This window comes from Cupressus sempervirens, chromosome 2 (genome assembly GCF_028749045.1).
Source record: "Cupressus sempervirens isolate cs-2001-9-10 chromosome 2, ASM2874904v1, whole genome shotgun sequence".
NCBI lineage: Eukaryota > Viridiplantae > Streptophyta > Pinopsida > Cupressales > Cupressaceae > Cupressus > Cupressus sempervirens.
In genome coordinates, this window is record NC_143119.1 from 133885245 (window position 1) to 134029423 (window position 144179).

Sequence of the window (144179 nt, forward strand, 5' to 3'; positions counted from 1 at the left end):
ACTAAGCACTAGTAAAGACCGAATATCAAAAAAGTCATACTGAGCGAAGACAGTATAAGTCGAGCAAGATGGTTAGTATTGATTGAGTTATCTAGTGATGATCGAGGTCGAGGAACACATTTTTGGCCAAGTGTCAACATTTTATAGTTTGTGGAGGAATTAAGATTCCTAGCCGACATAGTTGAATTTTTAGATTGGTCAAAGTATGTGAAGGATAAGTATTGATGAGCTTGAGCATTTAATGTTTAAGAAACCATGTTTGAGAATTTCTAGACATGGATTAAAAGAGAAGTTTTGAGAAGTATCTAAGAAGGAGAAGGAAGAAATGAATTGATGGAAGGGTTCGATGAATCTGACCTAACCTAAAATCAATGGTGATGTTTAAATGACAAAATATCAAAGCTACCTATTTAAGGAGGCATAAGGATTAACCTAGAGAGGTTGGAGTAGAGGCCAATTCTATTGATTGGAGAACTTAACTAGAAGGCTTGAAGAGCCAAATAGAGGTGGAGTGTGATTTCTTAAAGGGTTTCCAAGTGAATCAATGATGGATATATTAATGAAGGCTAGTTAGTAGATCAACATATGAGTTTCATTATGATCTGCATTTGCAAACTGAGTTGTATTTATTAGATCAACCCGTTGTTACTTTTTAACCATTGTATCAGTTATTTTTTTTGGATCAAGGTTGACCTAATAGTCACTTGTAAATCCCTTAATCAAGGTGACATTCTAATGGGACGTTCTTAAGTCCTCTAACAAGGCCACTCCTAATGGGGTCATTAAATCTTTTAACAAGGTCACACCTAACAGTTTGTATTGTAACCTTTAACAGGGTTGGTTCCTAACATAGCTCATGTCAAAAGAGTAAAAAATTGGTAGCATGTTACTGGCGATTTTTCCCAAATTGGGTTTCTACATTAAATTTGGTGTTATACTTGCGTGAATGCTATTTGATGTGTTTATTCCCTATTGGTTTACATGATGCAAGTTGGTTACTATTGGGACAATGAACTACAAGTTTATGTTACTGACAAGTTGTTATAGAGACCAAGTGGACTAAAGAATAAATCTAAATTGTTGAAAGTGGTTAAAATTTTGTTTGGTACATTTGGACCTGAGGATTACTTATGTAAATGTAGGGTAAATCAAACCTCCACAAAGACATATATGTTGCAATTTTCTAGGCGATTTATGGACTGTTCATGTGGATAGACTTATAATATAATTAGCTAATATTGTGATGTATGAAGACACACTTCTAAAAAATGTTAGGTGAATTGGTCCTAATTGCGAATAGAACTTTTTATGACTTTTGGTTCAAATTATGACTGTTAATTACAACACATTTCTGAAATTGTAGGCAAAACCATTAAATAGATTGCTTGGAAAATGTAGACTTTATTGGCAAAATCTTTATATTGATACAACAAATTAATTCAAAAATTGGGCGAATGGAAATGCATTTGACCAAAAATCTATAAAGTCTGGCCACACTACCATCTTGAATTATTCATCGTTTAAAATGCCACCATGAAATATTTGCCACTAAAGTCATATCTCTCACCATGACTGTGATGCCCTTCAATCCACTAATCCATTGATGTCTTTTTTTGTAAAAAATTGTGATCTTCTCTCTTTTCATCCTATCCAAATCCAATACAAAACTTCTCCATAAGGAATTCATGATCTCCCCATCATCTTGCATCGTGACCATCTCTTTAGTGTTCCCTTCGCTCCTCTTACACTGTAAATATAATATTATTTTAAAATTTATATTATTTTTATTCTTGTATTATATTATCATTAATATATTCATCCTCGTTTTACCCCAAGTTTGCATAGATAAATACTATATTAATAAAAATTCTTACTCTTAATTAATCTTTCTTTTTCACTTTCCGCTCACTTGATGACGCTAAATTCAAATTCAACACTATGTTATGCCATATTACTTAGAGCATTCTTGATTTGTTTCTTGATGGGTCAATGAGTTTGACTCAAAGATCACATAGTTAAACCCTGATAGCAATATCACAATTTGACTTGCTGTGGAAATTATCTCCTACTTATCAATTGATGAGCTTAAGGGGCTTTCTAATGAATGGTTCATAAGGCACAATACTTGGTGAAGGTTTTGCAAATGGGGTTGCAAGCTTTGAGTTTAATCATGGAGGAAACTCCGTAGTTAAGCGCACTCAAGCTGGAGTAGTACTGGGATGGGTGACCTCTTGGGAAGTCTCAGTGCTTCACCCCTGTGAGCATCACCTAGATCCAATGAGTGCTAACTGTTCCATTTATTCTCATGAGAGATGGATTCATGTTGAATCACTATTCATGAAATATGGGTCAATGAGTTTGACTCAAAAATCACACAGTTAAATCTTGATAGCAATATCACAATTTGACGCTGTGGAAATTATCTCCTACTTATCAATTGATGAGCTTAAGGGGCTTTCTAATGAATGGTTCATAAGGCACAATACTTGGTGAAGGTTTTGCAAATCGGGTTGCAAGCTTTGGGTTTAACCATGGAGGAAACTCCGTAGTTAAGCGCACTCATTGGAGTAGTACTGGGTTGAATCACTACTCATGAAATACTAGTCAATGAGTTTGACTCAAAAATCACACCGTTAAATCGTGATAGCAATATCACAACTATAATGAACTAATTTTGCATGTAGTTCTCTTCCCTATATTGAAGTCTAATTGTGACATCATCCCATTGCTTCAAATTTAATTTTAACCTCTTGCACGTAATCTTCCCAATTACGACTATTATATCCTTTGATTAATGCAACAAAAGAATTTTAACACGTTAATGGTTGGTAATTAAAGATATCACATGAATTTACTCTAATTTCAAGAAAGAAAAATATGTATGAATATCACAACATATGCCGTGCTCTAATTTAAATTAGAAATCTTTCTCATTTATTAAACCTATTCTCTGAATTTTAACCAGGGGTGCAGGCACAGATATGCATGGCCATGAAGAAAAGAATCGAGTTTAAAAATCCAAAAGCAAAGGAGACAAGCCAGCATGACCCCATCTAATCTATTCCACATATGCTAACACGTGAATTCCCACATTTTGCATTTGGAACTTGAGGATTTGTTGCAGATTCCCTTTTAAGTTGAATTTCGGTAGTTAATCGGAAATCTTTCCAGAGACCCGTGCTTATATAATCCCTGTATGCATAGAATAATTAGTTTTGAACAACATAATGGGCCCTGTATGGAATATAAAATACACTATTTCCTTGTCCAGAAAGGCCAAAAAGAAGACGCTACAGGAGATATAGGGTGCTTGATAGGGACATTATGTCAAACACTTTTACTTGCACATGATCCATCATCATAGTTTGGGCCAGTCTATGAAGGAAAAGAGATGGCAAGCTTGTGATTACATGATGTCGAGTAGGAGACACTCTCTCCAACTGGTTAGGGACTCCATTCAATATTCCACCTGTCTTCTCACAAGACAACCCAAACTAATGTACCCAGCTACCTCCCGCAGAATACCATCCACACAGATCCAAGAATTTTGGATGTTGATGCAAATGGAGATTCGCCGGCCACATATTTGTTCCAAATTTAGTTATGTCTTTTCATTTCCTTTCCCTCCACATTCCGTGGATTCTGAGGCAGTACATAAGGTGATGAAACTTTGAGGTTTTCTATGTGATCATGTTTATGCGTGTCCTTTGACAATTAGATTGGGTGCATTTTCACACATCTTTAATGGAACTGCATTGTGATCCGGCGATGAGTGGAATTCCTATTGAGCTTCAAGTATGATATTATGTGAGTCCCATCTTCCTTATAAACAAAATGCAATGTACTTGTTTGAATCTTAGTTCAGTTAACATATCTTATTAGACATCCATCTGAAAATTAATTCGGGGTCGATCTAGTGCACCTTTAGTGTTGTTGTAAATTATCACTGGCAAAGTTGGCGTTTCTGCTACCATTTCCATCGGTACATTGTCTACTCTTCGAACATAATGGGAACTATTTTTCTGTATTTTTACCTTTCGAGAATGGATGGTGGGAATTTAGCTTGTTTCGAGAGAAGAATGTTGTATGCTGTTTTTGTTTTGTTTTGTTTTGGGTCATAGTGTGTAGCTTAGGAAGTCCATGATCTACTTTGGTCCTAAGATAAATCCTATTGAGTTTGCATAAGGTGAATCGCCAAGGGCATTTGATTGCACTAATGAAAAGCGGATCTCGATCAAGTTTATATATTTCTGGCTTTTTAGTTCGGCACTCGGGAAGTGCTGCCACTATAGGCGATTCGAGCGACTAAAATCTGTGCCACTGATTGTAAGTTCCCTAGGACTTTCTGTTGGATATATTACTGGTTTACTCAACTTGAGAATGGAATGATTTACTATATCCTACTCTGCTCTGTAGTGCTAAGAACTCCCTCCATGCATTGTTTTTCAATGCACATTACATTTTGTTTAGCGAGTGGTCAGCTGTCTACCTTCACCCTGTGCTCTGAAGTATTCATCACAGTGAAGAATATCTCTTAAGCCGAGACGCCAACTATGTCGCCATGTACACTTCAGATCAGGGTTCATCGAAAGCCAACTCATCTTCTGATCTGTATTCTTTGCAAATTCATTTTGGGGGAGACCAAATGTTAGTAAACTGAACAGTCAGCGTGAACATTAAACAGCTACTCACAAAAGAAAATGATAGGGAGAAGGAATGTAATTTTGAACATCTTGATTATAACGTATGCTGCCCGTGAGTGCTTTGATAAAATTCTGCATATAGGTTTGAGTAGCTGACAAAAGGGTAAAATGCGAAGTTTTTTTTGAGACTTGCAGAGTGATTCATGAGTTTGTACCTTAGAATGGGTACGAGCATATCTGTTCATAGAATTGTGAATAGGATGAATGCATACCTATTCCTATCATGAAATATGGATTGCAGTCAGTTTGAAGTGTCCGCAAAAGCAGAATATGAACCCCGATTATTGCATATTCATCAGAATAAGCTTTCTTCACAATCGATTTTCTTGCAATCAAATAGATCTTCAGCAGCCAACTGTTTAAGGAGATGAAACAAGGACAAATTGCATCCATATTGTGTAGAACAGGGCACCGTCTGTGGGAATGCATTCCCTCAATCTAACTACTCTGGAAGAGAACACTCTCTGCTTGTCCTAACTCGATATCCTTAGCATTATTAATTATAACTATAAATTTGTTGTAGTTGCAATTGAGTTTCCAGCAGATAAGTTTGAGCGCGACTAATATCTTACACTTCTTAATCAACAGACTTCTGACACATAGTACTTGTATATTTTTAAAAGCAGTAATATTCTTATTGTTAAGTAGTACCCAGATCCAATTGAAAACTGAGAAATATCTTCTGTCTTTAAGTAGCCCACAAGCTTTAACAAGTAAATGAATGCTACTTTCTGTTTTCAGGGTGTAATAATTTCACAACTGAATGCTGATGAATCTTATTGCTGATTTCGAGGATTAGAGAAAAAATTAAAAGAATCTAGCAACATGGGGGAGGGGCCTTCCGAAGACTTAAAAAATTCTCTGAGACAAGCAAGTGCTTATGTGGACAATTGTCAGTATGAAGATGCTTTCATACTTCTTGAGAAGCTTGAGCAGCAGTTTCCTGACATTAAAGATGTTTCCGAGCTTGTATCTGTGGCTGAAATTTGCTTTGCTGCAGCTAAGACATCTTGTTCCTGCCTAAAGCCACAGAAGACAAAGACCCTTGATTGGTATGTCATTATGAAGGTTAGTGACTCTGATCTTGGTTTTATAATATTTGTGTACTTGAAATATTGCCTCTTATGATTTGCACTCTGTATATCACCATAGTTTCCCTGACTAAAATAGTACTGACTGGATTCCAAATGAGTTTTTATACAGTTCAAATACTGTCTTGTATAAATATTTTACTTTACCTACAAACCTTTTCTCATGGTGTTTTTGTTTTGCCTATATTAATCTTGTCGAATATCTATCATCAATTTCTCATACATGATGTTTGGTGTTTCTTTTTTTTTTATATTGAAAAAGTATAAACAACATCACAGAGAACTTTCAGTAAGCCCATAGACCAACCCTCATTAAGATACAAAAAAGGAGGGAGGTGTCTTAACCTTCTAGGGACTAACCATCTAGGGACTTAGCCCCATAGGAACTGCATAATTTGTTTTTTTTACATGAGCATACAAAACACTACTGGATTCAAAAAGATCAACATATACAAAACAGAAGTATATTCTAAGAATTCTGATAATCATGATCTGGCTGAATAGTAATATCAACAAGTGCTGTTACAGAGACAACAGATGTGTTTGCCCCTCTATCACTTATGCTCTCATCGCAATGATGTCTGTATTTAGTATTGTTTCCATCAAGATCTAGATGACAGTTCTCCAGAAGACTACTAAGCTCATCAATCTCTGCTTGTGTAAGAAAACTTTGATATTTCTCAATATACTGTGCTGCCTTGACTTCATCTTTGTAAACTTGCAGCACTCCATCATGCATCAGCTTCATGAATCTGGACTTTGGAACCTCCAGATAGAAGGACACTTGTGACATAATGTAAAAATGTAATAGTTTAAAATTAAACTCAGTAGGGCACCTTCTGACATATTAAAATATTTCCTTGTTGCTTTCCTTCCAAAGAAACCACAGTACTTCACCAGTAAGAGAAAACCAAAATCTGTTAAAAGATAAGTCAAAAGATCTCACATAACCAGCCAAAATTTCACACCAAGAGAAACCAGTACTATTCTTCCAATCAATAGGAGACCCAAAAAAGATGGCCCAGACTTTATTTGCATAAATGCACTAAAAGAGAACATGCTCAAAACTCTTAGGCTTATTACACAACTTGCAAGTCACAGACTCAACATTAATGGAAGACAGCACTTACCCAACAGCAAGCTTATTAATCAATAACAGCCATCTAAAATCAATAACTTTGGGCTCATAGGGACCCTTCCAAAAATAATCAAAGAAAAAATGCCAGTTTGAGAAAGGACAGTTGAGACCCCAACATTTAACTGTACGCAGCAACACAAAGTGATCATCTTTAAACATTCCATAAATTTTTTTAGTAGAAGTGTTATCAATAATAGTACCATCCTTCCATTTTATATTTTTGATAAAAGTATCACCATTCATGATTTTCCCAACTTTCTCCTTGCTTTTCACTTTGGACAAAAGAGTGTATGTCTTTTTTTGAGATTTGGGGATACCGAGCTTACTGGATATCTCATCCCATGACCCAAGCCTATTGTTCACCATTAAATCACTAATCAAAGAAATGCCTTTATCATTCTACTTTTTTGCAGAACAACTCTGTCTAAGAGCAAGAGGTTTATTATTCAAATATAGTCCCCACTAGATTGATCTGTCAACAACAACATAATTAGGAGTTCCCCCAGTGGCATTTCTACAGGAGATGAATTCCCTCACTTGTGCCCATGTAGACTATAGGGAGTTAAACACTTTGGACCCAAAAATATTCATCTTAAAATCTACCATAATAATATCCCAAAAAGGAATGTTAGCCCAGTGTTTACCTTTCTTAATTACTGACTGTTCAACATTGTTTCTCACAAGAATCTTCCAAGGTTCATTCCCCCAGAAAGCTTTATATATCCATTTTGCTGCAAGAGAAAGCCCCTGAATTCTAATTCTTTAATCCCTAGGCCCCCCAAGTACTTAGGAAGGCAACACCACTCCCATTTAACACAATGTCCTTTTTTGGATCCCAAACCATCCGACCACAAGAAATCTCTGAGAATTTTTTCAAGTATATCAAACTGAGATTTAGTAAACATCCAAGCCGAAGCAAAATAAATATGATGAGAAGAAAGGACTTTTTGCACAACCTGAACACTCCTAGCCAACGAAAGGGAATGAGTTTTCCATCTGATATGCTTTCTATTGGTCTTGCTGAACATCAACTCCCACATATAAGAAAAAGAAGGTTCCAAAGAAAAAGGGATACCCAAATATCTAGTAATGGTTTTAGGCCCAGTCCATTTCCAACCCATCTTTAGAATCCAACTAGGAGGTATCTCCATACAACCTAGAACAACTGACTTGTGAGGGGCCACTTTGGCTCCAGAAACAATGCAAAAAAAAATTAAGTCTACTGAGAGTCAAAGAGAAGTTATCTTTAGACACTTCCAAATAGAGAGTAGTGTCATCCGCAAACTGAGCATTAATCAATTCGTCTGAATCAGGGAGAGTAATGCCCTTAATAGGAGGCCCCAAAGAGGAGTCCCTTAGAATGTAGAAGAGAGCATCAACAACAATCACAAATAAGGAGGGTGCAATAAGACAACCTTGTCTGATAGATCTCTGAAAAACAATAGGGTCTGATAATTGCCCATTCACATCAATAACAATAGAAGAATCCTGAAACAAAATTTCAATCCATTTGTAGAAATAAGGAGGAAATCCAAAAGTTCTCAACATTCCAATGACAAAGGGCCACTCAACTTTGTAAGCCTTCTCAAAATCAAGAAGAATCATAGCCACATCCTCCCCACTGGCCTTTGCCCTATTTATAGCTTCCCAACTAGTGATAAGGTTCTCCAAAATATATCTTCCCTTTATGAAACTAGTTTCTGTGACTGAGACAATAATCTTAGTAATTTCTGCAATTCTTCTAGCCAACACTTTAGCAATAATTTTATAAGATAAATTAAACAAGGTGATAGGCCTCCAATTCTTAACTAATGATCTATCGCCAGCTTTAGCAAGCAATTTAATGACCCCTCTATTCACTGAGCTGCCCAGAGAACCATACTCAAAGGCATCATTGTAAAACAGAAGCAACTCTTCCCCAATCCAATCTCTATTATCTTTGTAAAATTCAACAGGTAGCCCATCTAGTCTTGGGGACTTGTCATTAGCCATAGTTATGATGGCTTCTTGAATCTCCTCTAATGAGATGCTTCTATTGAGCTTATTACGTTCAATATCAAAAACTTTCTTAGGGATCATCTTCAAGCAATCTTTCAACTTATCAAACTCTGAAGAAAACAATTCAGAATAGAAACAAAAAAAGGGCTCCCTAATAATTTCTGGATCATTAGTTCTGCCACCCTCCACCTGAATATCTTCTATCATTTCTGCCTTTTGTTTAGCCCTAATAATGTTAAAAAAAATCTAGATCCTCTATCTCCCTCACTTAACCAATTCATTTTAGCTCGAATTCTTTGTCCTTGGATCTTGTATCTTTGTAGAAAACCTAATTGATGCTTGATGTAGACCAGCTCATGAAGAAGCAACAGGTCATCCGGTTTATTCTGGAATGCAAATTCTACTTCATTTGACTTGGTTTGAAGATCATTCTCTTCCTCATTTCTATATTTAGCCACTTTCTTTCCAATGATCTGATACATTTTCCTCCAAGTATCCACTAATTGGCACCATTGTTTAACTGGTCTTTGAGCTTGATTACACAATTTTTGACAAGAATGTCACCATTCTAATAGCCTCTTTATTGTCAGGATCCTTGAGCAATGAAGTATTTAACTTAAATACTTTGCATTTATTATTCTTACTGCTTACATTTTCATCCTTGTTTATCAAGATCCTCACAGAAATAGTAGAGTGATCCGAAATTGCAGTAGGCGAAACAATTATTGGAAAGTGAACCTTCTCAGATTGAAAGGAGAAATAAGAAGATTCATAGTAAACCCTGTTCTAATCTGCAGAAGACTCTGTTATGACCTTCTTAATTATTGCACCAAGTGAACCAAATATCTTTGAAGTTCTCCCTCTTATTTTCTAGAGGATTGATCAAATTAAAGCATCTTTTGAATTTTAACCAAAAATATTGTTCATTACCTTTCCATGAGTGTTTCAATCCACCTTGTTTATCACACCTGCATTACACCATATTAAAGTCTCCTATAAAAATCTAGTATGCTTTAGGCAACTCTGTTGAGCACCAATCCCAAAGCTTAGCTCTCTCTGTAATCATTTGGAGCATATATATTACATACCCTAGTTAATCCCTCATCATGCTTGAAAGTCACCCAAAGAGTTTTTTGACAAGGAGAGCAGCCATGCTGAAAGATGGAGTCAGCCCATTTGGGGCCAATCAAAGTGGTCACTCCCCTTTACCTTTTTCATTCTCAAAATGAAACCCTATGGCTTTGTCCCATAGAAATTTTATCATACAAGAAGCTTGAAAACCGACAACTTTGATTTCTTGCAGACATATAATATCCTTATCCGGAAACTTATTACACCATTTTCTAACAATATAGTTCCTGTCTGTCATTTCAAGTCCTCTAACATTCCAACTGTGTATATTGATCATCATGAGGGGGATTATTTAGGAGGCGGCTTTGGAGCCTTATAAAGCCTATTAAAACAATTCAGGATAGCATTCTTGCTACTATCACTACTAGAGATAGATCTCTTTTCATATGTCTTTATTTGTTTTTTTTAACGACTTTAGTGAATTGTCCCCTCGGGTTTGCATCTAAAGTCTTCTAAATCACAAATAAGGGAATACTGACCTCCTTAGGTTTAACCATATTACTTTTAATAACCCTAGCCTTCTCATTAATGGATCTGATGGCAAGTTGTTGAGCATTCAATCTAGTAGGGTTCTCACCAAGGGTAGTCTTAGCAAAAAAACAACAGGAGAAGCCACAGCGAGGCTCATGGGATGAACTTCACTAGAATGATGTCCGGCCTGTGTAGCCAGGATCATCTCAAACTCTCTATCATATAGAGGATTATCTAAAGAGACAAACCCACCACACTCCATTGAATCAACCTCAGAAGAAATATTCGAGGGCAAAGATTGATTAGAATTACAACTATCCAAATTATCATTCAGGGTAGGTGGTAAACCATCCTTAACTGTGGCCTCATCATTGTTAATTGTTGTGAGGTTTTCACACCATCGCCCCAAAATATTTGAGGACCCTTTTTTTAGGCAAGCCTTGGCAATTTTCGCAAATTCTTTGGAATTTTTCGGTTGCCTTAGCAAAATTTGGAGTGGTCCAGAGGTTTTCTTTGAATTAACAATTTTACACCTTGGACGTCTTCGAGCTAGGATTTTTTTTGATTTGTTTTCACCCAGTGGGAAACTTGATTTTCTAGAACATGTGATTTTGTCCTTAGGCCAAACAGGTTTGAACAACATTTTTCGATGGTTAAAATGATATCTAGCAGGATAAAATTGCAAAATTTGGACTTAGATGGTTTTTGAAAATTTGGTATAATCGTACGAGCTTGAGCATTTTCAAAATGAATTTGTTAGATTTAGTTGTTTTGAAAATCTTGGAATTTTTTGGTGAAAAAATGTTGATAGTGAAATTGGATTTAGAGTTCGAATTTTGATTGCTAGGAAAATGATTTATTTTGTTAAAAAATTGAAAGTGTATTGCAAAATTGAAATTGGATTAAATTGCAAAATCTCATTAATTTGGTTGAAATTTTGCCTAGAAGATTTTAGAAATGTTAAAGGAAATTGGTAATTTGGAATTGAAAATTGATTTTGGCTTGCTAGATTCGATTTTAATGATATTTTAATTGCCAAAATGTTGTTAAATGCAAATTTTGACATCTCCTAGGCTTACCTTGTTTCTATTTTGCAATTCTGGATCAAACTGACAATTAAATGGGCCAATTTCACTATGGGGCTTGGTTATTTTCACGTTTTATTTAAAACTGGGCCATCTTTGGAGGTTTAACTTAAATTTTGTTTCCCTCTAGGTAGGTCTGCCCACTTTGGAGATCGACTGGAGGATATAAGAAGGGGCTTCCCCCCTTTATTTCCTCATTCATTTCATCTCCCCTTGCTTGGTTGTGCGATTTTTTCCTCCAGCTGGGTGAATTCCTCCTTGGCAGCGATTTTTTGAGGATCTGATTTTGCATTTTGGTAGCGATTTCTTCTTTCAAGTTGGGTGATTTCTGCCCTAAGGCGATTTGGAGGAGTAGATTTGATTTTTGCAAGGTTGGGCGATTTTTTGGGGTCAGATTTTTCTGCACTAGGGCAGCGATTTTCTTCAAATTGGGCGATTTTGGCAAGGAGGTCAAAATTCAGTGGAAAGGGCAGATTTTCTTTGCAAGCAATTCATTTGCTAGGGCATCATTATTTACAAGGGGGATTGAAATTTTTGAGATCTAATCTGAATTTGAAGAGGCCTGATTGTTGGTAGAAGGCAGATTCAAGGTAAGATTTTTGTTCATTTTTAGAGGTGAAGATTGGTTTTAAAGGCAGATTTCATTCCTTGTTCTTGCTTGGTTCGTTTCCCTTATCTTCTTCTTGCACTTTTCATCCACCACTTCATCATTTCCATTGATAGGCTGAAGTTGGGAGATATAAGTGTAGATTTCACGATAGGACACTTGGAGAGGCAAAAATAAGCTAGACCACCCTAAGATTGAAGTCGGGAGATACAAGTGTAGTCCATCCTAAGGTAATGAAGAGGCAAAAATAAGTGGTAGTCCCACCCCCTAGGCTGAAGTTTGGAGATTGATAAGTTTAGAGATAGGATTTGGAGAGACATAAATAAGCTAGATTCCATCAATAGAAAGAAGGTTGGAGATTGATAAGTGTAGTTCATATCATTTAGAACGAAGGGGCAGAAATAAGTGTTTAGGATGGTGGATGTTAATGCAAACAAGAACCCAAAAGGAATGAATACCAAAAAAGACAAGACATGATGCCTAAGACCACCTTCTTCTCGAAAGTGAAGCGAATAAGTGATACCAATATCGGCACAATGAACATGGTACAGTTGAAGGATAGATTGAAGGAAGGACAATCCCCCATGGTGAAGAAGATTACAAGAGTGGAATTGTACACACGGCGAGTTTCCCTCCTATCTTGCCTTGTCTGGAATTAGTAATGAAGTGTGCATCCCGGTTTGATATTGTGACCAAGTCCATCATTTTTGATGAAGGGAAGAGAGTGTTGGCTAACATTAGCGGACAAGTGGTCGAAGAAGTATTCAATATTCCCCAGCATAAAGGCATGACAGTGGTAATGATGGATCAAACAACCAAGTTCTTTTAGGATAATCAGGAGGCCTACTTCATTCATCTAAAGCAGAATTGGTTACATGAAGGCAAGAAGAGAGTTACCAAGTCGTCAAAGCTCACCAAGTCAGATTTTAAGTCAAAGTATGGCGACCTTATTGTGCTTCTCAGTCGAATCATGGGCATGGCTCAAGGTATGCAATTCAAGAACTGGATGTACTCCTTTATTGATGAAATTGAAAATGGAAAGAGAAAATTTGATTGGGCTAGAATTATAAGTGAAAATTTAGAGTTGCAACTAAGGACAATACAAATTCAAAAGCAATTCTACATGGAATCCTATCTGTTCTATCTGATTGCGAGACTATATGAAAATCTTGGACTTAAGGCCTTAGGAGTGATTGGCAATGGGCTGAGGCAATGTTTGGTGCATGAGTGCTATCCACAGCTTCATTTGCACAACACCAAAGATTATAAGATGTTTTATGATGCCTTTGCCATGAAGACGGTAAGAATATTACAAGGGACACCTGCTAGGAGGCTCTCATTGGAAGTGGAAGCAAAAATTAAGAAGTATGGGAGTTGGTTCATCCAATTTCCGCAATTCACATATATTAGAGTAGGAGGAAGTGTAGTTTGTCCCAAGAGACTTCCAAGGTACCCACCCGACAAGATACTTTTGATGGAGTCGGTTAGGCAACTTGAGCATTATGGCAAGATGATGAAACTAAAAGGTGAGACAGGGATTACCTTCTCCTTTAGAATAGGCAATGATACTTGCCCCAATCTTGTCGCCTTTGCAGCTGTGGAGGAGGAGTTAGAATGGTATCATCTAGGATGGTATAGAGCAAGACAAGGATTTGATTCTAATCATCTTATCAAGGCATCTCATGAAAACACATTCAAACATATTCCTACTATAGAAGATTTTTGGGCCAATGCACAAGATGACTTTCACATGAGGAAGCTAGCTTTCTCAAGATTGTCAATGGGCATGATGAGGGCAATCAGATGGAGAGGCCTTGATATTCCCGATGAACTGGAAGATGATGAAAATGTGCTAAGAGAAGATAATGATACAGTGGATGGAACAAAATTGGGTCTAGTGGATTGGGATGATCATCGGGATCCTTCTTTAGAGGCAGTTACAAGGATAGTTCATCTACACACTGAGTCATGGTACAATGAGAAGTTAAGACAATTACAAAGTCGGAAGGTACGCCTTATGAGAAGATGAAACCAGAGGAAGGTCCAGCGGAGTCAGTCAGACAGAGAGGTGGAGGCAATAGCTAACAACAAAGAGTAGTTAAGAGCAAGAAGAGAAATTTGGAGGTTGAGAAAAGTAAAGAACATTAGGAGCCTCTAGCAAAGAGACATAATGCAACACCATCAAGGGGGAGCATAATTGAGGCTAGGAGCCAAAAAGTTAATACAAGTGGACAAAGGGTCATGGTAGAGGTGAGCGTTGATTTGGAATCAAGTGGTTATAGTGATAGTAACGAGTACTCTCCTCTCTCAGAGAACCAACATGGAGATTATGTGACAGTCACTAGTGAAGAAGAGGATAGGCCAATTGATATTGAGGAAATAAGCTAGGTGCTTAAGGCCATTGGTGATACTTTGCTAGTCAAATCAAATCCAGATTCGGGGAGATGCACTGTACCACTATGGTTAAGAAAAATGCTTATGCCAAGAGGCGAGGTGGTGACTGTTCGAACAGTTGAAGATATTCAAGGGTTAGTGGAAAAGGAAGATAGTGAAAAATAGAAACAAATTGCAAAAATAGTGGCAAACGTAATCAGGAGTGATGATGAGGGTCACTGAAAAGTTCAGATTGCTATACCAAAGGTTAGCAAGGTAGTGGATGAGATTGTAGCCCAGGAGTATGAGATAGTAGAGCATAACTTGGGAAAATCATAGATGACATGGAGTGTGAGAAGATCCAGGAAGGCATGGTTTCAATTAGAGAAAGCTTGAGGAAGGCAAACGAGAGGATTGTAAAGTTGGAGGCCAAAAACAAGTATCGGAGAGATTGCCAACCTATCCAATAGTTGCATTAGACAACCCTTCTGCAAGACAATGGGAGCAATATAGAAGAGATATCGGCTTAGCTGTGCAAAATCAAAGATTGGATCAATGATATAATTCAAGATTGGCGAAATTTCTTGCCTTCCTTTATCTCGGCATTCAAGTCATTAGTGGCAATTAGAGACAAATTCAGAATATTTGAAGGGGAGTGGAAGGATTTCCTTCTAGTCAAGGATTTAGCCATTCCCAGGCTACGGGCATTTATTAGGCTACCAGAGAGATATTTGGAAAGAACCAAGTTGGTGGATGGAGGAATACTAGAGCATAACTTGGGAAAATCATAGATGACATGGAGTGTGAGAAGATCCAGGAAGGCATGGTTTCAATTAGAGAAAGCTTGAGGAAGGCAAACGAGAGGATTGTAAAGTTGGAGGCCAAAAACAAGTATCGGAGAGATTGCCAACCTATCCAATAGTTGCATTAGGCAACCCTTCTGCAAGACAATGGGAGCAATATAGAAGAGATATCGGCTTAGCTGTGCAAAATCAAAGATTGGATCAATGATATAATTCAAGATTGGCGAAATTTCTTGCCTTCCTTTATCTCGGCATTCAAGTCATTAGTGGCAATTAGAGACAAATTCAGAATATTTGAAGGGGAGTGGAAGGATTTCCTTCTAGTCAAGGATTTAGCCATTCCCAGGCTACGGGCATTTATTAGGCTACCAGAGAGATATTTGGAAAGAACCAAGTTGGTGGATGAAGGAGGAATGAGTACGGTGGAGTCTTGGTATGTTGCCTTGACCATTAGATTAAAGATACTTGAAGAGATACGGAATGAGATTTCATAGCACAACCCAGGGGGGTTGACACTTCCATTTCAACCATGATGAGTGATGTTGGGGCTACACTTGATTTTGAAGATATCAAAGAGGAGAACGTCAATGAGACAGAGTTTGGATTGAGATTGGATGAGTTGGGAAAGGTTGCCATCAAGAAGAAGCATTTGGGCGCCCTTGCCTCCCTCAGTGCCTTTATCGGATATGCAAAAGAATATGAGAAGGATTATGAGAAGACACTGCAAGCAGCGAGCAACATGATGAAATCAGCTGAGCTCAAGATGAAGCACACGCCTTGCCCTCTTATAAAGGAAGTCAACGACAGGCTAGCCAAGTTCATTGCCTTGGCTAAAAAGATAAAAGAAAAAGGTAGAATTATATTATAGGATCATTTGATGTAAGCCCAAGTGGCAAATTCTCCTTCTTGGGTAGGACAGGTGTCTAATTTTGATTGGCTACCATTTTGGTTCCTTCTCATTGGTTGCCACTTTTTCTTTATTTTCATTGGTCGATTGATGAGGTAGCATCTTCTCATTGACTAATGGGGTGGCAACCCTAATTAGCGTTTCTGGGTTTTGATTTGGATCGTTGATTTTGCCTCTTAATCTCTATCGTTGGTTGTAATTTTGGCCCCTATATAAGGGCATTTGCTCTCATTTGTAAAGGGTTGAAGAAAATTGTTGCTTAAGATAATACCAAAATTGCTTCTCTTATCATTGTTGTGACTTGCATGGTGATAAGAACACTTGGTGTTATTGCATGGTTTCTACTTCCAATAGTTAGCCTTAAATTCCATTGAAGTTGTTAAAGTAGATTTCATTTCAAGAAAGTTGTTAAGCAAGAGTAAGAATAGATGGATAGTTGTATGGTGATATTAGTGGATGTTTGATAGGATCCATAAACTAGGCCACTAGCATCCTAGTGGCTTGTTAGGAAGCCTTGCGTGGTAATCTAGTCTTTTTTCCCTTGAATCATTGCATCTATGGAGGTAGAGCCGCTAGTAAGCTTTCATCAGATTTGATCCCCATTCATCTGCTAATCTTTCCATTCATAGGAGTAGAAGTAAAGCAACGAGTAGTGTAGTAGATGGAATTCATTCTTGGAACAACTTTGAAAATTAGAGCGTTATTGGTGGACATTCCCTCCATCAGCACCATCAACATCATTTGGCGCTAGTATACATTGCAAAGCTAGATTCATCACCATCACAACAAAAGTCCAAGGTATTTTTGTATGAATAATGTAAGCCTGCCTACGTGATTAACCAACAAATCACATTAATATAACTGAGTTAGTATCCACAGGTGTAAGGAACCTATAGATTTTTTCTCATGTTCTTCATGAGTATTTACTTTTCAAGAAAGGGTTGAGTGTTTGATATTCTATATCAAGTATTCAATTGCTATATGTTATGTAGTGGTACAAAATTGACATCAACATTAACCATCTCTGAAACTGGTTCTTTACCATTATTAACATTCACTTTAGCTTTATCAAAATGCACTTTAAGAGCTGGGCAATTTTTTTTTATATGTCCATTAAGCTTACAATGAAAACAAGCATGTAAATTGCCTAACAGAGAGACTTTCCATGAGAAGTTTTCTCCTTCCAAGTCTAGAGAAATAATATCAGGAAAAACCACATCAAGATCAAGGGCCACAAGGATACGAGCATTCAAATAGGGAAGAGTAACTCTAGATTCTTCAATCTGTAAAACAGAACCTAAAGGTTTCAAGATATGCGAAATAAATGGCCAAAATTCAGCTTGAAGATTTTTAATTTTTACCCAATTTGGCATGGATCTTTTAATAACTTTTTCAAATTCCCATTTGTTGACCATGCATATGCTCTAAAAAGAGAATGACCAACATTCCAAAACCCCTTTTTTGGGATTCTTATCAATCAAGAAATTTATGTGAAGGTAAAGCATTAACATCTAAGCAAACAAAGAAAATTGCAATATTTTTTAACCGACTCTGCTCTGCGCTAATTACTTTAACCATATCCTCATTGAGAGACAAGGTTAGGGTTTTCAAAATGTCAGAAACATTCCTACCATCTCTATCTCCAAGAGCGGCTTCACCATCATCTCTAACATCTCATCTATCTCCATGGGCTGTGGTTCTTCCCACTCCATTAGAACACTCTGCAACTGCTTTCTTTTCAAACATACTCTCAAAACAAGCCGACTCAAGACAAACTGGAACTGAAACATCAGTAAGAACCGCCTTATAAGAAGGCTTCTCATTCTTTTTCTCAGGGCCTATATTTCCAATGATACCCTCATCAAGGGCATTCTTTCCATCATTACCAGATTCCTCTAGTTTATCATTGCCTAAAATGTTTGCCTCCAACTCTTTATCATTATTAACACACATCGTATCCTTGCCCAACGGCTCACTTGCCACAGCATCATCATTTTTGTCCATCTGCTTTGAGTCACATGCGCAAGCCATCGAAGGAGCTGAGCACCCAAACCAAACTGGCGCAGAAAAGAAACAAGACAAGATCTAATGGCAAGGGCAAGCAGCATGAAACAAAAACAAAATAATAAACAAGCCCATAGAAAGACACGAAATCAATAACAAAAAGCAGAATGAAATACGACAGTGATACGCAAGGCCACCAAGGCCAGCCAGCAATTCTGCACTAACTCTGATGAGTTGGGTTCGTACGGAGTTGCAGACCGCCTCCAGTGAAAATCTCTCAATTATGTTTGGTGTTTCTTAATTATGAGCAAACCAATAATTATTGTTTGAAATATATCTGGATATAACTGCTTTTTATTAACTTTAATTTACTGATGGCTCTATTTTCTAGACCCATCATCAGGAATAATTTGGACATAAAAAATGATATTTTTGAGAGATAATCTGTAAAATGTGCAAGTATGTGCCCCAGTTTCAGAATTCCAATATAACTCTTATTATAAATGTTCAATCCTCACCCAAACAGTTGAAACATTCAATCACCCAGATTGAGAACATTTTTGTAATGGGAAATATGATGTTGATTTACTGCTTCAAAAAAAGGCAAACAATATTTTGCAGGAACAACTGATTTAGAGATGAGGGCATTTTTAGGTTGAGCAAATACCCGATGAGTTGCACAGTAACATGGTCTCTTCCATACAAATTTGACCTATGCCCTACATGCACCAAAGAAAAAACAAGTCCGCAGTTGAAATTGGGGGGGAGTGTCATGCCCTGCCTAAGGCTAATGAAAAATCACAGCCTTCATAAAAAAAATCACAATGCTAATAAAATTAAAGCATCACAACCTCCCTTAAATAGAAAAACTAGGTGATTAGATTCAATAGGACACCAAAGCAGGCCTACTAGAATATAAATGATAAAACAGTGATTTATCCAGAAGGGTAAACTAAGTAAAAAATGTTTTAATTATTAGAACCGACCAGCATCCAAATAAAAGGGCAGTGATCAGTATTAATACCTATACCAGCGATCTTGATAAGTGCATTAACATAATCGCAGAAATAAGAGGACTAATAATTGGTTTGAAAATAAAATAGAGACTATTATTTAGAAAACTGTGCTTATGAAAGGTTGTGATTCACGAAGAGGTGTGTCCACTTCTGAAGGGGCAGCAACCCCCAAAGGACAGCCACCTTTATGAAGCAATCAAGATATATATAGGGAGGACCACGGTGGAGAAGGCGGCAAGTCAAAACTCAATAAAACATCAGTAATCCCACAGCAGTGTATTTAAAACAACAGGCAGTGACATTCTTGATTGTTGTGGTATGCACGAATATATGTATAAATGATCCTGCCTGATGTAGGCAGCAATATAGTTCATAGTTCTTATATATATATATAGGATAATATTTATTTGGGGTTAGAATTTGAAAATACAAATAACCCAGAATAACCCAAAATAACCAGTGCAATAAAATAGAAATAAAACTGTGAATGCAAATGATACAAGATCAAAATAACAACACAGAGTTAGCCTCCAAGAGAGAACTGCAAATGCTAAAGAAGCAAAATAGCATTAGGCTAATCCACGAGAAAAATCTGTAGAATCCAATTACTATGCAAAAGAAAGAAACTAGACTATCTAGGAGTGATGATATATAGGAAATGAGAGGGGAGAGAGGCGGCAAATACAACCAATGGTAAGAGACCAGCGCAATAGCTTAAAGAGGAAAATGCAACTCCCATTTAAGATGTTGACACCTTGCACTCACTCACACTAATTACTTACTTTATTAGTCCCAAGCAAGCTCAATTAGAAGTGTATGAAAAGCCTATGAGTAGAGGAAATGGAAACCTACACTAACACCCTCCCTTAAGCATATTCTAGGTGGGTGGAAAGATCATGGGTCTTGGCAAATGAGGCCATAATAGGTAGCAATGTACAAGAAGTCCCCCCCAAAGAGAAGAACCCCCACAAATAGAGAGAGAGCAACCCCTAAAAGAGAAAGAGAGTAAAGAGAACTAATAAGTTCCCTCCAAAGTGGACACCTAGTGCACCCCCATTAGAGGTCACAAATGAACCTGCTTTTAGTGAAGGGTTTGGTGAATATGTTTGCAATCTGATTAGATGTCGAACAATATTTGAGATCAATGGTCTTCTCATGAATCAACTCCTAAATGTAGTGCATGTGGATCTCAATGTCTTTGGTTCTCTAATGATGGATCGAATTTTGAGATCGAACCTTGCACTCTAAGTAAAAACACGTGTTGGCTTTAAAATAGATAGGGCTTTTTAAGGTATAACCAAGAGGGTTAACCACTAGCTTTAGTAGATATGAACCCAACTCCTTCATGTAAAGAGTGCGAGACTAAGTATAGGTGGGGGGAGGGGAGGGGGAGGGGGAGAGTAAGACTGAGAGATTTATAGAGCACATTGGTTGTCACAAAATATGATTGTAGGCTTTCAAAAGCAATACCAAACTTAGTGAGAATGTTTTGAAGCCAAATTGCCTCATCAATAACAATTGCTCCTCAACACTTAGCATCTATAGATGAAAGAGGAACTGCAGAATGCTTCTTGCTCGACCAACAAACTGGACCGAAATCAAGAGAGAAACAATTTTTTGAAGTAAACTTGTGATCGTGAGAATCACTTGCCGAATCTGAATGTGTGTATCCCACCAAGTCAAAATCCATGATCATTGCATAGTGAATCCCATAATTGTGACTAAGAACATAATGAAGAATCCTCTTGGTTATTTTCCAATGCATCATGGGGCTCTTGCGTAAATTGAGAGACCATGCCTACAACATATGAAATATCAGATCTTTTGTGGGTCACATATATGAGACTACCAACAAGTCATCGATAGGAAGTGCCATCCACTAAAGGTTAAGAGCACTTAGCCTCAACTTTGCCCCGAATAGAAATAAAGTTAGTAAAAGTTAACTATGTGAAATCTAAGGAGAATATCGAGAGCATACTTAGGCTATGCAAGAAATATCTCAGAAGACTAGTTGATCTCAATTCCCAAGTAGTGATAATGACCTAATTTTGACATCAAAGGAAATCATGAAGGGTAGTTTTCACTGCTTGAATGGTGGACAAGGGGCTCCTTGTGATTAACAAATCATCGACATGGAGACCCAAAAAGGTGAGAATATCATCTTGCTGCAAAATGTAGACATTTGGATGATAATGGCAATTAGTGAACCCAACTTTCAGGAGTCCATATTGGAATGCCAAGACTGAGGGGGCTATTTGAGGCCATAGAGAGACTTCCAAAGACAATAGACATGTGAAGGATCAAGAATGAGCTCCTCTGGTTGATCCTTGTATATTTACTCCTAAAGGTCACCGTGAAGAAATGCACTCTTCACATCCATTTGATGAACTTCCCATCTATGAGTTGCAACAATCACAAGGACAAGTTGGATAGAAATCATTTTTGCGACTAGTACAAAAGTCTTAAGAGTAGTCAATCCCAATAAATTGGGAGAATACTTTTGAATCAAGCAAGATTTATGTTTATCAATTGACTTATCTGATGAGAATTGTCTAATAGATCCACTTGTTGGAACAAAATTTCTTCCCTTAGGAAGAGGGACTAGATCCCAAGTGTGGTTACTCTCTAATGAGTTTAACTCTTCTTGCATAGTTGCATCCTGTGTCACAGAGTTCGCCGAATTTCAGGCATGAAATTCGGATTTGGGCGAATTTTAGATATTTCCATAAAATTCGTTGAAATTTGACCTGTGCTCATACGGAAAAGGATGGGATTTTTCATCAAGAAAAAAATTATAAAACAGTGTTTAGGGGTTTGAAATATCATTTTAAAGGGTATTTTTTTAATCAAGTGCAATGCAGCCCGACTTCACTCGAAAGGAGTTGAGCTGCAAGACAGGAGCAAAGACGAGGAAATGCCATTGTTAACATCTGACATGGAAATACCATTGTTAATCGTTTGTTTGAATTACCTTTGTTGATCGTCTGATGTGGAAAAATTCACGGAAGTTGATCGTTTGACGGAGGCAAGATGGGGGCTGAGTCGCATGTCTATCATGTCGCGAGAACACTTTGTTCCTTTCTACCATGTCGGATGATTATAATTTATTTTATGTTTAATATTATTATTATTATATAGTTTTGGGTTTGTGATATTTAGGTTTTTTTTACCATATCATTTATATGCATTATAATATTTTTGGTTTTTATAATTTTTAAAGAATATTAAATTGTTATAAATTTTATGTTGCATATTAAAATATATTAATAAAAAATTAATCATATAACTTAAATAAAATTTATATTTTATAAATGCGTCAATGTTTTAATAATGATTTTAAAACCATTTAACAATGTTAATATATATATTCACGGCGAATTTAACGTCGAACTTTTTTCAAATTTTTACACTTGTCGAATTTCATCCGAATTTTATGGTTACCGAACTCGAATTTGAATTCGAACCTTGTGACTTAGGCTGCATCCCACTGAAGGATACTTGAAGCTTCTTAAAATGATTGTGAATCAGAAGATGAAGCAATGGAGAGACGTATAGCCTACTGAAATTGTGACCTTGTCCTTCTAGCATTTGAAGGATCACCCACCCTATCATCTTTTGGCTGCAGTGTTTGATAAGCCCAAAGAGGTTGTGAGAGTAGAAAATTTGGAGGAGAATCATCATCCTCTGAATGATGACTATGAGAGTAATGGGAATCTTCATCGTCACTATCATCATTTAAAATGGAGAAAAGATGAATCCTCATCTAAAGAAGGAAAATTAAGATCCATAGAAGAACTATCATCAAGATGTAGTGGCTCCAATGTAATAGTGGATGAAGAAGTGCTAGAAGAAGAGCTAACATGACTCTCTTGAAAATGAACACTTCTCTAAATAAACAACCCGGGAGCTGTAGGATCTAGAAGCCTATAGCCTTTTACATCATTTGATTATCCAACAAATATGCAAGGCTTGATTTGCGGATCTATGGCCTCATATTTTTTTTTTCGGCCCATTCAAGAGAAGTGCTTAATTGAGGGTGTCTTAATAGTCCAAGTTTCTAAGGGAGTAACAGCATTCACAACTTTGTGAGGGACTTCATTCTATGTATAATGCGCAGTTAATGGCTTCTGCCCAAGATGTTGATGTCAAAGATTTAGAGAGTATCATACAACTAGCCATTTCTGTCAAGGATCAGTTCTTCCATTCTACAACTTTGTTTTGTTGAGGACTATATGCTGCTACTCAATGCCCTTTGAAGAACAAAATTGCTCAAACATGTTGTTGACATATTCCACCCCATTATCTATACACAAAACATTGATGGATTTCCTAGAGTGTTTCGCTACAAATGCTTTGAAGTCCCAAAATGAATCAAAGGGTTTAGACTTTTATTTTTGAGAAAATATACAAAAGTGTATCTAGGAAAATCATCAATAAAGGCCAAAATATATTGTGCTGTATGCAAAGATGGATGTGGAAATGGTCCAACCAAATCACTATGTACTAACTCCAAAAGTTGTGAAGCTCTCCAAGCTTTGTCTTCGTCAAATTTCTCTCCGAGATGCTTTATGAGAATGCAGCCCTAACAAACACCATTAGAAAAGCGAACTAGAGGCAATCTTATAACCATGTCATGCTAACTGAATTGTTGCTAGTAGCAGTATTCTAAACTACTAATGCCACAAGTTACTTCATTAGAGCGAGTGAGAAAAATAGACAAAGGATTGAGAACAAAATGAGAAAATAGATCAATTGTAATTAATGATTAGCTTTCCCAACTACAACTGTAGAATCATTGTGTAACTCACAAATCACCATTGAATTAGGAGAGAACTCAACTCACTTGCTTGATCCTGTGTGAGTTATTTTATATACTGATAGGGGATTAGTTTATATTGAGGGTACACAAAGGACATCATGGAATGTTCCATCCCCACGTCAATAGATTCTCTCCCACACACCTCAACAAGAGTGTCATTATCCAACAAAATAGAAGGCATAGAGCATGGTTCAAAGGTTGCAAGTTCATTTTTTGATGAAGCCATGTGGTACGAGGGACCCAAATCAAGAGCCGAAGTTGATGGTGGTGAGGAAAATGCTACAAGGCCTTGCCTTTTCCTTTACCCTTGCTGTTTTCTTTAGACTTGATAGACCCCTGATTTGTTTTATTGATTTGAGAACATTGATATTATTCTTTTCAAGAATACATGTGAAATGATTAATTTGTTTCTTCAAATGTTTATCCTCATTAGGATCGGGTCTTTTACAATAGCCACATCTGACCTTGTCTTTCTTAGGATTGCCACCAGTAGAAGATTGGGTCTCATTAGCTTCTTTTGGAGTAGATTCTTTTTTATCCTTCTTCTCATTGTTATTCTTTTGTTGCTTATCCTTCTTATTAGTACTTTGTCCTTTTTGTTCTTTTGTTCAATGGTTGGAAGCTAGGGCATGTGACTTAAAGGATATTAGAGTGCCCATCTAGATTAGCTGTGTGAGAGAAATAGTTTAAAGGAGAAAATTGTATGTACTTTCTCCACTATTACATTGGGGATCAAGAGGAGTCCTAGCCCACAAATTAGATCTGGCAAGAGCCACTAAAGAGGAAGGGAAAAAGCATAGGACCTCAACCTCGGAAATTAGAAGACCACTTTGTATTGATCCCAAGTGCCTAAAAAGTATGATGGGGTGTGTGTGAATCTGATTTAGAAAGGAAAATGCAAGACAAATAGGAATGTGTATACCATAGAGATTAAAAGGGGAAGAAATCCAAATGACTGATTTACTGCTAATTGGAAGCCTGTATTTGACCTGATTTCTGTTTTGAGCCACAGGAAACTGTGACATATAGACTGGATTGAAATCTATTTTTGCACCAGACAGGGACAACCTAGGAGGTTAAGAATGACCTCAACCTTGACCCAGGGTCAGGGATTACCTCGACCTTTACTTGGACCAAAAACGGATCACAAAATCCCTTGATTTGCACTCTGGACTATTAGATCTGCAACTACTGGATCAGTATGATAATAACTTTACCAATTTAAAATTTTTATCCAAACACTAACTTCAAATAGTGAAATAACCAATTATGCACATGAACACAATGACACAATGTTTTATGTGGAAACCAAATGCAGGAGAAAACCACGGCAAAATATTTTCTTTTATTAACTTGTTCTTTTACAAATATTTGTAGGCTCCAACCTACTAGAGGCTCCAACCCCTATCTTTACGAGCATTGACTCACTAAAAGCTCCAACTCCCACACTTCACAGGCTCCAACCTACTGAAAGCTCCTACTCCCACACTTTGTAGGATCCAACCTACTGGAAGGTCCTACTCCTATTGTTGATGAAACTTATCTTCCACCCTTGTTTTTGTTGCCCTTACAACTGATGATGGATATATTAATTGCACAAATTTCTCTACTTCAATCCAGTATTTATTTCTGTATGAATTCAACTTCAGCATACATATACCCTTCTCTCTTTAATTTTACTTCTTCTTCGCTTTACATACTCCACTTTACTGATTCACATATTCTTCTCATTTACAGTCACATTTCTTCTATATGAACATATATATCAGATAAAAAATCTGATTATATATTTCTTCTATGATCTTATTATTACTTCTCAATATTCGTACAGTACACTTCTTTGAACTTCAGCTTTACCCTTAGTTTTTTATTCTCATTTTTTTCCTATAATTCTGAGATATATTCTTTTTATACTTATTTCTCTTCTCTCACTTGTATGCAAATGACTTATTTTTATTTATTTTATATCTTCCACACACAAAAGATGTAGCTTTTCATTTCCAATCAATGTGCCCTTCCTTCAATTCATTTCATTATTCACTTAATCAAGAGTTTATAATAACCCTTCATGCAAATCACACACCTTCTCTATTGTATTACCAATAAACAACATAATGAATATTGATTTGATAGTTTAATAATTCATGCTTGCCATAGATAAACTGACTCATCCTGACTTATTACTGGAAACTCATAATGATGCGGCGGTCACCATATGCACAAAACAATTTGCAAGCATTTCTAAAAAGTGACACCCTTGCTTCAGCGCTATACGCAGCATTTGATATTTACATCTCGCTGCCAAATCCTTATTTATGTCTGATTTTCCTTATGCTCTGTCTATGCAAAACAACATCTGTAGATGTTCGATATCTTTAGCAGTCTATTGCTTTTCATCAATCATTCCATAAATGGCGTGTTTATGATTCATCTGTGTGTGGACTAGTCTCATTAAATAAACATATCTACCAAGGATTTTGTCATTCAAAACTTCATCGATTAAACACATCTACCGAGGATTTTGTCATTCTAAACTTCATCGATTGTTATCTCAAACGATGACATCTCTGCCGCGTTATCTACAGACTTTGTATCTCCTCTTAATCTAATCTGTTTTTGTCTTGACGAGTTATGATTGCTTTATCATTTTCAATCAATGATGTCACCGCTGTAGATGACGTTAGTATTCTTCTGTATCATACTTGTCGCTGCTTTATTGATATTTCATTTCTATTACAAAACTCTAGAGCTTCGATTGACCCTCTATAATTAATATTTGTTTCTGCATGTGATTGTCGCTGAGTGAGAAAGGGCTCACGATATATCAATCTCTTCAACGTCACTTAATATATTATTTAACTCCATTTCCGCTGGGATTTTGAATATTTAAAACATGCCATTCTTATTATGTATTTCATATGACTCAATAACTTGCTTTCGATACCTTGTATTTCAATTCCATTCCCAATGTCATTGTTTGCTATAGTCACTGCTATCAATTCATATTTTAATCTCATCTTTGCAGTTATCCTTCATTAACCTCTTATCACTGCTGAAGACATCAATTGATGGCTCTTACAATATGTTGACTGGATTTTTGTCCTGTTCTACATTACATTTAAAATTGAACATCCTTGCAAACTTCCACTGCTGTTTGTCTTTCATCAGTGTCAAACATGTTCTGAGTTTAGTTCTCTAATCAAACAACATCATAGGTATGAACTTTGGGCTATCGTTGTGTTTCAATGTTTTATGGCTCCTGTTCGTTCACTTTTATATGAGACCATTGTTGATAGCTTTCACCATTTCTTTGACTCGCTGCTTTCAAATACATCTCGAATTTATTTATTTCTTTGACAGCTTCCATCTGCTGTGTGAATGACCACTATAGCTTTATCTTCTATATGTAATCTCTCTTTTATTATTTTGATATACAATATTTGAAATCAACCACAATTCAATCTCCTTAATGACTTTGACATCAATGACAATATTCTATCGGTCTCCCCCTTTGCCATTGATGGCTATACCGAATATTTTGTATGTCGTCCTTTCAATCTCTCGCCCCCTTTGACATCAATGACAAAAGCTTCCATCTGTAAACTAGTCATCAAATGCTCCCTTGTGAAAGTTATTTGGTACTCCCCCTGAGAAGGATTATTCAATGTTCCTGCATGTTCTATTTCTACCATTACTATATTTTCCTCTTTCAAGATTTCTCGTTGACATCAATGTAATCATCTTTCCATCTTCAAGACATCAACAATCTCACTCTTTTCTCCAAGGGTTTAATGGATATGTCATATGCATCTTCCCCTGAATTCATGCTTCTCCTGATAACTAGGTGGTATGTGAACTGCAAGTTATACTTGCACTGGTTTCTCCTTCTCTTTGAGTTATTTTTCTTCTCCAAACTTTTATAGTTTTTCTTTTTTGATTATCTTTTGCATTCCGTCTCTTCTCATCTATATGAGTCTCTCCATCATCAAGTCTGCAATGTTTTGCTATATGCCCATAATTATTGCACTTATAACATACAATGTTATAGTTTAAGTATGGACTATAATTTTTGCTTCTTTGTTCATGAGGACTTCTCATTGGTATTCTGCATTCTCTCGCTTTGTGACCAAAATAGTTGTATGAACAGCAATATCCATTAAAGCCAGGTTCATATCCTTGCTTCCTGTAATTCTTTTCAAGTTCAAATCCTTTAAATTTTGTGAATGAATTTGACATACTTCCTTCCTTGGCAAAGTCTTTGAATGTATGATCTTGATTGTTTACTTCTCCTTCATAACCTACTTTTGTCTTGCTCGTGGATGGTCTTTGACTATCAATAATGTCAGTCAGAATTTCAGAGCTCTTTTCAAACTTGAGACTGTTATTCAGTTTGGTGTTACTCTTCTCTAGGTCCTTTCTCAAATTTTCAATATCTTGTCTCAATTTGATACACTCCTCTTCATCATCCTCAATTTGTTTTGTTTTTTTAGTTGAGTCTTTAATTCTTTGATCCTTTAATTTGCATCTTGTACTTAGTGACTTTGTCTTTCAAATTTGTATTCTGTTTGTATACATAATGTAACTCTTCCATGATGAATTTTTGGATCTACTGCAAGTGTATTAGCACTGCCATAATAGTTGGTATCTGTGTTCCAAATGCAACATCCTCTTAGATTTATATATAGAGAATAGGCCATGAATAGACATGTCCCTTCATAAGGCATGTTTATTCATTAATCAGATAATTAATATTGTAACAAGTTTAACCATATATATATATAGATTACATTGTATTAATTTTTCTCATATAACAACTTTATATCTCAAATATAAAGAACACATATATAATAGGTTTATCTGACTGAAACTATCAAACATCAACACTTCCTCTTAACTTAGAAGAATAACCACATAAGAATAAATATTACTTCAACGTAATATTACAAATAACAACTTTAAGGATATCTCATTTGATATCTTAGAAGATTTCCACCATTTGATATCACATTCGATATCATGAGTATTGGTCTTCTGGAATATCAACACATGATATTCACCAAGTACTTAAAAAGTTTTGATATAACATCTGATATCAAAAGTATTGGTCTCCTAGAATATCAATCAATTTCACCAAGTACTCAGAATAAGGTTTGATATCACATTTGATATCAAGAGTATTGGCCTCACAGAATATCAATAATATTCACCAAATACTCAAATAAGGTTTGATATCACATCTAGTATCAAGAGTATTGGCCTTCCAGAATATCAATGATATTCGCCAAATACTCTTTGAGTAATCACCTTCCAAAATGTTGAGATGCCAGACATTCACTATATACTCAATTTGTTTGATTTCATAATACAAGTTATTGCAAGATTGTCACCTTAGAATAACTTCTGCAAATACAAGTGACATCATTTGAAAGTCGAAACTTCCTCATGATGTACAAAGTTGGTAGGTCCATTAAAATCACATAGTCACGAGGTATATTCATGAATGCCCTCTTGATTACTACAATTTATTGATTACTAGAGAATCCATCTCACATGGTTTACTCCCTCTGAATGAATATGACCGAGATTACTGAAGGTTGAGTGAATCACATCCTCTCTTTCAAGATTGCCTCTAATGAAATGTCAGGCTCTCTATTTTTCAAGGCTGCCTCTAATAAAATGTCAAGCTCCTTCTAAATCCAATATGATTAAAGATCTTCAAAGATCAACTGAAACATATCCTCTATCGGCTCCGATGTGTCAGACTCCCTCTTTTACTAACAACATAAATGATTATAACAAAACTCTTTATTTTGTTTTTTCAATAACAAAATACTTAGTGTTGTATAGAAGGTAGAGTATAATTATACATCATCTTTACCTTTTATACTCTCATAATGAATCTCTTTATGTTTAAATGAATGTATATATATAAAAACACACATACGCACACACATATATATCACTATCATATTTCTATACATCAATTAATCTTTTCTATTTAACAATGTCAAATTGTTTGATCTCATTAATGAATTGAAATATTATCCTTAAATATTTGCATTTATACATGTTTTTATATCAATTATATACTTACCATATATCTATAACATATTAATAATATAAGGTACTTTAATCAATCTATTTCATAATAATAATGAAAAGAAAACTTAAATAATAAACCATAAATACTTACCTTGCCCAACAATGTGGGCCCTTCAATCCTTATCAGCTGGATACATACATTTCAAGAGTTATTCTTCGATGGTCATTGACCTTCCTTCAAGTTTTTTCCAGCTTTCACTACAATCTGACATGGACTTGTAGGTCATAGTGAAGATGATTGTGGTGTTGTGATTTTATTTTTGTTTTTTTAAATTTTTTTATCATAGTGGCTGTACAATCTCTGTCAACCAATTTTTTGGAGGTCATGAGCTTGATGTGTGCCCTGCTCAGTTAAGTCTTTACTTCTTTTCTCTTTCAAATATCATCCCATGAACGATAAATGCTGAATATTAAATGGGTTCTTCCCCCATTCCTCACATTTTCTGAGATCATTGGACAACATGAGACCATATTTCTTTTGGGTGATCACTCCATTGAACATTCACACTGCCAATGATTTCACACTCACAGGAGAATCTATTTGATAGAGGAATTATTTCAAATGCTTGTCACACACTCTTCTATCAATGTGCATAATTATGCAAGGTTGCATCACTCACTTAAATACATGATCCACACTCATAGATGATTCATAGGTATCAATGAAAACATGGATCATATGATCAATGTCGGCATGAAGAATGGTAGCAAGGGTTGTTGAATTAAATTTTACACATGTGCCCAGTACCTTACGAAGTCTATTCAAATCCAAATTTATCATGACGTTTAGAATCTATTCTGGTGCTCCCATTTGACTTCGTATTTTGCATGTATATTCTACAAGCATCAAATACTAGTACATGGCTTTGACTCAAATACTCATAAGCCTCTGAAATCCTTTTAAATTTGACCTCATCTTCCTTTTATTATTTGGATTCTTGTCACGATGCCATTTCATTGCCAATTTTCTATATGCCTTCTTTAGATCATTGTTTGCAGCACTTTTCCCTACCTAAAAGGTTTGTAATAATCCACTACATTTGTCGTATTATTATTTGGTTTCAGAATCTATAATCCAATACTAAAGCAAATTTACATTGCCACATTAGAGAAAGACAAGTCGAGTTTATTCCATGTCCTTGTCCTTCCGATAGAGACGATATGGCCTTGTCCTTTTTTTCTTTTCCGGTTTTCAGCCTCTTCCTCTTTAACACTCTACTCTTGCAAACATATGATCTTGCAATGCTGACTGTCTATGAAGTCAGAAAAATTAATCTTAGTGGAGGTGCCGTAATGGACCTTAGCAGCTTGGACATATGCGTGGGTGACTTCCTCGATTGTAGAGAAAGTGTCGAGCCAGAGTTGGTCCTTACAATCCGGCCCCCTTATCTCTGTAACTTATTTCCTCGAGGTCCTATGTCTCACCTCTCTAAAATTCCACAAAGAATTTTCAGGCCCCAAAATATTATTTTTATTGAAAACTCTACGATTCAGCAGGGATTCTTCGAATTCTTACATTTGTAGATGGCTCTGATACCATGTTGAATTTTCTGATCCACTGCAAATGTATCAACACTGCCATAATATTTGGTATGTCTATTCCAAATGCAACATCCTCTTAGATTTATATATAGAGAATAGGCCATGAATAGACATGTCATTCATAGGACATGTCTATTCATTAATTAGATAATTAATATAATAACAAGTTTAATCATATATATATATACATATTATATTATATTATAGTAATTTTTCTCATATAACAATAACCTTTTATCTCAAATATAAAGAACACATATAATAAGTTTATCTGACTGAAGCTATCAAACATCAATGTTCTGTGACATTAACATTTTCTTCCTCACTAGATGACTCATCAATCTCCTCATCTTCACTACTTATCTCATCAACACTTTCATCCTCACTGCAAATCTCATCAACATCTTCTTTATCTTCTCGCTCACTGGTCATGGCCAAAAAAAGTATATCATCTTCTACATCATTACTCTTATCTGATGAGCTGCTTTCTTTCTTCGAGTAAAACCTCTTTTTGTGCTTGTGAAACTTCTTTTCCTTATGATGGTTCTTAGCATGCTTCTTATCCTTTATCTTTTTTTATTTTTTCTCTTCATCATCGCTAGAGTCATTGCTGTTTAGTGGGCATTTTGATGCATAATGTCCTGGTCTTTCGCAATTGAAACATTTGAATTTTCCTATGTTCTTTCCATTACTCTTTTTCAGTTTTCTTTTGAAGTAATCATTTGATTCATCTGATTCACTATTTGATCTTTCACTTGAAATCTTCTTTTTACTTTTACCCTTTTTAGATGCCCTAAATGCTATTTCCTTCTTTGATTCATTTCCTCCAACTCGCATTTCATAAGCAGTAAGGATCCCATGTAATTCATCTTTTGTCAATGTGTCTAAATTTGTCGTTTCTTCGATTGTAGATACCTTAGAATTAAATTTCATAGGTAACGATCTTAAATTTTTTTCTACTACAAGTTCTTCTTTCACTTCTTCACTAAGGGCTTTCATTGAATTGATGACAGCATCTATACGATCAAGAATAGCTGCAACATTTTCATCATCCTTCATTTTAAGGCTTTCAAATACACTTTGATGGGTTTGTAGTTTTTCTTTCTTTATGTTATGCTCCTTCATAAACATTTTTCAACTTGTCCTAAATGTCCTTGGTAGATTTATAGTGCATAATGTAACATGCTAAAAATTTGGAAACTAATTACTTCTTAAGTAAAGAAATCAGATCCTATTCTTAACCGAATGAAAAGAGATACAGTTAAATCAGTTACTCAACTACTTCACTTGAAAGGGAAATACAAGCTAACTATGTTCTAGATTTTCAAATAATTAGAAATTAGCAACTCACATGACATTCAGTTTTTAACTATCCTTTCAATTGCAATTCAAAACTAAAATATTCTAAGGAAACAACATATTTAACTAAGAAGTACAATTGGAAGATAGTAAGGGTTACCAGAATAAAAGCAGTTGATGACATTGAGTTGTACAAGCCTTGGCATTTGGAAGAGAGGAACAACATTGCCATGAGCTTAACCTCCCAATTGCGGGCCCTTAGTATTTCCTCACATTCTCCAACTTATATGCATTGGAATACATAAAGCATGACCTGATCCAAATCGGGTGGTCTGATGTATATGGAAATTACAGGAATGTCGACACTGAGAACTTAAGGTGTCCAATGTGTAATATAGACTTGATCCACGAGCTTCAACTCATCAACTATACCACTCTCCACACTCTTGTATGAACTTGATCACGGAATATGGTGATGTGATATTGAGTGAAGTTTGGAATGCAAGAATAATGAGTAGAGAAAGAAAAAGTTTGTCCCCTGCAGCAAGAATAACGAGCATAAATAAAGAACAAGTATCGGCCAAGATGAGCAATGGTCACTCGCGGTGGCTCGTTTATACCAGGATTTGAGGTGGCAAGAAACGTTGCAAGACTTTTAAATTTAAAATATCAAAAGAAATATGATAGCCCAATGCTTTAAGGTGGTATGTACAAAACAAGTGGTCGCCCCAAGCAAAATAATTAAATGACCAAAGTTCCAAGTCAAGAAAATATTAAAAATAAATAAATGTGGCATCATATGCCTAACCCATGCTTTAGTATAATAATGTCATTCCTATATATTCATGCTTGCCTGAGTAATTATGATTTGTAGGTATATATACATACATACATACATATGTATATGTAAATGATGAAATTCACATACATACATAGATACATACATACATATATATATGTATATGTATGTACATATTTCATACCCACCCAAGTATGAGTATAGACATGATATTACTATACTATGGCATGATAGCTTGCAAGGTAAACAAAAATCATTTTACAATGAAGGTAATATTCTTACTCAAGTTCTTTATAATGTTTTTATTTGTTTATCTAAATAACTCATGGTAATCCTTGTATTTTATTGCTTGCTTAGCTGTTCTAGTCCTTGGTCCCAGTGGTTAGGTTCATACTTGATGGCCTGACGGTGGATTTGGGTGCCCCCTTCCTAACTCTCATTTTGGCAACACTTCCCCTCGTCGTCATGCTCTTGTAAAATGGAAATGGTTCAAGGTAATAATATATTTCCAACAAATTGAAATAGAAGAGATATCACATAATCATTCTAATTTTCTAAGATATTCATTTTCCAAATTCATCTTTAACGACTAACTATCATGCCACATAACACATTAACTAATAACCAAATTTCCTTTTCATTAAAATATCTTAACAACTTATCAATAAATCAATTTCACTTGATCCATAAGTCTCAACAATTTCACTGATTAACTAACTTCACATGAGTTTTTCCAACGGCTAGAATATCATTTAAGATAGCAAAATTTGGGATGTAACATACCCTCCCCCTTATGTTTCATCATCCTTGATGAACTTACAATATAACAAAAATGCCATAACTAAATCATAAATCTAACACAGAATTCAGAGTTCTTTCATAGTTCAAATTCTTGGAAACAAATGAGAAAACTTCTAGAAGATCTCATCATAGTCTTTCCATGTGGCATTTTCCTCAGAGTATTGGTCCCATTGGACCTTGCATTGCGTTATGTCTCGATTTTGCAAGAAAAGCTTATGCCCCTTGAGTATTTTGAGTGGTTCTATTTCCACCACCCCTGGGTTTTGCACCTGCAAGAGATTCCAGTCAATGACATGCACATGATGAGATATATGTTTCTTAAGGTATGATACGTGAAACAAATTATGCATTCTGGCAAGGGCCAGAGGTAGAGCAATGCTAAAGGCTACGAGGTTTACGATTTCCAGGACTTCAAATGGTCCTACATATCTTGGGGCTAATTTTGAATTCTTGCCAAATTTGATAGTGTGCTTTTGCAGTTTGACTTTTAGGAGAACCTTTTCTCCTACTAATAAATCTCTAGGAATCCTCTTCATATCTGCATAATTCTTTTGTTGATCGTTTGCCTACTTCAGCCTTTGATGAATTTGAACCACTTGTTTGTCCATCTCTAGAAGCATCACAAGGCCGACAATGATTCAATCTTTGGTCCTGTTCCAACTCACAGGGGTCCCGCACTTATACTCGTAGAGGGCTTTGAAAGGGTTCCATCCTAATTGTAGATTGGTAAGAATTGTTATATGCAAATTCTACTAATGGAAGATATGTTTCCCACTAATATTGCCGATCCATGCAATATACCCTTAGGAGATCTTCTAGTACTTGATTTACCCTTTTTGTCTAACCATGAGTCTTAGGATGATATGCAAAGTTGATGTTCAATTTGGTTCTCAAGGCCGAGAGTAAAGTCTGCCAAAATTTGGATGTTATCCTGGCATCCTTGGTGGATATAATCTTTTTTGGAATTCCATGAAGCCTAAAAATCTCTATTACAAACTTATGAGCAATCTCTAATGTTCCATCTGCTACATTTCTGAGTATGAAATGAGCCACCTTGGACACCTATCTACTATCACTAGGATGGTATTATGCTTGTTCTGAGTCATGGGTAATCCTTGAACAAAATCCATGGTAATTATTTGCCATTTCCATTTTGGAACTTCATTTGGATGTAGCGACCCTACTGGATATTGATGCTCTGCCTTGACCCTCTAACACTTGAGGCATCCTGCTACATAATCTGCGATTTCTTTCTTCATCCCTTTCCAAAAGTATAAGGATTTTATGTCTTCCAACATTTTGGTAACTTTGGGGTGTCTGGAATAGGGTGTAGTGTGAATTTCTCCTAAGATCATCCTTCTAATTTCTGGTTTTCTGGGTATATACATCCTACCTTTATATCTCAAGAGTCCATCCCCCTCTAAATGGTACCCTTCATAATAGAAATATTAAGGATCCTTCTGAAGTGCCGGATGAACCTTGTTGTATAAGATGTCGTCGAGTAGACACTACAATACTTGCTCCTTGAGCCCAATGTTTATAGCTATAATAGATGATATATGCTTCCATTGGCTTAAAGCGTCTGCTACTTTATTCTCCGTACCCTTGGTATAAGTGATCTCGAAATCATAAGCTACCACAAATTCTAACCATCTTCTTTGTCATGTATTGAGGTTGGGTTGGGTAAATATATATTTTAGTCCATGATGATTTGACCAAAGTTCAAACAGCTTCCCAATTAGATAGTGTCTCCACATTTGCAAGGCTTGCACAATGGCTGCTAGTTCCAAGTCATGCGGTGCATAGTTTTGTTCATAATTCTTCAATTTTCTAGACTCATAAGCAATGACTTGGTCTTCTTGCATCAATATGCTGCCTAATCCTTCTCCCGAGGCATCTGTTATGACCACAAACTGACCTTCTGGGTCAGGCACTCTAAGTATGGGAGCAGTAGTTAGCTTTTCCTTTAGGTAATCAAAAGCTGCTTGCCATTTTTCCGTCCATATAAACTTCTTCCCTTTTCTCTAGAGTGAAGTGATAGAATAAGAAATTCTATAGAAGTCTTTGACAATTTTCCTATAAAATCCGGCTAATCCCATGAAACTTCTGACCTCTGACACATTCTTAGGTACTAGCCATTCCTTGATTGCCTTAATCTTGGAGGGATCTATAGCTATTCCTTGGGCTGATATAATGTGCTCTAGATATTGAATTTTCTTTTGGTAAAAAGAGCACTTGGGAAGTTTTCTATACAACTTATGTTCTTGTAGTCTTTTGAGGACTATCTCTAAGTGCCTTTGGTGTTCTTCATTTTAGGAGTAGATAAGAATATCATCAATAACAACTAACAAAAATTTATCCAAACAATCCTATAAGATACTATTCATAAGGTTCATGAAAGTTGCTGAAGCATAGGTTAGCCCAAAAGGTAATACTGTAAACTCATAATGCCCGTAGCAGGTTTTGAAAGTGGTCGTGTGAATTTCTTCTCCCTTAATTCAAACTTGATGATAACCCGATCTTAAGTCAATCTTGGAAAACATTGTTGCTCCCCTCATCTGATCAAATAGATCATCAATCTTGGGAAGTGGATACCTATTCTTGATAGTAAGCTTATTTAGCATCCTGAAATCTATACACAATCTCATAGTTACATCTTTCATTTTAATGAACAAAACGGGAGCTCCCCATGGTAATATACTCGGTCGAATGAGTTTCTTATCTAATAAGTCTTCTAGCTACACTTGTAATTCCATCAATTCGGTATTGGTCATTCATTAGAGTGCTCTTGATATGGGCTCTGCCCCAGGCACCAAATCTATAGTGAAATCAAATACTCTTGATGGAGGCAAGCTTGGAAGTTCTTATGGAAATACATCTTGAAAGTACTTAAGGTATGGATACTTTTCTTCAAAAGATTCCCTTTGTTTTTCTCTGATTTCCCCATCTTTGAAGAGATAATCATCTTGATAAGTATTTTCTAGGGGTTCACTCCCTTTATTACTGCCATTGCTATTGGGCTTACCTTTAACCTCTTTACCACTGTTCCCTTTGAATTCTGGATTTGAAGTTCTTAAAACTCCTTTTATGAGTTCTTGAATCCGCATTATCAATGTTCCAGTTGATCTTCCTCTTATTGTCTCGGATGGAGTCATCCCTTTTGATTTTATGCTCTTGCTGAATGGCTCTCTCAAGAGCTTCCTCCACGGTTCGTGGAGTGAGAACATCTACAACTCCCCTAATTCTATTGTTTAGACCCATGATAAATTTTCTAACTTTCAAGTTTTTGTCTTGCTGGTATGGGGGCACGTACTTTAACAAACGAGTCAACTTCTCCTAGTACTTATGTATAGTCAATCTCTTTACTTGAGATTTTGGAAGTCTAACAGTTTTTGATCATAGAAGGTTTGGGGAAGCCATTGATTTTTGAAGATAAAGACAAACCTATCCCAAATGATTTCAGTGGTTTTGATATCAAGTTCTATTTTGGTATTTCCCCACTAGGTGGCTGCTTCTCCAGAAAGGTGGTATATTCCCATATTGCTTTAGATGTTTATGAGAAGCTCCTAACTTTGAAATATTGCTCCATCTCAGTTAGCCATGCCTCAACATCTTCTCCAAACTTAGAGCTTGAGAACTTAGGAGGTTTGATCTTCTTAATATTGTTGGACAAATCGTTAACTATCTCCTACTTCTTTTGTTTATCAAGTGGTGTTATTGAAGCTTGTTTTTTCTTTATCACTGTGACCAGAGTTTCCCGGTTCTGTTCTTGGAGGAAGTGAGGAGTAAGTCTCCTCCTGATCTTTCCCATGGGCTGCCAATTCATTCATTCTCTTTTCCATGTTTTCTGGTTTTGTTTGTGTTTCTTGCAAAATTTGGATCATTAGATCTAGTGAGTTTTGTGTATGGGCCCTACTGTTTACTTCGCACTCTTATAGGGTTAAAATTGCTGACCATGTTTGAGATTGATTTGTTCCTATTAAATACAATTGTTTTCTATGTCAATATCATGCTCATATTTGCTTACAACAAATATTTAAATGCTTTAAGAGGCTATGCTCAACAAAAGAGAAGATATGCTAATTGCTTGTTATATATTATTTTGCTGGTTGCAACTGCAACTACATTGATTACAAAATTTTTCCTCTCCTCAGGACACATCAAAAGAATAGACTAACAAATAAACTGGACACCCTAATCCTGGGTATTCTGTCCATTTTCATTTCTGGGCTTGACTTGCCCTTTACATAGGTTATGAAAGATTATAAGAGGATTAGTTTGTTTGGCATTCCATACCTCAATAAGTTCTTAGTTCTAGCTTCCTGGTTGGAGTCCACTTGACACTCTCCTTCTTGATTCGCTAAAGTGCTTGAGCTAAGGTCTCATTATCCTTGGGCATGGAGTAGTAGGAACAGTCATGTTTTGGCATATTCTTTATCAGATAGAAAAATATAGGATGTCAGGGTTTCTTGTGAGGTGTCATACAAGTATACATCTTGTTTACCATTCAAATGTACATTTTTCAGTTTTCCTCATTTTGTCTGTGATGAGCCCAAGGTTTAGAGTTGAACCTAGCACTCTAATACCATATGTAACATGCTAAAAATTTGGAAACTAATTAATTCTTAAGTACATCAATCAGATCCTATTCTTAACCGAATGAATAGAGATACAATTAAATCAGTTACTCAACTACTTCACTTGAAAGGGAAATACAAGCTAACTATGTTCTAGATTTGCAAATAATTAGAAATTAAGTACCATCTAACTACTAGCTCACATGACATTCATTTTTTAACTATCATTTCACTTGCAATTCAAAACTGAAATATTCTAAGGTAAACAACATATTTAACCAAGAAGTACAATTGGAACATAGTATGGGTTACAAGAATAAAAGTAGTTGATGCAATTGACTTGTGCAAGCCTTGGCATCTTGAAGAGAGGATAAGCGTTTGCATGGGCTTAACTTCCCAATTGCAGACCCTTAGTATCCCCTCACAATCTCCAATGAGAAAGGCCCTCCCTACCCTGGGAGTTAGCTTGGGACACCCTTATCCAACTACTAAGCATCCTGGTGGTAGAGTGTTGACTAGTCAATTGTTGAGACTATGAACACATTCCAATTAGTCTATCTTGCAATTGCTAGCACCTTGACCTCTGGTGAGCATGGTGGCAACATGCCATTAACTACCTTGGCCAAGGATTTTGGATGGGCAACTTATGTGTCCGATCACACACCATTCGACTTGACAACCAAAAAATGCAAAAGGATTACCATGAGCTGTCTTTATATTTGTTTTAAATGTGATTGCTCATTATATTCTTTCTTTCATTGTAGGATTTCTTTCCATTATTTCCTCCCTTTAGCTTGACCATAAAGGTCCTCATTACTCAGGGGAATTCATATTAAATTTCTGGATTTCATAAACACTTATTCCTTTGCCATGCATCATGCCGTTTTCCACCTATGACATCATAAGATGTTTACTTTTCTTTTTGTATTGATTTCAATCTTAAAGAGAGCATTCCATCTCAAAGATATATTGAGCATATCCTTGTATGGTACTCCTTTCAACACATTATATGTATATGCAACACAACATTATTTCCAAAGAAAGCATTTCAGTGAAACATTAAAATCACTAAGGAAAATTTATCACATCTGACTCTGTGCTTGCAGAAAGCTAATATAAACAAGAGGCCGAGTTGATAGAAATTGGCTTATATGGGAAAGAAGAGAAAAAATTATATGCATTGGAATACATAAAGAACGACCTGATCCAAATCGGGCGGTTTGATGTATATGGAAATTGTAGTAATACCAACACGAGGAACTGAAGGTGTCCGATGTGTAATACACACTTGATCCACGAGCTTCGGCTCGATCGACTATACCATTGTGCACACTCTTGTATGGGCTCGATCACGAAATATGGTGACGTGATATAGAGTGAAGTTTGGAATACTAGAATAATGAGCAGAGAAAGAAAATGTGTCCCCCGTGGCAAGAACAAAGAGCATAAATAAGGAACAAGTATCGGACAAGATGAACAATGGTAACCCGCGGTGGCTCGGTTATACCAAGATTTGAGGTGGCAAGAAACGTTGCAAGACTTCTAAATTTAAAATATCAAAAGAAATATGATAGCATGATGTCTTAAGGTGGCGGATGCAAAACAAGTGGTCGCTCCAAGCAAAATAAATAAATGACCAAAGTTCCAAGTCAAGAGAATATTTTAAAAAATAAAGGTGGCATCATATGCCTAACCCATGCCTTCGTATAAAAATGTCATTCCTATAAATTCATGCTTGCTTGAAATTACGATATGTAGGTATATATAGATACACATACATATATATATATGTATACGTAAATGATGAAATTCACATACACACACACATATGTGTATACATAACATACATATTTCATACCCACCCAACTATGAGTATAGATGTGATATTACTATACTATGGCATGATAGCTTGCAAGGTACACAAAGATCATTCTGCAATGAAGGTAATATTCTTACTTAAGTTCTTTATAATGTTTTTATTTATTTATCTGAATAGCTCATGATAATCCTTGTACTTTCTTGCTTCCCTAGCCATTCTAGTCCTTGGTCTTGGTGGTTAGGTTCAAATTTGATGGCTTGACGGTGGATTTCGGTGTCCCCTTCCTAACTCTCATTTTGGCAACACTTCCCCTCATAGTCATGCTTCTCCAAAATGAAAATGGTTCTAGGTAATAACAAATTTTCAACAAATTGAAATAAAAGCGATATCACATAATCATTCTAATTTTCTAAGATATCCATTTTCCAAATTCATCTTTAATGGCTAACAAACATGCCACATGACACATTAACTAATAACCAATTTTTATTATCTTTAAAATATGTTAACAACTTATCAATAAATCAATTTCACATGATCCATAACTCTCAACCATTTCACCAATTAACTAACTTCACAAGTTTTTCCTACAGCTAGAATATCATTTAAGGTAGCAAAATTTGGGATGTAACACAACTTTAGCAAATTCTGATTTGGCAAGATTGCATAGAATTGCATGTTTTGCTTTAGTATTATTTTCATATTTTTTCTTTCCGATTGTATCTGTTGTTGGGTTTTGTGGCGGTATGTAACCATCTAGCATTGATTGCTAAACATCGAATCCAATAGCAGTTAGATAAGTTTCCATTTTTATACTCCAGCAAGCGTCGTTCATCCCATCAAACATTGGTGTTTTGTTTTGAAAGATTTCTCCGATTTCTACTCTTTTAGATCTACATTTAAGCAATTAGGCTTTAAAGAAGGAACCGACTCTAATACCAATTGAAGAGCACACAATTATATTGAGAGAGGGGGTGAATTACTATAATAATAATTTTGCCAATTTAAAACTTTTATTCGAACAATAACTTCAAATAGTGAAATAAACAATTATGCACATTAACACAAATGACACAATGTTTTACGTGGAAACCCAATGCGGGAGAAAACCATGGTAAAATATTTTCTTTTATTAACTTGTTCTTTAACAAACATTTGTAGGCCCCAACCTACTAGAGGCTCCAACCCCCATTTTTATGAGCACCGACTCACTAGAAGCTCCAACTCCAACACTTCGCAGGCTCCGACCTACTGGAAGCTCCTGCTCCACACTTCGTAAGTTCCAACCTACTAGAAGCTACTACTCCCACACTTCACAGGCTCCAACCTACTTGAAGCTCCAACCCCTATGTTTATGGGCATTGACTCACTAGAAGCTCTAACTCCAACACTTCACAGGCTCCGATCTACTGGAAGCTCCTACTCCCACACTTTGCAAGCTCCAACCTACTGGAAGCTCCTCCTCCCACACTTTGCAGGCTCCAACCTACTGGAAGCTCCTATTCACACTGCTGATGAAACTTAACTTCCACCTTTGTTTTTGTTGCCTGTACAACTGACGATGGATATATTAATTGCACAAATTTCTCTTCTTCAATCCGGTACTTATTTCTGCATGAATTCAACTTCAGCATACATATACCCTTCTCTCTTTAATTTTACTTCTTCACTTTACACACTCCACTTTATTGAATCACATATTCTTCTCATTTACATTCATATTTCTTCTGTATGAACATATATATCAGATTAAAAATCTGATTATATATTTCTTCTATTATCCTGTCATCACTTTTCAATCTTCTTACAATACACTTCTTTGAACTCCAGCTTTACCCTTTGTTTTTCATTCTCAAATTTTCTTCTAATAATTCTGAGATACATTCTTTTTCTACTTATTTTTCTTCTCTCACTTATATGCAAAAGGCTTATTTTTATTTATTTTATATCTTCCACACAGAAAAGACATAGTAGCTTTTCATTCCAATCAATGTGCCCTTTCTTTAGTTCATTTCATTATTCCTTTAATCAAGAGTTTATAATAACCCTTCATGTAAATCATACACCTTCTCTATTGTATTACCAATAAACAACATAATGAATATTGTTTCAATAGTTTAATAATTCATGGTTGCCGTAGATCTTCGTAACTGACTCATCCTGACTTATTACTGGAAACCCATGATGATGTGGCAGTCACCAAATGCACAAAACAATTTGCAAGCATTTCTAAAAACTAACATCATCTCTTTAGCACAATATGCAGCATTTGATATTTGCATCTCACCACCAAATCCTTATTATGTCTGATTTTCCTTATGCTCTGTCTATACAAAACAACATCTGTAGATGTTCAATATCTTTAGCAGGCTATTGCTCTTAATCAATCATTCCATAAATGGCGTGTTTGTGATTCACTTGTGTGCAGAGTAGTCTCATTAAATAAACGCATGTATCAAGGATTTTTTCATTCAAAACTTCATGGATTGTTATCTCAAACGATCACATCTCTGCCACTTTATCTATAGACTTTGTATCTCCGCTTAATCGAATCTGTTTTTGTCTTGACCAGTTACGATTACTTTATCATTTTCAATAAGTGATGTCACTGCTGTAGATGGCGTTAGTATTCTTCTGTATCATACTTGGCGCTGCTTTATTGATATTTCATTTCTATTGCAAAACTCTAGAGCTTCGGTTGCCACTCTGCATATGATTGTCCCAGCATAAGAAAGGGCTCACGATATATCAATGTCTTCAATGCCACTTAATATATTAGTTAAATCCATTGCTGCTGGAATTTTCAATATTTAAAACATGCCGTTCTTATTATGTATTTGATGACTCAATACCTTGCTTTCGATGCCTTGTATTTCAATTTCACTCCCAATGTCATTGTTTGCAATAGTCACTGTTATCAATTCATATTATAATCTCATCTTTGCAATAATCCTTAGATAACCTCCTATCACTAGTGAAGAAATCAATTGATGGCTCTTACAATATGTTGACTGGATTTTTGTCCTGTTCTACATTACATTTAAATTGAACATCCTTGCAAACTTCCACTGTAGTCTGTCTTTCATCATTGCCAAACATGTTTTGAGCCCAACTCTCTAATCGAACAAAATCATAGGTATGAACTTTGGACTATTGTTGTGTTTCAATGTTTTATGGCTCCTGTCAGTTCACTTTTATCTGAGACCATTGTTAATAGCTTTCACCGTTTCTCTGACTCGCTGCTTTCAAATACATCTCTTATTTATTTATTTCTTTGACACCTTTCATCTGCTGTGTGAATGGCCACTATAGCTTTATCTTCTATATGTAACCTCCCTTTTATTATTTTGACATACAATATTTGACATCAACGACTATTCAATCTCCTTAATGACAATATTCTATCACTTTGCACATCTTGCTAGAGAAAATTACCACTTCTTGACTATTATATTTATCGAGCTCAATGGCTGTAGTTGAGGCTGTGCCATCTTTACACATCTTCTGCATCACTGTATATAGTCCAGTGAACTTCATCATCTGCCTTTAAGTTAGGACGGAAATACAATGCCGGATCAAGGTAATAAGCTGCTGCATTGATGGGCTTGTGAAGCTGGTTTTTCCATCTCTTGTCCATGATCTTCCAAATAGGGCCATTCTTCTCCTCCACTTCTTCATACCTGGATCTAATGGTCTCCTTAGCCCCAACCATGTGGTCATATATGTAGGCCATAGAGGGCTTCTCCCCATTGACAACTCGTAGGAGAACTAAGAGGGGCTCAATGACCTACATATAATGTAAAAAAACAATTAAGTTAGAAATTAAACAAGAACTAAGGAAAATTACAAAGTTGCAAAACAAATAAAAATATGCATATAAATTAAAATTAAAACTAAATTATTAAACAAAGTAAACACTAAATGTTAAATTGTAATAAATTTACCTCCAAAATTTCTTGAGAAGGGGTCAAAAAACCAGGGTCATCAAAAATGCAATTCATCACATCTATCCCTGTAGTGGTCGTAGCAAAGGAAGAGGAAGTCCACTTCACCCTAATAAACTTTTGTCTCAAATCTCCCCTTGATGTCAACAATGATTTCAGAGCAAGGAAATTTGAGGCAAACATCATGATACCGAGACAAGTACTTCTTTTGCCCCCTATATTGCCTAATTATGCAAAGGACCAATGCATGATCGTAAATAAACTTGCAAATATTTTTGGCCCTTTTAATGCTTGATTTGACCCATTCAAGGTTATCAGTATCCTCCAACATGAGATCAAGGCAATGGGCCGCACATGGAGACCAAATTTGTTTGGGGTGACTCTCCATCAAAAGTTTACTTGTCGAAATTTTAATTAATTAGGAGTTTACATTTGTTAAGAAAAGTTCAAATAAATTTATAGAGGTCTCTCCATCAAATTTCAAAACTTGAAAACTTAAAACTTAAACATTTACGTGCAACAACATAACTTGCTGCATTATTTGTCATCACTTGCACCACATTTTCTTCGCCCACCTCTTCTATGACTTCCTCAATAACCTTACATAGGTATGCGACTTTTTTAACATATGAGGAAGCATTAATAGATTTTAGGAACATGTTGGATTCTACAAAATTTAAATAAAGAAAAATAATTAATTATCATAGATGAATCAACAAATCAAAATTTAAATTATTCAATCACAATGCATGTAGGGAAGTAGAATGATCAATCACCTCTATAGAAAACAAGAAAATTTAGGAGTGTTATATTCCTCCTATCCATCCAACCTGTTGACTCCTGATTTAACAGTTTTAGAAATAACCAAAAAACCAAATCAATACACCTAAGGTTAGCAAATTCCTATGATGGATGCACTTGGCTGCAATCTTGGGCCAACTATAAGGATAAATCCGTCTTCTACTTCAGGCTTTGTTAGACCTAGGTGGGTGGACCTCAGACTCTTTATATGGTACCAGTGTAAAGGCATACAACTGAATCTGGAAAACAGATAAAATCCCTTAATTTTCTATGTTTATGCAAGCATCCATGGATGAAATAGCTACTTAACAGAGCGCATGAACCTAATAAACTAAGTGAGGGAAAACTCTTTTAATTTTTAAACACAAAGGAAAGACATTCGATTAAGATTTGTATCTTAGCATAACCCGGGTATGCAACAATAGAGAACATGCATCCTTCAAGCTGACCAGTCCCTTATCCATTGGGCATCAACTAAACCTTAACATGCAGATGGATACCTAAATTATACGCATATATTCAGGCACGTGATCTATCTATTTGACTTGCAAATAGGCATCAGTCTTCATAACAACTTTCGTACTTATTGTAAAATCCTTCTAGTGTAATTTGCAACCCTATGAGTATAAACAAGCATTTACTTGGCTTCTTTGTTCCAACAGCAAATTCATCCTGATATACAACCTTAAGGGGTTGCAACTGAGTTCAAGACCTTAGTTCTTAACCACAGAACATTGCAAGTAACAAAAGTAGGAGATGAGAATCAGAATGAAACTAAGAAGGTTAAACTCTTTGCATTAATTTCATTGAAAATAATACATCATCTATATATCAAAATTTAGAAGAGAACACCAAGAATGACTGTATAATATGGAATGCTTCAAAAGAGATATAATATGCTGTTCATAACAGGAGAATACTGAGACAAATTGGTATCACAACTATGAGAAAACCTAGGAAATTGGAACCAAATTGGTCTCACAATCCACCTAAAATCTTCAAAGAATTGGAACCCTTACAATAAGTAGAAAAGGAAGATATATAGGAGAGAAAATCTTTTTGGGTCTCTAATCTGAATTTGACATGTGTCCCACTAAAAGAGTCTTCAATCTGGAGTTGTTGAAACTGAACTTCCTCATCTACCCGCACTTTGAAAACCATAAATGATGCCAAAATATCTGATATATCCCCACTTAAAAATATGCAAATATCTCATGAAGAAATATCAAGAAATCATCACAATCTGTACTGAGGCTCCAAAAATCTGATTTCAACATGCCACACTTGCTTTGCCATGAAATTCAACATTGTGCAGTTGCCAAAAAAAAACAATTGCTTCAACCACCTCCAAAAACATTCAATTCATCCTTACAATTGCAGGAGAAGTCAAATTAGATGAAAATATATCTAAATTTGATTGCAATTTCATCTGCAACATTAAATTTGCACTTCTTCTCTGTATAATTCCCGCCGCAACTCTCTGGATTGCTGGATAAAATTTTTGTGCCCTGGCTCTGAAACTTCTTTATGCTCTGTTAATTTCTTGCAATTCTATAGTTCAAATAATGGCGAGATCGTAGATTATATTCGAGCATTGAAATCACACGAATGAGCCCTGCGCCATATTTAACTCTCAATAATCGTTACCTCCAAATTGCAATCAGCTTTAAATTTATCCGTAGATTTTCATACATTGGGCGGTTCTAATTCAAAAAGCAACGAACTTTATGGCAAAAAAAATGGTCACGTGCATTACCGCTTACCCACCTTCCTTAAATTTCTTGCATCTTAAAATAGCAGGTAAGCGCCAATCGTTGATCAAGACAAGATCAACGACTACACAAATTTACAGTTGACTAAGGCCCAGTCAGCTGTTTTAACCAATAGGAAGTCTCCATGTGAGTTTGTGCCTTCTGACAACCTCCACGCAAGTGGGTCCCATATCACCTCCTGAGAGAATGAATACTTGACGTCATTTTTTCCACGTGTCAAGCTTGCGCATTTCCGCTTTCCTTATTGAACAAGCATCTCCATATTGAAGGATTGCGCCACCAATAGGAAGTCTCCATGTGAGTTTGTGCCTTCTGACAACCTCCACGCAAGCGGGTCCCATATCACCTCCTGAGTGAATGAATACTTGACGTCATTTTTTCCACATGTCAAGCTTGCGCATTTCCGCTTTCCTTATTGAACAAGCATCTCCATATTGCAGGATTGCGCTAGCCATTGATCTTCGAAAGATCAACGGTGACACTGATTATACCTTTAATCCTTCTGAGTTGGGAATAGTGATGTCACCATGGACACGTGTCCACATGGCGCATACCCACTTTATTTAAACTTCATTCAAGTTCTCAATGCGGGCAAGTGCCCTCCGTTGATCAAAACAAGATCAACGGTGTAAGAAAAAATCTGCACTTTATGGTTGCTTCATCTACTTGGGCCAATGAAATGACTGCTTTCAATTCTCGTGCTTCGACCAATCTGACTACTGCATTAATCTCTGAAACTTTCCGTGCCTGTAACATAAGTACTTCCAGCTAAGCATATGTGGCATACAACATGGCACAACTCAGTTTCCTGTCCTAATCCCGGCCTCACTATGATATGCAGCACAAAGGCGCATTCTCGCATTTCTTATTGAACAAGTAGTTTTTTATTGCGGGCTTGCGCTAGCCCTTGATCTTTGAAGGATCTATGGCTGACCAAACTTCGATCACATCTGGCAAGGAAACCTCTTTAACGACACAACTGGGAGTACATGTCAGCAATCACTTTTCAATTTGGTACACCGTAGCATATACTAAGAACTCTCGACCCCACCTTGCTATGTGTCCAAAAATCGCTTGCCCGCTTTATTTAAAAGCCTTGCATCTCAACATTGCGAAAATGCGATATCCGTTGATCTGAACAAGATCAACGGTCATACAAAATTAATAATACTTTGGGCATTTCTCAATAAAATAATATGGTCAATAAGTTTTTAAACGAGCTTTTAATAAAACCATGCTCATGTAGGCCCAACCTTAGGGTAAAATGATATATTTTCAAAATCATTTTTATGAAAAACTATTTCGAGGGTTTTTCAAAACTAGGGTAAAACAAGACATGGCACTAGGGTTTCTGAGAAATTCTCTAAAGACAAACCTTGAGAATTTAATGGAATTTCAAAGACACAGAGACCAGGCTATGAACTAGGGAAATCTAAAGATTCTCAAAATATGAGGAACAAAACCCTATTTTGCAAGATTTTAAGATTCAAATGATTTTTCACTAAATTTTTCCATAATTTCTGCATTGTGAAAAATCAGACCAACACAACCATCTGTCATAATGGTGCAACCCTTTTGGGTCCATGACTTTCGGTGGTCCTTTAGCTCAAGTTTCACATCCTCAACCATTTCTTCTAAGAGGAGGTCACTTGACATAGCATCAGTAGGGGCTTTCTACCCCACACCTCAAATAGTTACGACATCTATCATGCCTGCCAATAAGGAGACCTGTCACAAATAGATTATGAATAGATGATAAATCATTATGAATCTAGTAGGCCTCAACTTCAGAGTCTCAAATCAAAACCATAAATTGAAAAATTGAACTTTAAACTTAAAGAAAACAAACAAAAAAGTTGTATTTGATTGCAACAAATGGGATGTTGCAAAAATACCAAAATTTGCAAATTTATTTTCTCGCAACATCATGAATCTCCTTGTTCCAAACCATGCTCTCAAGCAAGGGTTGTGCGTAGTGCCTAACCTATAACTACTATCCAATCTCGACTTTTGTATTCTTAAATGAAATATAATAGTGCCACTACTAGGAGCAAAAGTGCTAGCATTGGCACTAGCACTAGGAAGAAAGGGAGGCCTCGTAGAACCCTCTCCAACACAACCTGTGATGCAGATGTGGATGTGGGAGCCAATACCACTTAACTCATTAGGTTGCCTCTTCCTAGTTAACTTTTTTTGTTCATGTGTCTCTAAGAGGACATAACAAAAATGTTTGCCTTGATAGTTTGTTTAGTGCACATAGTAATATCATACCTAGGTATGATAACAACATGGTATTTGAATCTACTGATGCCGCTAGACTTTTATCTTTACAAAAAACCCACATTGTATGATTAATTTTTCTGCTAGGAAAATTTTTGGTATATTTCCAAGCAAGATTGTATGGAAGCATTGTGAAAAATGAAAGTCAAGGCTATTGCAATAAGAAAATCCAAAATTTTACAAAGTTATAAAGTTAAACTAATATAAAAAATCAGAAAACCCTACATTTTTTTGAGAAAATTGTAAATACATGTTTACAAATTTGTTCTAGAAACATTGTAGGGTTTGCACTTTGCACTTTGCTATTAGTCTACTTCTCTTATGCAATTTACTAAAAAACATTCAAGATTTATAAATAAAATTGAAAAATTAACAAACAATGAAAAATCTTAGTTACTGATTCGTGAAACGAATCTGATTTGGGCATGTGAATCAGATCCGTGGATTCTTGATTTTTTTTTTGTCAATTATGATTCATGGAGGATTCATATATATATATACATACTAAAAAATGAGAGCAATATACATAATTCTAAACTAAATCATTTCAAAGTATGAATCTATGAATCTATGATTTTGGTATGAATATATGGATCAAATCCATAATGATTATAAGAAAATAATCGGAAAAAAAACTCAAAAAAAATTTTCAAATTTGTTTTTTCAAAAAAATAAAAATAAAATCTGGACGAATCTAGCCACGGATCCAGATCCAACCTCTAGGGCACGAATCTAGTAACTAAGTGAAAAATACATTATACAAAGTAAAATCAACAAAATCTACAGTTTAACACTTACTTCTTGCAAATGAGTTGAGAAGTGTTGCTATTGACTCCTTAATGCTCCCAATGCTAGCTCATAGCCTCCCCAAATTGGTTTGTGGTCTCCTTAATGCTCTTCTTCCCTGTTGGTTGCAAACTTATGACTTCTCTTTTTTCTTCCTCTCTCATTTTTCCTCTCTTCTTCCCATAACAAGCAATTAGAAGGCCTTTTAGGGTTATAAGAAAAAGAAATGTAAAAAGAAAAAAAAGAAAAAAAAATATTTAAGTTTTTTATGTTTTTTGTTTTACAGAATTCCCAGATGTGCAGCCAAGTCATGGTCCATGTAACTCGGCAAGCTGAGCAGCCGAGTTGGCATTACTCGACAGAGCTAACTCTACTTTCCAACTTACCTAATTTGTGGTGTGTTTGGGATCTCTAATATAAACAATGCTTGATAAGCATAAGCGAGTCTTTGGAGATATTCTCCTAGGTAGACAACTTGATCATGGGTTTGAGCATGTGATTGAGTTGGAGGATGGCGCTAAGCCTGTCATTACCATGCCCTACCACTATTTGAGACATTTCAAGGGGAAATTAAGAAAATGATTAAGGATTTACTAGCTATGGGACCTATTAGAACCAACTCCAGTCCATTTGCTTCTTTAGTAGTTTTTGTGAAAAAGGATGACACTGTATGGATATGCATTGATTACCGTGCTTTTAACAAGAGGACCATTAAGAACAAGTATTCCATTCCTCATATACATAAGCTACTGGATGATTTGTATGGAGCTACTTTGCAAAAATAGATCTTTGATCGGGGTACATGTCTATGAGAACATAATGTGATCTTATTCTTGAGAACATATTCTGCACCATATAGTCTTCAAGTCTGTACTGTACAACCTCCTTTCCCACCACCGTACAGACTTCCATTCTACACTGTAGGATGATACTCTATGGATGTGCATTGATTACCATGCTTTTAACAAGAGGACCATTAAGAACAAGTATTCCATTCCTCATATACATAAGCTACTGGATGATTTGTATGAAGCTACTTTGCAAAAATAGATCTTTGATTGGGATACATGTCTGTGAGAACATAATGTGATCTTATTCTTGAGAACATATTCTGCACCATATAGTCTTCAAGTCTATATCGTACAACCTCCTTTCCCACCACCATACAGACTTCCATTCTACACTGTACGTCCTCCCTGTTTGTACCATACAAACTCCTTTTTCCCACTGTACGGCCTTCTTATATGACCCTTAGCATTGCTACCCATCTACCTCCACCATACATCATACGACCCTACATCATCAACCCCTTTTGCCTCCACTGTACGAACATTTCCATCGTACAACCAATTCCACCTTGCCTACCGTACAATTTGTTTTGAGGTTTGCATAGTGGGCGGAGGTCAGGAACATTACTGTGGTATCAGAGCTATTGATCTTGCCAGCTTGTGGATAGTGAATGAAAGTTTATAGTTGGACAAGAAGAAGATCCCATTCAGTTGATAGAATGATAGATCAAGATTGCCGAAGTCATGACGCTACTAAGGGATCTTTCGAGGAATTAGACTAAGATCAATGATACTCAGCAGCTTATGGAAAAAACTCTCAGGAAACTAGCAGACAATAAGATATTTGTTGAACAAAATGGGCACAACACATACTCGATGTCGGGTAATGCAAACCCTCATCCAACACGCTCTCGACTTTCCATGGGAACCTTCCCTCCATGGACGGAGGTGCCGCAAAGAGAAAGGGAGCCAACTTTTGCAAAAATACAAGAACAACTGAGAGAAGACTGGAGGAATGCCAATATGAAAGGAGACATTTCATATAAAGATTAGCTGGAGCTAAGAATGCATTATTCTGGAAGTGGGAATAGAGGATATTTTAATGATGATCTCAAAAGGAAGTTGAGTAAAGTAAACCTATCGTCATTTGATGGATTGGGATCTATGAGTGCACAAGCCTGGGTAACGAAAGCAAACACTTAGTTCCAATTCAATCTGATGCTAGAGGAAGAAGCAATTAAGTTTGCTGCTCTCCATTTAGAAGGAATAACACATGGATGGTGGCCACACAGTAGAATCACACTCATACATGATCAAGTCAACACGTATGTAGAACTTATTGAAAGATTAATAGAGAGGTTCGATAACCAATATCCAGAACTCAAATTCAAGGAGTTGACACAATTAAGGCAAACAGGATTGGTGGACCAATACATCACTGTATTCTAGAAACTTTTTGTAGTTGTCACTGATATTTTAGAACGACGTCGGGTAGTAACATTCATGGATGAATTAATGGAACCATTAAAGGGATGGGTTAAAGGGTTGAACCTGCACTCTTTTGGAAGCAATCAAAAGGGTTTGAAGCATGGCACTTTCGTCATCTTCTTCCTTCCGAAGCCACTTTCTGTCCAAGCCTCTACTAGAACCAAATGAAAGCTGACCTCCTCCAAGGAAGCCCTCAATGGATGAAGCCATTAGGCAGGACCTACGAAGAAAGAAATTATGTTTTAGTTGCAAAGAACCATGGGAGCCAGGACACAGATGCTGGTGAAAAGGGAAGGTACATTACATTGAGGTCATGCCAGAGCACTCTTCTACCAAAGAAGAGCACCAACAGGAGGTCCTTGAAGATATCGGTCCCAACCATATAGAGAGAGTAGCAGCTTTAGTGAAACGTAGAGGAACCATTGCCTTGGCTGACAACCCAAGATATACAGTTTTTAAGGTACGAGGAACTCTTTAAGGTCAAAGGGTGATTGTAATGCTGGACAATGAAGCTACCTTGAATTTCATAAACTCATCACTCATGAAGTGAAGGGCATTGCCCACAAAAGCTCACACAGGGATCCAAGTCAAAGTGGCTATAGGGTCAATGTTACTATGCACACACCTTGTTTCCTAGTTAAGCATCCCATGGGTAACCACACAATAATGGAAGACTTCTTTGTAGTAGACCTGACAAATATGGAAGTCATTTTAGGCATACAATGGATGGAATCTTTGGATGAGTATACAAAGTTTCAAGTGGATGGATTCCACTTTTGTGGTTGATGGAAAAAAGTGGTCTTGAGAGGGATGGCGAATGAGGGTCCGAAGGAAGTATCTACACAGAAAATGGAAGCTATTTTCCGACATGATGACAATGCATGGGCCGCATAGTGCTTCGTATCTACAGAGCCAATCAAGGGTCAACAAGCATACTATCCAGATAATAAACTTCAAACCATTTTGGATAAGTGCGAGTGAGTTTTTGCTGACATCCCATCAGGTATACCTCCCGACCAAGGTTTTGAGCATACCATTGAACTAGAAACAAGAGTGAAGCCGGTTATCACCACTCCATACCGACATCCAAAGAAATTCAAAGATGAGATCGAAAAGATGATTTAGGAACTGCTTGAGAAAGGATGGATCCATCCCAACTCTAGCCCTTTTTCATCATTAGTAGTATTGGTTAAAAAGGACAGAACGATGCACATGTGTGTGGACTACCGTGCGTTGAATAAAAAACAGATATATTATTCCCAGGATTGATGAATTGCATGGTGTGGTTTATTTTTCTAAAATAGATCTCCGTTCCAGATACCATTAGATCCGCACGAGGGAAGATGTGGAGAAGACGGCTTTTGGTTGTCACTATGGGGATTATGAGTTCCTAGTCATGTTGTTTGGACTAACGAATGCACCAACTACTTTCCAGTCTTGCATGAATCGCATCTTCAACAAACAATTGCATAAGTATTTGCCGGTATTCTTTGATGATATCATTATTTACAACAAAACTTGGGAAGAACACATTGAGGCATCTAGATGAAGTCCTAGGGATCATGAAAGCTCAGTCCTTGTTCACCAAGCAATCCAAATGCGAATTTAGGATGACTGAAATATTGTACCTAGGACACATTGTTAGTAAATTTGGGGTGCAAGTTCATTAGGAGAAGATTCAAGCTATCCTTGATTGGTCCCCACCAAAATCACTCTTTGAGTTGTGAGGTTTTTTTGGACTATGCATTTATTACTGGAGGTTTGTAAAAGGATCCTCTCAGCTTAGTGCACCATTAACAGATCTAACAAAGAAAGGCTCCTTCTAGTGGAATGAAAAAGCACAACACACTTTTGATAAGTTAAAAGAAGCAATGAGCACTTCTCTAGTTCTTACCTTACTTGACTTCACCTATGCAGTTATTATTGAAGGTTTGTAAAAGGATTCTCTTAGCTCAGTGCACCATTAACAGATCTAACAAAGAAAGGCTCCTTCCAGTGGAATGAAAAAGGACAACACACTTTTGATAAGTTAAAAGAAACAACGAGCACTTGCCCAGTTCTCACCTTACTTGACTTCACTCAACCCTTCATTCTAGAATGTGACGCATCCGGAGTAGGCATTAGCACGGTATTAATGGAAGATAGACACCCTATAGCCTATGAGAGTCAGAAGCTTACACAAGTGGAGGGTCTATATTCCATCTATGACAAATAAATGTTGGCCATTGTGCATGCACTTACCAAGTTCCGACAGTATCTGGTGGGTACCAAGTTCGTCGTCTGTACCAATCATAATAGTTTGAGGTATTTACCGGAGCAATGAGATCTGAACAAGAAGCAACAAAAATGGGTAAGCAAGATTCAGGCTTTTGATTTCCACATTGAATATGTGAAGGGAAAGAACAATGTGGTTGTAGATGCCTTGTCAAGAAAACTCGCCATCTGCTTACTGTCTTAGATTTCAGCTGATTGGACATATTCCAAAAGCACATTTGCATGTAAGCTAATGGACGGTGACACTCAGGATGAATGATACAAGGTGGTGGATGACATCATTTACTATAAGAATTGGATGTACTTAGTGCCTGAATCCAAACTAAAGCAGAAAATCTTGAAGGAAGTACATGCTTCACCCTTGGTTGGACAGCTAGGTTTTCTCAAAACCTATAGACAGCTCAGGGAAAGGTTTTCATGGAAGGGACTTAAATAGATGTATTGTAGTACGTATGGGAATGTGCAGTTTGTCAGCAAAACAAATCCGAGCACACTTTACTTGTCAGGTTACTACAACCCTTACCTATACTGGAACAAAAATGGGAAAGTATCTCTATGGACTTCATCACTGGACTCCCTAAGGTAAACGAGAAGGATTGTATCTTTGTGGTGGTTGATAGACTGCCAAAGTATGCACACTTCGCCATTTCTTCAAATTTCCATGCCGCACAGGTAGCCAAATTATTTTTCAAAGAAGTTTTATGTCTGCACGGGTTACCTTGAAACATTGTTAGTGACAGAGATGGTCAGTTTATCAGTATTTTCTGGACATAATTGTTTAGGTTGGCAGGGATAGAATTGATGCCAAGTACTGCTACCACCCTCAGACAGACGAACAAACGAAGATTGTGAAGAAATGGCTAGAAGGCTACCTTCGGAACTACGTCTTAGCACAGCAATGGGCATGGGTCAAATGGATGCATCTAGGGGAACTCTGTTACAATACCACTTATCACATGTCCATTGGGATGACACCCTTCAAAGTACTAAACGGGTATGAATCCTTTACATTTATCAACATTACTGGGTGACAGTTGCGCACCAAGGGAAAAGGACAGGCTTTAGGAAGGGCAAGACATCTTGAGATTCTTGAAGGAGAACTTACAAAGGGCGTAGAATCAACAAAAGATGTATGTCGAAAGATACCATAGTGAGAGAAGTTTCGAAGTGGGAGACTTGGTCTATCTCAAACTCCAACCGTACAGGCAATCCTCATTGAAGGCAAAAGGGGAAGAAAAACTGAAGTCACGTTTTTATGGTCCTTATCATGTAGCTCGGTGCATTGATGAAATTGCCTACGAACTGAAACTTCCAAAAGGGAGCCGCATCCATAATGTCTTCCATGTCTCCTGCTTGAAGAAAGCCGTGGGACATAACATTGCAGTAATTACAGATCTTCCACCACTCAATGAAGTAGGGAAGCTCATATTGGAACCGGCTGAGATCATCGATGTACATGGAAAGACTTTGTGAAACTGTACCCTGAGGAAATACTTGGTACGTTAGAAACACTTGCCATTGGACGACGCGACTTGGGAAGGTGAACACATCCTGCAGCATCCAACATTGCATTTGCTTGAGGACAAGTAAATTTTGGGACGGAAGGACTATAATGTTCCTGTCATAAAATAATTAATTAATTAAACCTTTGTTCATGGGCCGATTGATTTAGTATATCTCAGACCCATTTTTATTTTATTGTTTTGGTAGGTATGGCCGTCGGCTATATTTGTAAACCCTTGGAAAGTTCCTTCGAAGGGTAATTAAGCACAACATGTAGGTAGTTGTTGGTATGCGATTTGGATTATTCTTTTGTACTGCGAGTTCCTGTGGGAGTTCAACATTGTTCACCATTTCGGAAGTGAAAGATCTTCCCTACTTGGCTAATCTGGTTTCGGTGAGATTCAACCCTTACCCTATTCCGTCTCTGTAATAGTTTTCTTAGATTTGGCAAATCGAAGCACCATCATATTTGCAAATTGGAGGAATAACTATGTTTATATTGATCATCTCTCTTTGTGTTTGGGTGATTCCATCTCTGGCAACGATTCTTGTGTATTTTGCATTAAATCTAATTTCAACAATATTGCTGTACTGTCTATACGTCCCCCTCTACTGTTCATTTTCCTAACCGTACACCCCCCAAGCCAAGCACATCACCACTGTACGACCCTCCATTCTGCACCATACAGTCAAGTCTATATCATACAATCTCCCTGTTTGTACCGTATAGACTCCTTTTTCCCATCATACAATCTTCTTGTACGACCCTTAGCATTGCCACCCATCTACCTCTGCCATACACTGTATGGCCCTGCATCATCACCCCATTCTACCTCCACTCTGTTGGTTCCCAAAATCGCAGATTGGAATTCTACGAGTCTTTCCAATTCGATGCTGGGATATCCAACCGATTATGGCCAACTTGACGGAACTGAACATTGAAATTCGAGTTTCCTGCGCTTTTGGCTCTGCAAGGCTAGGGCCAGTGTATTTGATCTTGAATAAATCACTTAAATCCAAGATCCTTATAGAAAATCGATTAGAATGTGAATGCGATGAAAGTTTTCCTAATTACAAGAATCATAGAAAACTTTAAACTTGCAAATTATGAATTAATAACAAAAATAAATGATTGTATAAATGTAAGAATGTTAAATAATAATAATAATTATGGATTATTGCAACAAATAAATATATTAATTCTTCAAAGGAAAGATATGAAATAATTTCTAGCATATGAATAATGAATCATTGAGTAATGTGACGACCAGTGCCGAAATTAAAAGGGCGATAGAGTCAATATTATAATTTTACAATGTACAACTTTATAAAATTCTATGCACATCAATTATAAACGATTTAGTAATCAAGACACGATGGATCAAATATACCAATGCAATTTTAAAATAGTCTAGATGTATTTTAACTCTGTGGTTCGGAGACAAACCAGACATAGATTCGGAAAAAAATAATATTTCTCAATATCTATGATGTTCAATTTTAAAATGCTATAATTGATCCTGTCCACTTATCTATCATATAAATTATTTATAAAAATAAAAATAATAATTATAAAAGGACAAAACTATATAATATTTCAACTCTAAAGCATTATGCATATAAATTAAATAAATATTTCTTATTGATCATGCCGAAAACAAAATTACGCCGGAGAGACTCCTTACTGATGATCCATCCAATGCAGTTTGACTCCAGAATCGCATAAAAATTTATTCAATAATCCACAATCCATGGGCTTAGTTCAAGAATTCGTTTATTTGCCAATGAAAGAATATAATATATCAAATGCTCAATAACTTAGATATGTAAAAATTTGAATATGAATTGTATATGAATCTATTTGTGTGACTTTACATCTTATATTTATAAACGATCAAAGGGTGCTTGATAAAACAACACATCCTTTCATAGCACCTAACTATAACTTAACAATTTATAACTAAAAACTAATCAGCAACTCCTTTTGAATATTTGTTCAAAATGTAAACTCTTAGTCGGGTATGAATTATATTATATAAACAACCAGGGGCATCCTGCAATAAACATCTTCCTGAACTCCCCCTTTTCTAATGGAGGTGTGTCTGTCCATATATATCTTGTAAATCATTCACGATGCTCTTAATATTGGCCATGCCAATACTGTTGCCGGCAATGGTAATGAATCAATTACTCAATCTTAAACGCACTCACTGCTCCTCTCCTCCGCTAGAACAACTTTGTTCTTCTCCGTGGATGTTCCTGAATCTTCTATGAATGCTGAAAAGGCTCAAAATAAAAACGAAACTCCTCCCATAAATATGCAACATCCATTCGCTAAATCTGCACGGGCTCTTCTAACCTTAGTCGGGCACCATTCTGAAGATGTTCCTACTGCATATCTGATGCATTCATGACAAGTATCGGGCCTTAATGAACATTATTTAGTGCTAAGTAACCAGAAAGTGTGGATATTATCAGCATATGTTACTGAATCATCCTCGCATCACAAACAGGGACACTAGTGGTAACTTTCCATCATCTCCACCTTCCCACATATATCTCCAGGCCTGCAACAAATACGACAAGACATTAGATATTAAATATTAATAAAAGTTCCTTAATGGTTGGTGGCAGTCGATACAAAACTCCTTGCTATTCACTCTTGAAATGAATGTAACTCTGCTGTTCCTATACACTCAAGAAAATTCATGAAGCAATTGGTGTGCCATTTTGTTTGTCAAGTTCCCTTATCCACTGAGAAACTCAAACATTTCAAACGATTTTATTCTTCTGTCCATGCTGATTGCTTTTATCTGCATGTCTCTGAATTGGGATTTTTGTAGACTGGATATGCTTCCTTTATGTCTTGCTACCATTATTTCACAGAGGAGTATGTTACTTGCTCAATATTTGTTGCAGAGGACATCATACGATTAGTTGAAACCATTTTAAATATCTTTATCAGTTCTGAAAGGCACAGTTTTAATTGTTTTTGTAATTACTATTGTGCAGCGATACAATATATCAGTATTCTTGTTATTTCATAGACACCATCCAGTTGCACAATACTTTTCTTCTTAGCACTTGACTTCATCACTGCAGAATCATTGCTTTCTAAACTCCTGTCATTTATGTTTGCTTTGTACATGTTTGACAGCATATTCAGTGGGTTTCACTGTATACATATTTGATGTTTTACTTTTAATGTTGTATGTTCTAATATATCACCAACAGGTCTATCATACTCTATGCCACAATTTGATTATTACTACCTTAAAGGCATGCTGCTATCATTTGCTGTGTAGGTCTGAATGTTGGAACCATTCATCATTGTCTTCTAGTAATTCTTCTGATCTTATTGCTGATTTGTCATCAACGTGGACACTTGTGTACCATAGGGAGAAAAGATAAGGGCAGTAAGAACAGTGCATGAATGGAGACCATAAAAATTAGGGCTCCATCACACCGTATGAACATTTGCATCGTACGGTCAACTCTGCCTTGCCTACTGTACAGTCTGTTTTGAGGTCTGACTAGTGTGCGGAGGTCAGGAACATTACATCCGCAACAACCATTTTTCTCCAAGGCAAGATTTTTTGAGTGATCATGGATTTTGTCCATGATGGAAGAATTCTGCAACAACCATTTTTCCTGATGTTTTCATGCCTTTCCACTTTTGGATATTTCAAGGGTGATTCTAGACTCAACCATTTTTTGATTGACTGCCTTTCTTGCTCAGTCTTTAGGATATAGAAATAGATACCCTTTTGTCCCTTTATCAACTAGAACTTTCGAAAAATAGTAAGTTGTCCAAAAGTCAAAATAAGGTCAATCCAGGAGGAGGTGAAATTTACTAGAAATAGGCTTTCTAAAAAATAGTAAGTTGCTCCAAAGTTAAAATAAGGTCAATCCGGGAGAGTTAAATTTACTAAAAATAGACTTTCTAGAAATAGAACTAAAAATAGACTTTCTAGAAATAGAGAAGCTAAAAATAGTAAGTATGTCAAGACATTCAATTCTCTGACATACAAACAGTTTCCATTCTAGGAGCCACATGGACAACACTTTTCAGACTTGGCCAATTTCACTAATTCTCATTCAAAAGAGGGGAACCTCAGAGGACCGAGCCCAAAACTACCAAGAACTAAGCCAAAAGGACAAGACCAAGAGAAAAAGATGGGGTCCCCATTTGCAATGGGGGGATGGTGTGAAAACCCCACAACAGGTGCCACAAATTTCCCTTTCGTGGCTGATTTCCATCACCAAACTTGCTAATGAACAAATAGGGAAGTAAACATCAATAAGGACATTGGCAGTTTCTATTATGAGATCCATGATTTCCCTCATCAATAAATGTGTAGTTAGAAAAGTTTTATTGCAGTATGATTGACTAGATACTTGTAATTATTGTTCATGGTATAATTCTAATACATCTTGCAGCAGCTCTAGAGGAATGATTTATCTTACCTGTTTATATATTCTATTGTCATGTTATAAAGCCATGGTTACTTGATTGCATCTAGGATATGGAATAGTATAAATGTGTAAGATTACAATTCTAGAGGCAAATTATTGCAGCAATTCTCTGTGCCTTGCTTGTTACTTTGGACATAATTCTAATAAGCTTTTTTAAGAATAGGTAGAGGAAAATGCAGAAATTGATGTAATACGAAGAAGATACCGTAAACTTGGTAAGCCCTTAAATTATAATATCCTACATCTTATTGTCATTTGATTTTAGCCATGTTTATTTGGATGCAATTTCTAACTAATGGAATAGTTGGATATATCTGAAACTGATTTTCTCTTTTTGCAGCATTGCTACTTCATCCAGACAAAAACAAACATCCAAAAGCAGAGGCTGCATTTAAACTTGTTTCTGAGGTGAGTGGCACAATACATAGCAATGTTGAAAATTTTACACAGCTTTTCCAGAAGCCTTTTCCATAAAAAAACTACTGTATATACTGTTTGTATAGGGCCTAATTACACATGGCATGAAGCTTCTTAAACTTCACATGAGCAAAATTCAAATAGAAGCAATCACCTTGTGTGTAACCATAATGTAGCATGGATAAATAAGAACACCATTCTAAATAAAGGAAATACGTATCTCTTTCTGTATTTTCTGATCAGAAAAATCATAAAATGATTTCCATTATAGGACTATTTGTCAACTAAGCAGTCTATTCAAAACAACATATTTGTTTCTCTTTGGTTGTAAATTTCATCCGCCACACTGTTTTCTGCAATGGCCTATATTGCAATTTTCTTTCTTGGCCATTATTTGGTTAGAACTCAAATGTCATGATAATTGAGACAGCCAATTTTTTATTGTTGTGAAGAAAGATTTTGAGGCAGGTTTTTGTTTTACTTCCTGTACTGGACTTTCAATACAGGATGTCAATATTGGTGTCCTATTCATCTAGTGCTCACAGTTTTCTATTATTCATTTTTTAAACTAAAATTTAAATATAAATTAATCATTTCTTGAACCAAATCATATGATGCATAAAGCCATGTTGAGTTTGGAACTTGAGTCACACTGCCTTAACTGTAACATCACATTTGGTTCATGTTCTTGTAGGCTTACGCATGTCTATCTGATAAGAAAAAACGGGCACTGTACAATGTAGAAAGGTCCAAACTAATTTGTAAGAGATGCTCACAAAAAGTGCAGAATTCAAAAGGTTACTTTAGATCATCAACTTCTGATAAGGTTGAACATGGGCAGAAATATTCAAGAACATGGAAGCTTTTTGTGGACAAAGATGCAATGGATTCTGACAGAATGTCTGATGAGGAAAAACTCCAAATGTTCCGGGAAAGAGCTAGAGTGAGAGTTGATTCGACAGCTCAGGCATGGCAAGAACGGCGGGCCAGATTTAAGGAGGAGTTCCATATTGTGAACAATGCTTTTCAATCTAATAGAGTGGACAGAAAAGAATTTCCCACATTTGATGCAAAGGAATGCTTGTTTCCCAGCTACCCACACCTAAGAATGCCAATGGAGATGAAAACAAGCACGGATATTCCCATTTTCAAGAATTCAGAAGACAGATTCTTCTCCTATAACCAAGAGAGAACTGAATCTTCATATGAAGTAAGAGGTCGTTACAGAAGAGAGAAGTTAGAAACACCAATCTATGAAGAATCAACAAGCAAGAAGGTCCCTTTCTCTGTATTCAAGAAAAATATCTTTCGTAAAGATGTGAAAGAAATTCTCAAGGAACAAAAGACATTTTGCAGAGATTCTTCCATTAGTCCACGAAACTTAGATGGATTGTTGCGGAAGTTACAAGCAGAGAGTGGGTGTGATGCACGGCATGGATTTTTCCGTGAATCTGACATTTGTAGAAAATACAAAATGGAAGATAATAAAAACAGTACCAGTGCAAAAAATCAGCATCACAAAAGGGGATCAGAGATCTCAGATACAGATGAGGAAAGTGAAGAGTCCTTTGAGTATTGTGATAATTCTAGTAAAAGTAGTGGCCTACATCGTGCTGTTGAGGATCAATTCAATTCGGTAAAGAAGAAGCTGCAAGAAGAGTCTGAGTTCAGTCTACAAAGAAAAGATTTTTATTGCTTTCCGGAAGGATGTGATAGATCATTCAAGGGTGCCGGTAATGTGGTTTGTGAGGACAAAGTAAGGAAGTCAGAAGAATTGTTAAAGACTTTGGAGCATTTGAGGGAGGAGGCAAAAGATGTAGCTGCAACACTTGACGAGCTTAGGAAGAGTGTGGGGTCAGAGGAGGATCATGTTGTTCGCAACATTTTCGGTCAGAAATTTCCAGTTGCAACAGAATCATAGTTATGTTTTTTTCTTTTTTTGTTTCTTTAATCCATTTACTTGGTGGTAAAATATGTTATATACTTGCCTCTATGCTCATTAATATGCTCTTAATTGTAATGTTGATGGGACATTGATCATTTTGTCATTTTGTTCAATATTACCTTGTAGTGAATGCAATCAATATTTTCTGTCATATAGGCAAGTGGATTTCAAGTAAGGATTGATAAAGATTTCAAAATCTGGAAGACCATGTGGGCCTTTTAACTCTAATTTATTTTATTCATTTTTCTTTTTCCATGTTATTTCCCATTCAAGTAAGGTGCATCTATTAAGTTAGGTTGCCACTGTCTTCAACAAGATATCTTTTCAGGTTTGAGATACCACACATCCTACTGCATGGTACATATTTTTCTACTGAATTGGGCTTAGATTAGTGTTTCTATCTATGTATTGGCATAGTGTGGCTTCAGTTCAATACATTCAGAAATTCCCTTCAGTCAAGAAACACATGCAATCCACAATTTATCTTGACTTGTGAAGAGACTTAAAACATTATCAGGATTGACATCATCAAGACTAAAACATCATGTGTGCAATCGACAATTCATCTTTACCTGTGAAGAGGCTTAAAACATTTTCAGGATTGACATCATAAGGTAACTGCAACAGGGTCAAAACTAAGAAACTGGTATGACTTAAGAACTATTGCCATCCGATATTGTGATCAGATATCTCTCTATTATGATTAGATATCTCTCTTATCTTTTCTGAACATTTTACTTGGAGGATTTCCATTTAAATGTTCTGCTAGATACTGTAGTTTCATGCTGGTAATAACATAAGATATTAGGTCACCATAACACTTGTTCAATGAAGCTGTATGTGGTGTGTTAAATCTCAGCTGCAAATGGAGTAGGATATACACTCATATTTGAGGATACAGGTTTTGATTTTCCTAGTTTACATTAAATGCATGTTTTCTGCTTAGTAGGCTCATCACCTTATAAACATATATGTTGGGACTGTTAACCTATATGAAGGTTATGGAGAGGAAGTCTTCACCATCTATTCAAGATGAGAGGTGGCAAAGTTTAAATACTTAGACAGGCTTCCACCTTACATTTTGATAGTGCGACTAATTTGGGTTTGATTGCATGTAGGTGAATGGGCACTATTCAACTATTTTTAATACTTCCATTTGACTTTATGAACTTGGTTTGTGACACGAATCTAATGTCTATCATACATGGGTTCCTTAGTTTGGCAGGTGATATATATTTTATGCTTATCAGAATTGGAATTTGTTAAGTGGATTCACAAGATTTTTTGCTAGACTCAATTGAAGCATAATTTCAAACTTAGCTTCACAATGGAATGTGTTCACCTAAAAGATTATCTAGGATTCGGAAATGGTTTGAAACACTTCTAGAAAAAAACTATGTGAGCTTTATTAGATCAAATCACGAAACCTATAATCCATCATCATGAGGAATATTCATTTTATTTCTAAAGTTGTATTCTCAAAAGTTTGTATAGTATTTTACATAGGATCATCCTTGATAGGTTAACACAATCATGAATGTTTGAGAGGATTCTCATCTTCAACACATAAAGTGTATCCTTATTGGCTCAAAAGGGAAGGATTGTGTGACCTTCTTCCTTCACCTTAATAGATCATAGTTCAAAATACGGAATCCTAACAAAACCATTTTAGGAAGAATAACATTTGCATCACTAAAGAAAAGCATAACTAGGTGTTCTTCCACATATGAAAACTGAAGGTAGGGCAAAGAAAGGACTGTAGGAATCAGTGTTGCTATTACACCAAAAGCTCGAGTTGTCAATGAGTGTCACAATAGCTAGAGACAAGGATCCACAAGAGGTAGTTAAGCACATGTCACAAATCCATCGGTCTATGGTGATTGGTACCTTCACCTAGAGGGGATAGAAGCACCAACCCCTGAACAATCCCCCCCCAGCATGACCCAAGAGATTTGAACCCGTAACCCAACACTCTGATACTACTTGTTGGAATAACTCTTGTTTGTAAACTTTCAATCCCTTAGACCCTTGTTGATCTCTTGTTGGACATTAATAAACTTATCTTATCTTACCTTATCTTATCACCTAGAGGGGACGGAGGCACCGACCTGCCAACAAGGGAAACCATTCCTTTTACCACAACTGAAAGAGATAAAAGCTGGAGAAAACATAGAAGTTGATGCAAATTAGAGAACAAACCCCAAATCAAAGTGTTGATTTTCATAGCCACTATGCAAATTGTTCAACTCAAAGGAATATCATAAAATAGAATGAGCACACAGTGATATTAACTTCTTTAACTTGTAAAAATGTGCACAAAACCTTTGACACTTCTTTTTGAAAAAAAATCAACTTTGCAAATGAAAGTCTCTCTTTTGAAACCTTGTACAATGAAAGCTCCAATATTCATCTATAGGAATATATGCTCACTCTATTCTTTTTACTAGAAATACTAAGCTAAGTCTCAAACCCAAGTTTTCACAAAACTCCATGTCTATATTAAGCTACAAGAAACATTTTATTGACATTAAATCAAATAAAACTCTCCCAATCTTCAAAGCTTTAGGGAACATCACATCTAGACCTTCTTCCCCAAATCAAGCATTGTTTTTGAAAACATATGCAACAACTCAAAAACTATTACAATTCCGAAAATGATGCTCTCACCCATTAACATAAATCTCTTTCCATGCATTATTTTTTACTGTAATTATTTAATCTGGGCATTAGTTTTCTTTGACCTTCAATCTTTTTTTAACAACATTTGATATCCATGACTTCTAGATCTCAATTTTTTGTTGTTGGGTGTTCAACTTCTTCAAATCTGTGTTTTTCCCTTTCTTTCACCTCTTGGACTTTTTTTTCCTATTCTTAATCATTTTTGGCATTTTTTTGATTTGTGTTGGGTGGATATTTTGCAACTGATTGTTTTGGGTAAAATCCAGTTAGAAAATAGGATGACCAGCCATAGTGTATGAGACAAAGTCTCTCCTACCTTAAAGGGAAGGCTCCCCCTTCTCACCATTCCTTGGATCAACTCAAGGTAAGCAAGAAGTTGAGAGATTTGAAAGGGTATTACCAATATTCTTTCCTCTCAGCTTCAGAAAAGAATCCACTTACCTGTGGGTGAGTACTAGGCAAGATGAAACCTTGAACTACACTTCTATTTTAGAGTTGTAAATGATGATACCAATAAACTAACACTAACTCAAAGGCTAGCTGAAAGTGTACCAGTTTGGCTCTAAGTGCGGTCTTAAACTACGCTATAAAAATACATTTTACTATTGGGGCACAAAGACTTTCTGAAGTAAAGAATTCTAACTATTTTGTGAATTAAGAAAGAGATACAAGCTACAATCAAAGCTCTTAATCTATATATCTCCACAATCACTCCCAATCAAAGCTTTGGCTCTGATTGCTTCCAAACTCTTTATACTCAATTATCGAGAATGCAAAAACACATGAATCAAAGATAACAAATGCAAATCACAATCAAAGCTTCCAACTTGTACTAATCACAATCGCACTCAATCAAAGTTCAACTTTAATTGTTTTTTTTTATTCAATTTTTTTTTCTTCAAAATAGCACTACACAATTAAAGCTATGCTTGCGGAATTTCTCCAAAGCTCTCTTGCATACAAAATAAAAATCATTTTTACAATGGGAGAGCACTCCTTTATATCAGCAAATGAGTTGAGAAAAAGGAGGAACAATTGGGAGCAATTCAATCATCTTTGACCCAGTCTAACTAACAAGAGAAATTATTGGATTTCATGTCATAAGGACATGCAAATTGTATTACTTGTAATTACACAACTTTATGTAATACATCCTCTTCAATCTACAAACATGAAAATCAAAGTCAAAGCTTCCAACTTGCACTAATCACAATTGCACTCAATCAAAGTTCAACTTCAATTGTTTCTTTGTATTCACTTTTCTTTCAAAATAACACTATACAATCAAAGTTATGCTTGCACAATTTCTCCAAAGCTCTCTTGCATACAAAATAAAGATGATTTTACAATGAGAGAGCACTCTTTTATATAGGCAAAGGAGTTGAGAAAAATGAGGAAAATGTGGGAGCAACTCAACCAACTTTGACCTGGTCTAACTAACAAGAGAAATTATTGGATTAGATGTCATAAGGACATGCAAATTGTATTACATGTAATTACACAACTTTATGCAATACATCCTCTTCAATCTACAAACATGAAAATCGTAGTCAAAGCTTCCAACTTACACTAATCACAATTGCATTTAATCAAACTTCATCTTCAATTGTTTCTTTGTATTCACTTTTCTTTCAAAATAACACTACACAATCAAAGCTACACTTGCACAATTTCTCAAAAGCTGTTTTGCATACAAAATAAAGATCATTTTTACAATGAGAGAGCACTCCTTTATATAAGCAAAGGAGTAGAGAAAAATAAGGAAAAAGTGGGAGTAACTCAATCAACTTTGACCTGGTCTAACAAACAAGAGAAATTGTTGGATTATATGTCATGAGGACATGCAAATCGTATTACATGTAATTACACAACTTCATGCAATACATACTCTTCAATCTACAAACATGAAAATAAAGAAGACGATGAAAAAGAAAAGAAACAATCCTAAGGATAATTTTTTAAGTGCCTTGAACTTGATGATGACATCACGTGCTATAGGAAGATTAAAGTTTTTCATTGTCTTTGATATAGCTTCTATTCTAACTGTGTCAGCATATGTTGATTTTACAATTTTACAATTTGCCATGAGAGAATCCTCTAGATGTTTTGCTAAGTTTTTGTACAAAGCAAACTTATTCATTGTGTGAACCAAAATCTTCAGAATCTAGATCAACATTAACTCTTACTATATATTCAGAATTCATTTTTTCCTTTGTGACCAATTTATCATGCTCATCAAGAACTTGACATCCCATTTGTTCCAAGTCACTCATAATCCTAGTTTCTATTGCCTACCAATCTTCTAAGGCTACTTGCAACTTTGTTACAAGTTTTCGTAATGTCTCTTCTTTATAGCCCGAGTCTGTGACATCTGTAGAACATTTCGCAAGATGGGACAACATCACATACAACTAGGGAATCTAAATCAGAATCAACGATTTCATCCCAATCACACAAAATTTCCTTGAAGGTGTTAGCTTCATGACTTAGAGATGCAATTAGGTCATGCACCATCTCTTCAATTCCTCTAATACGTTCAATAATTTTGATTGCATCTGTGATGAATTGAAATCCTTTAGAGACAGCTTCTCCTAGCTAAGTTTTTGTTGCTTCCATGATCCACTTCTCTTGAGTTGTCTTAGATGTAGTGACTACATGTTGTTGAATAACCTCATTTAGGCAAGCAACCTCCTGCTTTAGCTGATTCTATTTCTCCCACAACTCATAATTACTCTTTGATACAATAGCAAGTGCATCATGAGCATCTTGTAGATAATTCAACTATGATTTCTTACCAAGTTCAATTTTGGTGAACTTGTAGTCTGAACAGTTAAGTTCTTCAGCCAATTTGTCCCCTAGTGGTTCAACATTCTCCACAAACTTAGTCTTACCAAAATCAACTATGACCCTTGAAACAATCTTATCTTTCAAAGATTTAGACTTGGTTTTCTTAATAGCAAGATTATCTGGGGGTAGCACAACCTTCCTTCTCTTCATAGTAATCTTGCCCAACCAAGAAGGCAAACTAAAATCCTCACCTAATGAATCGGGGGCAGTAGAAATCATCGACATTGATCTTGATTGTATTTCTATATTGACTGAACATCCTTTAGTTTGTATTGTTGTACCAAGAGGTGCCTAATGAGAAGATTATGTCAAGAATGTCTCAAAACCAGTTATGGAAGTATCAAGTTGGGAAATTTGACCTCCTATGAATGTTTGGAAATCTTGAAACATATTCTCGAAGTTCTCACATTGCTAAGCTGTGAGAATAGGAGTTGCTAAAGAGCTAGTAAGTGCCAATGTATTCACCTCTAAGGCATGGATGGTAGATGTGAAAATAGTGGAGAATGAATCCACACCATCATCTATGACACCTAGAAAAGGTGTTTCCTAAATGGATAGACCTTGCTGATTTATTGGTTGTGGAGGAGATATGAACATAACTTATTCGTCTTCCTCTTCAGAAGCAATTTCTTCTTCAACTTTTTCATCATATTCGTGAGCTTGCATAGGTGCTTGTGAGGGTTCTTGAGACGACTTAGATCCCTTTCCACCTTTCAACTTGAACTTGAGAGATTTTGTTGCAACAAAAGAAGATGCACCATCTTTGCTTGAGATTTCTAGTTGAGATTTCCTTCCAGGTGGTCCAAAACTTCTACAATCTACCCTAAGTTTGGGATTAACTCTCTTGAGACCTTTGATCTTCAACCATTTGTTGGTATTTACTAGGATGGATTGAAATCTATAAAAATGGATATACCTTATGTCTGCTACCACTATAGGAAAATGACATTGCTTATCAAAACTAGCATGGTGGTATTTTGGATCAAGAAAATTACCATCATCCTCAATTTGAAAATTAGATGGAATTTCAAGCATGTTAAGGTCAATGATCTATTGTAGGGTGATCCTGTAGTAATCAATTCTCATGATATCTAACTCTATGCGTAGGTGAATCCATATGTCCTCTATGTGATGGACATGGGTAAATGCCCTCTTAATCATTGAGTGCATCCCTTGATAATCAAAATCATACCTAGCCTTGAACCTTTTTAATGTGATAAGCTGAAATTCTGCCTCCATATTCTTTGCCTTGTAAACTAAATTGATCATATATTGACCAATTACTAAGGGTTTGGCTGTAGTGATACCAAAACCTGACCTATGTAGAGAATTTTGATAAGATTGCACTTTCATGAGTTGTTTGACTAATTTCATTAGTATGATCTTATTTGTAGCATATCTTGGCATAGTATATGGCTCTCCTTTGAAATAACCAACTCTCAAATAAGTGAAAGTTGGAAATTGCAAAAAGATAACACCAAATTTATTAACCCTATTCCAAGCTTCATCTGACACTTGCTTGATTGCCAATTGTTTATCAAACAAACACCAAAAATATCCAAAAATGCATCTTTGACTCTCTTGTAGTGATATTTTCTATGCGACAATGTGATTTGATCATAGTAGTCCCAGATAGGAACTTGTAATTGATCCCCTTTGGTGGAGAGATCCAAGAAAGATCTCGTGGATGCAGCTATGTAAACCAAGTAGGAATTCATGTAGAATGGAGTTGAGGTTCCTACATTAAGCAATTGTTCACAAATAGTAGTACTAATAAGTTATCCCCAGAAGATAGGTTCTTCATTATCAAAGATCTGGAGAATTAATTTATACATCAAAGGTTTGAAGTCATTTGAATCTTTGAAACCACATATCCTACTAAGAAGAGTCATCAAGTCTTTGCATTTTGAATTGAAGTTACCCATGAATGGTTTTAGGCCATCTTGAAAATTTGCTTCTTCTGACCTTTAACCTCATATATTTCTGATAATCCAACCTCTTTTCATTCCATAACTCTAAAGACATATCTTTGGACAAGTTTACACACTCTGCATTTTGAGGAACTTGAAATATCTATTCATTAACCTTTGGATCAAGGCTAATGACGACCTTTCCATTTGCATTCTTTATTGTCTTAGTCTTTGGATAGAAATTTCATGCACAAACCAACAAATTATGGTTCGAAGGAAGCCATAGAGAAAGTAGAGACTAAATGAGTATTACTCTTCTTGATGCGCTTCATTTCATGACTTCAAGGAGATTCAACCCTTTGTAAGAAATCAGCTATGTCAATGTGCCTGATCTTTGTGTTAGAAACATTATCAAGAGGTGATGAAACTTGAGATGCAGTCATATGAGCTAACTTTTTGTTGTATTGGTACTTCATCTTTCCTTTAGATTTCAAAGAGAGGGCATATCTTGTGCTGCAACATGAAAATTCCAAAATTTGAATACATCATTAGAGGATATTGATTCCATAAAGACATCAATTTCGGATCAACAAAAAAGGCTTTATGAAGGGCAAAATGCTCAAAGTATTGATCAAATACTCAAAGATCTCGTGTAATGATCATGAAAGACATATGCAAAGGCTAAAAGACGATTCCATGAAATGGAACATGTAGATGAAGGATGAGTACTTATGTAAATGCTTTGAGGAATACATTTTTTTATTAAGAAAAGTAGCAAGAGCGTGCCGACTTGTGGTACAAACAATAGACATTAGGCACTGTTAAAAAACAATAACAACACCTAGTACGAAACATCCATAAACCCAATCATCAAAGAACTGCATCTAGATCTACCTCTGTCAAAGAAAAAGGTTTGAAAGTGACTAACACCTATGTCAATATTGATTAAGGTCAACTTGGGACAAGCCCCTTCAAAAGTTGTAAACTTTAACATAAAATAATACCAAAGGACCCAGGTGAGCCCTTTAAAACTTCCAGCACACACCTGATCATAGGAAGACAAAAACCAGAAAGACACTTTCATCACCATAAGATTTGATAACCAAACTCAAGCAATAAACTGACTGTCCATTCTTCTCTGTTAGAGACAAAGTTCCATAACCATCTAGACCCCTTGTTTAGGTCAACACGCTCAAAGATCTTCCAATCCACCATAGTCTCCTTTCCCACCTCAATAGTAAAAGGGTCCACCTCAATAGAAACAAGGGGGAGAAAGATCAAAATACCAAGGCTGAGGTAGTGATGCCACCATCCCTCAACCTCTCCACAAGCAGTAACCCTGAAAATCTCCCCCTCAATAGGAGTTTCCTCCACTTCCAAAATATCGCACCTTCTCTCCACCTCGATAGGAGATAGCTTCACCTGCATAGAAGCCTTCAAGAGGAAGCAAACACAAATATCCAAGTCCACCACCTATATAACTGCACATCACTCATAACCAGAGAACACTGGAGAGCCCTCCCAACAATGAACCAACCACCCATTAAAGGGGGAAACCAAACTTTAGCAATAGGCATAGAGGCACAAGAATATCCAATACCCAAACACAAAAAAATGTTGGGCAACTTAACATAACTGGACAAAGGCTCCAATGAGATGCCCAAAAAATAAGACCCTCAATCAGAGATCTCCCCCACCGAATGTCCAAGGGCAACAAACAACCCTAAAACCGGGTGCTCGCAAATTACATGGAAACCAAACCACATTTGCTTCCACAACCAAAGGTTGTCCCAAGGACAATAGTCCAATAAAAATATCCAACATAGGGAGAAGGGGAGTGATAACACCCCCCTAACTATTGCTCATAGAAAACCATAAAAAAACCCAAAAAGAAACAAAACTCCCAACAAGAGTAGAGGAAAACATAGGATCCTTCAGATTTGATAAAAAATCCAAGAAAAGATCAGGTGAACTAGGTAGACAAAGAGCCATGGGTTAAGCACATGCAAATGCCAATAATGCCTCCATTGCCCATTTTGCAAGCGAAAACAATGACATCTAGGAGAAACCCATCAACAATATCACCATTAGATTCATTAAAAGAGGAAACAAGACTTCATCAATTGGAACTCCCTCCTCCATTATGTTGTCCACAACCAACATGACACCCACACAAATGGGGAAAACCCCACATCAAGCTACACCTCACTAGACCATGAAAATGCAGCCATAAGACCCATGTATCTAGTTCATAATACATAGAGCAAGGGGATTTGAAGACCGCTTGGTCCAAAAGGGATAAGGGCCCCAAACTCTCCACAAAGAGTCCAAGTACCTCATCTAGAGAAACCTAATCAAAGTCCAAGCAGAATGAGATCAAATTTGGGCAAGAGAGCACCCATACACGAGAAAAAAGACCTCCCCTACAGCCAGCTGCATCCTCATCCTCATCTTCTTCATTATCCTCTTTCTCACCAAGTTGAGGCACCCTTGGAACACCCCTGGCACTACCAAAAACCCTAGATCCTTTCCAGCTCCCTCTCTTGCCCATTTTTTTACCAACAATAGTTGTTATGATAACTTCAAGGAATAAATGTTAGATGCATGGGAATGCATGCAAATATTAATGTTTTTTATTAAGAAAAATAGGATTTCAAGGGTACTTGAAACCCTATACAAAGCTAAAGATATTCAATAAGCACTATCTTAAAAGAAATAATGAACCTAGGGGAAACAGGTCACCAACCTAGTAGAGGGGCAACCCTAGTGACAGAAAAGACAATCACCAACCAACTCAAAACTTAAAAAGGCCTATCACAACAAGGGAACATACAATTTACTCTTTGATTTAGAGCCTTCCTTGTAGGACTTGAGATTCATATCTAGAGGAGGAACAAAGGTCTTATATTTCTTTCTTTTTACAGCGGTCCATCCATCCTCCACCTTTGTGGCTTGTAGTTGCCAAAGCCCCGAAGACACTGAAGAGACAGGAGGAACATAAGCAACCATCATAACTTTCTCATTTGAAGAAACTGAATTAAGTAGGCCCACCACAAGAGCAAAAGGAATAGTAGAGTCAAGGATAGGAGAATGGACATGATCTTGACCGGCAGTGAGGACATGATCCATACCAGCAGTCTAGACATCAACAGTAGCCTCAGGCAACAAAGCAATGGAAAGGACAAAATCTTGACTAGCAGAAAGGACATGATTTTGACCAGAAGATCGAACATCCTCAGTAGCCATAGAAGTGGCTGCCAGAGAAGAGCCCCCCATTGGCACTTGAACCACATCTTGAGACTTATACATCGTGTAGTGCTTGGAAGAGGCCCCTGACCACCAAGAAAGTGATTGCTTCGAAACATTCTTAATAGAACATTGAGTTGCCAAGTGACCTGACATGTGACATTTCCTGCAGCAGAAGGGGATTCCTTCATAATGCAAAATTTGAGTCCAAGAGCCTTATGAAGAAGACAAGAAAATCTTCTCAGGAAGACCCTTTCAGACATCCAACTCCACAAGGAGTTGCGCATAAGTTGAATGGGGAATATTAGAAGTAGCTGAGTCCACAAACAAAAACTATCCAATAGTGTTCCCCATAGATTCCAAAATAGAATCCAGCCAAAGTTTTGGGAAGAGGAATGGCTGTAATCTCTGACCCAGGATCCATTTTCCCCTCTTGACATCCTCCTTCTCCTTATTCTCTTCATCAGTATCCATATCATCCCCTTCCTCATTATACTCCTCATCCCCTTGACTAGCAATTTTAAACCCAATCGCCGTAGGACTTTTCCTACACGGGGCTTTAATTGATGAAGGAAATTTCTTCTCAAAAGCCTTAGCCTTCTTTCCAAATGAAGGGTTAACATCTTCATCCTCTGAACTTATACTCTAAACATCATTTGTGTTAGACAAGAAGTTTGAACTCCCCATCTCCTCAGATGTTGCAATTGCCTGGGTGGGGGTTTTGCTCCTAGATTGAGTCTTGAAATGCTCGTAAATCAAAAGTAGTAAACCCTCATGTAGGGTTGGATTCGAAGTAGGCTTTTTCTTGTGCACAAAAATATTCTTATGCATGGAAGTATGTAAATAAAAAGGAAAAGAGACCTTAATCCCATAACAAAACTAATTGAGTAGAACAAAATGATGTGTTCTAACCCTATCAAATCTCGTGTCTAAAGATTTAGGTGACCGTGGACATCATTGCTCATATAACTAAAATTCTAGATGAGGGATTGAAGTTTTACAGAGATAAGAAGGTTGCCCATAGCGTTCCCCATAGATTCCAAAACAAAATCCAACCAGAGATGTAAATATTAATGTTTGACTTGAAAAGTGACTTTTAGTCAAAAACGAGTTCCTTGGATGCCATTATATATAAACTGATTTACATGTAATCATGACTTGATGCAATCATGCAATGAGGTTCAAAGAATGAGATTACATGCAAATGAGGATGGAGAGTGTGATTACATGTAAATGTGGATGGAGAATAGAATTACATGTAATCTCTCTTGGAATGTAATTGCATATGAAAGGAATGGATGCAATGTGACTTGGGCATGTAATGGTGGATGTCGAGTGAAATGATGCACTTACATAAAAGGGCGAAAATGGAATGAAGCGAAACGTGCTCAAGTTCTTGGGAAAGAACTTGCAATTCCTTCCAAAAGAAGAAAAACAAGAAAGAACACAAAGAAACAATGAAAACAAGCCCAAAACAAACACGTACCTTTGGTTTTAGACTCAAACATATTAAGAGGCAAGTTACTTTAAAGTGCAAATTCGAATTTGGAGTTTGGAAAAAATCCAAAAGTATGAAAATGAAAGTTTTCATCATATTTAAAGGAAAAATGTGCTTTTCATGGCATATATATCAACAAGTGCGATACATCAAGTTAAAATATGCAATAGAATAACAAGATAAGTACAAATTAATGAACAAGATTGAAAATGTCCACTTATTTGGAGACAAATGAGCTAAATATGGAGGAGAAAGAAGTGCCAACTTTGAAAATTTTCAAAACAAACTTTGACCTCTTCAACTTGGCAATGGTCAATTTGAAATGAACAATGAATGACCATTTTACATGGATATGCCCAAAATGTGGTCAATGATCACCAATGCATGAGTCATTTTTGGCAAAATGCACAAGAACTTGTTTTTGACTAAAACATGGATTCAAGAAGGCATTACATGCAACATTTTTTTGCATTAGACAACAAAAACGTGACCTCTAATGCAAAGATAATACCATCAAAGGCCAAAATGACACTTAAAAACCAAATTGTACTTTCAAAACCCCAAATTTGGGTGTTTTTGAGCAAAATGTGGATCCAAATGAGCATGAAATCAATCGATTCTTGCATGGATATGGATGCCAAATGCATGGAAATGTATGAGGATGCAAAAATGCCTCTTGAGAAAGAGATTTCAAGACACTTCATGGAGAGGTCTGGGAAAAATCACCAAAAACGTGGTCTCTTAGAGCAAGAACATAGACATTTTTTGCTCTAAGAAGCAAAAAATTAGATTCAAGAAGGCATTACATGTATTTTTTTTCCCAAACACACTCTTGGAGTGCTATTATGTATTTTAAATAACATCTCTTTTGCCTCTTTCATGCCACACACACTCTTGAGGAGTGTTTACATGTTTTAAAATATGTATTTGGTAAAAAATACACTCTTGGAGTGCAATTACACATTTTAAAAACATGTACATGCAAAACACATTCCCCAAGTGCAATGACATGCTTAAAAATATGTCAAATTCCCTCAAGGTGCAAAACACACTCTTGGAGGAGCATTACATATTTTAAAAATAAGAATTTGATAAGCTTTTTTAGTGCAAAACATACTCTAGAAGGGTGATTGCACATTTTAAAAACTTGGATATACATTGCTCACTCTAGAAGAGTGATTGCATATTTTAAGTTAAAGGCATTTACACGCCTCTATTCAAAAACTCATTCTCTAGGAGCATTTGCATATTAACTTGCCGATGAGTTAAAAGACATGTTTGCACAATTAAGTGATCAATTAAGCATATGTTTAATTGATTTTTGAAGAAATATCACTTAATTGGGCCATAACTAATATTTACACTATATATTTTAACATACAATGTGCAAATATCATTCAAAAAGTAATATTTCCTAAAATGTTTTAAATTAAAAGATAAAGTAACTCAAAAATTAAATCAAGCTATATAGTTAATATAGCCACTTAAGTGAAAAATTAAAAAGCAACTCAACTTAAAAATATAACATAAAGTGCTCTATAGTTAATTTAAGTGAAAAAATTGAAAGATAAAGAAACTTTAAAAAATAACATAAAGTGAATTTAAGTTATATTTTCAAAAAGTGAATGTCAACATTAAAATAAAATATGATATTTTAAATTACGCAGTTCCATCTAGAGAGTATGTTAGAATATATAGTCCACCAATATAATTGAGGGTGGGGGGTGAATCAATTATACAACTATTATCACAGTTATCAACCTTGATCAAACTTGACTATGTGAACAATATAATTAGAAGCCACAACAAGATACTCATGCACAATAACACCAGAGATGTTAACTAGGAAAACCCTTGATCAGAGGGAAAATCCTAGTGGGGTGGTACCCACAAGATGATGTACTATTATAAATATGCCTTGTTAAAGGATAAACTCTGTTAGGAGTCTATAGCAACATTTAGTACATATAAGTCCTTGTTAGGAGACTTTGAATCCCTGTTAGGAGTTGTGCCAACCCTCATAGGAGTTGTGCCAACCCTGATAGGAGTTGTAGAAGGTAGATGGACCCATTGTCCAAAAAACTTTAAGGCAAAGACCAATGAACCCATTGTCCAAATGATCTCTATATTATTCCTTGTAGAATAATAGATTTGAATTGTACTTTCTTCCTCTTTTTCTGACTTGTCAACTAGACCTCTGCTCCTTCTGTTCTTGATACCAGACCATGAACTCTGCATCCAATAATCCCTTAGATCGCTTGCTTGCATTTTCCACAACACTCTACTCTAATTCACACTTCCTTGATTACTTCACATACTTAATTCACATTCCATATCACACAAACAAGGAAAAAATCTTTCCTTTATACCCTATCTTCAAAATAATTCCTTGAGTCGGCCTCGAGGCTTTCCCAATTAATTATAATAAGATAATTAATTATTTCACAATTACAATAGCATTATTTGCTCACAGTCTATACAATACTTCATAGATGCGACTTCAAGACTTGCACACTTGTTGACATCACCATCAAACTATCCTTGATCATTGTCTAATTGCACATCACCAGATTATATCTCTGCTAGAATAGGATCATTAGAAACTACTTTCCATGTAGTCTGTCTATGTACTTCTTTCTGTAAATCACTTATAGATTTCGTACATCTTCAACTTAGACTCTGCAAATTTAACCTCATTATCAGGATATAAGGTATAACATGTCCTTGACTACACATCACCAGACAATCAAAACCTTGTCCGTACAACTATGATCTCTATCTACTACTCTGCCAATCTTTATAGACTTGCTGCTATGTTGACATCAATGACAAACACAGTCATGAATACAACATGTCAATACTCTCCAATGCTTAGGATACTCCCCCAGAGGAATACCATCACCATTCATGCTAACAATCTCCCCCTTTGGCATTGATGACAACATAGATGAAAAACGTCTAAGTTACAAGAATACCAAACAATACTCTACGGTTGCTACTACTGCTCTCATCTTTTCAAATCTTCCACATCAATAAAATTTGAAATCCTTTGGGAACACTACTCTATTCTATATCTTCATGCTGTATATCTCCCCCATACACACTTAGGAGATGTTTTTCATGCACTCTTCTTTCCCAGTGACATCAATGACAAAGACCTCATTATGTCAATTGTTGCTCAAAGACTTTAACCAATTCAAGTGTCCAAAGACACTATTCAATACCAAATACCAAGAGTCCTTAATGACTATGCTCATCACAGATACTCCCCCATATAGGAAGCATCAACATTCAGTTTAGTCAAACAATAATCCTCTGTACCACTGGACTAATGCAATCTCTACATCATCTACTCTGAAGTAGGTAGGGGCATAACCCCGACCATACCTCTCAAGTACTCAAATATATCTTTAGGTAAGGGCTTTGTAAAGATATTTGCAATATGATCTTTGGTACTCATATACTCTAATCTAATGATTTTTTTGCTACTTTCTCTCTCAAAACATGATACTTAATAGATATATGATTAGTCTTAGAATGCAATACAAGATTCATAGACATACTCATTGTACTTGTGTTATCACAATATATGATACCAGATTTTGAAAATTCTATCCTATTGTCTTTTAACATTTTCTTCATCCATATCACTTGATTACAATTATTAGCTGCTACAACATACTCTGCCTTAGTTGTACTCTACAAGATACAATCTTGTTTCTTGCTTAGCCAATAAACCAATCTTCCTCCAAGAAAGAATGCTCTACCACTAGTGCTCTTTTTGTCATCTATACTACCTGCCCAATTCACATCAGTATATTCACATAGAGTGAAATAACTCTATCTATCATATCATATCCCATAATTGGATGTCCCCTTCAAATATCTGAAAATCCTTTTTACTGCTACATAATGATACTCTCTAGGATCATCTTGAAATCTAGCTACAATCCCAACTACATTTTCTATATCTGGTCTGGTATGAGTAAGATATTGTAGACCTCCAATCATGGATCCATACTTCTTCTGCTCAATTGTAGGTGTCTCATCTTTGCTAGATAACTTATGACTAGTTATCATTGGTGTACTAATAGGTTTACAACTTTCCAAGCTAAATCTCTTCAACAAGTCTTTCAAATACTTAGCTTGTAAAATAAAAATGCCATCACTATTTTGAACAATCTGCAAACCTAAGAAAAACTTTATTTCTCCTATCATACTCATCTCAAACTCATTCTTCATTTCTTTAGCAAACTTATCACTTGCTTCATCATTACCTCCAAATATTATTTCATCAACAAATATTACTATTATCAACAAACCATTCTCTATTTCTTTTAAATACAAGTTACTATCTACATACTAGGTTCTAGGTGCTTGCTTAAGACCATATAGAGCTTTCTTCAGTTTTCATACCATATCTTTTTCCTTTGTCAGAGGGAATCCTTTAGGTTGCTCAGTGTATACCTCTTCTTCAAGTTCTCCATTCAGGAAGGCTGATTTTACATCCATCTAACATACTTTGAAATTACTTGTTTGCTGCATAAGCCAAGAACATTCTTACTACTTCCATTATGGTTATAGGGGCATATGTCTTTTCATACTCTATTCCTTGTTGTGCATACCCTTTGCACACAAGTCTAGCCTTGTTCCTTACAACTTCGCCTTGCTCATTCATCTTGTTTTTGAATACACATTTGGTTCCAATAACATTCTTGTCTTTAGGTCGTGGAACTAATTCCCATGTTTCATTTTTCACAATCTTATCTAATTCTTCTTTTATGGCTCGAATCCAATGATAATCTTTATAGGCTTCATCTACACTCTTAGGTTCAACTTGAGAAATCAAAAAATTTTCTTCATTAACTTTATTTCTTGTCAACACTTCTTTGTCCTTACTTCCAATTATCTTCTCTGGAGGGCGATTCTTTGTCAAATTCCTATTAGAAGTAGGAGTTGCTAACTCCACTCTTATCTCATCCCTTGGTTTATATCTTTGTCCTCTTTGCTCAACAATTTGCACATCATTTTGCATATCATTGTTAATCTCAAAGAAAACTTCTACATTCTGTCTAACAATTCTAGTATTATCCTCTTCTTCATCATAATTGTAATCCATTATCTTTTCCTTAATTCCAATTTTTTCATCAACTTTTACATTTGCGCATTCAACTGTAGTCTTAGTTCTATGATTAAAACATCTGTAAGCTTTACTTTTCAACAAATAACCAAGAAACATACCTTCATCACTTCTTGGATCAAACTTATGAATATCATCATCTCTCTTTGTATAACATTTTCTTCTAAAGATTTTGAAATACTTTACTGAGGGCGAATGATCAAACCCTAATTCACAAGGAGTCTTATCCATACCTTTTCTAATCTATACTTTGTTCATAGTGTACACTACTGTATTGATTGCTTCTCTCCAAAATGTCTTGGATACATCATTTTCGAACATCATTTCTCTTGCTTCCTCTGCTACTAATCTATTTCATCTTTCAACAATTCCATTCTGCTGAGGTGTCTTGGGTGAAGATAACTATCTCTTGATTCCATTTTATTCACAAAACATGTTAAACTCTCTAGAGGAAAACTCTCCTCCTCTATCTGATCTCAAACATTTTATCTTAACACTAGATTCGTTTTCAACTCTATTCTTAGATATCTTAAACTTCTCAAATGCTTTGGATTTTTCTTTAAGGAATGCTACCCACATCATTCTAGTGAAATCATCAACAAAAATCATGAAATACCTTTCTCCATAGAATCCTCTTGTTCTTGAGGGACCACTCAAATTTATGTGAAAAATCTCCAGCTTCTCTGTAGTAGTGAACTTCTTGTTAGGAAATGATACTTTCTTCTTTTTAGCTAAGATACATTATTTGCAAACAATTTAGCGAGCTTTATTATCTTAGGCAAATCTCTAACTGCAAATGTGCTATTAACATTCACAATATTATCAAAATTTATATGACAAAAACTCCTATGCCATAGCCAATTGTTATCGACTTTAGCAACCAAACATGTTATTTTAGTAAGATTCAATTCAAATACATTACCTCTAGACCTTGTTCCTGTCTCAATCAACTTACAATCTTTGTCTTTGATATGCAAGTCTTCTCTATGAATTGCAACATATAACCTTTATCTACCAACTGTCCAACACTCAACAGGTTATGCTTTAATCCATCAAAAAAGTAAACATCATCAGTATTAGTCTTTCCATCAAGAGTAATAGATCCTATCCCTATCATGTGACAGGCTGCATTGTTACCAACTCTAACAATACCTCCATCATGATTCCTAAATTTTAAAAACTTATTCATATCACCAGTCATGTGATGTGAACATCCACTATCTATTATCCAATCAAACTTCTTTTCAACTTGGGAAACTAGAGCTTTTTCCTCTCTAATTTCTATTTGAAGACCATCTTCCTTAGTGGCTATGAATCCTAGCTCATCATCACTTTCACTCTAAAATTTTTCATTAGATTCCTCATCATCATTAGCAAATAGACAATTTCTAGGTCTTCTAGGCTTAAACTTTCCCTTATTCTTTTTCTCCCTTTTAGACATTTAGATGCATAATGACCAAATTCATTACAAGTCCAACATTTAAACATATTCTTACCATCTAGTTCTCTTCTTACAAGAAGGGCTATACCTTCTTCAATCTTCTTATCTTCATTAGATTTGGTTCTACCGCTGCTAGCAAATCTCCATGTGTGTTCGTGCTACTAGTTAAACTAGGCCGAACACTTAAGGCATTGAAAGTTGTTTCAACTCTTATCAATTCTCTTGAATGTCTCAGACCTACTTCTATTGATTCCAATCTTCCAAGCAAGGTTCTCTAGTAAATTTCGTAGTACAGGGTATCATAAGTTCAATCATCTGGGCTGCTTGCTTGAATGGTGGTGTCAAGGTTTTCAAGATCTTCCATACAACCTCATCTTCTTTTTTGGATCCACCATATGATTTGATTCCTGCAACAATCTCAAATATTCTACCAACATAGCTTCTTACAGATTCATCTTCCATCATTTTAGCATCTTGAGATGCACATATCCAATTCTGTAATCTTATTCTCTTTGTATGCTTATCACCTTCAAAAGTAGATTCTAATGTTTTCAGAATCTCATAAGATGTTAATAGAGACTTTACCTAATTGTATTAATTCTTTGGAAGAGTTGATAGTAAAGCTTCTCTAACTTGCATATTACACATAAATAGATCTCTTTCTGCTTCACTGCATTTTTCAAGCTTTTCTTCTTTTACAATTTCCTACTTTCCTTTTGTTAAAAGCCAATAACCTGAATCAATACACAATAGATGAGTTTTCATCTTATCCTTCCATCTATCATAGTTGACTCCAAATTTCAGACTATCCTTTCTGAAAAGATTTTCCATTGATCTCCCAAAGCTGCTAAGCTTTCTCTTCAAGAACTTGATGCTTTGATAGTTATATAACTATTAGTATAATTATCAATCTTAATCAAAATTGACCATATAAACAATATAATCAGAAACCACAACAAGATACTCATGCACAATAACAATAGATGTGTTAACTAGGGAAACCCTTGATTAGAGGGAAAACCCTGGTGGGGATGGTACCCACAAGATGATGTGCTAATATAAATATTCTTTGTTAGAGGATGGACCCTATTAGGAGTCTATAACAACATTTAGTTGATATAAGTCCCTGTTAGGAGACTTTGAATCCCTATTAGGAGATTCCAACCATGTTAGGAGTTGTGTCAACCCTGTTAGGAGTTGTAGAAGGTAGATGGACCCACTATCCAAACAACTTTAAAGGAAAGACCAATGAACCCACTGTCCAAATGATCTCTATATTATTCCTTGCAAAATAATAGAATTTAATTGTACTTTATTCCTCTTTCTCAATCCTATCAACCAGACCTCTGCTCCTTCTATTCTTGATACCAGATCATGAACTATGCATCTAATAATCCCTTGGATTGCTTACTTGCATTTGCCACAAGACTCTTCTCTAATTCATACTTCTTTGATTACTTCACATAGTTAATTCACATTCCATATCATACAAATATGGAAAACATATTTCCTTTATACCCTATCTTCAAAATAATTCCTCGAGTTGACCTTGTGGCTTTCCCAATTAATTATAATATGATAATTAATTATTTTTTAATTACAATAGCATTGTTGGCTCATAGTCTATACAAAAATTCACACATGCGACTTAAAGACTTGCACATTTGCTGATGTCATCATCAAGCTATCCTCGATCATTGTCTAATGTCACATCACAAGATTATATCTCTGCTAGAAGATATAATAGGATCATCAGAAACTGCTTTCCATGCACTTTGTCTTTGCATTGCTTTCTATAAATCATGTATAGCTTTTGTAGATCTTTGACATAGACTCTATGCATTTATTCTTATCAATAGGATATAGGGTACAACATGTCCTTGACCGTGCATCACCACACAATCAGAACCTTGTCCATACAACTATGATCTCTATTTTCTACTCTTCCAATCTTCATAGACTTACTGCTATGTTCACATCAATGACAAACATAGTCATGAATGCAACATGTCAATACTTTCCAATGCTTAGGATACTCCCCCAAAGGAATACCATCAACATTCATGCTAATAGAGTCCAACTTTTGGGCACTAAAATGATCATATCTTTTGATTGACAACTCTGATTAAGCCCTAAGATAGATTGAATCAAAGGAAAAATTGAAAGCAATGATTTGAGAAAAACCAAAATACCAAAAGCTAACAAACCCATACTCAAAATGCGAAAAAGACATTGAAGGCTTCAAAAATCAAGTATAGGCTCAACAAATAGAAAAACTAAAATTACTTGACAAAAGCCTTTAGTAAAAGAGTTCATTACACAATCTGGACTTGATTGATTGATCAATACTAACTAGTTAAATAATGAACTAACTTAAAGAAAAAAAAAATTATGTTGAAAAAATTTCGTATCATTTCCTACATTTTGTGGTGAAAAAATGTAGGACAACAATTTGTAATCAAAGAAAACACATACACTTGTACTAAAACTAGGGTAAATCAATATAAAACCAACTTTCACAATTTTTAATTTTAGCAATTTGAAAGCAAAGAAAAAAAGCATCCACACAATTAAGATCTTACAAAAGAAGGAAATATTCACACATGATTTTAAGTGGAATGATCATGGGAGAAAACTGCATCAAAATATTTCTTTTGTATTAGAAACTTCTTATAATCTTTGTAAGCACCAACCCATCGAAGACATCAATCCCCTCCATTACATATTGACTCACCAAGAGACTCCACTCTCTTGAATTAGAGGTTCAAACCTCAAATTCTTGCAAAGTAGAAGGCTCAAATCTTCAAAATGTAGAATGATAATGATGTTGTTTGATTTTATCTATCCCTTTAAAGACTTCAAGAAAATCTGCCTCAATTTTTTCTCTTAAAATCTGCAAAATGCCCCCACTCACATCTGCAAAGATCTTTTCAATAAATGTTCTAGATATGAGATTTATCTCTGAAAAATTCTACCTTAGGTTTTCTCTTTATATGTATGATATGAATATCTTCTCTAAGAAGTCTGATTTCTACTCATAAATCTATTCTTCTTCTACTCTCGAATCACGAAAGATATGCAATGAATGAGTAATTAAATGAACTCCAAGTGATCTCTATTTATATCTCTCTACATGCAACCTTTCACCAAAGGTTATGATCTCTGAATTACATAAGCTAACATTTATTTATTAATTTAAAATAAACTTTTCTAACCAGGTAAGCCAAAAAACAAGTCAGAAAAATGTAGGTCAGCCAAAAAACAAGTCATGAAAATAGGTTGGCCAAAAGGCAACTCATGAAAAATAAGCTAGAAAAAATAGGTTAGCCAAAAAGTACATGAAGATATTGTCCAAAATAAAATATTATTTTTGTGTTAAATAGTTCAATTTGAATGGCATTGATTGGCCCTTTGACATCAATTTCAATATTCTAATTGTAACTCCTTCCATTAATTCATTTGCAACTCCTCCACTTTCCTATCATTGCCATATGCCTGGTATAGAATATCCCAAAATAGGGGCACTAGAATTTAATTTTTAAGCACAAAAAAGAAATAAATTATCAACAACTTGCTTGGATGTAGGGCTTTAATCTAGTCAATTCTAGTGAAGAAAATTTAAGAAACAAGAGACATTAAAATATTGTCTTTAAACCATATAACTTTGAACCTTACAAATTTAACATCACTCTATTGGTTGAGTATGAGGGATGCTTGAAAGCCTTTCTTGCAAGGACAAAATTAACACCACTATAAAAGGAATTAAAGAGAACATTTGCTTTTGGTTATGTAGGATTCCCCATGCGCCTGAATGATCCTACATCAAACACATTAGGTAAGAAGAAATGTTTCATGAGCTAGAGATCTTGAACATTTAAAAATTTGGTGCTTGTTCTAGATCTACCTTCTCTCCTTATTCTCTTGTTCTATCTTCTTCACCTTGTCTTGCATCTTACCATCTCTTCCCCCATATTCTCTCCTTCTTCCTCTCATAAAGTTCACCTTACCATAATATGAATTCCATTATATTTTCTAGCTTATCTACTCTAATACTTAGATGATCTTTAGCATGTAACCTATCATTTTTGAACTTAGATATTCCTCTTTCTTCACTTATTTTTGTAATGTCATTGAAATTTTTTGAAAAACTAAAAAATTCTGTTAATATCTTTTCTTTGTCTATTGTTGCAACATATTTTCATTTTTTTTCATATCTAGCCACGTAATTCCTATGCAACTTAAATTCATTAACAAAATCACAAAATCTAAATTTTATGTCTTCAATCTTTGCTGCAATGTATAGTAAACATATCAATTTCTTCATCTTTTGCTACTATCCCTTCTCTCTTGTCATTTTTAATCTTCCCCGCATGTTCTTTACATTGTTGTCCCAAAATTCCAACTTTTCTTATGTTCTTTATAGAACCAAACTCAACTACAACTTCACTATTATCCATTCCTACAGTTTCTCTACCATCTATTACAATAACATTATTATATTCACAAACCTTTATGCCCACACATGCATTTACTTTATGGAATGCAACTTATTTTCAAGTTCATACTCATGATTCTCAAAAAAATAACTTGTTGATTGGTGTTTTGTGCACAAACCAACAAAGTCAAGATGTGTCAAGTGTGTATGATTTAGAACTCTCAGAAAAGAGAACCAAGGTTCTTATCCCCCTAAGCACTAGGGTGTTGGGTCATGATGATGTTGGATTAAATCAGTTGAATACATAACCATTTATTTAATGGGGTTGCTAGCTATTGAGAAGGTTTCAACAAATTTTGATTCCTAAAAGAGAACATTAGAGAATATTAAAAAAAAAATGACAAAAGATAGGATTAGGTTAGTGAACAATAATAATCTACCTATAATCACTCTCATTTCACTCCATCAACTCCACTCTAAACAATAAAGAGAACCAATAACATATTTGATCATCACTCAATACATGCTAAAGAAGCCAAATCCATTTCATGTTAGAAACATAGTTAACATTAAATACATAGAGCATCCAAGAATTCTAGAGTAAAAGGAAATATAGATAAAAATGATACACATTTTTCCACAACCAAAGTGTGCTTAAAAATAGTGAGATCAAGACTTATTCTTTGTCTTGATTAAAGATAATAAACTCCATCCATCACCATTTCAGGTACACCAGTCCAAGGGAGCATACGATCATACTAAATATAGGGTTCATAAATTAATCTTGCCTATTTCTTATGGTGCCTAAAAATATCAACTTTGCAAACCTGCTTAATTGTCTAAAATGTTACATTTATAGGTGTATAGGGGGAAATGTGAATCAAGAATAACAAAGTCTAAGTTCATCACATAATCCACTATCAAAACTCAAAGAGGGAGTTAATGATATTGATCCTCTCAATCCCAACACTAAAGTAACTAGATCTAGGAAGATTAGTGCCAACTGAGTGATAGAGGAGCACTAACATAAACAAAGATCTAATGGTTATAGGGTTGGAGAAAGGATATAAAGGTCCTTAAAACCCTAATGTAGCAAGAGCTATGAAAATAAGGTAAGTAGATGTGCAATGTAGAGTTAATATATATAAAGCAATGATAAAATGTATTGAAATGAAAGAGGAGAGAATATATAACTTGTAAAAAATATGAAAAATAAACTATCAAATGACCTCCAAAAGGGCTAATTCTTGCAACTTGGACTGAAAATTGTGTTGTAGACAAAACTCATAAATTGTTTGACAAGAAATAAAGGGTGACCTAGTCATATTAGGGGCACATTGTAAGGCTGATTAGCCCATCAGAAGTGAATTCAATCATCAAGGGTACAATGTGCTCCTAATGACAACGTGCGACACTGATTTTGATTTTGTAGTTTGATGAAAGGAAAAATGGGTACTCAGATCTGCAACCTATTTGTCAATCCAAGATTCACAACCTAAAATAAAAAAGGATTTTTGTTGTTGATGGGGTATTTAGCTCACTCAAACCCTAGTTTAGGAATTAACCTTGAATTGAAATAATTGAAATAGCATGTAAAGTAAATGTAAGAATTCATCTTACAATAGTAGGATCTCTTGAATCAAATGTAGTGTGCTTACTTTACCAATTGATTTGGATCAAGAAGATGAAGATGAAGATAAATAGATTTAGAAGATGCAACAGAGGATCTTAAAGAGGATATTTCTAGATGAACTTCTTTAATGGCTTGATGCTTGAATCCTTGATCTTCAATGGAGGAATTTCTTGAATGATGCTTGAAGACTTGAATGCTTGAGTATAAATGCTTGATCTTGTGAATTATTGGATATGATATGATGTGAAAATTAAATGAGAAGGCTCCCTTTTATAGAGATCTCAAAGTGGCTAGTTGCCTCAAAATTTTAAAATGAGGCAAGACCCATTTTAAAGCAGAGCAATAAATGACATTTCTTCTTGAATTAATAAAGGTTTGGCCCAATTTATAAAATAAGATAAGACGCATAATATTAATTTAAATTAATAAATAAACTAGGACACAATATTTAAGAGAAATAAATGTCTAACTCATTTATATTAATTCTAATTAATAAAAGGTCAAATGAGATGAATTTAATTATTTAAATGGAGGAAAAATAGAAGATAAATGAAAATAATGATAGAATAACATTAAATGGGTGGTAAACCTACATTAAATGGGTGGTAAATCTTCATTAAGTTGGAGTGCTTCCAATTTAAGATAGTACAATAGGGATTTAACCTTGTACAACCATATACAATTATTTGCAATTTTTTACACATATTTACAAGTCTTTATAAGTGAGAGATAACAAAAAAGAAGAAAGGGAATTTGAAGGTCTGAGTCCCTAGGAGGTGTACTTTTGGTGCATAAATACCCTCTCATATAATGCATCATGTAATCCTAGTATCTACCTCATGAATGGAAGATTGGTAGTCTTTATAGGAATGACACTTAACCCTTGAGGTAAGAAATGTTTGTAGAACACCCATCCTACTTGGCAAATCCATCTAACAATGGTACTTGTACCTTTTTTGACACACACTATTTGTATTACAGGGGCATGAATATGAGTGACTAATTATTGATGAAGGCAGGCGAGTCATGAAAAAGACCCCTAAATGAACTAAAGAATGAAGAATGCCACAATACTGTACAATGCAAAAATTCAAAATCCCAAAGTCCATTTGGACTCAAAGAATAAAGAGTAAAATAATGGGGTTCATGGGGTCAATCACCTCAGGTAGCCACTTTGAAGTGCTCGAATATTTTGATGCACTCATTCATGAATTCCTTGTCTATCTTTTCAACCAACTCAACTCAAAACTTGGTCTCATTTAAGGTTGCATATTCCTAGTTTGAGTGGATCCTCATCTTTATAAAGGTCTTTATGGGCCTTGTGTTGCTAGAATGAATCTTGTACACTCATCCATGACATATTTCTCAAAATTATTGGACCAACCAAACTTACTCTTCATTCACTCCTCAAAATATGATATCAAAGAATAAAAAATAGTAAAACCATCTATGCTATCTAGGTGGTAACTTGTGGCTTTCTTTATATTTGCAAACTAGGCAACATACTTTTGTATAAATGATTAAAAAATCAATGACTGATCTCCACACTACACCCATAACATCTATTTGGAAATCCAACTTCCAAAGACTAATATGTACAAAACTTACATCCTCATTTATGAGAATGTCATTTGATATCATCTCATCAAGGTGTGTCATCTTTAGGTTCCTTGTTTGTTTCCTGTGCACGGTGATGTTAGTATCACATATACCTACTTTTGTGCAAATTAGTTTCTTAATCTACACTAGCTCAAAATAATAATTAATGGAGTTGAAGAGGAAGCCTTAGACATCGACTTGATCAAAGATCCATTTGTCCTTAATTGCAACTTTTCTCTTTTATTATTTACAAAGAATTCCTTTCTTCCCATAGGATGAATGCTACAGTTGATGTGTAAAAAACCACAAAGAAAATGAAAGATGCCAACTCTCACAAGACTTACTTGAATTGAGCCAATTTGGCCTTCAATATCTTCTTTGATTTGTACTCTTTCTTCATCCTCTCATTTATCGTGCTAGCTGCATCATTGAGGTTATCAACCTATCCCCACTTAGTCGATTTCCAAAGGCTAACCCAAGTAGTTTGGTAATCCATGAGGATAAAATATGATTGGTCTTAATCGAGAGGTGTCATCGCAACCTCAACCACTATTTCTCCTTGTTCATTTCTTTTGATGGAAAAAATAGTCCTTGCTTTCTTGCCTTCTTCTAAGGTGCAAATCTAGCCATTATATCCTAGAGTGGTATTCGAGGGGTTGTTACCTTTTGAATTCAAACTCCAAACATTGAGGTGGGATAAATGTATTGAGCTTTACTACTGTAGTGTCTTGGGAGGTGGACATTATTGTGCCCACAACTCTGGTTTCTTTGGTATAAGAGTTCTGATGAGTCTCTATTACTAGGTTTGGTTGTCAATTTTTGGGGTTAGAGTTGTCCTCATCAGTCCATTTTCTTCTTGTTCACTAGCCTATTTCTTTGTGCTTTATTTTTTCTTGCTACTGTTACATTAAGAGCTCCAATTTTTGTGTAATTTCATCCCACATTCTCTTATCTCTAGCCTTAAAGGCTCTTTAGTGCTCATCCTCTCCTCTTGTCATCTTCTATCTATTTCTTATTTTCAAGGGGCCTTCTTTTTAGATATTCCTTTTTTCTTCTTTGACATGCAAATTCTCAACCTTAGCTCATTTTTTCTATTCATCCTTTTGGGTGGAAATTTTTTCTTTGAGTGGTTGGGCCTCATTCTCCCTAACCCGTTGTTCTTTCTAGGAACACTCTTGTCACATGTTGGTGAGATTGTTTGATGATGTTGGACATAGGGGGAGATTCTTAGATGGTGTTGCTATGGTATGCTGGTATTAATATTTTGTCATTGATATCAACATATTATTTGTTGTTGCAAATACTATATTGTTATAGTATTTTTTGGTGGTTTGTGTATTACAATGAAGATATGAAAATGCTATTATTTTTAGAGTTTCTAAGATGTCTATAGTTGATGCCTATCAACTTACAAAGGTTTAAATGGTTGTTTGGAAAATTTTTGGTCAAGAGTTTGGTTATCGGTGCTATAATGTTCTTGTGTATAAACATTTAGTTTTTTGGTTTGATATGAACTAGTTTTGATGATTCAGAGGTTGCATTGCAAGTATTATCATTGCACCATACCATTATGTCTGTAATTGCTATTATTCATTGATTATGAGTACACCAAGCTATCTTTTCATTTGACTAAGTTTGATAGTTCAATGCTCTTTATGTTCGGTGACAAAGATGAGTTTGGATTTTGTGTTGGAGATGTTGCAATGGTTTTTGATGATATTAATGTTTCTTGTTTGTGCTCTTGGATTGCATAATGATCATACTAGTGGCCCACATTGGTTATGGAGATCAAAATCACTATTTTTCTAGTATGTGGGTGTTTCTTCATTTAAGTCTTGATCACTTTGATGAAGCCACATGTCTTGATGCTTTGTGATGCATTGGTGATGGTGTAGCATATTTAAAATTCAAGCTTTAGGTCCCATTTAAGTTCTAATCATGTTATTTTAGATAGTATAGGTGATTGAGAATAATTGGTATATATTTTGTAATGCTAGGTCACCTATTACACCCAATAGTTGATTATTCTTTGTAACCCATATAAATGTGAGATCAATTTGTAATTATGAGTATGTGAGGAGAGTGTAAGGAGTGTTTTCCCGCATCTTGTAATCACAAAATCAAGGAAACACTATGAAACTTTGATGTTTAAAGTTTTCATTTTCTCTAAGTTAATTCACTATATTATAGGTGAAAGTAGGTCAATTAACATTTCCCAATCCATATTATGAATCCTTTTACTAAAGGTTCTCACGAAGTTACCTTTTTTCTTTAAAGCTTGATTTATCAAAGATTGTTTTTATGACTAGATTTGTCAAATCTAGTAGCATATGCTTGATTTTTGAGGCCTTCAAAGTTCTTTTTTGTATTTAGTGTGTTTTTTTTGGTTCTTTTGTTTCTTTCAATATCTTACTTTTGATCACACACTCGTTTTGAGCTATCATAGGACTTAATAATGATTGCCAACCAAAAGTTATTAATGTCTAAGTGGATGTGTAATCAGACTTTAGAACCTTATTTGTGTATTTTAAACTTTAAATATTTTATTTTTTTGTTAAGTTGCACTTTCTAACGTTTATAACTTAAAATCACTCTTAAATGTGTTAATAAGTTATAAAGTTGCATGTTTTGATCTTTTAAGTTACAACTTAAATCACTTAAGTTATAAAGTGCACTTTTTGAAACTATTTACACATTACACATTCACTTTAAGTTATAACTTAAATCACTTAAGTGAAAAGTGTACTTTTCAAGTCATTTACACATTACACATGAACTTTTATATGTATTATGTAATAGACTCCAAAAGTGTGATTTCACTTAACTAAAATAATTAGACATGTGCAAAATAGAAACCAAGTGAAAATAACAAGTTAAAACAAGCCATTTACATATGCATGCAAGTCAATAAGTAAATTCATATGAAAAGTGTGATTCACTATCATTTAAATATACAAATGAAGTTTAAAAGTGTGATTTGGCTTGAAATGATCTCATTTCAAGTGCCAAATCATACTTCTTGAAACACATTGCATGTTGCATCACAAAACCATGATTTGTCTTGTTTGAATGTAAAACAACTTGGTTTAAAAAAACTACTAGGTTGGGCAATAGACTCCAAAAGTGTGATTTCACTTAACTAAAATAATTAGACATGTGCAAAATAGAAACCAAGTGAAAATAACAAGTTAAAACAAGCCATTTACATATGCATGCAAGTCAATAAGTAAATGCATATGAAAAGTGTGATTCACTATCATTTAAATATACAAATGAAGTTTAAAAGTGTGATTTGGCTTGAAATGATCTCATTTCAAGTGCCAAATCATACTTCTTGAAACACATTGCATGTTGCATCACAAAACCATGATTTGTCTTGTTTGAATGTAAAACAACTTGGTTTAAAAAAACTACTAGGTTGGGCATTATATCATTTTTATAAAAAGCACATGTAATCACACTTCTAAAGTAAATTTTTAAAGCACATAGGTAACTTCATTTTTTATGAAATATGAATTTCACTTTGAAAACCACGATTTGCCTCTTGGATGCTCACTTTGATACAATATGTAATGTGTAGTTCAAGCACAAAAGTGTGATTGGCCTTTTACTTGCACATTTTATGCAAAAGACCATGTGTAAATAGCCTCCAAAGGAGCGATATGCACTTGAGAAACATGATTTAGGTCTAGGAATGAAAGACATTTTAAAGTTTTGATTGCAATATGCAATTGTATTTATAAAACCCAATTTGGAGAAGAGAGTTTCATTCCAACTTCTTCTTTGCTTTAAGTTTTTCTCTTTTCTCTCCAAGTAAGATAAAAAAATTAGTTTTCCTTGTATTTTTTGTTTTTGTTGCATAGTTATTGCATTCTTTTGCTCTTTTCCTTCCATTTGTTCATTGGTAGCCCTATATTTTTTTTTCTTAAGCACAAATATATTCAAATTCTCATTCTGTATAAATGTAAGAAGATTTTTCTTCTCCAAAACTAATTTGCTTGCAAGCTTGAGGTGTTTGCAAGTCTTCATTTTTTGTCAAAGCAAGAGGTATGTTTTTCTTTTCTTTTCCTTGTTTTGTAAATATGTTTGTTTGTTTTTTGTGCTTTTAGAGAGTTAGTTTGTGAGGAAAATGATGAAAGTTGTCTCAAGAAATGAAAAATTTCACCCACATTTCATTCTTCATCCTCATTCTATCTCCAAAATTTACCAACTCCATATTTCCCAAATATGTCATTAGACTTTAAAATCTTGATTACACATTTACACAAGTTAAAAATGATATGTTTTCACCATATGTAAATGCATTTACAAATTCCAATTTCAGGTAAACTCTAATTTTTAAACATGAAGTTTCCTATCCATGTTCTCACAAGCTACACATACTTGGACTCTTATCCATTCAAGTCAAAGACCACATTTTGCCCATATGCAATTCACCTAGAAAAATCTGATTTAGATAATTTATGCCCAGAAAATGAGCTGTCCATATCTTTTCCAGCCTATCAAAGTGTTCAAAAAGTGTCTAAATCATACTAAGAGCACTTCTTCATATATCTATCATTTTTTTTGAAATCTTGAGGCCCTCATGGATTCAATCCCATTGAAAGATGTTTCCACCATTTGGAATTTTTATGTTGCAAGAAACTCTCTAAGTGACGATATGTCTGAAGAATCTTCATCTTCAAAAGGTAAAGGTAAAATGAAATATCAATATGATAAAGAAATGGCTCATACTAATCCATCTAAAGTGTCATCCTCATACAATGGAATTAGAGATGTAAAGATTGGTCATGTTGATATGCCAATTTAAAAAAATAAATAATAAGGATATTCTATCTAGAATACATGCTTAGAATCAAAAGAAAAAATATTAATTTGGTCTCCACTTTCCCAATGGCTTCCCATGTGGGAATGTGCCAAGCATTTTGATCCAAAAATAAAATCAATCAAGGATGTTGATGGGACATTTTTTCTGAGTTTACATCCAGACATCATTGAGAAAGTTTGGAAAGCGATGATAAATCCAAAATGTGTACATTTGACAAAAGAGAATTCATAACAAATGTGGAATGAGAAAAAGCCTTATTACATCAAGTTTTCCAATAAAAATTGGTTGATCAACAAGAGAATCAATTTCTCTAGATGGGCCCAAGGTGATGCACATGACTGATTTTTTCAGGAAGTTAATGATCTAATTGCTCTACTTAGTTAGATTTGTGGTCTCATTGAGTCCAACCATTTTGAACCATGGATGTATAAATTTATCTACCATATTCTGTAAAGAAGAGAATACATCTATTGGGAAGAAATAATTAGCACACCAATATGTGAGCAACTGGTTCATGTGAAGAATGACCTCTCTACCAAGGGGGACAATGCCCTAGTTCCAATTTGGAATTATTATGAACAAATGACCCTTAATGAAAATACCATTATAAAAGGGTACAAGACACCTTCTACTAATATTTTAAATGTCACTTTAATAAAAAGATGAAAAATAAAATAGTATTAGACGAGGCATAAAAATAGGTATTTAAGTATAGGTTTTTTTTCTTGTAATTCCCAACTTTCACATATATGAGAGTTCGTTTCTTTGAGGGAGAACCTTGTACTATACCAAGGTATCCTACTAACAAGATCATCCTCCCCAAGAAATTCATGGTCATGCAAGTATACCAAACTTCTCATCGTAAGCTAGGATCCAGAATCTCCTCTCAAATTCCTCTACAAATTGGTAAGTATGCAATAATTATGATTCCTAAGGCCAAGTTTATGTAGAATGAACTTCAACTAGTTACACAACCTATAGCTGATTTTGACTATATGGGTATGAATTCAAAGATGAATAAAACATTTAGCCATGTAAATCACATCAAAAATATTTTAATTGATCTTTGGTATGAGACAAAAGTGATCGAGATGGACTACTATTGGCTCACCTTACAACAAGAAACCGATCTATACTTAGTCCTTATTCCTACATAGGCCAAGGATGATGATCTAATAATGGATCAAGAATACCATAATAGTTAGATTGAGAAGCTCCCTCCTGCTCCTATGTAGTGGAAACAAAATGAGTATCCTATATTTAATAGCTTTTAAGACATTCTGATGAATACAAATGCATCAATATTGAAAGGAAGAGGTTTGAAAAGAATAAATATGAAAGCTAACATTGTTTGTAATCATTTTGGTTAGATGGGTATAAAATCAAAAGTTGAAGGGAAAAAGAAAGATGGTTCCTATACCTCAGAACCAAACAAAGGACTAAAATTGAAGATCAAAGGAGATAAGGGTATTTTTCAAACATCTATTTCTCCTCCAAATTCACCAAAGGCTCAAGATTTAGATGAAGAATAAGAGATGGTTATTCTTTGAACTCCATAATGACTGGATGTCAAAGAGCCATCTATTCCAAATGATTTTTCTACATTGGACACCAATATGGAATCATTTTCTATAGTTTTTGTACCTACTATCTCTATTTTAGAGGTAAAAATTTGAGTGGCATTGCCTATTTTTTCTATAGCTCCCCCTGCCCTCATGGTAGAGAAATTAGATAATTTGGATTTTTTTGAGCTACTCCTTTTTCTACTCTTACAAAGGGACACATTTCTCGACTTGATATGTCAACTATTAGGTTTGAAATGTTAATGGTAGAGTCATCTAATAAAATACCTATGATACCATATGTGAAGACATATTCATGCATACCAATGACATAAATACAATTAGAATCAATGTCTATGATTGCAAAAATTCTAGTCTCCATTGACGAAGATTTGAGCTTGCCAACGTGCCTAAACAATGTTACTCTAAAGAGGAGAAAGATAGAACTCCCATCAAATGATCTTTTTTCCTAAGAAGAATAAATCAAAGCTTCTAGTATAGAAATCCATGATTTTTTCATGAATCATTGTTGATTTTTAGAAGGTTAGGTATGCTAAAATTGCAAGAACCCTTCATAGAAAAATAAGCAAAAGAAATTCATGATTCAGATTATAAGTTCACAAAATTTAAACCTTGCAAGAAGTTACAGTTGGGATGTCAAAGAGATGCTTAGAAGGAATTTTCTACTTTGTCTCAACATAGTGATGAACTATGGGAAAGGAAGAATCAACTCAAGCTTGATCTCATCTTTACAAGATTATTTGTTAATACTCTTCATAGTCTATTCTCACCACATCTCATTTTAAACAGGTGAACATGAGAGCTGAAGCAATGAAGGGTTGGTTCAAGAAAATTAGCTTTGAAGGAGTTCAACCCATAAGGGATGCACACAAAGGCATTGGATGCCTTAGAAGTATTATCTCCAAGCTCAAAGATGCACACTCTTTCTTCAACCAAGGACTAAAAACCTTGCACAAAGACTTGAGCATTTGAAATAAGATGTCATAAATGGACTTGGATGTTTCAACTACATATGAAATCATTATATATCTAGATATCTTTCATGAATATTAGGGGGTTATGGTCAACAAAGGACTAGTAATAGAGGGGTTGGTAATAGATGTGCAAGAATCTCTCAAAAGTTGCACTGTTGTCAAGACTGACATGGTGGATGACTTAGACTAGATGAGATGTAGGATTTTTACGAAGGATAACAATATGACTACAAAGGAAACTATAAGCTCATATTTCACCAATAAAATCAATACAATATCTGAATTGGATGATTCAAGGGTTCATGGTATGAATAAATATTAAGCCAAAAAATCTTTAATGAATCACCTATGAAAATTCATCAAAGATAACTACGAGACCATCAAAAGATGCAATGCCATGACTATCGAAATGAATGCAGTGGAATGGAATATAGCAACCCCTAATCTTGCGATCATCCATGATTGCATTACCAAGTATAAGGCCTTTGTGGATAATCTATGAGATTGATTTAGTAGCTTCAACATTTTATTCATTTTTGCTCAACTTTATTTTTTAGCTTTGTATTTTTAGTTTAGAAGAAATGTTGCACGCAATTATTTTAAATGAAATTGAATTACATGTGCCTTAAACAATGTAATTAAATAAGTCTTCTTTTCTATTTAACTTAGTCAAGGTGATTGAGTTTCTCCCACCTTTTTTTCCTTTTTTTTTCTCACTCCTTTACCTATATAAGAGAGTTCCTTCGATTATAAATATAATATTTCTAAATGCAAGAAAACTTTATAGAACTTGTGAGAGTATAACTATGATTTATTTGTGCAAGTTTTAAATAGAAGTGATTCAAATAAGCGATTTGGTTCCAAGCCATATCTAAGAATGATTGTGGTAGAGTACTTCTTTCTAAAATTTGTGTTTCTTTCTTCAATTCATGGAAACTTTTTTATACTAAGAGCTTACATAAATGGTTACTTTTAGTCTATGTCCTATGATAACTTAGAAATTCAAAAATTAGAAATCACTATTTGTGTACTCTATTTGTGGTGGTGGAATTAGATTTAGAATTTTTTTTGGAAGTCTGTGTGCTCCATTTGTGGTGGTAGAATTAGAATTATAAATTATCTAATCTTGGAAGTCTTTATGCTCATCAGTAGAAGCGCATCTTTGAAGGATTTTGTAGGAGTCTATGAGCCCCCTATTCATCATTATAACTTAGGAACTAGACATAGATCTAATTTGGTACACTTATAATTGTAGACACCTAAAAACCTTTAGAAAATAAAGTATTTTTATTTTCTGAAAAATTCCTGATGACATCATCATTTATTAATTAATTAATTGTTTAATTAATTAATTTATTTTTATGCCATTAAATCCCTTTATCTTAATTAAAAATATTTAATTAAGGAATCTCTTCCAAAAATGTTTAAATCTTATTTAAACATTATTTTCTTATTTATTAATTATTTAATTAATAAATTGACCAAAAAATCCAAAATAAATAAAAAATTTATTTTTTTCCCAAAACTTGGCCAATTTCCTTGAGACCACTAACCTCTTCCAAAATCTTCTAATCCTTCTTTAATTTTGATTAAAGGCTAATCCCATCATTTCCTACCCCTAATCCCAACTCAAAATATTTAATTAAGATTAAATATTAATCCTCATGTTTATTAAATTTTTTTTAATAAATATCTTCTCAACCCAAACCCTTGAAATAAATAAAACTTTATTTATTTCCTAAAAATCTAATTTATTCTCATCCTAAGAAGTTCTAGACTCTTATAGAAAGTCTTCATCCTCATCCTAGGAAGTTCTAGACTATTCTAGAAAGTCTTTATCCTCATCCAAAGTCTAGACTCTTCTAGAAGATGTCTTTAAACCTAATCCTAATCCCCTCCTAACCTTGTCACATTCTCTAAACATGGGTTAAGACTTACTAACCCAAGCCAAAGTTAACAAATATCTCCTCCTTCACCCACTCTCATTAAATGCCATCCACTTGCCTATCCCTAAGCTAATCCTAAACCATCCTAATCCATCCTCTAATCATTTGCACAATCCTAAGCAAGCTTAAAACCTTCCTAATCAAGCCCAAGTCAAAATTCCTTTCATCTCCTTCAAAATATCCCAACCATAAAACTTTATGAAGCCCATTAGACCATAAATGACTCTTCCAAGCCCTTTTATTGCTCTTACAAGCCATTATGAGGGTCTTTATGAAGATTTTATCCCTTGAGCCTCCTTTGTTGACTCATCCTTCCCATTTCCTCCATCCTCTCACCTTGTGACATGTGTCACTCCTTGATTGGCTGTAAGGAAACACAATCCATGTGCTCTCCTCTCATGCAATCTGAGCCCTCCATGAGCTTTTTTCCATCCTTGCATCTTAGCCCTCAATCCCTCAAACCTCTTGCCTATAAATTGGGTCCTTCCCCTTTGCAAAACACAATCCATGAAGTAAAGTCATAATGCCATTTTACATCAAAACCATACACTCACACCCAAATTCCAACTCCATTTGAAGGCCTTTTTGAAGCATAAGCTTGAGCATACATCCTATGTATTTAGACAAAGCCACTCAACAAGAGAGCTTCTTATTGAGAGAGCCAATTAATGTCTCATATTCTTAATTGAGAGCTCATCTTAGTCTATCTTGAAGTTTATGAATTTTTTTTAGTTTGTAGAAGCTTTATTTAAATTTGGTTTCTATTAGCATACTAACATTGCTCATATACATTTTGGCATGCCTGGTGGGACCTTGCATGGGTCATCTTCATTAGCTTTTTTAATCAAGTTTTGTATGTCATTTGCTAATTTTGGCTAATTTTACTTGTTTTTGTGATTGGTAGGATTTTATAAATTAGTTTTGTAGGTCCACATGAGCATGAAGAAGACAAAAGAACTCATAGTCTATCTCATAGTGTTTGCAGATTTTTCAAGTTTATAGGTGGACAAAGCACTTGGAATTCTTCTTCCTTTTCTTGTCTATATTCTTCTTATTCCATCCACTTCTTCTTCTTCTTCTTGTGGGAGATCTTGGCCATTTTTTTTAAGGAAGCAAAATCATACTCACTTCTTTTTAGTGCTTAAAATGAACCCCCAAATCATACTTAAATCCATTAAAAACTAAAAATTTGCAAAAAAAAAAAAAACTTTTAACAAGTGAAACTAAACCAATCCAATCATTTGCATCCTTGCAACATCAAGGTTTTAGATGCATTCATGCAAAGTTAGGAACACTTCATTTTTGAGAATTTAAAAAGAACTTCAAGTTTTCATTTCAAAAGGTTCAAAATCAACACTAAGTGCACACTAAAATCTAAATCAAACTCAAAGCATCAATCAAGGATAAAATGAACCTCATTTGCAAATATTTTAAAGTTCTTTTAAAAATCTCATGAAAACTAAGAGTCCTAAATGGTTGTCAAAATTGTCCTAAGAGCTTTGTTATTTGTTCCAAACAAATGTCTTGTTGCAAAATCTTGAATGTTTCTTAGGTTTTTCATGCATCAAAACAATCTAAGAATATCACTTTTGGGCTTAAAACAGGCAAACTAGAACACAAAATCTTGAATGAAAACCAAAGTCCAAAGAGTCATTTTCACTTTTGAGTCCAAAACAATCTTGAATGATCTAAGGTTAAAACAAAGGACTTCAAAGTTCTTAAAACAACACACAAAATCTCAATCTTGAATGCTCAAAGGAAATAACTTGAATGTTTAAACACTTGTCTTTGAACGCATGTTGCTAAAATGAACTTGAATGTTTAAACATTTTTCTTTTGAATGAATGTTGCTCAAACATAATCTTGAATGCCATGGATTACAATCAATCTTTCTTGGAATGCATGCTTAGAACAAACAAACTCAATCTTGAATGCAAAAGATCAACTAACCATTGCAATATCTCACACTTCAATTTTTGGGGCATAAAAAGAATCTACATTCTAGGAACTTCCTAAATTATAAAAATTAAATAAAGACGCTTTAAGTGAGTTTGTAGTTGGACTCACCCTCTTTAATCACCCATCAATTTAACCATTGGTTGCAATCTCAGTGCCATCTATGGGGATGGGTCCACCTAAGAGGGTGTTAAGTGCTCCACAAAGATCAAACATCACTTACTTGTGTTTTTATTAGTTTTTCTAACTTAGAAAATTCTTTAAATGCACATTAGGCTTGCTAACACTTCATTTGGATATTAAAATTGAACAACTCTTGACGTGGAGGGCCTCCAGGCACGCGCTTGAAATCGAGTTTTACACATCTTTCTTTTTGGGCTTAAAATAAACTCACACTCAATCTTGAATGCCTTAAAGGAAATTAATCGATACTTGACGTGGAGGGCCTCCAGGTGCATGAGTTTACTTTCTTGTTGACCCTAACTCTTCTTCTTGTTTGCATTCTTCTATCGATTTTACTGTTGTTAACACTTCAAGTTAGAACTGAACATTTGCATCTTAAACATGAGTGCTTGCAAAGTCTATATCAACACACATAAGAGTCAGTTGGAAAAGGAACAAGTGTGTTTTTTAGCCCAAGGTCATCCAAGTCTTCTCTCCCCTTGTCGTCTTTCGAGGCCATCTTGGGTGCATAAGATTAGAATCCAAAACCTTGTTTCTCTTTTTAGGAGGCCTTCTTGGGGATTTCATCACCCCTTGGGACGACCTCAACTCCAACGTTCCGACGGAGTATAAAAATTGAGAGGTGAATCCAAAGACACCTCTCTTAGAATCAAGATTTTGTCACTCGGGCTAAGCCTCAAGGAACTTTATACCCTTGAGAAGTGAAAGAGGAGAAGTGGGTTACCGCTCCTCTCGGCTTTGTGACATATTTTTTATTTTATCTATGGATTTGGGCCTCACGTACCTTGGGTATATCGAGGACTCCCTAGCTAAACCAACTGTCAGCCTTGTAGACAACCATCTAGAGTGTTAATGTGTTTGAAGTGACTGATCGAAACATTTGTAAAACATACACACTCCTCAGCGCAAGTATTACATTCTGAGAATCAAAAACTTCTATCTAGTTGTTCCTATCTATTGCTTGATTTTTTATTTGTTGAATGATTGTTTGCCAAACTTGGTCAATCCTAGCTTAGGGCACACTTAGTGTAGTCACTGCCTATTCCAGAAGTTGAACAAGTTGAAGCAAAACAACTGAGATCTCTCAAAGCCAAGAAGATTCAGGAATTGATGTCAAAGCAACCCAAACCCAAATAGAAGTTCCACAAAGTTAAACTCAAGCCATCTCAGGCATACCAAGAACTTTCAGCCAAGAGAAAGGAACTAACACCAAGTCCTCGAATTGCCAAACTCCACAAAGTAGAGGACAAAACTGCTAACAAAGCCCTTCAAGATGCCTGGTTAGATCGCACCATCCAATTTAACCAACATCCAGAAGTTAATAATGCTTATGCCTTACCAACTAAGCATGATTTCTATGATTAGACCCCCTTATTTCTCCGCATCTTCTTACATAAGCTTCACTTTTGCATTAGAGTCATCTTTGTAGGTAAGCTAGCCATCTTTAGTAATCCCCTTAAGCATTTTAGCTCATCCATCTCATTTAGAACCAAACCATTTAGCCAGCAATCCAAAAACTTCACATCCAAGCCTTCAAAATTGTTGTCACCTTGCCAAAAGTTTTCCATTCCTAACATCTTCCAAATCCACCAATCTCACCCAGGTTATCCCTTTGATAGAGCTTTGTCTAGGGTAATTTAACTTTGTCACTTGTTATCCCTCATCACCTTGAGCTAAAGGTTGGGATCCACAAGTGGTCAATCTCGTGTTCTTCCTAAAGGATCATCAGTCTATCCTTAAGTTGACACAATCACCACCAAGCTTGCACATAGGAAAGCAAACCTTTCATAATTTGGCAACATATCTTTGAATTTAGAATCCTCAACTCAATCCTCCTTAGGTTTTTTCATACAGCTTTGCCTCAACCTAGGAAATCATTTTCATAGAAAAGCCTTCCTCTTTTGCCTCCATCAGCATTGTTGCATCTCATCCCTAGGAAACATTATGCATTTTCATGCCACCCGTCACTCGCTTAGGCAAGAAGAAGAAGGAAAGAATGGAGCCCTATCATTTGGATCCAACAACATCGCTCCCCTTGAGCACTCAACCATCCTTCAGCCCAGAGAATGCTATACCATCACCTACTGACATTAAGCTTTCATGAACCAACCAAGAAATGTAGTATTGGTGAATGCCATTATAGACAAAAACAAGGAAACAATCATGGCTAATTTTCGAAGGGACAACATTGGAGCCTTCGACTTTGGAAGACCTCCCCCCTTATCAGATCCATCTCACCCCTTGTTTGAGCAACTCCCACCACCCATAGGCTCTTATGATTCGAATTATCCTCAATATGTGCCAAAAGAAGAGCCTCATCTCACCCCATATGATCCAACAGACCCAAACATACCAGCCTCCACTCAAGTTGAAATCTCCCTTCCATAAGCCAATCCATCCACCACCACTCCACCATTGGTCCATAACACTTCATCCCAAACCCCCTTCACCCAAAACACCTCATCTTTCACTCCCTTCACTATTGCTGCTACTGCCCCCCAACCCAGCCTTCCAAATCCACCCATCTCCCATCTCCCAAATCAGTGCTAGCATCTTTGGCCAACTGCAACAATATACAACTGGGATGCCACCCATAGGGCCAAGTAATCAAACTTTTATCACCCCTAGCCTATTTACCTCCACTCAGAACACAATTCCATTATTTCCACTAGGTCCTTGGAGCTCAATGCCATCAGCCACAAATCCACAAGCTACTACCTTCACTCCACAAAGCTATCAAACCCCACAAGCTACTGCCAATGTTCTACCCAGCTCTCAAGTGACCCAAGCTCTTGCCACCACTTTACCAAGCTTTCAAATCCATCCACCAAGCTATCAAACCCCATCAGTTCCATTCCCAAGCTTTCAATTCCCACCACCTCCACCATCAACCAATCCATTACCTCCTATTACCAACTATTTTTCTATGCCACTTCTAGGAGGAAATCCACCACCACCAACCACCAATTACTTGGCCTCTTTTGCCATGCAGACACCTTCCCAAATAGGGGCACAACCCACATATATTGGTCAAACTCCTTAAATCCAAAGTCAAGTTCCACAAGCTCCCCTATCCTTTCCCCAAGCTTCACACCCATCTTATACCTTACCACCACAAAGCAATCCATTTATCCCACAACCAGCTTATGTTCCTCAATCCCAACCTCAAATCCAATATCAGCAGCAAGCCTCGCAACATATGCAACAATATGTGTGACCTCCACCTCAGCAACCCATCATCCACCATTCAGTTTCCCAAGCCATGTACAATCCCTACCAACCCATACCTCAAAGCCATCCATATTCCATTGCCCCATCTAGCACATACCTACCTCAGGGCACTCCTACATTGGGGGCACCCCAGATGTTACCCATTAATTCAGAATGGGAAGCCATGAAAATAGCTTTGAAGAACATCCAAGAGGGAAATGATCCAAAAACCTTCAATTTTGAGAATGTGTGTCCTTACCCATTTGACAGAGCCATTACCATGACACCATTTCCCAAGCATTTTGAGACACCCAAGTTTGACAAATTCAGAGGAAAAGGAGACCCTGTCACACATATCAAAGAATTTTACATGCACTGCCAAGAAGTGGCATATGATGACATCTTCCTCTTGTATCTCTTTCCCAAAAGCTTGGTCAGACCAGCTCTTGAATGGTTTTATAGAATCCCCTATGGCACAATTAAAATTTTTGCTGAATTGTCTAAGGCATTTGTAGCCCAATATGCCCATCTTGTTGAAACAGAGCAATCAGTAGTTGATCTTGTCCACACTAAGAAAAAAGGTGGAGAAAGCCTTCCTGAATATCTACAAAGATGGCAAACCCTTACCACCTACATATCTTGCACCTTGCTAGAGCGCCATTTGGTGAAAATGTTTATTGATAATGCCCATCCTAGCTTGGCTCACCACATCGCCATGTACTATTTGCAGACCACAAAGACATCAAAAAGAAAGGAATGATCCTTGAGCAAGGACTCATTAAAGATGTTGTGGTCAAGATTTACAAGGAAGCCAACCAAAATCAATCACATTCCAATGACAAGTCTAGGTATTGGAACAAAAACAAGAACGTTGCAACAGATGGCGTCACTAACACAAGACATGTGAATATTGTTGGTCCTTCCCAAAATCAGTCTAACCCACCATATCGATCAAACAATCAACAAGCTATTAACTACCAACAACAGAATAACCAAAGCTATCAAAACCACAATCCAAGACCCAACTTTCAAGGGTCTAGCAATCAAGTTAATCCCATCAATGTAGCTGCAGGGCAAAAGCCCAGATTCTAACCTGCACCTAGAAATTATGCACCCCTTGGTGAACCTTTGGACGTCATTTTTGAGAAATTAGTCAAGGAAAACCTTATCAAATTTTCTCCTACCTAGCAAATTGACCCAAGCCAATCCAAAGCTGCATGGTACAAAGACAATGAGTACTGCAAATTTCATAGGGTAAAAGGTCACACTACCCTCAGATGCATGAAACTGAAAGATTATGTGTAGGATCTCATTGATCGCAAAGAAATCACCGTTGGTGCCCAAACCTCTCCCAATGCAAGCTTACAGATATATCAAAATGCTTTTCCTCCTCACAACAACCAAAATCCTAGAAAAGCACCTATCCAAGCCAACAACAACAACACCAACAACTGCCAGCCAAACCAACAGCATGGGAAGAACAATGACCACACTTCATCTTATATAGACTATGGTAGCCTCATAGGTTGTATATCCGAGAAAGAGCCTTCTGTCAATGTTATCAATATTCAAGGACCAAACAATGAGTGTGTAGTCACCACTCGAAGAGCGCAATTTAACATCGTAGACCCACTAGTTTCACCAGCACCATCAGCTCCATCAAAAAGCTAGTACAATATCTTGGAACACCTTGGGAACATGCCAGCCCAAATCTCCATTTTAGACCTTCTTCGCACCAGTCCCATGTACAAGAACATCCTTGGCAGTGCTCTTATAGAATCTCGTGTCCCTTCAGATATCAATGCTACTAATTTTTGTAATCTTGTTGGACACCTATCCTCCTCATGTGCCCTATCTTTCAAACCCACCGACATACCCGTGGTCGAGCCAGATCACACCCTTCCGCTTCACATAGCCATCATGGTATCCAATTTTTCCATGAAAAGAGTAATGATAGATAATGGACCAGCCTTGAATATTTGCACCCTAAAATTCATAAAAAAAGCTGGGTATACTGAGGCAGATATCATTAGTGAGGTTATCACCATCAAAGCTTATGGCAACTTGGAAAGAACCACAGAAGGAACTATTTTGCTGCCAATCAAGGTTGGGCCAGTCATCCAAGAGACACTCTTCCATGTTATTGATCTAAACCTACCATTTAACATCCTCCTCGGTCGCCCATAGATTCATGCCATGAAAGCTATTCCATCCACTTACCATCAGTGCGTCAAATTTCCGCATCAAGGTACTAAGGTAACCATCCATGCCGATCCAAAACCCTTTGCTTACTACACTGTGGTTGAAGCTTCATATACAAATCATTGCCTTGGAATTGATATCAGCACATCCATCGCCAGCTCATCCCACACTTTTAATGACCCAAAAACCATCCTCGCCTCTACCCTGTCTACCATGAAGATCAATAACAAAGGCTGTGGAGAGTATAGTCTGTCGGATGCATTTGCTGTCGGGGCACTCCCACTTGATCCACATGCCCATGGACGACTGAAATATCATAAAGCTAAGGAGATTCCACCTCCTTGATACAAATAGTTTGGCCCAACAACCTTTGTATCCTCGAAAATCCCTCTTCATGAGGAGCTCACTCCAGATATCAACAACTGGTTACATAAGGATGCACCTCAAAGAAATCAAGCACGCCTTGATTACTTCAGCTAGAAGTATCCCCAAGAAGATAAGCTCATCACTAACAAATGGAACTATCAAGGTGGTGGTCTAGGACCAGAAGAAAGAGGCATGCAGTGCCCCATTGATGCACACAAGTGGGAATCAAAGTCAGGTCTTGGCTTTGGCATACCCACAACTGGGGGCACCAATACGGATGGTCACGCTTTTTCAAACATTCACTGTAACCTTGTCAAAATCGAAGACATTCCTAAGAAAGTTGAAAAGAGAGCCTACGATGATATCCTAGACCAAACCTCCCTCGGAGATTCTATTCTCCAAGAACTATCCATCCACCTCATTGACCTACCACTCACCCATCCACAACTCATAGATTGGGACCAACCAAGCATCATACACATTGATGAGTTCACATCAGAGGAAGCACTTCTAAGATTCATGGGAGCTGAAACTCCTCATAAGAAAAAAAAGACAGATTCTTCCTATATCTACAAGCTAGATCCCAAGGGGTATTTTGGAGAAAATCCCCAACCTAGTTTCGATACACCCAAAATTGGAACTAAGGTGAATCCGAGACTAGCTATGGCAGTGAAGAGAACCCCTCAGCAAGAAAATCCAAAGCCACAAGTAGAACATGAAGATTTAACATTGCCTCCACAAGATAATCAACCAGAGGTGTCTTCTATTCTAATTGAGGATACTCGAGAAGTCAACATTGGTTCTTCAGAGATCCCCAGACTTGTTCAAATTGCTGCATCCCTATCACAAGACCAAGCTGATCTCCTCTTTGAGGTCTTAAGAGAGAACATTGGCCGATTTGCATGGTCATATCAGGACATGCCAGGACTTGATCCAAAGCTTGTAGTTCATCATCTTTTAGTCGATCCAAAGATCAAGCCCGTCGTACAAAAGCTTAGAAAAATGCACCCCAAGGTGGCATTACTGGTCAAAGCTGAATTAGAAAGAATGTTAGTTGCTAAGGTTATTCGACCTATTGACTACTTAGAGTGGATCTCCAACATGGTCCCCATCACTAAACCTTCCGATGACATCAGAATTTGCACTAATTTTAGAGATCTTAACAAAGCTTGTCCAAAAGATGATTTTCCCTTGCCCAACATAGATATGATTGTAGATCTTATAGCTGGACATGAAATTTTGTCCCTCATGGATGGATTTTCTGGGTATAATCAAATAAATATTGCAGAAGAGGATCAACATAAGACAACATTTACTACCCCTTGGGGAACCTTTTGTTACAACATGATGCCTTTTGGCCTAAAGAATGCTGGGGCTACCTATCAAAGAGCTATGATAGCCATTTTTCATGATCTCATCCATAGCATTTTGGAGGATTACGTGGATGATATCTTGGTCAAATCTCATACCTTCATGGATCATCTTGTTGACCTAGAGAAATTTTTTGATAGGTTAGCCAAATATCATCTCATGCTGAATCCCAAGAAGTGTGTCTTTGGGGTCACATCTAGCAAGCTTCTAGGCTTTATAGTGTCTAAACGAGGTATAGAGATCGACCCCAAGAAGGTCAAGGCTATCTTAGACATGTCTCCTCCCCAGACACTACGACAGCTTCGCTCTCTTCAGGGAAAGCTTCAATCCGTCTGACGCTTCATCTCCCAACTTGCAGATAAGTGTACACCATTTTCACATTTACTAAAGAAGGATGAGAACTTCAAGTGGGATCCTTTATGTCAGCACAGATTCAATCAGCTCAAGCAGTATCTCACCAATCCCCCTATCTTGGTTCCATCAGTTTTTGGTCATCCCTTGATTTTGTACATATCAGCAATGCCTACTACTCTAGGGGCACTTCTAGCATAGCTCGATGACTACATTAGAGAAAGAGCCATCTACTACATCAGTAGAACCCTAGTTGGTTATGAACTCAATTATACTCCTATGGAAAAAGCTTGTTTGGCAGTTGTTTTCTCAACTCAAAAGCTTCGCCACTACATGTTAAGTCATACCATCCAACTAGTCTCCAAGATCGACCCTCTCAAGTATATGCTCTCCAGAACAACACTTACATGCCATTTGGCCAAATGGGTTATGCTCCTTAATGAATTTGACATCCAGTATGTGGACAGAAAGGCAATCAAAGGGCAAGCTATAGTAGATCACCTAGTTGATGCACCTCTAATAGATGCTTATCCATTGATCACATAATTTCTAGATGAGCATATCTGTCTAATTGAAGAACAACCCCTATGGAAACTTTATTTTGATGGCTCATACACATCTCATAGATCAGGGGCAGGAATATTGTTGGTCACACCTCAAGGAGATTACATTCCAAAAGCCTTCAAGCTATAATTCCCTAGCACCAACAATATAGCTGAATATGAGGCCCTCATAGCAGGATTAAAGATAGCTGCAGAATGGAACATTGCTGAGTTACAAATCTTTAGTGATTCTCAGCTCATCATCAAGCAAGCACTAAATGAATATCAAACCAAAGATGAAAAGCTATTACCCTACAAAGAGCAAGTTGATCAGCTAACCCAACATTTTACAAGGCTTTAGTTTACACAAGTGCCTTGAATACAAAACAAAGCAGTAAATGCTATGGCTACTATAGGCTCGCTCTTGGAAATTCCCCAAGCAGCTACACAGTATGAGTTTTTAGTCGAGCAGCTCCTCACACCCGCCTATGCGAATGAGGATTCAAACTGTGTTTGTATCTTGGTTGGTCCCTAATCCCCTTGGTACCATGAGATTCATGCTTACCTTAACGATGGTATCATATCCCCTCACCTCACGCGTACCAAATGCCAAAACCTCATCCGAAAATCATTTCGCCAAAAATCATTTCGCTATGTTATCATTATGAATACCCTATATCGTCGGGGTTATCATGATACTCTCTCTTGATGTTTAGACCAAAATGAGGCTGTGATGGTGTTAAAAGAAGTACACTCCAGACTTTGTGGTGCCCACACGAGTGGTATTGTCCTAGCACGATAAATCCTTAGAGTAGGCTACTATTGGCCTACCATTGAAGAAGACTCCTGTGACTTTGTCAGAAAGTGTCTCCCATGTCAGCAGCATGCAAATCTTGTGCACGCTCCAGCACATGATCTACAGCCTATTGCACCACCTTGGCCTTTCGCTTGTTGGGGCCTTGATCTAGTTGGAACTATCACACCCCTCTCATCTGATGGACATAAATGGATAATAACAGCTACAAACTATTTCACTAAGTGGGTGGAAGCAGTCCCCCTTGTCTCAGCTACAGGAGTTTAGGTCTCCAAGTTCATCTTATATCACATTGTTTGCTGCTTCGGCATCCCATCCACCATCTTCACCGACCACGGAGGTAACTTTGAAAATCTCAACATGGAAGAATTATGCACTTCCCTCCGCATCCATCATCACTTTTCTAGCCCATATTTTCCACAAGGTAACGACTAGGTAGAGGCAACTAACAAAACCCTCCTCAAAATCCTAAAGAAAGTTGTCAATGATTCTGGTCGCGATTGGCATCTACAAATAAATCCAACCCTATGGGCCTATCGAACTTCCTTCCATACATCTACAGGCACAACTCCATACTCCCTAGTCTATGGTGCCAAAGCGGTACTACCTATAGAGGTTGAACTTCCCTCCTTGTGCATATCTCTGCAAGGGGAAATATCAGATGAAGAATACAGAGTAGCTCAGCTCACCCAACTAGATCTCTTAAATGAGAAGCGACAACAAGCCTATGATCATCTCACCATCTATCAAAATTGTCTCAAAAGAAATTTCAACAAGAAGGTGCTTCCATGACACTTTTGGCCAGGTGACATGGTCCTCAAAGAAAACATGAAAGTCCAAGTAGATCGAGAAAAGAAAGGCAAGTTTGAACCTACATGGCTTGGTCCTTATGTTGTCACTGCATCCTTTGGCTCCAGAGCCTATCAACTATCTACACCAGAAGGAGAACTCTTGAATGATCCTACTAACATCATTCATCTCAAGAAGTTCTATGCTTAAAGATCCTCGGTATACCCAGCTTTTGAAAAATACAAAAAAAAAATAGTAAAGAGAAATAAGCGTCCAATGGTGAAAACTTGGCAATTCAAGCCCCTTGGATAGGTACTTTGGTGAAAACCTGGTAATTTAGGTGCCTTGTGTACTAAGACTAATCCATTATCTATCACTATTCTATCCATCATCCATTCACCCACCATCCCATAAAACACCTTCTTGTTCCCTTGGTGTTCCAACCAAATATCCAAAATCTAATGGAGCTTGTAAATACCTCCTGTACAGCTTGTAAATCTTGTACCTCAGCTTGTAAATCTTGTACCCCAACTTTTAAATCTTGTATCATCCCTTGTATCATAGCTTGTATATCCAAATCTTGTCCAAAGCTTCTACCATATTCTAGCTTGTATTATATGCCAAATCTTGTATCCTAGCTTGTATCCTATCACATGCACACAAAGAATCCCATTTTCACTTAAGCTTTTCGCAAACCATCTACCTATCCACCTATCAACTATTGCAGACATCCCACCCTTAACAAACATTTACATCTCACAAAACCCAAACATCAACAACCTTGTACATTTGTAACATATCTTGGTCCTTCAGCTTGTACATCCTCTTTAGCTTAGTACCATTGTATCTATCCAGTTTTCATGTCAGATCGTCCTTGCTCAACATCTTGCACACATCGCGCAACCCTTGGTTAGCTATCCCAATGCATCCTTTAGCTAGATCTCCTGTCACCAAAGTGTTATCCTTCTTAGTTTAGCTTGTCAGATGCATCACTCATCCAGATCCACCAGCTTAGGTGCTCTCCGATAGATCCTTGTAGGATATAGCTTTCCTCATGTCTGATCTTGGTCCGTTAGTACCTCGTCCTAGCCATCTCATTGGCAAATGTTTCTCTTTTAGATTTTCACTTTCTTTTGATTTGGAATCTTCCCTTTTGGGTCTTGAAGTATCTTTTCCAAACAATTTTTTTGTTCCCTCCTCAAAGTTGCCACAATCTTCCATATCATGGTATACTGTGAATGGGGCAATCTGGGCGTAAGGTCTTGATCAAGTCTTTTGTTTGTTTTTCTTTTCTGCTTGTGGGTTACTCAGTGTCGGTTCCACTTTGATTCTTTCAAGATTCATGTGTAATGCTGGGGCAATCCTTGCGTGTTTGTTTTGAGTCAGTTCGTCAGTCCTATGGACAGTTGGTGAAAAGGCCTTGATGTTCTTTGTAACCTTGGCAATTAACCAACAGTCCTATAGCAAATCTAGTGCTCAACTACATGGTGGTACTTCTCTTTGAAGTATCCCCCCGCTCAAAAAGCTTCAATGGTTTTTCTTCATCTCCATTATCCCCCAACCATATCCAGCATCTGTCTCTCCTACCCTAGCTTATGCATCAGTATCTCTTTGAATCACTCCTCACCTTTAGCTTTAGGGATCCACAATCCTAGTCTTAGTGATCCACCAATCCAAATCAATCCACCAAGCCTCATCTTTCAAGATCCACAATCCTAGTCTTAGGGATCTCCAAAACCCATCTTTCGCCAATCTGACTCTTTGAAATCCTATTGCATCAGCTTTTTAATCCCCTCATCCATCTCCCCATCCTGAATTCCTTTTATAGTGCTCCACTCCTTCATCCTCTGCAATCCCTGAGATCTTAAGCTTGCTTCCTCTTGTGCCTCTGATTCTCCCTTTATCATTCTCCTGGAGTGAGAGTTTGAGCTAACTAAACCTCTTCTCTTAAGCCAATCTGAGTCTTCTTGCTCATCTTAGATTCTTGTACTTTTCAAGAATTCGTCGAGCCTCACTTTCTCTCTCTGCCGTCTTCTTGAGGGGGCATCTTGCAGTCCATTCTCTCCTCTTCTGCTTTAGCCTTGGGCATCTTATTTTCTTATCTTTGATGTCATGCCACTTGCAGCATCACATCAAAGAGGGGAAAAATGTAGACACCTAAAAACCTTTAAAAAATAAAGTATTTTTATTTTTTGAAATTTTTTTGATGACATCATCATTTATTAATTAATTAATTATCTAATTAATTAATTTATTTTTATGCCATTAAATCCCTTTATCTTAATTAAAAATATTTAATTAAGGAATCCCTCCCAAAAATGTTTAAATCTTATTTAAACATTATTTCCTTATTTATTAATTATTTAATTAATAAATTGACCAAAAAACCCAAAATAAATAAAAAATTTATTTTTTGCCCAAAACTTGGCCAATTTCCTTAAGACCACTAACCTCTTCCAAAATCTTCTAATCCTTCTTTAATTTTGATTAAAGGCTAATCCCATCATTTTCTACCCCTAATCCCAACTCAAAATATTTAATTAAGATTAAATATTAATCCTCATGTTTATTAAAAAAGTTTTAATAAATATCTTCTCAACCCAAACCCTTGAAATAAATAAAACTTTATTTATTTCCTAAAAATCTAATTTATCCTCATCCTAAAAAGTTCTAGACTCTTCTAGAAAGTCTTCATCCTCATCCTAGGAAGTTCTAGACTATTCTAGAAAGTCTTTATCCTCATCCAAAGTCTAGACTCTTCTAGAAGATGTCTTTAAACCTAATCCTAATCTCCTCCTAACCTTGTCACATTCTCTAAACATGGGTTAAGACTTACTAACCCAAGCCAAAGTTAACAAATATCTCCTCCTTCACCCACCCTCATTAAATGCCATCCACTTGCCTATCCCTAAGCTAATCCTAAACCATCCTAATCCATCCTGTAATCATTTGCACAATCCTAAGCAAGCTTAAAATCTTTCTAATCAAGCCCAAGTCAAAATTTCTCTCATCTCCTTCAAAATATCTCAACCATAAAACTTTATGAAGCCCACTAGGCCATAAATGACTCTTCCAAGCCCTTTTATTGCTCTTACAAGCCATTATGAGGGTCTTTATGAAGATTTTATCCCGTGAGCCTCCTTTGTTGACTCATCCTTCCCATTTCCTCCATCCTCTCACCCTGTGACATGTGTCACTCCTTGATTGGCTGTAAGGAAGCACAATCCATGTGCTCTCCTCTCATGCAATCTGAGCCCTCCATGAGCTTTTTCCCAACCTTGCATCTTAGCCCTCAATCCCTCAAGCCTCTTTCCTATAAATTGGGTCCTTCCCCTTTGTAAAACACAATCCATGAAGTAAAGTCATAATGCCATTTTAAGAAGCCATTTTACATCAAAACCATACACTCACACCCAAATTCCAATTCCATTTGAAGGCCCTTTTTAAGCATAAGCTTGAGCATACATCCTATCTATTTAGAAAAAGCAACTCAACAAGAGAGCTTCTTATTGAGAGAGCCCATTAATGGCTCATATTCTTAATTGAGAGCTCATCTTAGTCTATCTTGAAGTTTATGATTTTTTTTTAGTTTGTAGAAGCTTTATTTAAATTTGGATTCTATTAGCATACTAACATTGCTCATATACAATAATCATATGTGACTTGATTTGAGTTTATTGGTATCACTCTTCCAATCCAAGATAAAAAGTGTAGTTAGAGTTTCATTGTCCCCATTTCTCATTTTATGAGTATTTGGATTCTTTCCTCAAAAAAGAGGAAAGAACATTGGTAACACCCTTTTAAATATTCTCCCAACTTCTTTCTTACCTTGAATTGATTCAGGTAACACTGAGAAGGGGGAGCCTTCCCTATTAGGTAGTAGATACTTTGTCTCACATGTTGTGGTTGGAACCCCTATTCTATAACAAAAGTTATAAAAACTATTAGTTGAAAAATGTCCACCCAACAAGGAATATGCATGCAACATTGACATTAGAAGAGATGTATTTTACTTCATTGGAAACTATATTAGCATAAGAGACATTGTTCTTTAGTTCATTTGTAATGAATTTCTTGTCCATCTTGTTGTAATTATTGTAATGAGATTGGTGAACTTGATTTCGGGCTAGATTTGAGATTGTATGTGAGCAATGTTTTTTAAGGAGTATGCCTTGATGATTTGGCTATAAGGTTTTAGGTATATGTGTAATCTTTTTCTCTCTATGTTTCACGTTCATAACTAGGAAGTACTTGTAGTAGAGTACATCATTTTGTGTATTATATTCCCACTAGGGTTTTACCTAACATATTTCATCGAGAAAAAATCTAGTGTTCTTGTATTATGCGTTGAGGATATTACATTATTTTTTTACTATTCAAAATTATTTATGTTTGAGAAGATTTATGCACTTAATTATTATAATTTATTCACCCCCTTCTCATTTGGATTACCTTCTTTGTGCCCAAGAATTAGTATTAGAGTGCAAACCTTTTTGAGGAGTTTAAATGCTTGAAGGATATTTGATATGACATGGTTGACGAAAGAGAGTCCAAAGTTTGGTAGTGAAAATTATTTGATACAAAAGGATTAGATGACCACTTGATGTGCATGGGAGATGAGTATTGTTAGATTATAGTTGACAAAGGCTATTTTGTACCAAATGATTTATCACAAGATACTACAACAAAGAAGAATAAATTCAAGGAGAACATGATGGATATAAAAGCTATTATTACTGCCTTATCTAGTAATAAATATTCACATATCTATGGATGCAGAACAAGGACATGAGTAGGATCATGGTAAACCAAAAAGTGGTGATGTGAAGATAATCCCCTTTTTACTTGTTAAAAAGTGCACTAAACATATTGTTGACTTTTAATACTCCTAGGTGTTATTACACTTGACCAAAGAAAAAACCATAGCATACACTTAATCAGACATAAAAAAATATTGGATATTTGACATTTGTGACCAAATGTACTACAAAACCAAATATTTGCACTTGAAATCATTTTTTCCTATCATTTATTAATTGAATAAAGAAATCAAAGTCATTGTTTTTAATTTTTAATTTAGTGATAATAATTTGCACACAAACCTAAAATAAAATGATATTCATTTAACTAGATGATTTTGATTCTTTCCAAAAATATTACCTTGTAATTACTATTTTTTTTGTCTTCCCTACATATTTTTTTCTTTAGACTAACATGACTTATATTTTCCAAAATAAAAAAATATTTAGTACTTTCTTGGAAGTCCTTTAGCAACATTTTTATCTTCCTAGGTTTATTTCATAGTTTCTGTGAGTCTTCCTCTTTACCTTCTACATATTTTTTCTAGAGATATGATGCAAGAGTAAGTCATGACACATTGAAAATTGTCTACTTGAAGCTCATAGTAGAAATTCCTCCTTTATTTAAATTTAAAATTCTATACAATGCATTTTTTCTACAAGGAGAGGGTTTAAAAGTGATGAAAATGATAATACTCAACAGTTTTATTCATAATAAAAGGGAAAATACTTGATGATTCCCTCATCCCTCTCCCCTACTTTCTTCTTCTTCTCTCTCTCTCTCTCTCTCTCTCTCTCTCTCTCTCTCTCTCTCTCTCTCTCTCTCTCTCTCTCTCTCTCTCTCTCTCTCTCTTCAAAATTCATTGTTACATAACTTGTTTATTGTTGGCTTACACAAGTAAATATGAAAATTTAACAAAATTGAGCACCATAAGATACAATTTTATAAGTTTTAATACTATTTTAACTATCTAAAATTAAAAAAAATAAAAAACTAACAAGGGTTAAAAAAATATTCTTATGACATAAGATTAAATTTACACGTTAAATTTTATTAGATCAATGTATCCAACTATCTCAATTTAGAAGCATTTTTGTGACTACTCCCACATACAATCTAGAATAATAATTTACTAGTACTACTATTGACAAAATTATTGTATGTAAATTTTACCTATGGTAAAATTAGATCCCAACCCTTTCATTTATTGCCAACCAAACATCTCAACACATTCCCCTAACTCCTACTCATAGCCTCTATTTGTCCACTAGTCTGGGGATGATGTAATGAACTAAACTTCAAGTCTATCTTGAATTTCTTCCATAATGTACACAAAAAATAATAAAAATTGGTATCCTGATCTGAAACTATACTCTTTGAACCATGTAGTCTCACCACTTCTTTAAGAAATAACTTTGCCACATGGAAACCATCACTATTCTTCTTGCATGGAATGAAATGTGCCATTTTTGAAAATATATCACCCACCACAAATATTGAACTATTTCCTTGGTAAACCAAGCAAAAAATCCATGTTGGCATCCTCCCACATATTCTCCGGTAGAGGTAATGGCTAATATAACCTAGTATTCTGCTTCACTCCTTTGGTCTTCTGACATACTTTGCAACTAAACTTCTTCACATCTTTTTTTTGATGAATAGTTCTTTTCTATTAATAAATAATATACTAAGATTACAATTCACAAAAAGGGTTGGGGGATACAAGATCACCCTGTGAGAGTTCACATAGCTGAAGTCGAAAGCATCAACTATTCATAAATAAAAAACACATAAAGTAACCCTCAAGTGGCTAAGGTAGTGCCTACTGAGGAAGGTGGTTCATCATGATCATGAAATCTCCAATCATCTTTGGGATTAGGAGGCATACTGGGAATAGTCTAGCCGTCAACAGTAGTATTAGTAGCATCAATGACCTAGTCAACATCCTTCATATTTGGTTGTGGAGGCAAAATAGCCAATTCTAGGCGAAAAGATCATTTTCTAGAAACCACTTTTTGAACAGCATGAGGAGGATTTGGGGACTAGCTAGTGCCACCATAGCATGAGGAAACCAAGTGACACCTCCATCCATCATCACTATCACTGGGAGAGTGGTATTGAGAAGCCTAGGAACATAGAGTGTGTGAGTGGTGGCCTAAAGAGTTACACCTTGGTAGAGGCCTCTAGGCATCAAGGTATTAATCGAGGCATCTAGAGATATCCTAGCAATAGTAATTCATTCCATTATTACAAATGCATGCCTTAGTGTACATAGCAATATAAATATCAAGAAAACTATGAGTGAAAAGAACAACATTTCTATCTTTCCATAGAGTGAACAAAATCTCCACTCTAAAGGTATGCCAGATCTGGGTAAAATTTTGAGGGATCTTAGGGAAATCACCCAAAATAACCATGTGCCAAGAAAAGGGTTTAGGCTAAAATGACTTAAAAAAATCATGAATCTAGTGCTAATAATTTTGAGCACATCTACAAAACTAGAAAATATGTAAGAAAGATTCTAGTTGGCCACATAATGAACACCTAGGATCTGGAACCCCAATATGCTTGAGTTGAGGCCCAAGGAGGAGGCCTTGAAAAGCTAGGCACCAAGAAAAATGGGCAATCTTGAGTTCTATAATAGCACTCCAAATAGTGTCAAAGAGATTTCTCCATTGAGAAAGAGAAGATTGCAAATTCCATCTCACCATCAACAGATGGGGAGAAAGCCATCTATAATCTAGACTTGGTTTGTAGTTGGTGAAAGGATTGGCATGATACCACTTGCAATTAATTCACTAAGGTCTAATAGATTGAATGTTGGAATTCTTTTAGAATAATTGTGAATTAGTTATTCAAGGTCTAGATGTATAAATAATTTTTTTCACAATTTAGTGAACCCATAAAACATTCTTAACCATGCATGCATTCATTGTGTTTTAACTAAAATTGATATGTTACTCTTAAATCAACTTGTAGAAATGTAAAGCAATGAAACACAACATATCCATCAACACATTTGACACAATGATTTAACATGGAAACCCAATTTGGAAAAAACCACTAGTAACATGCTACTCCTTTTTCACTCTTCTAAAGTGATGCCCTATTAAAGGCCAACTCTATTAAAGGTTATAACACACACTATTAAGTGTGACCTGGTTAAGTGATTTCAGTCACCCTGCTAAAAGTGAGCCTTGTTAGAGGACTTTAGGCCATTCACTTGGAATGCCACCCTGTTAAAGGATTTTCCAATGACTATTAAGTCAACCTTACTCCAAAGGATTTAACTTAGGCTGATACAAATGTTAGAAAGTAATAGTAGAGCTTTGATCTAATACAACTTACAACTTTACTTGTAGACTACAGATCACTATTCAATCCTCAACTTTGCTTGGCTTCGAATCTTTGTAGCTTTGACAACTTTTTCACCCTTTAAGAATTCATGGTCTTTAAGCCTTATAGCTCAGTATGCCCTTGCAGACTTCTTCACTTGGGTCACTTAATGAAGCAAAACCCCTTTTTTTCTCCTTATCAAATTTTTGCATCAAACTCTCTAACTCTTTAATTTATGACCAAACATTCCTACATATAGGAAATAATAACATTTTCCTACTCATTGTCCATCATCAAAATTAGCCAAATTAGGGTTTTCAATGGATTAGGTAGGATACAATGTATCTACCCCATATCTTATCTTTTCTAGAAACTTCTCTTAGAATCCATTTGAATTCTCCTCCAAAATGATTTACATAAGATTTTGTGCCACCAGCTCATCAATCTTATCTTTGTCCCGATTCACAAGTTCCAAGAAAACAAACTTGTAAGCTTTTATTGAGTGATTCTTTGATCTTTGTCATAATGCAACAACTCGACATTATCAATCTTCTAATGCTCAGCACATACTACGTTACTTGACATCAATTGAATTTTGCTGGTGCTCGGAATCAACTAAAAATTACTCAGCATCTACTAACTTGCTTGGCATCCACTAGAATTTTCTTTCACTTGGCTCCAACTAACTTTTTTCTTAGCTTGCACTAACTTTTCTCGACATCTACTATCCACTTGGTCAAGATTGGCAAATGAACTTTGTTTAACTTTATTCTTCTAAACTTTCTAAGTATAGCTAGTCATTTTGCAACCTCAAGTAGATCATTAATACATTATGTTATCATTGTCTTAACTCATTCTTGTACTTCAATATATAATCATAACTCAACCTTTTCTCTAGGTACTTTTGTCACATTTTTTTGATCAAATCCTCCTCATCAATCAACTAAGTGATAGTATTTGAAACATATAAGCAATTGTCTTACCAACATGTAGCAGGTTTGACATTAGTGACAAAATAATGATTGAAACACATAGTCTTCTTCAAAAAAATTTCTAATCAAATGATCTTTTCAATCAAATATCAATAACCTCCCTCTTTGGCATTGATGACAAACCATACTGATCAACCAGTCAAACAAATGATGAACATCTTGTTCCATCAAACTAACTAGGTTAAAACAATAAGACAATACCAAAAAGAAAACTTGTGTTTGAAATTTCTCCCTTTATCAATATCTCTCTCTTCTGATTAGGTTACAAAATATAACTCCCTCCGAGTTCCTTCTATATCTTTTCTTTGCTCTCATTTTGATATCTTTTCTTTTCTTTCATGTTGAATTGATCAGCAAAATATCTCCCTCTTTTTGTTTTGATCCTTCCTAATTTGATTGCTTTCTACTTTCTCCCTCTTTCTTTCTTCTAGTCTTCTGATCTTTTGATGGTGTACTCTCTCCATTGTTCCTCTTGCACTTGATCAGTTTAACATACTTCTCCCTCTTTGACAATAATGCAAAAGACTTATACTCAACAATTAACATCTTTAATATATGTAGATATAGGCTTTTGTAGGTTCTTCAATTTTCTCCCTTTGTCACCTTGCTTGTGACTAATTTATAATTTTAGTTCTGTAATTACTTTAGACAATTTCTAAAGTAAGATCCATTGCATCAATTTGTATGAAATGACTGTCATCTTGTGTGATGTAGGGTAATCCCTTTGTCTTTTATATAGCCTTTGATAGGGGTATCACCCCTAATTTACCTCTCAAATACTCATAAGCATCCTTAGGTAATGCTTTTGTGAAGATATCAACAATATGCTCCTTTGTGTTAATATATTCATTTTTCACCTCTTTGTTTTGAACCAACTCCCTTACATAATGATACTTGATTGCAATGTTCTTTGTTTTTGTATGCATTACAAGATTGTTTGATATATTAATAGCACTTGTATTATCACAATAAAGTATCACTAGTTTTGTGATTTCTTCCTTCATTCCCTTAAGTAGTTGTTTGATCCATGCAATGTTTGTGCAGTTAATAGATGCAACAACATACTTTGCTTCAGCAATAGATTGGGAAGTACAACTCTGCTTCTTGCTAGTCCATGTAACAAGTCTTTTTTCTAAAAAGAATGCTCCTCCATTGATGCTCTTTCTATCATCAATGTTTCTAGCCCAATCAACATCAGTGTAGGCATTCAGTTCAAACTTTTCATTCTTCTTATAGTGTAAACCAAATTCTTCTATTCCTTTCAAGTATCTCATTATCCTTTTCACAGCCATCAGGTGATTCTCTTTGGGATCAACAAAGACTCTTGCAACTACCCCATAGCTAATGCAATATTAGGTCTATTGTGTACTACATATTGTAATTTACCAATCATGGATCTGCATAATATTTGATTTACCTTGACTAAATCATCATTCTTTGATAGCTTGAGTGTTGTCACCATAGGTGTAATTATTGGTTTTCAATCCTTTAGTCCAAATGTCTTCAATATCTCTTTGACATATTTTAACTGAGTGATAGATACATTATGTTTCATCTAATAAACTTGTAATCCCACAAAAAATTTGATTTCACCAAATATTGACATTTCAAATTCTTGCTTCATCTGATTTGCAAAATCCTTACACAAAGCATCTCGTCCTCCAAATATGATATCATTGAAAAATATTTTCGATAACAGTATACCTTTTTATTTATCTATCTTCATGTACAAATTGTTGTTATCATCTATTCTTTCAAATTCAATTTTAACAAGATAAGTATGAAGTCTCTCATACCAAGCTCTTGGTGCTTGTTTCAATCCATATAGGGCTTTGTGCAGTCTACATACCATGTTTTTATTATTTTTATCAACAAAACCTTCTGGTTGTTCTATGTAGACTTCTTCTTCTAATATGCCATTTAGAAATGCAGACTTGACATTCATCTGATAAACTTTGAAACCTTTGTATGCAACATAAGCAAGCAGAATTCTCACTCCTTCCATTTTTGCAATAGGGGCAAATGTTTCAACATAGTCAATTCCTTCTTCTTGTGCATACCCTCAAAAAACTAGTCTTTCTTTGTTTCTTGTCACTTCACCATTCTCATCTAACTTGTTTCTGAATACCTATTTTGTGCCAATCACATTCTTTTCTTCTGGTCTAGAAACTAGACTCTAAGTCTTGTTCTTCTCTATTTGCTAAATTTCTTCTTCCATAGCCTTGTACCAGTCATCGTCTTCCAATGCATCTTTCATTGTCTTAGGTTTCTTCATGCTTAACAAACATGATTCACTTCTCAATCTATTTCTTGTCATTGGCCTTGCATCTTTGTCTCCAATGATTTGATCTACAGGATGATGTCTTTTAACATATTTGGATAGTCTAGGCTCAATTATTGTAACTACATTCTATCTCTTAGCTTTAGTATCATTATGTACATCTCTATTAGGTGTTTCGACATCTCTTTCATGTGTGCTAATCTCACAATCAGATTGTGCATTTTCCTCATTTTGCAACTCAACATCTGAATGCAACTTGACATTCACAAGTTGTGACTCGACAGTTGTTGAAACTTGCTATTGGTTTGCAACATGATTTTTAGCATCTTCTTTAGTACACATTCATTCATAATAGTATACAAATGATTTGTATTCTTCTGGTTCTTTTGTAAGTTCAGCCTCATGTACTTTTGTAAACTCATCAAAATTCACATTTGCACTTTGCACAATTTTGTTAGTGTTAGTATTTAAATATTTGTAAGCTTTGCTTCTTCTAGAGTAACCAAGGAATATACTTTCTTCACTCTTTGCATCAAACTTTCCACTTCTAACATCTTTAAGAATAAAGCATTTGCTTCCAAATACATTTTAGTATTTCACATTAGGTGGATATCCATACCATAGTTCAAAAGGTGCTGAATGAGTACCTTTCTTGACTTGCACATGGTTCAAGGTGTATACAACAATACTTATAGCTTCTCTCTAGTATTTTAGAGCAACATTCTTCTCCATCATGACTATTCTGGCACAGTCCATTGTAGACTTGTTTCTTCATTCAACAATTCCATTTTGTGGAGGGGTCCTAGGTGCAGATGTTTGTATCTTGATTTCTCTATCATTATAGAACATCTCAAACTCATTTGAAGTGAATTCTCCTTCTCTGTCTAATCTCAAGCATTTTATAATCTTACCTTTTTCTTTTTCCACTCTTGCCAAGTACCACTTAAACATTTGAAAATCATCTGATTTTTGTTTTAGAAACATGACTATCATCATCCTAGAGTAATTATCAACAAATAGGATTATATACTTATCTCTTTTGTAGCTTTGCACTTCAATAGATCCACACAAGTTAGTATGAACAATTTCAAGTATTTCCTTAAAGGTATAAGCTTTACTTTTAAAGCTTGACTTTATCATCTTACCTAGCTAACATTATTTATACATTATATTTTCTGGTTTTTTCAACCTAGGCAAACGTCTAACTCTTTTCATGTTACTAATACTAATTAGATTATCAAAATTAACATGACATAATCTCTTGTGCCAAAGCCATACATCATCAAATTTTACAATAAGAAAAGTAGCATCTTCTATATTCAGATAGAAGGAATAACTTCTAGTTTGATCACCTTTTCCAATCGAGTTTCCATTTCTGTCATATATCTTGGTTGATTTATTTTCAAACTCAACTTTGCATCCCAAATTATTCAATTTGACACACTCAAAAAGTTATAATTCAATCTTTCAACATAATAAGCATTTTCACATGAAATCTTGTCTATGAGTTTGATAGACCCTTTCCCTTTTATCAAACATGGTACATCATTACCAAATCTTACACTATTTCCATTATAATAGGTTAAGGTAATGAACTTGCTTTTGGCTCCAGTCATGTGATGCAAGCATCCACTATCAATGATCCATTTATCATTCTTGTTCACATAAGTCATAAGTGTAGTTTCTTCATCCTCATTAGATTCATCCTTCATTGCAACATATACCACTTCATCATCATTTTTATCAAAGTCATGTTCATAAGAAATGTAGTATGACTTCTTGCATTTGTCTCTATAGTCTCTTCTATCATCTTCTCTTCTATTTTTGTGCTTGTTTCCTTCTTTGTAGTTCTTCTTCTATGTACATCTTGTAGCAATATGACCAACTTCATTGCAATTGAAACAAATGATAGGTAACTTACCTTTGAACTTGCCTTTTCCTCTATGAAATCTTCTAGCCAACAATGCTTCCAATTGTTCAATGTCTTCTTCATTTGTGTTACTATCACTATATGCATACTTTATCTTCTTATTCTTCTTCTATTTTACCTCCTTAGAATCCTTCAATAAAAAAATATCCTTGAAATATGATTTGATACTCTCTAGTCTGTAGTTGTCAAAATAAGATAGTTCAAAAGCAATGAGTCTTCCTACCAGACCTTCAAGAGTTAGATCATTTCCTAGTATACATCTTAACTCTTGGATTATAGATACTCTAATGGCATACAAAGGCAACAATATTCTCAAGACTTTACATAGCATAGTATCATCATCTATTTTATCACTAGCACCTTTTATTGCACTAACAACTTCTTTTATTCTAGCAACATATTGAGTAATATCCTCACCTTCTTCCATTCCCATGTCATCAAACTTATCTCTGAGGCTCTGCAACTTGGCTCTTTGAATATTTTTGTCTCCTCCATAGATGGTGTCTAGGGCATGCTACATCTTCTTTGCATTCTTAAGGCCTTTGATATCATCAAATTCAACATAGCTTAGGGTAGAGGCAATCTCCAACATCACCTGAATGTGTTCTTTCTTTTTCTTCAAATCTTTAGCAGTTCAGGCTCTTACTGGATCAACATGCTCTACTATAATGAAAGATTGTGCATAATCTCCAAGCCCTCCAAGGTGTAGCTTCATCAAACTTTTTTACGCAGGAAAGTTATCTCTATTGAGTTTGGGTACCTCTCTTTTTGACATCTTGATCTTTATGCTTCTAGTACCTTAAAACTAATCCTCTTAAGCATATGGCTCTGATACTAATTGTTGAAATTCTTTTAGAATAACTAAGAGGGGGGGGGGTTAATCAGCTATTCAAGGCCTAGATGTACAAATAAAACTTTTCACAATTCAGTGAACCCATAAAAAATTCTTAACCATGCATGAATTCATTGTGTGTTAACTAAAACTGATATGTTACTATCAAATCAACTTGCAGAAATCTAAAGCATCAAACACAACATATCTATCAGTACATTTGACACAATGATTTAACATGAAAATCCAATTTGGAAAAAACCACGAGTAACATGCTACTCCTTTTTCACTCTTTTAAAGTGATGCCCTATTAAAGACCAACCCTATTAAAGGTTACAACACATACTGTTAAGTGTGACCCAGTTAAGGGATTTTAGCCACCCTACTAAAAGTGAGCCTTGTTAGAGGAATTTAGGCCATTCACTTGGAATGCCACCCTATTAAAGGATTTTTTAATGACTATTAAGTCAACCTTACTCCAAAGGATTTACCCTAGGCTGTTACAATTGTTAGAAAGTAATAGTAGAGCTTTGATCTGATACAACTTACAAGCTTACTTGTAGATTATAGATCACTATTTAGTCTTCAACTCTTCTTGGCTTTGAATCTTTGTAGCTTTGATAGCTTGTTCACCCTTTAAGCATTCATTCTCTTTAATTAAGCCTTATAGCTCAATACACCATTGCAAACTTCTTCACTTGGGTCACTTGATAAAGCAAAACCCCCTTTTTTTTCTTATCAGATTTTTGCATCAAACTCTCTAACTCTTTGTTTCATGACCAAACATTCCTACATGTAAGAAATTAGAACATTTTCCTGCTCATTATCCATCATCAAAATTAGGGTTTTCAATGGATTAGGTAGGATACAATGTATCTACCCCATATCTTATCTTTTCTAAAAACTTCTCTTAGAATCCATTTGAATTTGCCTCCAAAATGATTTACAAAAGATTTTGTGCCACCAACTCATCAATCTTATATTCCCCCTTATTCACAAGTTCCAAGAAAACAAACTTGTTAGTTTTTATTGAGTGATTCTTTGATTTTTTTCATAAGGTAGCAGTTCAACATTATCAATCTTCTGATGCTCAACACATACTACATTACTTGACATCAACTGTAAAATCACTTAGCATCAATTGGATTTAACTGGTGCTTGACATTGTTTGACATCTACTAGAATTTTCTTTCACTCGGCTCCAACTGACTTTTTGCTCATCTTTCACTAACTTTGCTCGGCACCTACTATCTACTTGGTGAAGCTTGGCAAATGAACTTTGTTTAACTTTATTCTTCTAAACTTTCTAAGTGTAGCTAGTTATTTTGTAACCTCAAGTAGATCATCAATATATTATGTTATCACTATCTTAACTAATTCTTGTACTTCAATACATAATCATAACTCAACCTTTCCTCTAGGTACTTTTGTTATATCTTGTTGATCAAATCCTCCTCATCAATCAACTAAGTGATAGTACTTGAAACATATAAGCAATTGTCTTACCAACATGTAGCAGGTTTGACATCAGTGAAAAAATAATGATTGAAACACACATTCTTCTTTGGTAAACTTTCTACTCAAATGATATTTTCAACCAGATATCAACACTGAATACCCACTTTATGAATTAAGTGCACTAGAATTGTAGAAAGCAATAAGTCAAAAGTCTTCCGATTTGAATGGGCAAGACAATAGTGGACTTTAATGTCTTACCAAGATCTAAAACTCATGGAAACCCTAGAGAAAAGATCTCTTGATGCCTCATTTGAAAAAATACAAAGCACTAGCACCTTGAGTCTTGGCAAGGGGAATGCCCTAGATGGCAAATAGGGGAGATCACCAAATATTCTACTGGTTCAAAGAGAGCCCATCTTAGAACTCATCACTAGACTAGTGAAGCCAAGGCTTGATAGCTTCCAAATATTTCCATATGCTCTTGATAACAAATGAGTCCTATATGAGCATGGGTTTGTGCATAATGAGAAGGGTGTGAAATCCAATCCCCTTCCACTCAGGCCCATTGACAAAAAATCTGGAAGAAATGCAATGCCGAACCAAAATCTTCTAGGCTTCATTTCTAGTGATGGCATGAATAATCTATTTGGTAGACTAAGCAAGGCTTCCAGAATCTTTTGGGAGACGAAAAAAATCCCAAGAAACTTTGTGAAAGCCATGATGATCGGAATTAGAGGCCTAGAGAAAATCACAAAACAATCACTCTAATTTTTGATAAGAGGCTTTCGAAGGAGCCCAACAAGAAGAATAATAGACATGCATTGTAGCAAGAACTTTAGAGAGAATTTGAAATTTTCGTGTAAGAGAAAGTGGTTTTGTAAGCCAATAATCTAGCTTCTTAGTAATCTTGGCAAGCACTGCATTCCATAGATCCACTAGTGACACTTGAAAAGAAAAAGAAATGCCTAGAAAGTAGAAGATCTCCCCATGAGTGACCCATTTCTATTCAAATTGGTTAAGCCAAGGTGGCATTGGCAAAAAAGACTAGCAATAATAGAGCATTTTATGCCATTGAATAACAGAGCCAGAGGCTTGACAAAATGTGTTAAGGTAATTTAAGGCATTATTGATGTTTTATTCATCCTCCAAAAGAGTGAGAAAGGAATCATCAAAAAAATGACCACTGACCAACTAGGAAGAGGATTCTAGCAAAGAAATTCCACAAACTAAACCTAAGGAAATGGAGTGGGATAGAAAATAGCCAAACCCTTTAGCAACAAGAACATAAAGCACTAGAGCTAGAGGGCAACCTTTCTTGATGGGATGAAAAAGCCCAAAGGTGTCAGATTGGGAGTTATTGATGTTAATTCAAGCATTAACATCTCCAAAGAGCATCTCCACAGACTGTAAAAAAATTAGACCAAAACCAAGAGCCTGGAGTATAGCCAAAATGAAAGGCCATTCAATTTGGTCATAGGCTTTAGAAAAATCTATTTTAAAAAAAATAGGTAGCTGCTTGGACTTGTGAGCCCACAATAATGTTGTCAAGAATATATTTGGATTTGATAAAGCTAGTTTTCTCAGGTTGCACAATTAAAGGTAGGATATGGAAAATTTTGAGAGAGATTACCTTGACAATAATCTTATATGACACATTTAAAAGGGTAATGGGCCACCAATTGCAAATATCCTTAGGATCTCTAGCTTTAGGTATCAATTTAATGTTTTCTTTGTTGATAATAGCTCCTAAAATTTTAGAGTGATAGGCTTCAAGATAAACTTTGTGTAGACCAGGACCAATACGCTCCTAGAGATGTTTATAAAATTCACAAGGAAACCAATCACACCTAGGGGACTTATCATCTACCATGGAGAAAATTGCCTCTTTAAGGTCTTAGAGGGTAAGAATTTTCTCACAAAAAGCATGTTGCTCAGTTACTAGGCAGTTTGGAGTAATAGAAATACACTTTCTGAGAGTTTCATTCTGAGCAACTGAATTTCTCTGTGAAGCAAAAATGTTCTCATAGTGATGAACAAATTCTTGTAGGATGTTAGGGAGACTGGAGAGAATAGAAGTGCCTTGTTTGATTTTTTAATCCTAAAATTGGTATGATAGGCTCGAAGAGCCTAGAAAAACTCCTTTGAAGCTTTATAGCCAACCTCCAACTAATGGAGGAAAGCTTTGATTTGGGCTCCTTGATTGCATAATTATCTGCAACCTATTTGTCATGGAAAAGGTTGGCAAGTTCAATTTGCAAATCAACATCAAAAGGATTAAGGGTGAGAGCCTCTAAAGCTTTTTTGAGTGCAGAAGTAGTGGATTCATAAGACTACCTTCTGAAAATCACCAATTACCATCTATAGATGAGAAAAATGTGAGTGGTTATGATAATGGCATCATTCCACCACTAAATCCACTCTATCTAGGAATGTGGATGTAGCTCTATATTTAAACATGTAAGATATGAGCAATAGTGGAAGCATGCATCAACATAGATGTGTTGAGTAAGAATTACAACTTGACAACTTTCTGGATAGCTATTTGCCATGAAATGGCAAAATAAATGGGATAGTGGTCAAATAACATCACATCTGGCAAGGGAATGATAGGTGAATCTTAATCCTCAGAAAAGGAGAAAAAAGATTGTGTAGTAATCATGGCACGATTGAGATCCTTTAAAATGTAGTTAGAGCCAGCTCAAAAGTTGGACCAAGTGTGCCAAACCCTACTATATTGGTGGTAGTTAGTATTGGAATAGAAAAGACCCAATTTATTGTGCATGTAGTACCAAGCTTCCCTTTCCCTAGCTGTCCAATGAAAAGAAAAAATGCCATCTTTATTAGAGGCCAACTTAACCATATTGAAGTCACACATAACTTAAGTAGTTAGAGGCAAGTTGTTAGCCAACCAACCCCACAATTGAGATCTTTTCACAACATCATTAGGAGCATAAACATTAAGGACTCCAAAAGAATGGTTTTTAGTGGAAAGCAAAAGACAAATTATACTGTGCATGGGTTAGAACTATGAAAAATAATAGCATAATGAAGATAAGGTGACAAGAGAGTGACTACATCACCTATGCTAGCCTCATGTTGAGAGAAAAACATAATGCCATCTGTCCAAATGACACAACATTTAGATGAAAGCATAAAACCATAGATCTTAACTTCTTACATATAGAGAAAATTTAAATTTCCATGTCTATGATAGGTATCCCTAACATATTACTTTCTTGAGAGGTCCGTGAGACCTCCCACACTCCATGATAAAAAATTCATAAAAATTATTCCATATCTTCGTTGTCCTCAAAAGAGGAATAACTATTTTGCAAGGAAGTAGAAACTGGGTTAAAGCCAGAAGGAAAATCTTCTAGATTGATGACCTATCATTTCTCTTCTAGTTTCTGAACATGTCTAAGAGGATTGTGAGAATGCTAAACATTCTAGGTCACTATGGAAGAAGTAGCAAGAGGGTTATGAATCACAACTAAGGTGTTAGCCCTGGTGGCCACTTTAATTCCCTGTAGAATACCAGGGTTTGAAACCTATGAAACACCAGGGTTTTGGTTTCAAAAAAAATGTTTGCCTCCCTAAACTGTCTAGGGTTTGTGCTCTTGTTAAAATAGAAGAAATTGAAACAACTACCACATATGACTATTTGGGAGCCAAGGGAGCCTTTCCCTTGCACCCAGCAGTAGTCCATTCTTCTTTTTTCCCTTCTGCTAGCTTGGTAGGAACCTCTTTAGGTAGTGGTTTGACCCTAGACACAACCAAAGGGCAATCCCTAGTCTTGTGTTCCATTGACTGGTACCTATAGCATGTGTTGCGTAGGTTCAAATAAAGCACCTTTTGAGATAAGGCTTAACCCCCAATATGTATTTCCATAGAATCCTTAAGATCCTTGGAAAGATCAACCTCAACACAAATTCATTTTTGAGGGCGAGCATTAAAATTTTTCTTATGTTCCTTTGTGATAAATTTGACAAGAGTATTGGTACTGGACTCAATAAAAGGCCAAGATGGCAAGGGTAAACCTAAGAACTCTATCCACACATGGACCCTATGCTTTTTCTCATTAGAGATAGTGAAGTCTCTTGACCATCTTTGAAAAACAAGCAGGGAGGAACACACATACCAATGACCTTTACTAAAATTCACGTTTGCCTAGAATGGATTGGCAAAGCAAAATAAAAGACCTTTGGTAAGGTTTTGCACAACATCAAGACATACTCCATGAGGAGTCCAACTCTTGCTAACCCATTCTAAGAGCATAGCTTCAGGAGGAGTCCTACCCATAAATACCCTATTAAGGTATGTTGTTCTAACCAATCATAAGCATCATAAAAATCTTGAAAAGGAAGGATAATATTGGGATTACCTCGTGAAAAAACTTTGGGATGAACCTACAAGGATGTTTGTATAATGGATCTGTGATGGCTATCTGAAGTAGCAATGTGAGCACCAGTATCAACAACTAGGTAACCACTAGTTGGGGCCATTATAAACTAGCCTAAAAACTCCCACAGTAAATGCGGTTTGACAAGTGGAAACAATAGAAGGAAAACTCAGACAAAGAGCCATACACAAGAAAACTAAAAGATCATATGAAACCCTAGCAGAGCCAACTATTTAGTATTTTTTCTATCTCATCTCCTTAAAGAGGCCCTAGTTGAGACCTTAAAGAACCATTTTCTTCTTCATCATTCTTCATCACATCTTATTGCAACTATGGTTAGTAATAATTCTCAACAACCAAAGCAATGGCCTTATCTTGCCCAAAATGTCCAACCAATTCTCTACTATGCTTCTCCTTGATGAGATTCTTCTTTATAGAACTTCTGGGAATGCAAAATTGACTTCCTTTGAACAATATACTATTTTAGATTATGAAATCCAACCACTTTATCCTATCAAGTGTAATAAGTTCTATACAAGCCTTTGAAGATTCACCAAAATAAGGATCCTCTAGATAAAAACTTGCAAGTTCATTGAACCCAACCACCCTAATCTACATCTCTATCAACAAAAGATGTCCTCTACTATGAGCATATACAACTATTTTAGACTTCCCACTCCTTTATTTAAAAAAAATTATATATCTCTGAAAAAAATTCAATCCATTTCAAATGCCTTTGGTTCAATTTTCCTTAACTATTCAAATATTGTAAAGCTTGATGACTAGTATACAAAATAAGCTCCTTAGGAAGAAGATAGTGTCTCCACTTCTTTAGTGCATGAAATATAGCATAAAATTCTTGATCATAAATAGAATGATTTCTTTTGGCATCATTCAACTTCGCATTAAAATATGCAACATGTCTACCTTCTTGACTCAAAACAACTCCTATTGTAGTACAATTAGCACCACAATCTTCTTCAAACACCTTATTAAAACCTAGAAGTTTAAAAATACGTTGTTTTGTATATTTTTGCTTCAACAGATTGAAACTCTTATTTTCTCATATAGTTCACTTAAACTCTTTCCTATCACCTCTTACGATTTTAGTCAAGAGTCCACAAATATTGTTATAACCTCTGAATTATTTTAAAAAAAAATCTTTCCAAACCATGAAAAGGTCTTACCTCTATTGCACTCCTTGGAATAGGCCATTCAAGGATAGATTTCACTTTTTTCGGGTCCATACTTGGTCATTCTATTGTTTCTACAAATCCTAGGTACACCAACTCCTTTGCAAAACTACACTTCTTTAGATTTATCAGCAACTTTTATTTTTTCAAATTCTCAAACATGTTATCAATATGCATTATATTCTCATCCAATGTATTACAAAATATCATCTAGATAAACAATGAAAAACTTACCAAAAAAATTCTTTAGTATCTCATGCATGAGCTACATGAAAGTGTTCAATGTATTGGCTATCCCAAAAGGCATGACTAACCACTCATACAATCCTTCCCTTTTCTTGAATATAATATTTGATGTAGGAGCATCTTGCATCATGGAATTTTTTTAAAAAAAAGTGTGACTAAAATTATTATTAAAAAAAAATTGTGGAGGAAAGAGAAAGTGAAAAAAATAGAAAAAAATAAAAATAAAAAATAAAAAATACAAGAAAATAGGAATTTTTATTTTCAAGGTGCATAGGTGTCATAAATAGAAAAATAAGAAAAATAGTTGTCATTCCATTAATCGAGGTGTATAGGTGGCATCTTAGAAGTTTGTGAAAAGTTTCTTAAATCATGCATTTAATATTTCTTGTGATCCACAGAGGAAATGTAATTTTCTAATTGGGCTACATGGTGGTGCTTATTGTATTTGGGTAAGAATTTAATATTTTTTTTAAGGTAGTTGTATTTACCTTTTATCCCACATTGGTTGTGTTTGTAATGTCTTGGGTTGGAAGTGCCTATTTAATCAAGGCTTATTATCATTTGTAATCAAGTTCAGGAAGTAGAAGTCTTCAAGTGTAATTTCTTGTAGAAGCTCTTGGTGTACAAGCTAGTTGGAAGCTCTTGGTTTGGAATCTCTATCATATTGTAAGAATTTGGAGTTCTCTCATTTGGAGAATATTGTAAGGATTTTCAAGTATAATAAAATTGCTTGGGAAGCATTTTATCTCTCTTTGTCTCCATATTTTTGCATTATTGGTTATAAGTTGGTGGGGTGGTTTGGCCCTTCATCAAGTGGTATCAGAGTAGGAGTTTCTAAGTGTGTGGATAGATTGCCGAACATGAGGTAGTTTACACAAAGATTTGCAGAGAAGGTTGATCTTATGGCTAATTGATCTTTTAGATTGGTGGAGTTGTTGCTTAGGGTTTGTTAAAATTTTGGAAGAAGCCTCAAAGAATATTGGACCCTAAGGAAATTAATGACCTTAGTGATGCATGGAGGAAAGGATCTCAGAGAAGATAAGAACAGAGTTCAAATCTAAGATTGCGTTGATAAAAAGTGACATGATTGCTAAAATTGTAAGTGTTTTGGGTGGTGTACCTAGGCATGTGGGTACTAAAGGTAGTTATGAAATTTTTTTTGAAGAATTTGATGTTTTTGGTGAGGATAGAACTGATCATGAGGAGAGACCTATTGGAATTAGGGCTAGTCAGTTTGCTCAATCTGGATCTTAGTTGAAGCAGAAGCATAAGATGGAGGTTTCTAATTTTTTAAGTACTTTGAATCCTAATTATCTAATTGATTGGATTGGTGAATTGGAAGATTACTTTGATCTTGAGGATATTGAGGATCCACTCAGAGTGAGGTTGGGAAAAACTAAGTTGAAGGGACATGCTGCTCTTTGGTGGAAGGAACTACAAAGAGATAGAGAAGAGGAAGGTGAAATGAAGATCACTAGATGGAAATTGATGGTGACTTAGTTGAAGGCTGAGTTCATTCCTACTAATTATGAACTTGAGTTGTTTAAGAAGTTGAAGAACTGAAGTAGAAGGATATGATTATGAAAGATTACACCGAAGAGTTCTACAAGTTGACTATTTGGTTTGGGCTTAGAGAATTGTCAAAGGAGAAGGTAGCATGGTATATTAATAGTTTGAGATTCAATATTTAGGATGAGGTTGGTATGTTGAATATTTTTTCAATTGAGGATGCTTATCAGTATGCTTTGAGAGTAGAGGAGAAGCTAAAGAGGAAGAATCAAGGTAGTTCCTGAGGGAAGGAAAAGTAGGATAGTTAAGCACAAGATAAACCGAAAGAAGAAGGTGAACTAAAACCTATTTAACAAAAAAGGAGGACATGTGGAGGTGTGTTTAGAGGTAATTGTTTCAAGTGTGGTCAAGAAGGGCGTAGATCTTTTGAATGTCCAATCAGTAGGAAAACTACTATTGTGAATGAGGTTGAAGTCCAGGAAAGTAAACCTAAGCAAGGAGAAATTTTGTTGGCTTGGAAAGTACTAATGGGTGAGAGGATATTGGATTCTTGTCAGAGGACTAGTTTGTTTAGGACTTTTAAATCCGGTGGCAAAATCTGCAAAGTGATTGTAGATGGTGGTAGTACTAATAACCTTGTTGCTGTGGAGATGGTTCAAAAACATGGTTTGAAGAGAGTTTGACATCCTTATCCTTATAGGATTGGGTGGTTGCAAGGTGAGAATGCTTGGGAAGTGAGGGAGCAATGCCTTGTTGATTTCCAAATTGGGTAGTATAAGGATTAAGTGTTGTGTGATATTGTGGATATGAACAATTGTCACGTGTTACTTAGTAGACCTTGGTAGTATGATTGCAGGGTTGTGCATGATTGTGTTAGGAATTTTTTTACTGTTGAGAAAGGTGGTAGGAAGTTTTCCCTAATTCCTTTGCAGAATGAAGAGCTCAGTAGGAGAACTTGAGTATTAGCAGTCAATTTGAGTTGGTAGATTTTGAGAAGATTGGAAATCAACATGGAAAGTAGACCTATGGAACACCTATGGTGGATGTGGAGGAGAAGAAGAAAAATAGGTGAAAGAGTGTGCAAGTTGAAGACTTGGAGGGCATGTATGTGAAGAACTAGTTTGAGATTTATGTGCTGAATCTAAGAAGATGTTCTTCCAGTTACTAGAACATCTTTTCAAACATGGGGTGTCTGATGCAAGAGCATCTTGCATCACGGAAAAAAAATAGAGTGCGCTCAAAATTATTATTTAAAAAAAATTGTGTAGGAGAGAGAAAGTGATGAAAATAGAAAGAAAAAAAAATAAAATAAAAAACAAATAAAAAAATAGAAAAAAGAAGAAAAGAGAAATTTTTATTTTCAAGTTGCATAGGTGTCATAAATAGAAAAATAAGAAAAATAGTTGTCATTCCATTAATCGAGGTGTGTAGGTGGCATCTTAGAAGTTTGTGGAAAGTTCATTAAATCATGCATTTAATATTTGTTGTGATCCACAAAAGAAATGCAATTTTCTAATTGGGCCACATGGTGGTGCTTAGTTGTATTTGGGTAGGAATTTAATATTTGTTTTAAGGTAGTTGTATTTACCTTTTATCCCACATTAGTTGTGTTTGTAATGTCTTGGGTTGGAAGTGCCTATTTAAGCAAGGCTTATTATTATTTGTAGTCAAGTTTAGGAAATAGTAGTTTTCAAGTGTAATTTCTTGTAGAAGCTCTTGGTGTACAAGCTAGTTGGAAGCTCTTGGTTTGGAAGCTCTGTCATATTGTAAGAATTTGGAGTTCTCTCATTTCAAAAATATTGTAAGGATTTTCAAGTATAACAAAATTATTTGGGAAGCATTTTATCTCTCTTTGTCTCCATATTATTGCATTCTTGGTTATGAGTTCATAGGGTGGTGTGGCCTTTCATCGAGTGGTATTAGAGTGGGAGTTCTTGAGTGTGTGGATAGATCACCAAATGTGAGGTAGTTTACACCAAGATTTGCAAAGAAGGTTGATCTTGTGGCTGATTGATCTTCTAGATTGGTGCATTTTTTGCTTAGGGTTTGCTAAAATTTTGGAAGATGCCTCAAATAAGATTGGACCCTAAGAAAATTGATGACCTTAGTGATGCTGTGGAGGAAAGGATCTCTGAGAAGATAAGAGCATAGTTCAAATCTGAGATTGCATTGATGAAGAGTGACATGATTGCTGAAATTGTAAGTGCTTTGGGTGGTGTACCTAGGCATGTGGGTACTGAAGGTAGTTATGATAAAGTTTTTGAAGACTTTGAAGATTCTGGTGAGGATAGAAACAATCGTGAGGAGAGACCTATTGGAATTAGGGCTAGTTAGTTTGCTTGACCTGAATCTCAGTCGAAGTTGAAGCATAAGATGAAGGATTCTAATTTTTTAGGTACTTTGAATCTTAAAGAATTAATTGATTGGATTGGTGAATTGGAAGACTAATTTAAGCTTGAGGGTATTGAGGATCCACTCAGAGTGAGGTTGGCATAAACTTAGATGAAGGGACATGCTACTCTTTGTTGGAAGGAATTGCAAAGAGACAAAGAAGAGGAAGGTGAAATGAAGATCACTAGATGGAAATTGATGGTGACTATGTTGAAGGCTAAGTTCATTCTTGCTAATTATGAGCTTGAGTTGTTTAAGAAGTTACATAATCTAAAGAACAAGGATATGACTATGAAGGATTACACCAAAGAGTTCTACAAGTTGACTATTTAGTCTGGGCACAGAGAATTATCAAAGGAGAAGGTAGCACGATACATTAATGGTTTGACATTTAATATTCAGGATGAGGTTGGTATGTTGAATATTTCTTCAGTTGAGGATGTGTATCAGTATGCTTTGAGAGTAGAGGAGAAGCTAAAGAGGAAGAATTGAGGTAGTTCTTGAGAGAGGGAGAATTAGGATAGTTTGCCACAAGCTAAACCAAAATAAGAAGGTGAACCAAAACCTATTGAACAAAAAAGAAGGATAGGTGGAGGTGTGTTTAGAGGTAATTGTTTTAAGTCTGGTCAAGAAGGGCATAGATCTTTTGAATGTCTAATTGATAGGAAAACTACTATTGTGAATGAGGTTGAAGTCTAGGAAGGTCAGCCTAAGCAAGGAGAAAGTTTGTTGGCTTGATGAGTACTAATAAGTGAGAGGACATTGGATTCTTGTTAGAGGACTAGTTTGTTTAGGACTTGTTGTAAGTTTGGTGGCAAAATCTACAAGGTGATTGTAGATGGTGGTAGTACTGATAACCTTTTTGCTAAATAGATGGTTCAAAAACTTGGTTTGAAGAGAGTGAGACATCCTTATCCTTATAAGATTGGTTGGTTGGAAGGTGAGCATACTTTGGAAGTGAGGGAGCAATGCCTTGTTGATTTCCAAATTGGGTAGTATAAGGATCAAGTGTTGTGTGGTATTATGGATATGAACAGTTGTCATGTGTTACTTGGTAGACCATGGCAGTATAATTGTAGGGCTATGCATGATTATTTTAGGAATGTGTTTACTAGTGAGAAAGGTGGTAGGAAGTTTTCCTTGTTTCCTTTGCAGAATAAAGAGCTCAGTAGGAAGAGCTTGAGTATTGGCAGCCAAGTTGAGTTGGTAGATTTTGAGAAGATTGGAAATCAACATAGCAAGAAGACCTATAGTGGATGTGAAGGAGAAGAAGAAAAATAGGTGAAAGAGTGTGCACATTGAAGACTTGGAGGGCCTGTATGTGAAGAACTAGTTTGGGATTTATGTGTTGAATCTGAGAAAATGTTCTTCCAGTTACTAGAACATCTTTTTGAACTTGGGGTGTTTGATGTAGGAGCATCTTGCATCATGAAAAAAAAGAAAAGATTTTGATCAAAATTATTATTAAAAAATATTGTGGAGGAGAGAGAAAGTGATGAAAATAGAAAGAAAAATAAATAAAAATAAAAAATAAAAAAGTAAAGACTGGGAGAAAAGAGGAATTTTTTATTTTCAAGCTGCATAGGTGTCATAAATAGAAAAATAAAGAAAATAGTTGTCATTCCATTAATCGAGGTGTGTAGGTGGCATCTTAGAAGTTTGTGGAAAGTTCCTTAAATCATGCATTTAATATTTGCTGTGATCCACAAAAGAAATGGAATTTTTTAATTGGGCCATATGGTGGTGCTTAGTTGTATTTTGGTGGGAATTTAATATTTTTTTTAAGGTAGTTGTATTTACCTTTTATCCCAAATTGGTTGTGTTTGTAATGTCTTGAATTGAAAGTGCTTATTTAAGCAAGGCTTATTATCATTTATAATCAAGTTTAGGAAGTAGAAGTCTTCAAGTGTAATTTCTTGTAGAAACTCTTGGTGTACAAGCTAGTTGGAAGCTCTTGGATTTGAAGCTCTGTCATATTGTAAGAATTTGGAGTTCTCTCATTTGGAGAATATTGTAAGGGTTTTCAAGTATAATAAAATTTATTCGAAAGCATTTTATCTCTCTTTGTCTCTGTATTGTTGCATTCTTGGTTATGATTTCGTAGGGTGGTGTGGCCCTTCATCAAGTGGTATTAGAGCGGGAGTTCCTAAGTGTGTGGACAAATTGCCAAATGTGAGGTAGTTTACTCTAGGATTTGCAATGAAGGTTGATCTTGTGGCTAATTGATCTTCTAAATTGGTGGATTTTTTTCTTAGGGTTTGCTAAATTTTTTGAAGATGCCTCCAAGAAGATTAGACCCTAAGGAAATTGATGAACTTAGTGATGATATGGAGGAAAGGATCTTAGAGAGGATAAGAGCAGAGTTCAGATCTGAGATTGCGTTGATGAAGAGTGACATGATTGCTGAAATTGTAAGTGCTTTCGATGGTGTACCTAGGCATGTGGGCACTAAAGATAGTTATGATGAAGTTGCCAAAGATTTTGAAGTTGCTACTGAGGACATAACTGATCGTGAGGAGAGACCTATTGGAATTAGTGCTATTTAGTTTGCTTCACTTGGATCTCAGTCGAAGTTGAAGCATAAGATGAAGGTTTCTAAATTTTTAGGTACTTTGAATCCTAAAGACCTAATTGATTGGATTGGTGAATTGGAAGACTACTTTGAGCTTGAGGATATTGAGGATCCACTCAGAGTGAGGTTGGAAAAAACTAAGTTGAAGGGACATGCTGGTCTTTGGTGGAAGGAACTACAAAGAGATAGAGAAGAGGAAGGTGAAATGAAGATCACTAGATGGAAACTAATGGTGACTAAGTTGAAGGCTAAGTTCATTCCTGCTAACTATGAACTTGAGTTGTTTAAGATGTTGTAGAATTTGAAGCAAAAGGATATGAATATGAAGGATTACACCAAAGAGTTCTATAAGTTGACTATTCAATCTGGGCATAGAGAATTATCAAGGAGAAGGTAGCACGATAGATTAATGGTTTGAGATTCAATATTCAAGATGAGGTTAGTATGTTAAATATTTTTTCAGTTGAGGATTTTTATCAGTATGCTTTGAGAGAAGAGGAGAAGCTAAAGAGGAAGAATTGAGGTAGTTCCCTAGGGAAGGAGAAGCAGGATAGTTCAACACAAGCTAAACCATAACCAGAAGGTGAACAGAAACCTATTGAATGAAATAGAAGGATAGGTGGAGGTTTGTTTAGAGGTAATTATTTCAAGTGTGGTCAAGAAGGGCATAGATCTTTTGAATGTCTAATCGGTAGGATAGTTCCTATTGTGAATAAGGTTGAAGTCTTGGAAAGTCAGCCCAAGCAAGGAGAAAGTTTGTTGGCTCGACAAGTACTATTGGGTGAGAGGACATTGGATTCTTGTTAGAGGACTAGTTTATTTAGGATGACTTGTAAGTTTGGTGGCAAAATATACAAGGTGATTGTAGATGGTGGTAGTACTGATAACCTTGTTGCTAAGGAGATGGTTCAAAAACTTGGTTTGAAGAGAGTGAGACATCCTTATCCTTATAGGATTGGTTGGTTGTGAGATGAGCATGCTTTGGAAGTGAGGGAGCAATGCCTTATTGATTTCTAGATTGAGTAGTATAAGGATCAAGTGTTGTGTGATATTGTGGATATAAATAGTTGTCATGTGTTACATGGTAGACCTTGGCAGTATGATTGCAGGGCTGTGCATGATTGTGTTAGGAATGTGTTTACTATTGAGAAAGGTGGCAATTTTTTTTGTCTAATTCCTTTGTAGAGTGAAGAGCTCAGTAGGAAGAACCTAATTATTGGTAGATGAGTTGAGTTGACAAATTGGAAGTCAGCATGGAAAGCAGACCTATGGAACACCTGTGGTGGATGTGAAGGAGAAGAAGAAAAATATGTGAAAGAGTGTGCAAGTTGAAGACTTGGAGGGCATGTATGTGAAGAACTAGTTTGGGATTTATGTGTTGAATCTGAGAAGATGTTCTTCCAGTTACTAGAACATCTTTTTGAACTTGGGGTGTCTGATGTAGGAGCATCTTACATCACGAAAAAAAAAGAGTGTAATCAAAATTATTATTAAAAAAAATTGTGGAGGAGAGAGAAAATTACAATAATAGAAAGAAAAATAAATAAAAGATTAAAAAAAAAAATAGAAAAAAGGAGAAAAGAGAAATTTTTATTTTCAAGGTGCACAGGTGTCATAAATAGAGAAATAAGAAAAATAGTTGTCATTCCATTAATTGAGGTGTGTAGGTGGCATCTTAGAAGTTTGTGGAAAGTTACTTAAATCATGCATTTAATATTTGTCGTGATCCACAAAGGAAATGTAATTTTCTAATTGGGCCACATGGGTGTGCTTAGTTGTATTTTGGTGGAAATTTAATATTTTTTTTAAGGTAGTTGTATTTTTCTTTTATCCCACATTGGTTGTGTTTGTAATGTCTTGGGTTGGAAGTGCCTATTTAAGCAAGGCTTATTATCATTTGTAATCAAGTTTGAGAAGTGTAAGTCTTCAAGTTTAATTTCTTGTACAAGCTCTTGGTGTACAAGCTAGTCGGAAGCTTTTGGTTTGGAAGCTCTCTCATATTGTAAGAATTTGGAGTTCTCTCATTTGGAGAATATTGTAAGGATTTTCAAGTATAATAAAATTGCTTGGGAAATATTTTATCTCTCTTTGTCTCCATATTGTTGCATTCTTGGTTATGAGTTGGTAGGGTGGTGTGGCACTTCATCAAGTGGTATTAGAGTAGGAGTTCTTGAGTGTGTGGATAGATCACCAAACATGAGGCAGTTTACACCAAGATTTGCAAGGAAGGTTGATCTTATGGTTTATTGATCTTCTAGGTTGGTAGATTTTTTGCTTAGGGTTTGCTAAAATTTTGGAAGATGCCTCCAAGAAGATTGAACCCTCAGGAAATTGATGACCTTAGTGATACTGTGGAGGAAAGGATCTCAAAGAAGATAAGAGTAGAGTTCAGATATGAGATTGTATTGATGAAGAGTGACATGATTGCTGAAATTGTAAGTGCTTTGGGTGGTGTACCTAGGCATGTGGGTACTAAAGGTAGTTACGAAAAAGTTGCCAAAGACTTTGAAGTTTCTGGTGAGGACATAACTAATTGTGAGGAGAGACCTATTGAAATTAGGGCTAGTCACTTTGCTCGACCTGGATCTTAGTTGAAGCTAAAGCATAAGATGGAGGTTTATAATTTTTCAAGTAGTTTGAATCCTGAAGACCCAATTGATTGGATTGGTGTATTAGAAGACTAATTTGAGCTTGAGGATATTGAGGATCCACTCAAAGTGAGGTTGACACAAACTAAGTTGAAGGGACATACTGCTCTTTGGTGGAAGGAATTGCAAAGAGATAGAGAAGAGGAAGGTGAAATGAAGATCACTAGCAAGAAATTGATGGTAACTAAGTTGAAGGCTAAGTTCATTCCTATTAATTATGAACTTGAGTTGTTTAAGAAGTTGTAGAATCTAAAGCAGAAGGATATGATGATGAAGGATTACACCAAAGAGTTCTACAAGTTAACCATTTGGTCTAGGCATAGAGAATTGTCAAAGGAGAAAGTAGCATGGTACATTAATAGTTTGAGATTTAATATTTAGGATGAGGTTAATGTGTTGAATATTTCTTCAATTAAGGGTTCTTATCGATATGCTTTGAGAGAAAAGGAGAGGCTAAAGAGGAAGAATCAAGGTAGTTACCAAGGGAAGAAGAAGGATAGGTGGAGGTGTGTTTAGAGGTAATTATTTCAAGTGTGGTCAAGAAGGGCATAGATCTTTTGAATGTCCAATTGGTAGGACATCTGCTATTGTGAATGAGGTTGAAGTCCAAGAAAGTCAGCTTGAGCAAGGAGAAAGTTTGTTGGCTTGGCAAGTACTAATGGGTGAGAGGACATTTTATTCTTGTCAGAGGACTAGTTTGTTTAGGACTTGTTGTAAGTCTGGTGTCAAAATCTACAAGCTGATTGTAGATGGTGGTAGTACTGATAACCTTAGTGCTGAGGAGATTGTTCAAAAACTTGGTTTGAAGAGAGTGAGACATCCTTATCCTTATAGGATTGGTTGGTTGCAAGGTGAGCATTCTTTGGAAGTGAGGGAGCAATGCCTTGTTGATTTCTAGATTGAGCAGTATAAGGATCAAGTGTTGTGTGATATTATGGATATGAATAGTTGTCATGTGTTACTTGGTAGACCTTGGCAATATGATTGTAGGGCTGTGCGTGATTGTGTTAGGAATGTGTTTACTATATAGAAAGGTGGTAGGAAGTTTTCCCTTATTGCTTTGCAATATGAAGAGCTCAGTGAGAAGAACCTGAGTATTGGCAGTCGAGTTGGGTTGGCATATTCTAAGAAGATTGGAAATCAACATGGAAAGTAGACCTATGGAACACTTGTGGTGGATGCAAAGGAGAAGAAGAAAAATAGGTGAAGGATTGTGCAAGTTGAAGACTTGGAGGGCATGTATGTGAAGAACTAGTTTGGGATCTATGTGCTAAATCTGAGAAGATGTTCTTCTAGTCACTAAAACATATTTTCAAACCTAGGGTATCTAATGCAGGAGCATCTTGCATCACATAAAAAAAAGAAAAGAAAAGAAAAAGAGTGTGATCAAAATTATTATTTAAAGAAAACAAATTGTCGAGGAGAGAGAAAGTGAAGAAAATAGAAAGAAAAATAAATTAAAAATTAAAATTAAAAAAATAGAAAAAGGAGAAAAGAGGAATTTTTATTTTCAAGCTGCATAGGTGTCATAAATAGAAAAATAAGAAAAATAGTTGTCATTCCATTAATCAAGGTGTGTAGGTGGCATCTTAGAAGTTTTTTGAAAGTTCCTTAAATCATGCATTTAATATTTGTTGTGATTCACAAAGGAAATGTAATTTTCTAATTAGGCAACATGGTGGTGCTTAGTTGTATTTGGGTGAGAATTTAATATTTTCTTTAAGGTAGTTGTATTTACCTTTTATCCCACATTGGTTGTGTTTGTAATATCTTTGGTTGGAAGTGCATATTCAAGAAAGGCTTATTATCATTTGTAATCAAGTTCAGGAAGTAGAAGTCTTCAAGTGTAATTTCTTGTAGAAGTTCTTGGTGTACAAGCTAGTTGGAAGCTCTGTCATATTGTAAGAATTTGGAGTTCTCTCATTTGGAGAATATTGTAAGGATTTTCAAGTATAATACAATTTATTGGGAAGAGTTTTATCTCTCTTTGTCTCCATATTGTTGCATTCATGTTTATGAGTTGGTAGGGTGGTGTGGTCCTTCATCAATCTTTCATTCATCTCCTTTTCTAATTCAAATCTGTCGGTACCCACTCTTCAAATCTATCTTTTTGAAATAGACAAGTCTACTCAAATAGTCCATTATATCGTCCATCTATGAAAATGGAAATTTGTAATTGATTTTCATCTTGTTGATAGCTCAACAATCTGTACACATCCTTGATGCAGGAGCATCTTGGATTGCCTTGCTATCCTACTCATATTTGTGTATTTTGTTAGTTATTACGAAGTCATAGTTGTTACCAAGTTCTAGTAATGGTCATGTGCAATGATTTTTGAGTGCAATAGTTATAAGGCTCCTTGTGATAACTAAGATCCTTCTTTGGTTGTTTCCTATGGTTTTCAAGTTCCTTCATGTGTTGAGTGAGCTTGCTAGTTTTTTGATTCTTGGTTCCTTCTTTGACCGAGTTTGTCTATGATTGGTTCTTAG

General features: G+C 35.6%; 1 protein-coding gene across 3 annotated transcripts; it reads left to right on the forward strand.

The window, feature by feature from the left end:
• The first annotated feature begins 2945 nt into the window (after positions 1 to 2945).
• LOC149571397 (uncharacterized) lies at positions 2946 to 63710 on the forward strand. Of its 3 annotated transcripts, none has more exons than XM_089812931.1 (5): positions 2946 to 3807; positions 5503 to 5771; positions 61361 to 61412; positions 61538 to 61605; positions 62309 to 63710. In XM_089812931.1, the coding sequence occupies exons 2-5, from the start codon at positions 5529 to 5531 to the stop codon at positions 63533 to 63535; spliced, it is 1590 nt and encodes a 529-aa protein (XP_089669057.1). In that variant the 5' UTR covers positions 2946 to 3807; positions 5503 to 5528; the 3' UTR covers positions 63536 to 63710. The 3 variants fall into 3 exon arrangements, with proteins under 3 accessions (XP_089669057.1, XP_089669056.1, XP_089669058.1); XM_089812930.1 differs by having other exon boundaries at positions 3153 to 3807; positions 5445 to 5771; XM_089812932.1 differs by lacking the exon at positions 2946 to 3807 and adding an exon at positions 3880 to 3982 and having other exon boundaries at positions 5445 to 5771.
• The last annotated feature ends 80469 nt before the right edge of the window (positions 63711 to 144179 follow it).

Excerpts from the sequence above, each read along its gene's own strand:
- LOC149571397 (XM_089812931.1), top strand. The coding sequence starts at position 5,529 with ATGGGGGAGGGGCCTTCCGAAGACTTAAAAAATTCTCTGAGACAAGCA. Across the intron at positions 5,772-61,360 it reads ATTGGTATGTCATTATGAAG|GTAGAGGAAAATGCAGAAAT; the intron begins GTTAGTGACTCT and ends TTTTAAGAATAG. Across the intron at positions 61,413-61,537 it reads AAGAAGATACCGTAAACTTG|CATTGCTACTTCATCCAGAC; the intron begins GTAAGCCCTTAA and ends CTCTTTTTGCAG.